The sequence below is a fragment of the Taudactylus pleione genome, unplaced genomic scaffold (assembly GCF_031769625.1).
Source record: "Taudactylus pleione unplaced genomic scaffold, aTauple2 ptg000156l, whole genome shotgun sequence".
Lineage (NCBI taxonomy): Eukaryota > Metazoa > Chordata > Amphibia > Anura > Myobatrachidae > Taudactylus > Taudactylus pleione.
In genome coordinates, this window is record NW_028284558.1 from 3,072,876 (window position 1) to 3,217,054 (window position 144,179).

The following is a 144,179-nucleotide window of genomic DNA, read 5'->3' on the forward strand; positions in this document are numbered from 1 at the left end:
TGTTCCCGGCTATCGTTCATTGCATTGTCCCATCTGACGTGCAGGACAGCAGATGGGAAGATGCAAAGAACAATGGCCAGGAGCGTTGGTTCAGGCAATCGCACTATACGATGTATACTATATATAATATATTATTACGAACCACGTCTGAATGATATATTGTACGATACATTGCATAGTGTGTAACCAGTTTGGGTGTGATATGTATTACCGCCCGCCGCATGGCCGGCAGTTCAAATCCCGACAGCGGCTGCCTGACAAAGGAGGAAATCCCGATCGTCCTAAAGGTAAGTATAAACTAATCTAATTCTACTCCCTAACCCTAACCCTCCTTTAGGGTGCCAAACCATAACCTCCCCCCCTGTGCCTAACCCTAACCCACCCTCTAAATGCCTAAACCTAACCCCCCCCTTCACCGCTGCCTAAACCTAAGTCCCCCGGGGGGGGTGCCTAACCCTAACCTCCCCGGGGATCCTAACCCTAACCCTCCCTCCCCCTAGCCTAACCCTAACCTCCCGGGGGGGTGCCTAAACCTAAACCTCCCTCCCCCTAGCCTAACCCTAACCTCCCGGGGGGGTGTCTAATCCTAAATCCCCCCCAAGAGCCCCAAACCTAACCCCCCCCGTCGGCTGTCTGCTGCGGCGCCCGGCATCCACTCGATCGGAATGCCGGGCGCCGGTCTCCTGACGTCAGTCAAATGACAGGCGTTTAGATTTACATGCCTGTCATTCATCCCTAGTCGGGATTACAGTGTCTGGCGGTCGGCATTTAGACCGTCGGCTACCGAACTACATCCCACCAGTTTAACAGTTTTTATGAGACTCTGCTTTGACCAAATGGAATCCCAGGGGAGAGACGGTAAGTCATAGCACTGCTGCAGCTGTGAATATGACACAGCACTCCGTGGAAGAGTGAAACAGCAGGGTGTGAACATATACCTCTTATCTCCCCAGTAGAACAGACTTTTGAACTGATCCTAGTGATTGGTCATCCCTCCCCCTGAGAAGAGGGGAAATATTCATCTAATTTAACTCTTTACTGAACTTTCCTATTTTAAAACTAATAAGGATTATACCAGATCAGCAACCAGAGACACTATTATTGCTATTATTATTATGCCACAGCATCTCTTTAAACTACATATCACTCTCGGTCCAGATCTCTGGTGTTAAATGGGTACCCTATACAGTATGTGGGGTTATATAATACTGTGCATTAGAGGCACATATGTGTATAATAACTACATGGGGTGAATATGCTGTATGTACTGTGCATTGTGTAGCTTTAGCGAAGGGAAAATTTGTGTCAAAACTTTGCCCTTCAAAATTGAAATGTGCCCTCCTTGGTTATCACTCATCCACCTTAAATGCTGTGAGGTATGCTTAGGACCTGCCCTTTAATTCATGCACAGTTTAAACAGTGGCCATGAATGATCAGCGATCCGTCGGTGGATCGGGCAAATGTAAAATGTTAAAAATACCCGACTTGCTGATTACAACAATTTTCAGGTTGAGATGGGGGAATTCGAGATTTTTCAACATGTTCATTTTCCCCAAATCCACAACATCAGCTTTGGCAGAATGGGGAATTGCAGCAATCAGTGGCAGATGTATGGGCCCCATAACGCCATCATGGAAAATATCTAAATTCCTCTGACAAGAACATTTTATTCCTGTAATAATTACCGGTATATTAGATGCATGCAAAGGTAAAATAAAATATATAATGTTATTGTATTTCCATTCATCATCAAGCCACCAGACCGTCTTATTGAGAAAAATGATATCCTATAAATAGCTGATATTTTTATAGTTACAGGTTGAGTCTCCCATATCCAAATATTACGAAATACAGAATTATTTTACGCATAACTGAGATAGTGAAACCTTTGACGTCTGATGGTTCAATGTACACAAACTTTGTTTAAGGCAAAAAATGATTAAAAATATTGTATAAAATTACCTGAAAGCTGTGTGTATAAGGTGTATATGTAAATTAAATGCATCTGTGTTTAGATTTGGATCCCATTACCAAGATATTTCATTCTGGTATGCAAATAATCCAAAATATGGAAAAATACGATCTCCAAAATACCCCTAGTCCCAAGCATTCTGGATATGGGAGACTCAACCTAATCTAATCTAATAAACAGCTATTACTTAGGCAGGGCCATTGAGAGATCAACGGGCTTCTCTATGTGCTTCTCTACACAGTACTATACATTATAACTTGTGTGATTGGCCTTCCTTTGTCCTCAGTGTGGATTACAGGTTGATGTATTCATATACAGGGATAGAGCCAGTCACATAAAAAATAACTGACATGCTATGTTTTGTCACAATAGGTTTTTAAGCTACATCAGAGCCATTTTATACTAGGGGTGAGCGGGTTCGGATTTCTGAAATCCGAACCCCCCCGATCCGAGTCCGATCCGAGTCAGGCTCGACTTTTCCCGCGTGACTCGGATTCTGAAATCGAGGCAAAACGTCATCATCCCGCCTTCCGAATCTCGTGGGTTTTGGATCCTATATAAATGGCCGCGTCGGCGCCATTTTCTCACTCGGCTGTGGACAGTGAAGAGGGAGGGTGGGAGTTAGGGCTGGCTGGGCTGTGCAGTGTAGTGTAGTGTAGTGCAGAGTAGTGTTGTGCTGTGCTGTGCTGTGCTGCGCTGTGCTGCTGTTGTCTATAGGGGCTGTGTCCACTACTTCAAAGTCCATAGGGGCTGGCTGTGTTGTGCTGTGCTGCTGTTGTTAATAGGGGCTGTGTCCACTACTTCAAAGTCCATAGGGGCTGGCTGGACTGTGTTGTGCAGTCAGTTGTCCATAGGGGCTGTGTCCACTCCAAAGTCCTGTGCAGTGTCCCAGTCCTAAAGGGGTGCTGTAGTGTTGTCCAGGGGGTGCTCTGTCCATCAGGGGTGCTCCCCTCAAGTGCTAAAAAAAAATAAAAATTCTGTGTTTGTGAATTGTGTGCGCAGTAGCCGCACGTGCATCAACAAAGTAGTGCCAAGCGTGCGCCTGTGTCATAAGTAAAGGGCCGGCTGGCTTGACCGTTAAAGGGTGCTGTAACTCCCAAAGTACACTCCAAACCAAATAAAAAAATTGTTTCTGTGTTTGTGAATTGTGTGCGCAGTAGCCGCACGTGCATCAACAAAGTAGTGCCAAGCGTGCGCCTGTGTCATAAGTAAAGGGCCGGCTGGCTTGACCGTTAAAGGGTGCTGTAACCCCCAAAGTACACTCCAAACCAAATAAAAAAATATTTTCTGTGTTTGTGAATTGTGTGCGCAGTATCCGCACGTGCATTAACAAAGTAGTGCCAAGCGTGTGCCTGTGTCATAAGTAAAGGGCCGGCTGGCTTGACCGTTAAAGGGTGCTGTAACCCCCAAAGTACACTCCAAACCAAATAAAATTTTTTTTTCTGTGTTTGTGAATTGTGTGCGCAGTAGCCGCACGTGCATCATCAAAGTAGTGCCAAGCGTGCGCCTGTGTCCCATAAGTAAAGGGCCGGCTGGCTCATTTCTTAAAGGGTGGTGTAACCCACAAAGTGCACTAGTCTCCAACAAAAATAAAAAAATATTTTCTGTGTTTGTGTGCGCCTTAGCCGCACGTATATATCAATATTACATAAATGGAGGACCAAACTTTCTCCGATAAAAATAAAATAGGGAAAGATCAAGAACCACTTCCTCCTAGTGCTGAAGCTGCTGCCACTAGTCATGACATAGACAATAACATGCCATCAACGTCGTCTGCCAAGGCCGATGCCCAATGTCATAGTAGAAGGCACATACAATCCCAAATGACAAAGTTCAGGAAAATGACCCCTACATCATTTGTCCCCCATATTTTGGCAACCAGGACTGGTTCTGAAAAGCCTGGTGCTGGTTGTGCTTAATATGGGGGACCCTTAAGTCGTTTGTCCCCTGTATTTAGCACAACCAGGAAGTTCAGGAAAATGCCAATAAGCCATTTACGACACGGAGTGGCAAGGAACGGCTAAAGTCTTTCCCTATGTTCATGACTAGTGGTTCAGCTTCACATGACGATGGAAGCCCTCCTCCTGCTAAAAAAATCAAACGAGTTAAGCTGGCAAAAGCACAGCGAAGAACTGTGCGTTCTAAGAAGATATCACAAATCCCCAAGGAGAGTCCAAGTGTGGTGGCGGTTGCGATGCCTGACCTTCCACCATTTGCACGCCCCCTGCAAGTGCTGAAAGGAGCACCCACAGTCCACTTGCTGATATGCAAATTGAAGATGTCACTGTTGAAGTACAACAGGATGAGGATACTGGTGTAGCTGGCACTGAGGAGGAAGTTGGCGAGGAGGATTCTGATGGTTATGTGGTTTGTTTAAATCAGGCTCCAGGGGAGACAGTTGTTGTCCGTGGGATGAAAAAGCCCATCACGGTCATGCCTGGGCAGAAGACCAAACATTCCACCTCTTTGGTCTGGCAATATTTCTATCCAAATCCGGACAACAACTGTCTTGCCATATGTACCATATGTAAAGGTGAAATAAGTAGGGGTAGGGACGTTAACCACCTAGGAACATCCTCCCTTATACGGCATCTGCAGCGCGTTCATAAAAAGTTACTGTCAAGTTCAGAAACTTTGGCTCAAACCGTAAGCAGTCCAGGGTCACCTAAATCCCTTTTTCCTGTTTTATCCAAGGAATTGGTGGATGAGGAGGATGAGGACGACATCTTGCCTCCGTAGAACCAGTTTGTGCAGGGACACATTAATTGCCAGCTTGTTTTGTGGGGGCCCAAACGAACCAATCAGTTCAGCCACAGTCATGTGGCAGACCCTGGCGCTGAAATGATTGGTTTGTTAAGTGTGCATGTCCTATTTATACAACATAAGGGTGGGTGGGAGGGCCTAAGGACAATTCCATCTTGCACCTCTTTTTTTTCTTTGCAGTATGTACTGTTTGGGGCCTAGTTTTTCAAACTGCCATCCTGTCTGCCACTGCAGTGTCACTCCTAGATGGGCCACGTGTTTGTGCCGCCCACTCGTGTCGCTTAGCATAGTCATCCAGCTACCTCGGTGCAACCTTTTGGCCATAAAAACAATATTGTGAGGTGTGAGGTGTTCAGAATAGACTGGAAATGAGTGGAAATTAAGGTTATTGAGGTTAATAATAGCATAGGAGCAGAAAAACCCACAAATTCTGTGATTTTAGCTGTTTTTATGCTTTTAAAAAAAAAAAAAATACAGATCCAAAACACAAAACCCAGAACCCAAAACACGGAAGGGTGGTTTTGGCAAAACCAAACCAGATCCAAAACACGAAGAAAGATCCAGATCCAAAACCAAAACACAAAACACGAAAAGTGGCCGGTGCACACCCCTATTTTATACCATATCTTTCAGCATTGTCAAAGAGTAGTTGAGAACTAAAGCACATATCCACTTTCATATAACTCTATACCTCCTAACATTGGGAAAAGGGGCATAGCCTCGTTGCCTGCTAGAACACGTCCCTCGGTATAACATTTTGGATTGTGCCATGTGCCACTCTTTGGTTTTTTCCATCCCCAAACTTTTTACCCCCGCAGGACATTTCAGCCTGCTGAAGGGGCAGTGGGAGGCGGGGTGCGCGGGCCTGCCGGCATCAGGTTGTGATCAGCGTGGTGCCGAGTATCTTCGTAAGGGCAGGGTATATTTTACCAATTTAAAATCAGGCAGGGTGCGACTCCCTCGCTGAAACAGCCTACAGCAAGGGTAACCAACCCACGGCTCTTTTGGTTTTAAGATGCAGCTTCCCCCACTGGAACTGGGAACGCTGGTCTCAGAAGCGATCAACAGCAACTAAAGAAGCCTCTGATCGCTTCAGAGGCCAGCGTCCCAGTGATGCATTGTGCGGGTGATGTCATCCATGATGTGAGGAGCCTGCCCTGCTCGCCTGCTGGATCTAGTTAGATCCAGTCAGAGGCAGCATCAGCGGGTGCCAGAGCCAGCATTGTCAGGTAAGTACTGGGCTGGAGGCACTGCTTAAGGGGCATTACTTTAGGGGGCACAAATACAGTGGGCACTACTTTAGGGGGCACAAATACAGGGGCACTGCTTAAGGGGGCACTACTTTAGGGGGCACAAATACAAGAGGCACTGCAAAAGGGACACAAATACAAGGGGCACAAATACAAGGGGCACTGCATAAGGGGCACAAATACAAGGGGCAAAAATACAGGGGACACTGCATAAGGGGCACAACTACAGGTGGCACTGCATAAGGGCCAAAACTACAGGGGGCACTGCATAATGGGCACAAATACAAGGGGCATGAATACAGGGGACACTGCATAAGGGGCACAAATACAGGGGGCACTGCATAAGGGGCACAAATACAGGGGCACTCCATAAGGGGCACAAATACAGGGGGCACTGCATAAGGGTCACAAATACAGGGGCACTGCATAAGGGGCACAAATACAGGAGGCACTGCATAAGGGGCACAACTACGGTGGCTCTGCATAAGGGCCAAAACTACAAGGGGCACTGCATAAGGGGCACAAGTACAGGGGGCACTGTATAAGGGGCACAAATACAGGGGCACTGCATAAGGGGCACTAATACAGGGGGCACTGCATAAGGGGCACAAATACAGGGGGCACTGTATAAGGGGCACAAATACAGGGGCACTTCATAAGGGGCACAACTACAGGGGGCATTGCATAAGGGGCATTCAAAAATGCTTGAAAACAAGGATTGTCAAAAGTTCCACTAATAAAAAATTACAGCAAAGTAAAAAGGTAAAAAAAATATTTATTGTGGGAAGATTATGTAAATTGTGTATTTTCAATGTGCTAGGCTCGTTCCCAGTGTGACTAAAAACAGGGGTGTGACACAAGGTCATGCTCCTGTAAATGTCATACCAAAGGGGTGTGCACAAAAATGGGGCGTGGCCTTGTGACAGCTAGGCCACGCTCCATTTTTGCTTGCGCACCGCGCCGAGCTTCCTGTCGGCTCTTTGGCTTGGTTACGTGTTTTTTTTGGCTCTTTGCCTCTGACTGGTTGGCCACCCCTGGCCTAGTGGGAACGCTATAGTCTATGGTCAGCTTTAGAGACCCCACCATAGTGTGTCTCAACTTATAATTACAGGGTGGGCTAACTTATAGGAATTTGACATTTTGAACTTTGCATTTTAGAGAACCTGCACTGACAAGTCTGGGAGAGGCCAGACAATGTATTGTTACATTCTGGACTCATTTGAAAATGTACATTTCTGATCTGAAGAATTAAAGCAGTTTGTTATAAAGCAAAAATAAAGTAGAAATAAGCTCTACTTATCAATAAAATTGCAAACCAACCCGTCTCCAACATGTTCTAAATATCATTGATGCAGATAATTTGCACTAAGAAAAGAAATGGCAAAGAGACAGACAGACAGCTGCAAAACTGGAAAAGAAATGGACACATAGCATGAGGAATAGTCATCCTAACATAAGCAAACATAAACAGATGGGAGCAAAAACATAGCAGTGCGAAAGAACGGCACTGAATTACCAGAGAACACATTACGCACTCACAGATATCAGTAAAGAATCAACAGATTTTCTCTTAGTATATCCTACTTTTATTCTCTGACTTTACCAGTAAATCAAAAGCATCAACATTTTGTTAGGATTTTTTTTTCAGCCCTCTGGCTTTGCAGTCATTGCCAGCTTGAAGTGCAGAACCACACAGGCTACTGGAGGGGAAGGGGAGGGAGTTTTATGGTACACGCGTGTATAACTGTTTTGAGGAAAATACCGTAAGCAATAAAGGGTTGGGTTAGGGACGCCGGGCACTCGGGAACTCGGGATCCTGGCAGTCAGAATCCCGAAGCCTGCATCCCGACAGGGTTAGGATACCGACACCTGTCGGTGAGTATCCTAACCCTCCCTCCCCGCTGACTAAACCTAACACTCCTCCCCGCAACTTAAACCTAACCTCCCCCACCCGCAGCCTCCCCCCTAGTGCCGAATTATAAGACTCCCCCTAGTGCCTAACCCTCCATCTAACCCCACTACTTACCGTCGGGATGTCGGTGGTCTGGATGCTGACCAGGGGCGTATCTATAATGGGTGCAGGGTGTGCGGGGAACACGGGCCCCTGGGTCCAGGGGGGCCCCACACTGCACACCCTGCACCCATAATATTACTTACCTCTCCGAAGTCCCACGTCGGCGCGGGGGTCCGGCGCTGTAAAACGACTGGAAAATGGCCGCAGCTGCCATTTTCCTGTCGTTTGCGCATGCGCAGTACAGGGAAAATGGCCACCGCAGCCATTTTCCCGGTGACCTGTGCATACATTAAAGACTCTGGGCACACTCTAGTGCCCAGAGTCTATAACTCCGGTGCTGGCCGCGCACAGGTCAGTGCGCTGCCGCCTGCCGGGCGGAGAGGAGGGGGCCCATGTCGGAGACTGCACACGGGCCCCCTCCTCTCTAGAAACGCCCCTGATGCTGACGCCGGGATTCTGACTGGTGTTGGGATTCCGGCGCGGGCCTCTCAACCGCTGGGATTTAAACTACATCTCACAATAAATGAGGTAGTTCCATTCAGGGCCTGCGCTAGGCTTTGCTGCGCCCAGCGCCTTCCTGGGTTGCCGCCCCTTCCCTCCTCCACTCCCTTCCCCTGAAGTTACATAGTCACGATAGCGCCGGGAGGGAGGGCGGGCATCTCTAGCGCCTGCCGTATACAATGGTGCTCCAGGCGACGGCCCGGCTTGCCCGGGCCTAGAGCCGCTACTGGTTCCATTATTGTGTGATGCATCATTCAAAATTTCTAGCAAGTTTGCAAAACACTTATTGTACATCCTAATTGTCTCCACTACAACATGCTGCTCAGTGTTAAGCCTAATACTGTCTCTGCGGATCTTGGAGCACTACAATCCCCAGCATGCCATGTTTACTAAAACTGAATGATACATACTTTTTTAACATTCTTATACTATTTCTTCCATCCAAAACATTTTATAAATGATTACAAATAAAATGTGAAATTCTCCTGCAAAATATTATTGAACCAATCAACCCAGAGCATAGGTAATACAGGATACGTATTGCTGCTGACAGAAAGAGAGATTTCATGGTGGTCAATATTTAAATAATTTCCAAGAATTAAAATTTCCTGTGAAAAATATTTATAAGACGGCACTGACATTGGAAATGAGTAACTATGTTGTGTATGGAGAGATCTAGGGTCTCATTCAGACCCGGTCACGAGCGCTGAGTGCTCGCAACCGGGTCGATGTTTGCACACCGGGCATGCGCACGTCGGAGCCGGCTGCGACGTGTGCATGCGTGTGACCCGGCTAGCAACGGGCGCTCCGTCGCTACGGGTCTCGCACCAAAGGGGGCAAGCTGTCGATGGTGATTGACAGCTCGCTCCGTTTGGGAGGCGGGCAAGGGGAGTGGCCGGCCAAACAGAGGCATTCCCGATGGAACGCTTTCCGTTTGGGGGCGGCCCCACTGACATCAGCAATGATGTCAGTGGAGAGCTTCCTGCTCGATAAGAGCAGGAAGCTCCCTGGGACTTGCGGTTGCTGAGACCCAACCTTAGGGTCTCGTCGCAAACCCCGATGGTCGCGATGGTCTTGAACATCGTGACCATCAACCTGGTCGGTCGCTAAGCTGTGGGTGGTAACCCACAGCTTAGCTAGCGACCAGGAGGCCGCACTAAAAATGAGAAGCTGCCGCCCTCATTCAGAGAGAGCAATCGCTTCTTGCGACCGCCTCTGAATGAGGGCCTTAGTCAGCAGTCAAATGTTCTCCATGCTAACAATTATATAAGAAGGATAGATCAAGGTACTCAAAAAAATGAAATCACACAGACCAGCAACAAAAATCAAATGACAATTATGTGATCATTTCTCTATAATCCTGCATTGCTATGTAATGTTTGGTACATTTTCTTTCTCCACGTTAAAATGGCCACAGAGGTGTGAGAGGGGGAGCTGAATAGAATCTGCAATGTCAGCTTCAGATTGGTCAACTCACTCACATACCACAACATTAAACAGGCTGACTGTGGGATAAATCATGCAGCCCAGGGATGGCCATCAGCGGGGTGTACATCAATAGTTACCATCTATGGGTCCATCTGTGATTACAATCGATGGCACAAAACCATTGATGGTTTGAACCCATCGATGGCCATCGCTGCTGGGGGCACGGCAGGTTACGGGCCAATCAAAAATAGGAGTGGGGCTTAGCGGCCACCGGGGGCAGGGCTATGCACCGTCCCGTCAAGAAAACAAAATAACTATCGGATCCCACTCGTCCATCGATGGCGGAGAACCATTGGCTCTCTGCCATCAATGGCAAAACAATCAGCCATAGGCAGTTAACCATCGATGATCGCTAACTATCGATGTTCGATGGCCATCTCTAATGCAGACCCAGCACAAACATCTGTGAGGAGCAGCTCCCGGGTCTCTAGGGTATGTCTGTGGGAGCGAACTTGCTTTTGATTTTAAGTCAGCTTTAAATTAACTTTGAATTTTCGTTATATTCAGTTTTACATGACGTATAATTATCATCATCCTTTATTTATATTACACCTGTACTGTATATTCCACAGTATTTATTACAATCAAATGTAATAATCATATTTTGGTTATACAGACCTTCTTCACTAATAAACCTGTGTGTGGGGAATAGTTTTGTCTTCATATTAAGGGGTAAGATTTATTAATAAGTGGGTTAAAAGGGAGACGTATTTTAGGCCACTTTTACTCGCTGTTCCTTAAACCTAGGTGGCTACCCTGCCATGACACCAGGGTTGCCTACCTTTAATATTCTCTTCCTGGGAGAAGCCCGGGTAAGAGAAGCAGCAGGGGGCCGACGGGGGCGGGGCTTGACGATTTGCGTCATTAAGCCCCGCCCCCTCACGGTAAAATTGCCGCGATTGGGCACAATTTACATAGGGGGCGGGGCCAAATGCTGTGATTCATGCAGAATCACAGCTTAAGCCCCGCCCCCTTCACTGAGACCCGCGATTGCCGCGGGTATTCTCACTTCACTAGGAAGTGGGCAGAATGCGGGAGAAATGCCTACCCTTCCGGGGGTGCGGGGGGTTACCCGAAAAATCGGGAGCCTCCCGCGAAAACCGGGACGGTAGGCATGTATGCATGACACACTATAAAGACTTCCATTTGGGAGCTAGATAAGGGGAATTAAAACATCACAGACAAGCAAATAAACAAAGTGGAAGAATTGGAACAACATGAAGAGTTGAGCACAGGAAGAGAAAGTCTTATTTACAAAAGACTAAAAGGTGTCCATACATGCTGAGATTCTGATGGCATGTATGTCTACAAAACTACTGCACGCCTGATATTGATCCTACTGACATAGATTTGACCATTAATGTACATGTTGGAAGCGTATACTATCAGCCAATGTGTGATGTCATCTTCCGACTGAACAACAGACCCAAACAACAAGGGAAATGAGGCCAAATTGAAAATTATTATAATTATTATATTTTATATATATGGCGCCACCAATTGTCCATAGTGCCATACCGAGAAAAAAACACATGCATTGGGCTTGGTTACGAGTTAGGCGCAAGAGGAAATGCAGATGGATCTTGCAAATATCTGAATACTGTGCATGTGCTGTAGAAAGAAATCGCCAATTGCGCATACGCTGAACAAGACACACATACAGAGAGTGCAAGTGGGGACGGATTGCTCCCTGTCAATGGAGCTTACTTTCAGTGTAATGGGCATTTCTGGGCAACAACTGGGTAGTGATCAAGCGGACGCATGAACTGTTCCATGGCAGAGTCATGGGCATGCAACTAAACTTCTGTGCTCAATCGTAGCGTGCAGACGGAGATGGGTTGTCTGTTTCAGACAGATCTTTTGCACCCCCCGCACTATGCTCTAACTGGTTGGTTTCCTCAATAAATTACTATAGGGCCGATTCTGAGTCGAAAGTAGTCGTGATCACTTTTTAATTTGGCCCCAGAAGTCTGTTTACTACATTGTGCGAATGAGAAAATCCGCCTTTGTAGAGTAAAAATCTGTGCAACTGCATGAGGAAGCCGATCTCGAGCATTCACCTAATGTCTGCTGCTGCTGCAGCCATCATCATTAGTCTCTGGACTTACCCATGCTGGGCGCAATAGCTCTGGCTGAAACAGACATCTCATCTACTTCTCCACGTTGTGAATGCTTACGGAAGTTGGCTAACATGCCAACAAAACTCCCATGAGACAATAAAGTCTCATGCAATCTCATGGTGTTTGCCCAGTTACCACCCATTTCATGGATAGTGTGGTCCATCAACCCGTTCGCAATAGTGATTTCCATCTGTGTGCGAATACCATGCGCAGTATGCTGAAATCGGCCAGATCCATGCACATGACTCTCAGTGGTGGATCACTCTGCTCACTTGTCGTTAAAGAATGCAGATAGCTGTGAGAATTACTGTGAATTGTGATACTGAGGACACTGCACGATCTGGTGAACGACCGCACGATATGTCGTTCACCCACCGCATCCACAAGCATGGGGTCGTTCATCAAATTGGCAGAATGAGCAGCATGTAGGTTCGATATGTCGATTCAATGTACGACCCCGCAGGAGCACTTGCCGATATGGACGATATGTTGGCCCGATCAGCTGACATATCATCTAGTGTATACCTACCTTAAATGGGTAGTATGGAATATGTTGGTCTTACATCCATCTGGCCCAAAGCAAAGTGTACAGGCAAATAATGGCACAGTATTGTATCTCAGTATTAACATACAACACAGCTTTTACTATAGTACAAAATTTCAACATATGGCACGACAACATGTTGATATTACCATGTTAGGCTTACCTGGAAAATGCATTGTCGGCACCATGGCCATGTTAACATTTCATTAGTGTCGACGTGATGAATGTCAACACAATTAACATGTCGACGTCAACATTTGCATCAGGTCAGCATGGTCATTGTTGAACTAATATACCGAACTCAAGGAATACACTGACCCCCCCCCCCCCCCATTTCACAAAGTGATAAAAAAAAGCTTGTTTCTTATTTTCCTTCTTATGTTACTAATGCAACATCCTGGTCTACAGATAATGCAAATAGTTCCCAAAAAGTGGAATACATTTTGGGTAACCAGAAGCAAGACAGAAGACTATTATCAAACTGACTAGCCTTCTTCAAGGCTACACATAGCCTTGAAGAAGAACCATTAACAGTTCGAAACAGGTTGGCCCATATGTGTGCAAGACAGTAACTTCCAGGACAGGGATTGATGCATGTGAGTGTCTGGGATTTCATCTGGAGAATCTCCACCATTGCTTTTTACCCTAAGAGACACTCACACTCTCTAACTGGTACGAACTTGCCTTTTAATGGACTTATATTTGTATTATTGCTCATCCTGAGCTAATTATCTTCATGATTGCTCATTTTTGAGCCCACTATTGTGTTTTTCAATGTGTCATATTGTTGCTCCTTAGGGAGCTAATTTTCTATATATAATTTGCTGCTATCTATAAATATGTCATATTAACATTCAAGACCTATCCTGATATATATGTCATATTGGTTATATTCACACTTAACTGCTTATGCTCTGCTGCTTATGTGAGTGTTATGGTCGCTAATGTAGCAATGTATATTATCCATGTCCTGTATTGTATTGTATTGTACTGTAAGTCACTGGTCATCTTTTTGTTTATGTACTTTGTAAGGCGCTGCGGAACACTTGTGGCACCATATAAATAAATAATAATAATAATACTGGCCACTACTTGTTATTTACGGGGCTTAGATCTCCCCACTGCTATAGACTAACGAATTAACACCTAATAATCTAAGTACGGAATTATATATCTACAACATTGTCTTGGATGATACTTCATTAACAATTGGTTCATGGGCATTTGAACATTGGAATAAGGGATATCCCTGTTTTAGTAGATTGCTGCATTTTTTGGAACTCCAGTGTGAGTCCTTAAATAGATAATCCACCATAGAGGAAACACTCTATGGTGGTTTATCTATTTCAATACTCACACTGGTCATTTCCTTCCATTTTTCTTCTCAAAGTCCAATGGAATAGACTATTTCTGATCTAAATGTGCATTACCTTTGTGACTATTCATTATTAGATACTTTTTAGATACAGTGTTTATCCTAGAAAGTGTGGTGTTGAAACAGTGTATATTATTTTTAGAACTGTTATTTATTAAATCTTATATGTGAGACACCCTCGTAATGTGTTAAATTCCACTGCGCAGGTCCTTTATTATTTTTTTCAAACGCTCTGGCACGCCTGCGTTTTGCCGACCAACCCCCTTGTCACCACCCACAAATGGCACTTCCTGTCAATCACTCTGCAATGGGGCTGCGTAGTCACTGTGATCGCAGTCCCGATCGCAGTGGCCGGATTGCGCACGCGCACTGTAATGCATGTGCAGTAAGCAACAATTGGCTGATTGCGTGCGTAATCGATCGGTAATGAATCATGAACAGAGTGAGCTTATTATACTACCCACTGTTTCTCTATTATCAAACTGAAGTCAGTCAGGAATGATTCTCTAAAGTTTTATATACTGATATGATTTGTACTTACAAATAGAGTAATTTTAAGCTTCTAATAAAGAATATACCCAATAGCTATATAGCATAACGTGCACAGTAGATAAAAAGCGACTGTGACATGGCGACCACATCCACATCTCGCTGCAGAATCATCATGACTAGTTACGTACGGCTCCGGGAAAATGGCTCCTGCAATGCAGACAAGAAGGTGTCTTAATGAGTTTGCTCTTTTGCTGAGACGTCAATACTGCGAGCTATAGAGCCTAACAGTAATATGCACGAGACGCTTCTCTCCATTGGCTGAATGTACCGGAAGTAGTGTGATGTAATGCAGTACCCGGAAGTGTATTCTGAGATTCGTTTTGAATGAAATCCGGCTGATTCACGGTGCTGAGCAGCGAGGGGAAGATCTGGGAATTATTATCCTTCACCGGTGACCGAGCTTCCAGGTAACTCGCACGCAGGGACGCACTGTATGCGGAGGCCTGTATGGCCGCGGCTGGTTGCTAGGGGTTGGAGGAAGCCGATTACAGACTAGGCCGCTGCCTCATCCTCGGGCTCAGGTAGTCGCTCAGGCCGAATGCCCTGTAGTAAGTGTTCATCGAGAGCGAAGAGCACCCCGGTAGGTGAGACGTTCTTCTGGAATCACGGGACTGCGGGATAGGGGTCCTCAGAGGCTGGTTATGTTGTCGGCGAGATATGCCTACTCACCAGTCACTGACATGCCTCTCCGCGGGCAAGTGGCCTCATGGTACACCCCCTTTCCTGCCCATGGTACACCCCCTTTCCTGCCCATGGTACACCCTTAGTACTAACAAGTACTGGGGAGACACCATGACCAGGTCTGTCACCTACACTGTTATTCCAATATCACTATCTGGGTTTATGCTCCAGATGATTTGGCGCACTGGGAGACCGTTACCCCCCCCCCCCCCCAAAAAAAAATGCTCTCCCAACCGCTGCGGAGACAGTACTCCCCTCCCCCCCCCCCCCCCCGTTCCCCCTTATGCCATTCAGGCTGCTACTGAGACTAACCCCCCCCCCCCCCTTCCACCAGATGCTCTCACGGTTGCTGTGGAGACTGTACCCCCCCCCCCCCAAGAAGTTTATGCTGCTGCTGCTGTGAGGACTGTACCATACCCCCTCCCAGAAGCTCTCCCAGGTGAAGAATGTGCCCCCCTTCCCATGAAGCTCTCCTGGCTACTGTAGAGACCCCCCCCCCAAAAAAAAAAAAAAAATTGTTCTCCTTTCTGCTGTCTAGACAATACTCCCCCAGATGCTTTCCCACTCCAAATGCTCACCTGTCTGCTGTGGTTACTCACAAATACAGTCCTGGTTCCTGTTTTCAGACTACCCCAACCCCCATATACTCCTGGGTTGCTTTGTAGACCAGAAATACAGTGTATATGGTTGTAGAGACTGCCCACTACAATACACTCTTGTGAAAACATAGCCCTAAAATACTCTCCTAGCTGTTGTGGAGACTACAAGTCCCCCTAAAATACACTCATGGCTGCTGTAGAGACTGTAACCCTCCAATTTGCTCCTTGGTGGTTTTCAGAATGCCCCCACCCTCCTCCAAAGTAAACTTCATTCTCGAATGCCGTGGAAACTTCCCTAATACGCTATCGGCTGCTATGGAAACAACCCACTCAATACACTCCCAGATGCTGTGGAGGCCATACACCCCCACCTCACATGCATATACACACACTCCTGGCTGCTTTGGAAATAGATCTCCTCCCCAGCATGCTCTTGTAAGGACACTGTTTTTTTTTTTTTCCCTCAAACTTGAAATATAGGTGGCATTTTCATAACCATATTGGAAAAAAATTATATTTAATATTACAAAAAGAATGAAAACATTATTCCACATTTGGTATGATACCTACACTCCCGGCATACATGGCTTTAGAACTTTATGTAGTGCACACATATAATGCAGCAACTTATAGAGAATATTTCACTCATTCTCAAGTTTAGCAAGGGATGGCCATTGACTGTTGATGGTTAACCACTGATCTGATGGTTTACCACCATCGATGTCAGAGCATTCGGCGATGTCTTTTTCTTTTGTCTAGTATAGGGGCTCTGCTGCTAAGCCCCGTCCCCTTATTTGATAATCAGCCCTGCTGGTTAGGCCCGTCCTATTCAGTTCACCTCCCCCTCTTCTTGATTGGCTGGCAACTCACCATAGGAATGTATATCAACAGTTTCAAGCCATCGATGCAAAGCACCCATAGTACCATCGTTGGTGACCTTTTTTTATGGCCATCCTGACATGAGTCCCTCATTCAGTGGAGCTTATAGTCTATGGCCCTCATTCAGAGCCACTCGCTAGCGGCAGTACGCTCGTTCCGAGCGATGTTCGCACATCTGCGCATGCGTACGGTTTTTAGTACGCATGCGCGAACCAGTCAGTGCGGCCGAAAATCGTTGGTACGCAATATAGCGAGGGCCTGCTATTTTGAGTGACAGAATGAGGCATATGTGGGTGGTAACAGGGGAAGGTGCTTGAAAACGGGGAGTGGAGATCCGAACGCAGGCGTGCTTAAAGGTCAAAACGGGCGTTTTAAGGGAGTGCATAATTAATACAGCAGCGTCATTGACCACATCACTTGGTTTTTTTTAACTCAGAACTGCTCGCAAAATAGCGGTTGAAAACACCAACCACAAGAATAGCGAGCAGTTCATACGCTGTACGATGTACTCGATTAATCTAATAAATAGCGGACATGACGTAAGGTACGTGCGGCCAGGGGGCGTTTTTATCAAAAAAACGAGCGTATGTTTTGCTCGCTCGTTCAGACTTAGAGGTGGGAACAGACTGCAATTTGCGAACGGATCATTTGAATAGCCACCCCTTGTCTTTGAACGAACGACCACAAATAGCGTACGGCTCTGAATCAGGCCCTATATTCTCATTTCCTTATTCCAACCACAGAGCGTGGTAGCCAAGAAGGGGATGGTGCTACATTTTACATTATGGTAACATTGTTGTAGGTTTTTACAAAACATTTAACCCTGAGGTGTCATACACATATAGGGGTCTATTCAGTTAGACGTGAGGGGACGAGTTGCCATTGTAACGGCGTGATAACATCGCCAAGAGCCCCCACAGCTCGTCCCCCTTGCGGCACAATCTCTCCCTGGGCTTGTGGATTTTTCTATACAATAGTGGGACTGCAAACAAAAATCTGTGAGTCCGGCGATACCATATGTGCGGCATACAATTGTTTGTAATTGACTCTATCCCATAGCGATAATTTATATATTGATTTTAATGAGTTCTTAAAGTTTTAGAGCTGTATTGATGGACTGGTACACATTCTCTGCCAATGTACGCTTTGCATCATTTTCATCGCCTGTAGCGTTCAGAAACACAAATCTGAAAAATATGTTGGAAATCTGCAGGAATGCTATTTAAATAGTACACCCAAATGTTCTGCTATTATGAAGGCAAAACACTGGGGGCGATTAAATTCAACGCAAATTGAATAGCGCCAGGAGCAAGCTCCCAGAGGTATTCAATTCAGTGCGCTGTGTGGTCGGAGAATGCCGGTTATCGCGGTCATTGCTACTTAACAAGGATGTTAAGGCGCGGTAACCGGCAGCCTCTGACCAAAGTGCTGGGCGCGCAGCTGTTAGCTCAGCGGAATGCAGAAAAACAGCCTCGCACCCGGCACTTTGGTCGATTTCTCTTCGCATCCCCGGGGGGGGGGGGGGGGGTGTGCGAGAAGAAATCCTTGGCGCTCAAACAGCGCGGTGTATTGAATAGCTTCAATAGCACATTGAATTGAATTCCCCCCCAATTTAAATGTCTGTGCATTCTATTCTTTAGTGCTGCATAGAAGCTTATAATTTGTATATCTTTGTCAACTATGTATGCGCAGAAAAATTTATGTAGTTGAAACCATTATTTTAAATGGAGGATATTTAATTTTAGACAATATTATATTCTGCTATAGCTTCCTGTATTTTAGAGACATCCCTTTTATTAGCTGTCAAGATAAGGTAAATAAAAAGCGTTCTGCTTCTGCCCTGTACATCAATATGTTGAAATAATACCTTCTGCAATTTTTTATTAATCGAGCCTGAGACGGCTTAGAACAAATTCATATTAAGGTGTTCTTAATACATTGGTCAAAGATTATTAAAATTCTAATTCCGCTGTGGAATAAAATCATTTTGACAAATAAATGTTCCACACCTTGTAATGGGATCACAACCTTTTTCCAAAGTGTCATTTGTTTTCTCCTTCCATGACCCAAGACCACATCTTGGGAAATAATTGTTATGGGGTGAGCTACAATTTCAGTGAAGCTGGATTGTATTATTAATACACAAAATATTATTGTTTAAATAAAATAAAAAAAAATTTATTAGCTTTAAAACAGAAGTAATGTGTTAGTATAACACATTGCCAAAGGAACCTAAATGTGCTATTATTGTTATGCCTTTTGGTTTGATATGCATAGTTGTGTATTTTTTGTGAATAATTATAATTCCCAAGGCATTTAGGTTAATTTGGATCACAAAATTCCATAGAATGTAATTATTTTAAAATAAATAAAAATCCTTATAACATGACTTCATTTACGGCCAAGCTTTAAACCAGGTCCATTTTGAGCAATATAATTTAAATTAGGTGTGCATGGCAATGAAGTTTGATGGTCCCGATTGTTGCCTGTGGACCTTGGGTAATACAACTGATTCAAAGCCACCTGTCTCTGTGTGATACGGTCAATATCCCGAGAAAGGGGATGCCAGCGCTTAGAATACTGGCACCAGAATCCCGACACCTGTCAGAATCCTGGCGCCAGCAGTTTGACCACCCGCATCCCAAAGGTAAGTAGTGAGGTTTAGTGTTGGGGGTTGGGCACTAGAGGGGAGGTTAGGTTTAGGCACTAGAGGGGAGGGTTAGGGGTAGGCACCGGTGTGGGAGGATTAGGATGCCTACCGACAGGTGTTGGTATCCTAACACTGTCGGGTTGACTGCATCCTGAGCGCCGGCATCCCATACCCAACCTGTCTGTCAGGTGGACCAACTACTGAACAAAAAAATTAGAGTAGTAACTGGGCTAGTCACTCAGTATTTGGGCTAAATGATGGTCTCTGCCTGTGTGTGGGCAGCTTAAAGGACATGTCCACCGATATTTAATATACAGGGTGGCCCAACAGTAGGTATACCACAGTACTGAATAGCTTGACAACACTTTCACCCGACTTCACACCAATGGACTTATTTTTTTGGGTCGCAGTAAAGGACAAGGTATTTTAGCAGAAGCCACTCACAGTGTACAAAGTGAAGGAGTTCATCTCTCAAGTCTTTTTTGAAATTGGTGCTAACCAAGATTTGTGCGTTAACTGTGTGTCAGTGTAAAGAACAGGTTGCAGGAATGTTGCAATGTTGATGTAGTTCATTTCGAGCACCTACGAGACTAAAAAGACAACAATATTGAATGTGTTGTCCTTCAGCCCAATAAACAATTCTGTATACCTGTACCTACTTTTGGGACACCCTGTATAACTGTAAAAAAAATTAATTTAATATATTTTACAGGTCCATTAACAGACAAAAACAAAATTCTATCTACTGGTATAAAGATCCATGGCACGCCAACGTTTGTACAAAAACATCAATGTGCTTATTATAGGCTTAAAGCATAGCCACAAAGTGGGGTATGATGCGAATCAGGAAATCTGAGCTTTCTTTGAGGTAACTTGTAGATTGTATGGTAAGAAGTGGCACTCAGAGCCAAGGCTAATAATGACTTTTCCATCTGTTATCCAGTCTTCCACCGAGAACACCTGCTGTTTAGTGTCATTGCTGATTACATCAAATACACTTTAGTGCATGGAGTTGGTACAGTCCATTTAATTCCACAAAAGTGGCAACGTCCCCACAGGATAGTACTTGGCATTCCTAACTGGTGTCTTTATCTAACAAAGTGCTTTTTAAAAAAATATAATTGGCCTCCTCTAATACAACAAAAAGAGCTCTTGCAGGGCGGTTTCTGAAGTTACCATAAATTTAGATTGTATTCATTAAGGCTCATTTGCATTGGTTTCCTCGTCCCCCCTATTGTGTTCTCAAAGTTTAATACTTTATTTAAAATTTTAAATAGCATTCCCTAAAATATATAAATATATATATGATATATAATTATGAAGTAGGTTATCAAAGCAATAGATTGTATTAGTAAGCAGAGCATTTAAAAGTGCGTGACTTAAAAGCACCTATAGTAGTGTACAGATTCCAAATTTTACCCATTTTCTCAGCACATAAATGTGAACAAGCCATTAGGGTACATTTGAGAGAAAGGTCTCCCGTTTAAATTTAAACGGGAGCTAAGTCAATTGTCTGCATGACCAGCCCTATGCTGGTAGCAACTGCTGCATTCTCGCATTTTAATGCATGGGAATAGCCGCATTAAGCAGTTTTTCCATGCTAAGTGCCAGATGTGCTGCAGTTAGTCTGGTACTCACGACCAACCCCCAAACCACTTCTTTACGCCCCATTTCTGCTTGCATCTCAGGAGGGTGCGAAGTCTGTGATGAGTACAGCCACAGGGAATCTGTACGTAATACCAACATCGACATCTCGATGGTTGGTATCCCGACGGGTAAAAATACTTGCCCTCTCCCCCTAACCCCCCCCCTTTTTGTAGCCTAACCCTCCCCCTTAATGCCTAAACCTAAGTCTCCCCCCTTCATTCCTAAACCTAACCCTCCCCCCTTAGTGCCTCACTCTGCCCTCCGCAGCTAATGCTATGGGCACCTTGGATTTACCTCGTTCGGGTTGCCGTCCTTATGGATAATTTCGGCGTCTGGATTAAGAAAAGCGTCTGTATTTCGATGCCTATCTTAAGTCCCTTGTCGGGATTGAGACCGGTGGCATCGTGGCCGCTGGTCTCTTAACTACATCCTCAGCCATGGGCTAGCACGCAGAACAACTGAATTGGCTCCCGGCCACTAAATGGGAGCTAATTGTCTCAAACAATTGAATATGCTACTTTAATGTAAGTATTCTGTGTTCTCCTTGTTTGTACAGTCATAGGGGCCTATGTATCAAGCCCATCTTTCATAAAATTATGGAGAGACTACAGTTTTTGCACCATTTTATATATTGAAGCTGTGTGCTAACAGCCAAAAAGTTAATTAGTGCTGCAGATCTCTATATCAATTGCAACCATGGTCTGACCCTTATGTATCAAACTCCAAAAATCTAAGCTTTTTCAGAGTTTGGCATTGCTGGTTTACGCCATCTTAAGGGATGGCATTAAACAGCTTTATGCCGACGGAAGCATATTTGAAGGAGAGAGATCTTCCAATCCCTCTCCCACAGCCTCTGTCTGTCTCCGGAAACTGACAGTGCGCATGTGCCGTGTCAGATTCACCCGGAAGAGTCTTTCCCAAATGGGAAAGACTCCTCTAAAATGCCGGGGACGTAACTTGCAAGGGCAGTGGTTACAAATGTCCCTGCGTGTTCTACTTCTTGCATAGCAGGGATATTTTCATTAAAAATAATTGTCGCGATACAGGCTGTTAATGATCGTGGCAGTACTGAGATTACTAATACATAGGCCCTAGAATTTAATTTCCAAATTCATTATGGGGAAATAACTGGAAAAAAATTGATGTTCAGCCTCATCACTGAATCGTTGTAACCTAAATGCATCCCCAAGAAGTCTCAGCTCTGATAGAAACTGTCATTCTTCCCTTTATGTCAGACTATACTTCATTCTTCCAGTGTAGTGGTAGACTTAGATGTTGGATGGCTTCCATGCAAATACAAGGTTGTTGGATTTTTTATTTTTTTTATTCAGAAGCATATGTGTTCTTCAGAGAGAAGCAGAGTCATAAAACATACAGTAGTTGTTCCACAGTCTTATCCCAGATATTGTTTTCCCTGTGATTGTAAGTCAGCCTATTCTATCTCATTTATTTCTAAGAAAAACAGCTGTCTTTGTTTTTCTGTAAGAATGAGATATATTTCTGCAGAGTTGCCTTAGTACTGATTAACGTACACCTAGGAATCACTAGATAGATTTAATTAGACTAGACACAACTAAACTATACTTTTATCTATCTCCCCATATAGCAAAATAGATAAACAAATAGTGAAGAAAAATTTAGAGAGCCAGGTGAACATTTGCAACCATCGATTTCTGCCCCCCCCCCCCCTTTTTTTTTTATTTAGTCTTAAATTGTCGTGGTTTGTTTTTGTTGTTGGTTTTTTTTTTTTTTTTTCTTTTTTACATTTTCTCTGTATTTGGTCCTGTTTTAAAAATTGCATTTTCCTGCTTGCTGTGTGTATATTTGCTCTCTTCCAAAAATGCATTTGGAGTCCATTTTAAGAAGTGGTTAACATGCCAAAAACTGCATTTAACAAGTCCATATTGTGTAAAAAAAAACAATGGGAGCTATTACATGTTTACGCAGGAATTTAGCCTGGGAGTTATCCAACGATTTCCTGCGACGTCCACTTTCTCCCACGATAATGTCCGGGGTTAGTCGTGTTAAGCTGCAGCTGCCGGGCTAAGTGCTGGGCACGATGCAGCGGTCAGGTAGCGACTAGAATCTAAGCACTACATAACGCAGATTTCTGCTAGCACCTAAGGAGGTTTCAAGCAGAACCGCAATAAGTGCAACCTCAGGACTAGTCACGGAAAGTAATTGAATAGATCCTGGGCACTTAAGCTGCGTATCCACCAGTAGACATGGAAACGACAGCACGATTACGACATTGTAATCGTGCTGTCGTTTCTATGTCTAGTGATCTGCCTAGACTGAACGTTCACTTCGTTTAGTCTAGGCACATCCATCATCCCCGCACATGCTGAACCTGACGGGATCGTCAGGTTGACCAGCATGTACGGGCGATGATAGATGTCGGAAACGACCAGCGGGCACACGCACCGCTGGTTGTTTCTGACCAAAACATGCCCAATACATGCATGATGCATGCGCGATTTGCAAGCGATTGCACGATAACGACATTGTTATCGTGCAATCACTTGGTAAAATCGCTAAGTGGATACCCCCCTTTAGCCCGAGAACTAAATTCCTGTGTAAAGGTGCGTACACACATAACGATGTTAGTAACCAACGATTTTAGTGAACGATTTTCGTTCAGATTTTCCCTTGAAGTGAACGAAAATCGTTCACTAAAAATCGTTGGTTACTAAAATATTGAACGATTTTCAAAAACGATGAACAATTTTTTTTAATCATGCATACAGTGAATGGAAATCGTTTATCGTTCATTCTGCACAACATGAACGATTTTCTGAACGAAAATAGTTTGTTGGACAGTCAGAATGGACAGTGAACTACAAACGTGAACGTGCATGAACGATTATCGTTCAGCTTAAAAAGATGAACGATTTTACAAACTATTTAACGATAACGTCGTTATCGCTAAATCATTAAAAAAATCGTTGTGTGTACGCACCTTTAGTATTAATTTGCCCACAATGACATGCCCATGACCAGCTTGGATGATGTGTTTAACATATTCAGGTCAGTGCAGCCAGAAATGTGAAATTCATTTCAGTGGGGGTGCATTGCAAAAACAAGTATTTGCCAGAAAGGAAAGAAAGAAAATATATATAATATATATATTGTAATTCAGCGGCACTCAATGGTAAAACTGTTGTGTGTTTATTGTGCCGCCAAATTCAAAGTTTATACCAGGCTGGGCGCATATAGATGCTGGGCGCATGCACTCGGCGTCCATTCTCCAGCGGTGACCGGTTCAACGCACATTTCCCCACCCGCTAAAACAGTCTAATTAATACATCATTACATGACTTTGTCTCAAGTTTTAGCTAGTTATGTTTGTTTTTATTTTATTGTTAACAAACTATTTCTTGGTTAGTATTGCATGCATGTGTGCAGTATTTTACTACATACAGAGTCTAAAATTAAGGTTTTTTTGAGGTTACTCAGTTTACTCTTTAATTGATATTCACTTTGTTTTGCAGTTTAATTAATGGAGGACATACTAACGAGGGCGTTTGTTAGGTTTGATGTAAAAGTGTAGAGTTGTATAGTCTTACAATGTGTACAATAATGAGATGCCGTCACTAAGCGGTTTTAGCACTTCCTGATGCTCAATGAAGGAAAAATTCCTTTTTTATATGATTATAGCATTAAAAAAATATATATTCTTTACTGTCTGTTAATTAGTGTAGGAGACAACTTCCTGAATTAATATGTGGCGTTAATTAACAGGAAGACTAATGTTGTGTTGCAATTACCATATTATTTGTGACATACTGAGTGCTTGAAGGTGAATGCAATAGATAAAGATTGACTAATAAGGTACATGTTGTCTTTCTTTGTAGGAACATGGATCGACTCCTAAGGCTTGGTGGTGGCATGCCTGGACTTGGGCAGGTCAGTAGCCCTCTTTCAATGGCCTTGATAATAATCGTCATCATTTTATTTGAAATACTTATTCTAATCCTTAGTTATTCTCACTCAATAAGTGATTTTAGTCTTAACTATGAGGTCACTTGCCTTTTCTCTTTCACAAGTCTGACCTGATGACTGTTGAGTATGCTTCTGTCCTTGCCTTGCCCCAAGGTTTGCTGTAACACTTCTGTATTTTTGCGTTCTAGACCCATCTGCTTTAGTGGAAAGAACACGATTAGCAGATTGAAATGGATTGTTTTGCTAAATTGTCTCTGCAGTTTACTCCAAAATAGGCAAATGCTTTGTATTTACTAGGCAGCCTCCTCCCTTTTTTTCCCCCTGTCTGTCACTTTTTGCAGATGGGAAAAGATGGCACTGGATACTGGTTGTTTTGCCACAAAGCCTCAAAACAGAATGAACATTAGAATGGTTACATTTCGAGGATGTTTATGTATTTACTGGACTGTCTTGATACTATCATAACCAGCAGTGGATGTATACCTGGCTGGAGAAGTCATCCCGAAATTAGTTGTAAGTGTCACATGAACTACTCGCGTTCCACTGTGTGATGCACTTCTCAGCCAAATCCTCTGGCCAGCCCAAATATATATGATGCAGCTAGTGGTTTCCTCCCACTTTAAGCTACAGCTAATGTCAAGTTTCTGCTACATGGAAGAAGACGTTAGCCATCTTTATTTAGGTTTTTGTGCTTTAATACATTTTAATATTTATCTCTCCTTGTAAATACGTCCATTCAATATATTTAAATCTGAAACCAGAGGAAAGACTTGTCTTAACCTAGGGATAAACATTTCCAGAGAAAAAAGGTTTCACCGTTTAGAATGCAAATGTTATGAAAATGTTTTGTTACGGATCACGCAATGGCATTCCGCGTAGAACACATGTGGGAGGAAACGGTACAGAATATTGAACAGTTCTAGGGATTTTCGATTCCTATAGCAATACGCACACACATTGGATTTTTTTCTAAGACAGCTGTGGAAACTGTGGTGTGGAGCAAAATGGAAAATATTGCAATATGTTAAAATTTCATCTGTTTTGGCCCATTCCCTGTATCACCATTGCCCTCTGCCCCACCATTTGGACAGTTCGACACACAACTTATTCATATCTCTGCTGCTAGAATATGAATTTAGGCTCGACATGTAATATCTAGTGAATGGTGCTTCTTTCTTTTCATCATGAAATTAGAATCGGACCTGTGCTTGTAATGGATGATGGAAGAGAGACGCTCATTTATATCTGTCTAGATCATTCCAAAAATGTAACAAAGTACTTTGTGGATTTTCCCGTATGCCTACAGAAAAATATTTCCATATTGCTTCCGTTTATTCTGAGGCCATTGCAGTTAATATCGGTGTGAAGGAGCCTTCAAACCCTAGATGTGCTTTTGGGTGTACTTGAATACATTTTCAGCCTTCGCTATATAGCCAAACAAATATAGCAGCAATACAGTTAAATTTTATTAACTTTGTTGGAATTGTGATTTAATGACCTATTGAGCTGAATAGTACATAAACAATATAATGTTTACCTAATCTACCACAAGTGGCATGAAAGGAAATTGTAATCACATCTGGTGATCTAACCGGTGCTGTGTGGATGATGTACACACATTGACCAGATGATGTGTCTACCTCTGACCTTTTGTCTGCTGTGTCGACCTTTGTGTAAAGAAGATTTCAGACGAGTCAAGCGGGTTTCTCACCTTGTATGTGAAATCTGAATGTCATTAGGGTTCTCAATGTGCATTTTAATGATGTCATAATTAACTTAATTCCAGCTTCTGTCATCTGTCGTCTTGAAATGTGAGAAAATGTGTCTGAAAGGTCGACATATGGGCTTCATACAATTGATTCTGCTGAGAAACTAGCAAAACGTTTTTTTTTTATACTATTAAAGAAACATGTAGTGTAAATCATATGCATGATGTATACAGTGCAACAAAGAACACTTCCTGTTCTGCTCTTAGCTTACAATTGGGTTTTTATATTGTAAAACCAATTAACTAACTTAAAAACATTTTTCAGACTCCAAAGTATATTTTTATTTAGGCATAATTTATGTAATTAATTTATTAATACAATGTGTGTGTGTCTCTCTCTCGTGGTCTCTGTCTGTCTCGGTCTCTCTCTCTCTGTCTCTCCGGGTTATATTTACTACAGTGTGGGTTTTTAGGAGAAATGTTACCCATAGCAACCAATCAGATTCTAGCTGTTCTCTTCTAGAAGGTGCTAGACATATAAGTAGAATCTGATTGATTACACCTCCACTTCTAAAAAACTGCACTTTGTTAAATATATATTCTCTGTCCACGGGGAACATAGTGCTGTAGGATCATACCGTGCGCATCAAAAAACAGCAGAAGCATTAATTTACATGCTAAAGGAATTGCACAGATTTTTTTGGGCAGAGGTGAATTTGCTTGTTTTCATACACTGGACTGTTTGGGTTCCAGATCATAATGACGAACCCACGTTTCGTCACACGTCACAATCTGTCAGGAAATCGGATATCCTCTCCGACATACGAACAGTGTTCTTGCACAATTCAACTCGTCATATTTGCTCTTCTGTGAGATTTCTGGGTACCCACCTGGCACACATGGAATGCGTTTTCAGTTCCTTTGTCACAATATGCTGAACCCATTCGAATGAGGTGCCAAGTGAAGTCGAAGTTTGCATAAAGTTAACCTTCTGTAATTTCTACATCAGAGTCCACAGGGTTCCACATGATACCTTGGGGTATAGGCGATGGCGGCAGACATCCAGGCACCACAGAGTTAAAAATGTCTCCATCCTCCCAGGATGCACTGGGGTCCCTCTCCTATACCCCACCCCCGAGCCTCAGGCACTCAGTTTTCGTCGGTGCCTGGCCGAAGTCGGATGCACCGTACAGAGTGGGGGTCTGCAGGCCCCTGAAGTTCTAACGAGCAGACAACATGGACAGTCTGTACTGACGTCCATGCCGTCGCTCCTACACCCCGCTGGTACCAGAACGCCGGTACTGATCCGGGGATGCTGGTGGGTGACTGGGGTCACAGCTAGTGGTGGCCCCGGTTGCCCGGACTGTGGCCGGATTTACGGGGGTTCAGGTAAGCGGCAAGGTCCCGCGGTTTGTCCCAGCCGAATAGCGCAGTCCTTAGTCCCCAGGCAGGGGGCTCCCTGGGGACTGGCTGCAGTGTGGAACCAGGCTACTGATCCCTGCGCTTTCCGCTACCCCCTGGGTAGGGGTTAAATGCATGCCAGGGGAGCACGCTTTCCCTGCTAAGCAGCCTGCACCTCCCCCGCTGCACACGGCCTCTCCACAAGGTGGTTAGGCATCTGCATGCGCTCCGCCCCCGGACCAGCCCTCCCTCTGCTCCTCGGTGGCCATTTTAATACATGTGGCAAACACTGCTGGAAGCTGTTGATGCGGGCATCGTGGTCTGGGTCCCCCTGCATACCTCTCCTCCGGTGCAAGGTCAGTGTATGCAGCACTGTTTCCTACCAGGCTGAGGTCTGGTTAGTTGATGAAGCGCAGATACTGCAGGGTTTTCAATATTCTGCATTGTATGTGACTTTGGGCTAGCGCTGCTGTCTGTTACTTTCACATACTGTCAGCTATTTTCCCTATCCCTGTTTTTCTTCTCTGCTATCAAGCCCTTGCGGTGCGGTGTTGCAAGGGGGATTTATACCTCACTATACAACTTGTTGTGAAGTGCAGTGGTCACATACAGCTCCGGGTCACACACTCAGTATGTGTGACAGTGAGCATGATTTCCCCATTCCGCCTCAGTGTACTGTATGCAAGGTACCATTGGCAGAGGGTGATGGTAACTCTGATGGATTATGTAAGGCGTGCCTGCGGTGGCTCGGCCGATTTCTATCACTACACCTGTGCAGGAGCTACCATGGGCTTGTTTTGCTGCGGCACTTACTATCCAGGTGGGCCAGTTAATGACAACCCCTGCGTGTCCCCAAATGGGGGTCTCACAGCAGTCTATGGTGTCGTCCCCTATGCAGGGGTTTCCTAAACAGTTAATCGTACCTCAGAGTTCCCCGTTGTCGCCCCCTCAGGTCATCCATGAACCTGTGTGGGCTAATTCACTGTCTACCTCAGTACAACAGCTGTCAGAGGTGTTACAGGGTAGTTGTCTGTGCGGGCGCAGAAGCGTCTGCTGCAACCTCATCAAGATCAGGATGCTGTGACAACAGATGATGGCTCATACGTGCGGTGCGCATGGCCTTGGTTATTCTGTAGCTAAATCAAAATATACCTTTTTCAAGGATATTAAAAGTGATACTACAGTGTTTCCCCTATCTGATCAGCTAGTGGATCATTTAGAGGAGGCATGGAAAACGCCCGGTTAGCGTTACCAGCCCCCTAGACTGTTTGCGGTGGCATACCCTTTTGCAGATAATTATTTTGCATAATGTAATAACCCACCACAAGTGTATTTACACGTCTAGTAAAGAGTGCTACGTTGCCTATGCCCTCCTTAAAGGATCCAACGGATCGCAGGGTAGAAATATTCCCTTACAGGAGGCGTGTCCAGGCCGGCTTTGGCCGTGTGCTGGGTGGCAAGAGCTATGGAGCTTTGGGCTGATACCTTGGAGGCATCCCTGGACCCAGACTCGTCACCTGAACAGGTGGAGTTGGTGGGTAATTTAAGGGACTCAGCTACCTACATTAATGAGGCAGCTTTAGATATGGGCCTCATGGCGTCCAAGATCTCCTCGGCAGCAGTGGCGGCTCGTCGTATCCTGTGGCTGCGTTCTTGGAAGGCCGCCAAGAAACCTGCAAAGCCCAGGACACAGGCCTGGAGTACCAGACGTCCCACTCCCAAGTCCGATGACAAACCTTCGGCCTGACTGGACGGGCCTCTCTTTGGGGGACCTCAAAGTGGGAGGCAGACTTCTGAAATTCGCCCAAAAAGCTGGTGTCTGACCACTTCCGACACATGGGTCGGAGAAGTGGTCTCTCAGGGGTACGCCCTCTCCTTCCGCAGGAGGCCTCCCCGCCGGTTTTTCACCACGGGCCTTCCGTCCAATCAGGACAAGGCCCAGGAACTCAAGAAGGTAATGCACTCAATGCTCCAGAATGGAGTTATAGTGCCAGTTCCTTTGTCTCAGATGGGATTGGGGTATTACTCCAATCTTTTTCTGGTGCAGAAACCCAATGGGTCCTACCGGCCAATACTCAACCTCAAATCCCTCAACAAATTTCTGAGGGTTCCTCGGTTCAGGATGTGGAACCTGGGGATTTCATGGTGTCGCTGGATATTCAGGATGCTTACCTGCATATCTATTGTCCCAGCACACCAGTGCTTCCTCAGATTTGCAGTGGTCAAGGACCACTTCCAGTTACAGGCTCTACCCTTCGGTTTGGCTACAGCACCTCGGGTGTTCACCAAAGTTATGGCCGTTATGGCAGCTCTCCTGCGGTTGCAGGGAGTCCGCCTGTTACCTTATCTGGACGATCTCCTGTTACTGGCGGAGTCCTCAGAGAAACTTCAGCGCCATCTGCAACTAACAGTCTCTGTATTGCAGTCTCGCAGCTGGCTGATAAATTGGAAGAAGTCCTCCCTGGTACCATCTCAGAGGATGCCCCATCTAGGAGCTCTGTTGGATTCCCAACATCAGAGGATCTTGGTGACGGGAGAAAAGATCTCTGCGTTACAGGCAAAGGTCTGTCTTTGCCTGCAGAGTCGCCGGGTGTCTATTCACTCAGCAATGAGGTTACTGGGACCCATGGTATCCATATTCGACATGGTGGAGGGTGCCCAGTTTTACTCGAGACCTCTGCAGAAGCTGATCCTCTCCAGATGGAATGGGTCACCCCAAAGGATAAAGACACAGACTATGGTGCTTTCCCCGGAGGTGCGATTATCTCTGGCCTGGTGGCTACAGACGATTCACCTGAACAAGGGGCGCCCCTTTTGGATCGCAGACTGGGCCCTTCTGACAACGAATGCCAGTCTCCGGGGCTGGGGAGTGGTGATGGGTCCACACTTCTTTCAGGGAAGGTGGACATCGGTAGAAGCTGCTCTTCCAATAAACGTATTGGAACTGCGGGCAGTATTCAAGGCTCTCCAGCAAGCAAGACAGGTCTTGCAGGGAAAACCTTTGCAGGTACAGTCGGACAACGCCACCACGGGTGGCATACATAAACCGCCAAGGAGGGACTTGCAGTCAGGCGGCTCTGACAGAGGTGTCCCGCATTCTAGTATGGACGGAAAAGCATCTCGCCACAATATCAGCAGTGTTCATACCAGGAGTTCTCCACTGGGAAGTAGACTTTCTCAGCAGTCAAGGCGTGCATCCAGGAGATTGGTCTCTTCACCAGGAAGTGTCAGCTACTGGTGAACAAGTGAGGCCTTCCAGAGATAGATCTCCATGGCCTCACGACACGACAACAAGAACGAGACGCAAAGGCTTGTCTAGTGGCTGCTCTGGCGGTCAAGTGGACCTTCCAGTATGCGTACCTCTTCCCTCCGTTCTCACTTTTTCCTCGAGTGATACGCAAATTCATGCAAGAAGGCGGCATGCTACTGCTGATTGATCCAGCGTGGCCCAGGCGGCACTGGTACACGGATCTTCAGGGTCTCTCAGTGGACACTCCGCTGTTGTTGCCTCAACGTCAGGACCTGCTGTCTCAGGGTCCTTGCCTTTATCCGGACCGGAGTCGGCTGTCTTTGACGGCGGGGCTATTGAGACTGCCCTCTTGAGGTCCAGAAGTTTCTCCAGCTCTGTGGTCAACACCATGCTGAGAGCTTGGAAGCCTTCATCTGCCAACATCTACCATAGAGTGTGGCGGGCTTTCTTCCAGTGGTGTCGCACTAGAAGTTATGCTCCTCAGGTGTTCAGATTGTCCAGGGTTCTGGCCTTCCTACAGGCGGGTTTAGACCAGGGTCTTCGCCTAGCTTCCCTGAAGGTACAGGTGTCTGCACTTTTAGTGTGGTTTCATCGTAGGATTGTTATGCTTCCTGATGTCCGCACCTTTATGCAAGGGGTGTTTCTTATTCAGCCTCCCTTTGTTCCACCTGTGGCACCATGGGATCTGGCTGTGGTCTTGAAGACTCTTCAAGGACCGCCATTTGAACCACTGGGCTCAGTGGATTTGAAATGGCTACACATTCAGACTGTATTCCTTCTGCCTATTGCTTCGGCCAGAAGGGTTTCAGAATTGGGAGCTCTCTCATGCAGACCGCAATTTCTAATTTTTCATAGACACAGGGCTGTGCTGCACACTTGTCCTGGGTTTCTTCCAAAGTGGTATCTAGTTTCCATATCAACGAGGAAATTATTGTACCATAGTTTACTTCACTGGACCTTTCGGTTGGTGAGGCCACCTTGGCTGTGGTGCGGGCTTTGAAAATCTATGTGGACCGCAATTCTGTCTATAGGAAGACAGACTCTTTGTTTGTCCTCTATGGCTTCCATAAAAGAGGTTGACCTGCGACTAAACAAACATTGGCAGGATGGATTCAACTGGCTATCTCTGAAGATTTTGCTCACGAGGGCCTTCCTGTTCCATCTTCTGTTAAGGCTCATTCCACTAGGTCTGTGGGTCCTTCGTGGGCAGCTCGATGTGGCGCCTCAGCTGTTCTGCTTTGCAAGGCGGCCACGTGGTCATCTGTCCATACTTTCGTACGGTATTATGCTTTTGATACCTAGCCTCTCAGGATGCTCCTCTCAGCACAGGAGCGTCCCCACCCTTGAAGGATACTGCTTTGGGAAATCCCCAAGGTATCCAGTGGATACCCTGTGGACCCTGATGTAGAAAATGAGATATGGTAAGAACTTACCTTTGTTATCTTTATTTCTACGAAGTCCATAGGGTTCCACAGGACTCCCGCCCTGTCGCACCTGTACTGCAGATGGGCTGTGGTTCTGGTCACCGGTTTTTCCGTCTCCCTCTAGTGAGAATGTGATTCTTGTGTGTTCCAGACTTTCTTCTGTCTCTTTTTCCTCCTCCGGCCTATGGCTTGTGACGAAACTGAGTGCCTGAGGCTCGGGGGCGGGGTATAGGAGAGGGACCCCAGTGCATCTTGGGAGGATGGAGAAGTTTTTAACTCTGTGGTGCTTGGATGTCTGCCGCCATCGCCTATACCCCAAGGTATCCTGTGGAACCCTATGGACTTCGTAGAAATAGAGATAACAAAGGTAAGTTCTTACCATATCTCTTATTTTTGCAACATCTCCTCAGCTTTGGCAATTTTGACATCTGTAATCGCGGTGGATGGTTTCCCAGAATGCGCTTTGTCAGTCACTTGCGTATTACCTTCTTTGAGGTGCTTCAACCACCAACATTCTGCATCCGGGTGATTGTTTCTCCCCCATATGCTTGCCGTAAAATTTAATGAGTTTCATTTCCACTTTTTCCGAGTTTAATACACAATTCAATCACACATCTCTGAAATAATCTAACAAACAGGTATTCCTCATTCGCCATGACGAAATATATGAAGATATTACACAACCGCAGGTTCAGACACATTGATGTATGAGCTTCACAATAACCAGCATAGCATTACCACGTCTACCTAAGGGACAGAAAAACAGAGGCAGTTTCATTACTTTTCAATCAGCCCTCGTATATTCATATTTACAGTACGTGCAAAAGTTGTAGGCAGGTGTGGAAAAAATGCTGCAAAATAAGAATGCTTTCAAAAATAGGAGTGTTAATAGTTTATTTTTTATGAATTAACAAAATGCAAAGTGAATGAACAGAAGAGAAATGTAATTCAAATACATTTTTGGTGTGACCATCCTTTTGCCTTTAAAATAGCATAATTTCTTCTAGGGACACTTAAACAAAGTCAGGGATTTTGTAGGATTATATTCAGGCGTATGATTAACCAATCATACCAACAGGTGATAGTGATCATCATTATCATATGTAGGTTGAAAGTCATTAACTGAAACAGAAACCGTTGTGTAGGAGGCTTAAAACTGGGTGAGGAACAGCCAAACTCTGCTACAAAGGTGAGGTTGCGGATGACCGTTTCATATCACTGGTCCTACACCATGACAAGACTGAGCACAGCAACAAGACACAACGTAGTTATACAGCATCAGCAACATCTCTCCCATGCAAAGATTTCAAAGCAGACTGTGGTTTCAAGAAGTGCTGTTCATGCTCTTTTGAAGAAGCACAAAGAAACAGGCAACATTGAGGACCGTAGACGCAGTAGTTGGCCAAGGAAACTTAGTGCATCAGATGACTCACATCCTTACTTCCCTTTGAAATTAGAAGAGGTCTAGAAGTGCCATCAGCTCAGAAGTGGCAGAAACTAGTGGGATCCAGGTACACCCATCTATTGTTCGTAGAAGTCTGACCAGAAGTGGTCTTCATGGAAGAATTGCGGCCAAAAAGCCATACCTTCGCAATGGAAACAAGGCCAATAGCAGGTGCTCTGGACTGATGAGTAAAAATGTTAAATATTTGGCTGTAACCGAAGGCAATTTGTTCACCGAAGGGCTGGAGAGCGGTACAATGAAGTGTCTGCAGGCAACAGTGAAGCATGGCGGAGGTTCCTTGCAAGTTTGGGACTGCATTTCTGCAAATGGCATTGGGGATTTGGTCAGGATTAATGATGTCCTCAATGCTGAGAAATATCCATTATGCAGTATCATCAGGGAGGCGTCTGATTGGCTCCAAATTTATTTTGCCACAGGACAATGACCCCAAACATACAGCCTAATATCATTAAGATCCATCTTCAGCGTAAAGAACAAGGAGTCCTGGAAGTGATGATGTGGCCCCCACAGAGCCCTGATCTCAACAGCATAAAGGCCCTGTCCGCTCGCAAGTGGGTCGATGTTCTGCACTGAGCATGCGCACGACGGAGGGAGCTCCGTCGTGCGCATGCGCCAGACGCGACGAGCGAAGGACTTTCCTTCGCTCGTTGTGTCTGATCAAAGGGGGCGTGCTGTCGATGTTGATTGACAGCACGCCCCCTTTGGTGGGCGTGCCGGGGGCGTGCCTCCCTGACCGGGGCGTTCCTAAGGGAACGCCTCCCGTCAGAAGCCGGCCCACTGACATCACTAGTGATGTCAGTGGGAGTGATTTTGGCTCTGATAGAGCCAAAATCACTTTGGGCCTTGCGGTTGAAAACCTCAACCGCAGGCTCCGGCTCGCAGTTTCGATGGTCGCGATGGTCAAGACCATCGCGGCCATCAAACTGCACGCTCGTATAGGCTGTGGGTGGTGACCCACAGCTATACGAGCGTCCAGGAGGACGCTCCATAGTTATGGAGGCCAGCCCTCATTCAGAGCGTGCGCTGTGCTCAGAGCGTACGGCTCTGAATGAGGGCCAAAGTCTGTTTGGGATTATATGAAGTGACAGAAGGATTTGAGCAAGCCTACATCCACAGGAGATCTGTGGTTAGTTCTTCAAGATGTTTGGAACAACCTCCCTTCAAAAACTGCCGAGTGCCTTCAAAAACTGTGCAAGTGTACCTAGAAGAATTGATGCTCTTTTGAAGGCAAAGTGTGGTTACACCAAATATTGATTTGATTTAGATTGGTCTTCTGATAAAAAATAAACTATCAACACTTCTATTTTTGAAAACATTCTTACTTTGCAGCAGCTATCCATCCACTCCAAACGTCATGGAATAGCAGTATGTAAAAGTGAAGGTAGGTGGTGTCGCCATACCATAAATGTTGTCTGAAAATGATGATTTAATAAAAGTTTGTGCATTTCTAATATGAGAGTGAAAACACCCTTATAAAAATGAAATGAGTATGTAAATATTAATCCAGTGTCCACACACATGATATGGAGGAAAGCTTTTTAGGGTATGTCACCAGTATGGCGTCCATCTTCAAATTGACCATTTTGGATTCAACTGTAATTTTTTTTAATTGGGAAGGTAGTCATGTCATATATCAAACGCAGAATATCATAAGGAAAACAATTGTGTTCTTCGTTTTATTTGTATCTTTTATTCTTTCTCGTATATTAACAGAGTTTTATAGGATATGTTCGAAGTGCTGTCAACCATTTTTCCCATTCCTGATGAGCCATTTCCCATTTCTGGCTGAATCTGAGCACAAGCATCAACAATTGTTACAGATGATATAGATGTTGTTGTATCTTCACAACATAAACATGTTCCTTCAGGTAACCCCACATAAAGAAATCCAACAGTTAAGGTGGGTACACATCTAGCCGATATATCTGCAGATCGAGAGCCACAAACCACAGATCTGGATCATCCTCAGTGAGGTGTTGCAACATCTGAATCTTGTAGGGGTGCCATTTATGTGTGGACAGAATTCACAAAATGGCCGTACGACTAATTCCACATTCACAAGATAGATGACAAATGTTATGTTTTGGGTTCTTTGAAATTTATGCCAGCACAGCAGTTGCTTCATCTGTAGCAGTTTTTGGTAGTCCACTTTTTGGTTTATCTGCAACTTATTCGTTTTCTGTAAATGTGGCAAGGAGTCTGGCAATTGCACTGTGAGTAATAGGTGGCCTATTTGAGTGACGTTGGTTGAAATAATTTGCAATAGCATGTGTGCTTCGTTCTCCAGATATCAAGACAATCAAGTTCTGTTTGTGTTCGTGCCATTGTCATTAATGTCACTACCTGCAAAAGAAAACGCAATTAAATCTTGAATTAATAAAGTTACGTTAAAACGAAGAACACTTTGTTTTTCTTATGATATTCTGCATCTGTGTGATGTCACATGACTACCTTTCCAATTAATAATAAAAAAAAAAAAATTGCATTCAAGATGGCCACCATACTTGTGACATAGCCTAAAAAGTTTTCCCCTGCTCCCATATCGTGTGTAGACACTGGATTCATATTTCCTTACTCTTTCCTTTTTAGATAGATCTTTGAGCCATAGAGATAGATAGAGATAGAGAGATATTATATATATATATATATATATATATATATATATATATAATATATTTTTCTATATCTCTCTTTATTGGTTTCTCTAATGTGACCTGTGAGGGAATAAATGTCTAATAGTATGTTTGTCACATATTTACATGATACATGTAAGTTAAGATATCCCTTTGCATTTTGAAAGATTGACATTGTATTGGCCTCTTTCCTCTCTCCTCCACATTTACATCACCACCTTTCCTACAAATCGTTCTTGTGTGTTAAATCACGGACAACATAATGGCTTTGGGTGTATGACCTAATGATGAGGGGGATTATGATGACATACGTGGGAAGGCCAAGCAAATAGCTAGTTTATAAACTCAATTGGCGCTATATAACATACACATGAGAAGATTTTTAGAGCGCAAGTATAGATTTTCAGTGGAGAGCACATAGACATGGGAGGATTACATTAGTGTGTGTGTATATGTATATGTATATATATATATATATATATATATATATATATAGTGTGTGTATATATATATATAAATATTATAAAAAGAAAATTATATTACCTGTTACTTAAAAGTTAAATTTAATTTGACTACAGTTAAAAAAGAAAAGTGATGTATCCAGCACTTCTCTCTACAAAGCCATTATAGACCACTTCTTGAACTTTTTCTTTTTTGTTTGTTTTTATCTTTTAATGTAAAATCACTGAACCTAATTTTGTTAGCAGTGTCACGCTCTTTGATTTGGAGGTAGTTAGCTTGCATGGCAATAGCCACTAGATTTCCTAAACGTAGTGCCAATTATCTATCATGTTCTCCCATCTGTGAGTATATTTTATCAGATGGGATTGTTGGGATACTTCCAGGATAGGGTATCATGGATGGCACTCAAACCTTATCACTTGGAAAGTGAATTCCCAAGCATGGGGCTTGTCATTAAATAACAAAAAAAAAAACTGTTTTCTACAGCTTTTGAGAACACAGTCATAATATATATGCAGACCTGTAAGACCTGCCAGTAGCACGAGACCAATTTCTCATCCGCTCCTGACTGAGTAAATATTACTTGTCACACTTGTTATGTAAGTGAGCTGTTTAATCAGAGAGCACATTGTTCTGTGAACATTGCTTTATTCATGAGGTTTGTAAACTAGCATTGATATTAAATGAAAAAAATTTCCAGGAAAATTTTGTTGCAAAGGCGTTCAGGGAGATAAAAATACAGATTGCAATAACATCATTCCAGGCTTCATGAACTGGGAGATGCCACGATTGATGCTTTCAGGGCTGAGCAATGACAAGTCTGATATAACAGAAACCTTTTCTCAAGGTGTAGGGCTATAGCGCCATGCTACAATTGAGTCAGAGTAGTTCAGTGGGTGAGCTAATCTTGTGTGGGGCAGTGACTGTGCTAAAGAGGATAGGAAGGCTGCATGTGACAGGAGCAGTGTCAATATCTTAATTGAGGTATGAAAGAAATTGGATTGACTGAAAGATAGTGAAAGGAGCAGGGTCCCTAATACTGATTTCTGTTCATGTGAAACACTCAGGAAGACTTTAGAATGAAATTCACTCCTATAGGGGGGAAAAAAAACCTCATGCATCCAATCTGTTTTTAAAAGTTCCGCTATTGAAGTATTCTCTGGATCGGTGATTTGGAACATGGTTGGGTTTAGGAGGAGAAGGGGGGAGGGTAAGTATACTTATCCGACCCCTGTCGGGATACCAACCATCGGGATGCCACTGTTGAAATTTTGAAAGGAGGCATCCCGACAGCCAGCATTACATACCGATTCAGTTTAATTTCTTTTTTTCTTTTTTTTATACCCTTGTTGGTGAGGGGAGTGGAGTTGGTGTAAGGAAGACTATCTTCAATTTAAGCTTAGGTTCCTGTTCTAAACTCCTATCACTTTTACAATGTAAAACAGAAATCTAATGTTTGGACTTTCTGTGCAGAAAAGTAAGCTCCCAGGAAAAAAGAAAAAATGGATAGAGGTGGTACATAACCTCCTATCTTCAATCTGTCATAAGGTAACAGCCTCTTTTCTCCTCTGTGCCCATTAGAGTTATGCTGGGTACACACTAGACGATTTTTGAAACAATTTGGCCCATTCCGACCCATCGGAACGACAAATCGTTCAAATTATCCAGTGTGTACCCACTATGTTGCTGATGATGCGCTCTGCCGCGGGTCGTCAGCGACATCCCCCATCGGACCTACATGCAGGTCCGACGGAGGATGTCATTAGCGAGGGCCATGCTACCGAATGCATATGGTCCCCAACGTCGCTGTCCGCATCGGCAAGTGTGTATGTATGCACTTGCTGATGCCTGGTCCAGTTGCCGGCGATGTTGGGCTGGGCACACATCACTTCGTGTGTACCCAGCTTACGTTTTCTTTTCTAACGTAGTATAATGAATTGCGCATCTGAATGTCGTCAAACAAAATGATTGTTCTCCCATCAGACAATGTAAAGTGCTTGGTTAGTAAAACTGTCTCCCAAGAGAGGCTTAAAAATCTCAGGAAAGCATGCTGCTGGCTTTGTGAACCACGAATTGCCTTTTAATGCCCAAGTTAGTAAGAATTTTTCCAAATTACTTCTTAAAGGGTTTCCTGTAGTGCCAGTTCAGCACTCATTTCGAGTGACATGCCAAGTAACATTTATAGGGCAGAAGCTCCAACATATTTAGAAACTGCTAAAAGTTGATATCACAGATTAGAGTTTGTTACTTCAAATGTATCTAATAAACCTAGATCTCTGTTTTGAAGTATGTCTGGATACTTCTGCAAACTCTTTCAGAGTACTTACCACAGTGTTCTCCCCAGGCATCGCCTGGCAAAACAGCCTACCATCCGGCAGCTCCCCTTGCCCCAATGCGCCGCGTCCCCGGTCACCCTCAACGTATCCTTGTTGACGCACACTTTGAGAGGGAACCAATGTGCTGCTTCTGGGGGAACCTGCTGGCAGTTACACCGTTCCCACGTGCAGCAGGGTCCGGCTTTGCTTCTTGCGGGAACTTCCTGTGGTTACCCCAGTGCTGCTGCCCATGTGGAGCTGGCGCAAACAAATGTCAGGTAACAAGTTGCTGCTGCGCTGTTACACAGTCACCTGTAGCCCCGGGTGCCTGTGTGAGTGCCGTAATGCGGGCACACAGGGCTGTACTATGCCGGAAGCAGTAGCAGAGTCTGATGTTCCTTCCACTTCAGTATTACTGCTGACGCGCATGGGGTATTCAGTATGTGCACTAACTAGCTAATGTGTACACTTTATTGTTAATGAGGAAAACTTGTACTTCATAAGGAATAATGACTTGGGGGTGACAGGGGCATATTTCTACCGGCCCCTGTGACAGTTTTTCACAGTGTCCAGAACCCCCCGCCCCCCCCCCCCCTAAAAAAATAAATAAATGAATTGTGTGGACTGTGTTTGGGAGCCTGCAAGTGGGGCCAGTATCTGTGGAGCTGTTAAAGAAAATATATTCTGTGTAGCCTGCAAGTGGGGACAGTATCTGAGGGTTGTATCAATAATAAATTTATTTGGTGCCAGCAACTATGGCCTCTAAGAAGAAGAGGAGAATTAATATATAAATTGTTATTTCAAGTTTAAATCATAAGGCCATGATTTAAAAATTTTTTATTATTGCGAAGGCCCCCACCCGGCTACTTCTTGATGCCACCCAACAGGAAAAAATTTCTGGGGAGAACACTGGTATCCACTGATTTCCGGGCAGCACAGATGGTGTAATGGTTAGCATTACTGCCTCACAGCACTGAGGTGATGGGTTTGATTCCCACCACGGCCCTACCGGTGTGGAGTTTGTATATTCTCCCTGTGCTTGTGTGGGTTTCCTCCGGGTGCTCAGGTTTTCTCCCACACTCCAAAAATATACTGGTAGGTTAATTGGCTCCCAACACAAAATTAACCTGTGTGTGTGTGTGCGTGCGCGCATGTGATAGGGAATATAGTTTGTAAGCTCCACTGGGGCAGGGACTGATGTGAATTCTCTGTAAAGTGCTGCGGAATATGTGTGCGCTATATAAATAACTGATAATAAATAATAGATAAATGTTAATTTTGACAGCTTTATTTATGTCCAAACTCACCATTAAGTGCAGAATCCATTTACGTCAGGGTGCCTGTTAACAAGCTGCTTCTGAAAGGAAGTGAGGGGCATAACAAACCCAGCTCATTGAGTAGAAGTGTACATAAGTACTTTATTTGGGAGGCTTACCACCTGAAACCATAAGCCGTTTGTGTGGCCTCTGTTATTGTTCAGGAGATATTCTGTTCCTCCTTAACTTCCCCAAGTTATATATAGTCTTAAGCTGAGTACACACTAGACCAGTGGTTCTCAAACTCTGTCCTTAGGACCCCACACAGGTGACATTTTGCAGGTCACCCAGCAGGTGCACAGGTGTATTCATTACACTCTGACACATTTTAAAAGGTCCACAGGTGGAGCTAATTATTTCACTTGATTCAGTGTGGAGACATGGAAAACATGCACCGTTTGGGGTCCTGAGGACCGAGGTTGAGAACCTGTGCACTAGACCATGTGTAACCAGCCCGACATCTGCAGCGATGGGATCCTGCAGTAGAATCTGCATCGGCAAGTTATTTAAAAAGTGAGATCATGTAAACAGTATGGACCAAAAATGTAGCCCAAACCTTTTATTTTTTTTTGTTTGTTTTTTGGCTTATAGGGGTGATAACTGACCAAAACTTATTTAAAAAAAATAAATAAAAAAATGGTCAAGCAACCTGTGTTTGATCACTTCATCTGGATAGACCCCTACCAGTTTTGTTTTTTTATACTGCAGGGTATCATTCTGTTATTTCCTTGCTAAGAGTGTCCTCTGAACTTTAGCGCAGTTATTTTGGTAATCTATATTTTTCGATGTGTATCTTCCATAAGGGTGCCTACCCCTCCTGTTTATTATCCAAGGCTGCAGTGTAGTTTTTTTTTTTTTTTCCTCCACTTTAGGTGCGATCTGGCCTCTGTGTGTTGGGAAATAAATGCCTGTTTTTGACCCTCTACTTTTGTGTTTCATTTATCCTTAGTGCAACTTGGGTCAGGCTATCAGTAATAGCTTGTGTGGTCCCAGCAGAACTCTGAGCTCATGTGACCATCTTGGGTAATAGCAGACTCGTTATTGCCACTTGTTTGGCCATTATTTTCCTTTGATCTGTTTCAGAGGAGCCTTTAACTGCACATGGTGGAATGGGATAAAAAAAACTGTATAGCCAGCTATTTATTGTGAGCTGAGCAAGCATTCCGCCTGTGATAAAAAGGGGGGAACAACCACACCAGTGTGTGACCTACTCATCAATATCTGGTTGTAGTTATCATTAATTTCCCAATAAAGAGGTGCTACCCACTAAAACAATTAAATTGTAAGCGCAAACTAAAGGAATAGTGTTGTGCACTGGTCACATTACAACATTAAAACTGAACTTTTATTATCTTAATAAAAATGAAATTAACACCAAATAGATAACAGTAAATTATTTCCATATAGCCCTAAACAAATTGTACTGTATTCAAAAAAGTAGGGTGAGAAAATATTCATGCAATATGTGGCTGAGAGTAATTAAATGCACAAGAGGCAATCTGATTATGAAGTGGGAATGAATAATTCTATTCGCTCTAAAGTACACACCTTACAGATATAGCTGCAGATGATGGTGGTTCATGCACACTGACCAACCACTATCTGTCTTCTGGCCAGGTAGCATGTCGTGCACCCCTACTCACAGCCTCCGCTGCAAGTGTAGGGGTGGTCTGCTCTCTGCCTGTACACAAGGCACAATGCCCCAATATATCTGCAGATATATTGCGCATTGGCTGTGTGTGAACTACCTTGTTCAGACATATCACTTGTACACAATTGCCGAAGCATACACAAGATATATTGGTCAATCAATCGATCGGCCAATATATGTGCCAGTGTCTACCCAGCATTACTGTCCACAGATGCTATGCATCATAGATTCCCAATAACCTAGCAATTGTTACCTAATGAACTGCAGAATACCGATAACAATGTTGCAAATATTTTAGTACAAATCTTCACTAGTATGAACTAGTATTGTGTATAATGGAGATTAACTTTTATGATGGGGGTTTGACAATGTTAGGATAAACTATATATATATTTGACACAGATTCCTGTGTGTTTTGAACTTGGCTATAATATATTGCACTTTATTTAAGTGCAGTATATGAGATTGTCTGGGTATTGAAGGGGGATATCTGGTGGTTTGATAGCATGCCCATGGGGTATTGAAGGGGCTTGTGTGGTGGTCTGTAAAAGTTTTCATATATTTTGGATCGGGGAGATGTTCTGGTTTAAGATGGTTAAGATTTAAGAAAAAATGTTGAGCCCTGCAGTATTGTGCACTAGGGAGCCAATCCTGAGACTGGGATCGATGGGAAAAAAACCACTTGTTTTTGAATCCCGGTATTGGTGCCTTCGATTTCTGGGATTTTCGGGATTAAGCTGCGGCAGGCAGCTCATCTTTCTTCTACCCGGACAGTGCTGAGCACTAGTTCCTTCTGCTTAGACGCTGCCCCCGGGCCTCCTGCGGCTGTGCTGTGCGGGTAACGTCATAGGGGTCACGCTAAGCAGCCCGCCCCTTATACAGCTGCACCCGACCGCACTGTGGAGTCTGAATTGGGAGGCCGGCTATTCAGCGGAGGCAGAGTGCTGACACTCACTCACTGGCTGCCGTGAGAGGACCATGTTGGGAGTCTATGCCTCCTGCTGCCTGCCTTAGACTGGCCCTGCACTCTGCAAAAATTTGCTGGAGCCTGCTATTCTTCCGTCAGGACTGTAGATGGGTGTGACAAAGTGTCACACAGCCTGAATTTTTCAAATATATCCCAGAATGGAGGCAAGATTGACTTCCCTACTATGCACCATACTCTTAATTTTATTTTCACTTCAAACAAGGAATATTATGACATATTTTCTTATTATGTTTCAAGGGATTCTCTACCCAAAATATTAATTATTGACTTTAACTACACAGTTAAATTTTTTGATTGAGAAAGAAGTTTTAACATTGCTCAAGTGATATATAGCCTCTCTTGGTAACTTGGCTCTCTCCTCCCACCCTGCACGGAAATGGTTTAGCGTGTTGATGATCCATATTTTCAGTAAGCTCTCATGGCCTTAATGTTACATGTATGTTGCTTTATGTAATATCACAATGAAGTATAACCAAGCGCTACAATTACCCTTTTAATTGTTTCATAAGAACTGTCTAATGTCCCTTTTTTAATGGTTATCTGATGGATTGTTTTACATATATACACATATATATATATATATATATATATATATATATATATATATATATATATAATGTGTGTGTGTATATATATATATATATATATATATATATATATAATATAATTATTTATTATGTTCATTTATAATTAGTAGATGTTGTTGAATTTGTATTTTTTTTTTTTTTCCGGTATAGATATATTCATTTTTAGTACCAGGTCACCTGGTCATTCATCCCTGTGTTAAGTCATACGGTTTTTCTTGGAAGAGTATAGGCAGTAAAACAATTATGGCCAAGTGTTGCCTTTAAAAAAGAAAATAAATTTCTTCTAACCTCCTACCCCCAGCAATGCTGGGTTCATATTCAGGTTTTGTTAAAAGAATCTGTAATTGCTGTTAGAAGCGTGCATAATCTTTCTGACTGGTAGAAGGTGGGATGCATTTGTCCTCGTTATTCCATGACCAGAGAATACAATCTCACAAGAGATCTACTTATGACATCATTAAGGTCGTTAAGTATTTTCTTTTAAATGTCGCACCTTTTTTCTCCCTTGTGTGATTTCATTATTGTTTGTCTTTTAAAGTGAAGCTAAAAAAAAAAATGCTCCAAATTAAAACGATCATTAAATACATGTTTTCAGCATATGGATTCGCTATGCCTTGCGGTCAATGCGGTAACTTGTAAACCTTATTGAAATGTCTAGGGCATGTCCTGATGCTTGCACATTGTAGGAGGGTTAAATATGAATTCAGTTTGCATTGAGTATAGAGTGGTAATTGCTTTGAAATGATTATGGCCCAAGGCAATCTTTTTATCCAGTGTGTGTTTTTTTTTTTTTTGTAATTGTTTTTATTTGCAGAATAAAAGAGTTTATAGATTGTGTAGATAAAAAAATATATATATAGAAGCACTGGAGAAGTGTGGAATGGCTGCTATATATGTCCCAGATTCCTGTCTTTTAAAACCCCCAGAGAGAAGTCTGTTGGATGAGCAGACTAGAAATGTCAGCTTCTGTGAAAAGCTGGAATGGGTCCTGGGGGTGTGGATGTGAGGAGAGGGAGGGCTCCATCCACAGGCCACTCTAGGTTTTGGGCCTTTTAGCCTGGTAGCAGGCTCATTAGGGCTTGCACCTAAAAGTGGCTCAGATAAGCTGGGTTTTTTCATAGCTGGGAGAGCAGGCCTGCAGGTTAGCTTGCTCTGAGACATTGCTAGCTACAAACCAGAAGGTACTGTGGACGGAGTTTTATTTAGGGTTCCGTTAGTGAGGGAACTTGATGTCTACTTAGTACCCAACCGGGCTAGGGTTTATTTTGTGTTTTTGTTTCTTTGAGCTTTGATATTGCACAATAAAAACTGGCACCGACCAGCTTGTACAAAAACTCACGACTGGAGTGCTATTTCCTGGCTGCTGTGTGTAAGGCGGTGTCCGTCTACCCCAGGAGAGCGACCCCCTACCCCCGACCTTATCACAATATCTATAATATATATAATTTTTTTTTATGTATGTATATATAGAGATATATGTGTATGTGTGTAAAATAGATGGCATTCCGGGACAGATCACCATTGCAATAATACAGACACAGCCTTTAAGTAGGTCGACGTTTCAGTGCCGCTAGCTCCTTTATCGGAATAAATATATTGTGAAAATTTGTTATTTTTTTTTTGTAACCACAGTGTTTAAAATAAAAGGTTTTTGACTCTACAAGTCACTAATACCCTTTTACACCAGAGCAAATACCCAGCTTATTGCCGGGTCGGCCTTATTGGAAACTGTTCCAAAAAAAATAACCCTGGTCAGGTGACCCAGCAATCCTCCCCATGAATCAAGCAGGGTTAGTGAAAATGAGGTAGTGGAAACTGTTGTGACCCTGGCTATTTGACCCAGATAATGCCAAAAGACTTATGATTGGAGCTTCTGGGGCACTGGCAGATGATGTCATCTGTCAGTACCCTGCAGAGACAGCACATGCAGCCATCACAGCAGCAGACTGAACACAGAGAGCCCTCATCAGCCATCTCTGCAGGCTCTTGTAGTACAAGTGTCCTGCAGAGAGTACAGACAGCCCTCACCAGCCTGCAGCAGCCACTTGTTACCCACCCGCCTATCCCACAGCTTGAGCTGCAGACTCGCAGGCTGACTCTCCTGAACCTCAGCTTAATAACTAGGCCCCTGTCTTATAAAAATAAGTTTTTCTTCGGGGTCCACAGAAATTACCTTGGGGTATGTGGTTGGAGTGATCCAGGCACCTAACGGTTAATAAGTTCTCAGCTCCCAGGATGCACTGGGTCCTCCTCTATATATACCCCACCCCTGGCTACAGGTGGTTCGTTTTTTTTGTTTGGTGCGCAGGAGTGTACCTTGCTGACAGTGGGGCTGCTGCAGCAGTCCCAAACAAGTGTTGTTGTTTTTTTTTTTTCTTTTTTCCATTATGAGTAAGCAGCACTAGGCGTCCGGATGGACGTTCGTGCTGCTGCTCAGTCTTTCCTTGCCAGCGCCGCAACACCAGTGAGGGAATTGGTGATTCTAGCTGGTGTCCGACTGAACCCAGGACTGCAGCTGGGAACAGGGGGGACGCAGATAAGGTGTTTCGCCCCGGCCGCTGACTATGGGGAACCACATGGCAGTCCGACCCTCTGGCGGTGGAGACCTGTCAGAGGACACTGTAGTGAGGAGCCAGGTAAACTGCCTCCCACACTAGACCACCGGGACATGAGGGAACCTGATAGCCGGGCGTAAAGTAAATGGCGGTGACCTTGTCGGTGTGCCTGATGGATCCATACAGCAGAGGGGAGGTATGCTCTCCCCTCCCCCAACCCAGACGCTGGTCCAGAGGCTAGGTTTCCCGCGTCTTGGTTGCTCTGCCCAGCCTTCCTCTTAACTCTCAGGGGCTCTCGGTGGCTGTGTTCTCAGGAGGTTGGATCAGTCTCCCTGTATACCTCTCCTTACGTGATCAGGGTTATACAGCGCTCGATATCCTACTTGGCCTGAGGCTGTTCATAGTTGTCTAAAGCTGCGCACACACTGACAGATACATTGGCCGATCAATTAATCGGCCAATATATCTGCTGCACGTCGGCCAGTGTGTACCCGCGATATGTCGGTGAACGTCGTCGTTCACCGACATATCGAATTGGCTGTGCTGCACAGCTGACTGACAGATATGTCTGCAGACATATCTGTCCATCGGGAGGTGTACACAGCTGCAGCCACGTGGAGGGGGGTGAGGGCACAAGCAGATGATGGCGGTTCAGTGTGTATGAATGACCATCATCTGCAGAGCACTCGATCTGCTGATATATCTGTCAGGGGTGTACCCATCTTAAGAGCTTATTGCATATGTGTGTGTGTGTGTGTATGTGTATATATATATATATATATATATATTATATTATATTCACACATGAGGGTTGATCAAAAAGTAATGCCTAAACGCTCACAACTAAAATTGTATTATAGATACAGATTTGAAAATTTGCAGTAAAATACTTTGAAGGCTTAGTAACAGAATGACTCTACTCAAAATATTCACCATCTGCCCTCAAACATTTTCTCCACCTCTCAACCCAAGCTGTGAAAAAATACCAGTGGTTGGTGTTTGACCTAGGAACGTATGACGATTTTAACAACCTCTGTCTTCAAAATGTTGACCCCGGAGACAGTATTTGAGAGGGCCAAACAGATGAAAGTCTGAAGGGGCCAAATCAGGACTCTATGGTGGATGTGGCATTATTGCCCACCCCATTTTGGCAATGGCCGCAGATGTTGCCATCGAAGTGTGAGGTCTGGCATTGTCATGGTGTAAGATGACATTTGACTGTGGAATTGTTGACCTTTTTTTTTTTTGCGGATGGCTTCTTAAGTGTAATAATGATTGGTTTGGTTCCAAGTAATCGATGATAATAACACCTCGGCAATCCCAGAAGAATGTGGCCATAACTTTGTTTACGGATCGCTGTGATATATATATATATATATAATGTGTGTATGTATGTATATCTCTATCTATATAAATTTATTTTGCATTGCATGTGACTTGTGAAATCTGTGTTATACTGCCTTTTTGCCTGATTGACTGTCAGTTATCGTTATCACTGCTGTTTCTCCTCATAAGCCCTCTACTACAGGTGTGTGGGTTATATTTGGTTGTGAAACATTGTCGCATTGCATAAAAACTTTGCATAACACTAGTAATTTTATGTCCAAAGAAACTGAGAAGCAGGTGGCTGAAGCCCCTGTGCTGGTGTCATGTATGGCCTGTAAAGCGGGGTTATCCCCACAGGATTTCATACAAGATGGATTATGTGGTCATTGTTTTAAAGAATCCCCACATCAGTCAAGCCTACCAGCTGCTGGGTAGGAACCCCCTTGGGCCTCCTTTTCCAAGATCATGGCGCAGGTTGCAGACCGGTTGGCGGCTCCTAGGATGGCCCTCAGGTCAGAGTATGGCTTCGTCCTCGGCAGCTTTTCAGCAACCACTGCAAGCAGCTAGACCGGTACAGCCTAAAACCAGAAGGCGGTCGGCCTCACCCTATCTCTCTGTCCAGCCTTCGGATGAGTGTGGGGGTATACAGGGCTCCTCTCAGGAATCTCTTTCAGGAGAGGAGGACCATTTTACAACAGCAGAAGTCCCTTCCTTGATTAGGGCGGTCAAGGCTGTGCTAAACCATAGATAATGAGGAGCCAGTACAAAGAAGTCTCCAGCATTTAAATGCCAGAAAGTTGTGATAGCTGAATTTCCCAAATCTGAGCACCTCTCGGAGCTTATGTGGGAAGCATGGAGTTCTCCGGATAGGACATTCCATATTACAAAGAAGGTTGCTGCCTTATACACCTTTCTGTCAGACAAGTGCACCAAATGGGAAGTTCTGCCATCAGACGCGCATGTGTCACATCTGGTCAGTGCCACTTTGCCCATACCCGCTGCATCAGTTCTTAAAGGTTCCACAGATAAGAGACTTGAAGCCTTTCTCAAGGCAGTCTTTTCTCTATCAGGAGCTGATACTCGCCCGGCCATGGTTACGGCCTGGGTTTCCAAAGCCATTGAGGAATGGATGAAGGCACTGGAAGATACTCTGGCACTGAACTGAACAAGATTGTTGCTACGGTGGCAGCTTCTAAAACGGCTGGTCTACCTTCAGCATATACACCTAGACCTAGGTAGTCGTCCTTTCCACCGCAAGAAAAAGCAAAGGGTCAGTCTTCCTCTAGAAGCAGTTCTCGCAGGAAACCGCAATCCAAGAAACCCTGGCCGGCTTCCAGGTCCGAGGATAAACCCGCGGCCTGATGGGGCGGGTCTTCCCCCTGGGGGATCTCAGTGTAGGACGACCTCTTCAGTTTTCGAACACCTGGCAACTCTCAACAACAGACGCCTGGGTTCGGGAGGTGGTCTCTCAGGGGTATGCTCTTACTTTCTGGAGAAAGAGTCTGCGAAGGCCTTGGCCTACCAGCAGGCCATTCACACTCTGCTGCGATAATAATCCGAGTTCCAGTGAATCAACTAGGAAGGGTTATTATTCCAACCTATTTTTGATCCAAAAACCCAATGGGTCTCATCGGCCTATTCTGAATCTAAAGGGCCTCAACACAATTATCCGGGTGCCCAGATTTCGTATGGAAACCCTTTGGCCAATTGTGTTGGCAATGGAACCGGGGGATTTTATGGTGTCTTTGGACATTCAGGATGCATATCTACATGTGCCAATTACACCGTCCCACCAACTGTTTGCGGTGCTGGAGGAATGTTTCCAATTTCAGGCGCTGCATTTTGGTTTGTCAACAGTCCCTCAGGTGTTTACCAAAATCATGGTAGTAATGACTGCCTGCCTCAGGCACCAGGGAGTCAGGATACTAACATGGGTTCCCAACTATAGATAGACAGTAATTAGACAATGACTAGTTGGACAAGAATAAAAGTTTGACACGGACAAAAGTCAGACACACTAAAATTAGACATGTAAAAAGTTTGACTGGTACAAAAGGTCGCCCGGGTCAAAAGTTCGACATGAAAATTATCGACACAAAAATGGTCGACACATATTTTTTTTTAATTCATTATTTTAGTATTCAGGTTAGGCACTTACTGGAGGGTTAGGGTTAGGCACCAGGAGGGAAGATTAAGGTTAGGCACTTACTCCCACGGTTAGGGTTAGGCACTTACCCAGACGTTTAGGCACCAGGAGGGAGGGTTAGGGACAGGCACCAAGGGGAGGGTTAGGGAGAAGATTAGGGCTAACAAAAAAAAAATGGTCGACCATTTTTGTGTCGTTCATTTTCATGTTGAACTTTTGACACTGTCGACCTTATGCACCTGTCGAACTTTTTACATGTCGAACTTTTATCCTGTCTAACATCTGGTGTCTATCTAGACATTGTCTATCTCTTATACCACACCCTACTGCCATACCTGGACGATCTTCTGATACACCACAAGTGTTGCAGCATCAGACTGACTTTTGCCTGTCTACACAGACACGGCTGGATCATAAATTGGAAGAAGTCGTCACTTTTCCCAGTACAAAAGATGGTGCATTTAGGGGCATGCTTGGATTCTCTGGCTCAGAGGATATAGCTGCTGGAAGACAAGATTGCGGCGCTTCAGTTGCGGATACGCAGGTTTCTTCACAATCAGTCCGTATCTGTTCACTCAGCAATGCAGGTTCTGGGATCCATGGTGTCCACCTTCGACTTGGTGGTATATGCTCAATTCCACTCCAGACCATTGCAGAGGTTAATCCTCTCGCACCGGAATGGGGAGTACCACTCGATAAACTCAGAGACGAACCGTCTCTCGCCAGAGGTGCAACTGTCCCTGTCATGGTGGTTACAGACATTTTGTCTCAACAGGGGCGCCCGTTCTGAATTCCAGATTGGGAACTCTTCACTACCAATGCCAGCCTCCGTGGATTGGGCGCAGTGACTGGTCGACACACATTTCAGGAAAATGGACGACCAGGGAAGGTCCTCCTGTCCATAAATGTCCTGGAACTACGGGCAGTATTCGTAGCGCTCATTCAGGCATAGGGGATACTAAAGGGCAGGCCTGTCCAGGTACAGTCCAACGCCACCGCAGTGGCCTACCTCAACCATCAGGGAGGCACGCGGAGTCAGGCTGCCATGGCAGAAGTATCAAACATTCTGGTCTGTGCAGAATGTCATCTTCCAGCAATCTTGGCAGTGTTCATACCAGGAGTCCTCAATTGGGAAGCGGACTTCCTAAGTCGGCAGGATATACACGCCGGAGAGTGGGCTCTTCATCCCCAAGTATTTCAGAGCCAAGTGGACAGATAAGGCCTTCCAGAGGTAGAGCTCATGGCCTCAGGTCACAACCACAGGGTCCCCAGGTACAGGTCCAGAACCAGGGATCCTGCAGCCGAGTTTGTGGACGCTGTAGCAGTGAAGTGGAACTTCAGACTGGCATACAGTCAAGTGCATAAATGTTGGGACATTGACAGAATTTTCATATTTTGGCCTCTATTCACCACCACAATGGCTTTGAAACGAAACAAATAAGATGTGCTTTAACTGCAGACTTTCAGATTTAATTTGAGGTTAATTACATCCAAATCGGGTGAACGGTATAGGAATTACAACAGTTTTTATATGTGCCTCCCACTTTTTAAGGGGCCAAAAGTAATGGGACAAACTAAACAATCCTAAATCTAACTTTCACTTTTTAATACTTTGTTGCAAATCCTTTGCAGGCAATTACAGCCTGAAGTCTGGAACGCATAGACATCACCAGACGCTGGGTTTCATCCCTGGTGATGCTCTGCCAGGCCTCTACTGCAAATGTCTTCAGTTCCTGCTTGTTCTTGGGGCATTTTCCCTTCAGTTTTGTCTTCACCAAGTGAAATGCATGCTCAATCGGACCCAGGTCAGGGGACTGACTTGGCCATTGCATAACATTCCACTTTTTAGCCTTAAAAAACTCTTTGGTTGCTTTTGCAGTATGCTTCAGGTAATTGTCCATCTGCACTGTGAAGCGCCGCCTTTGGAGTTCTGAAGCATTTGACTGAATATGAGCATATAATATTGCCCGAAACACTTCAGAATTCATTCTGCTTTTGTCAGCAGTCACATCATCAATAAATACAAGGGAACCAGTTCCATTGGCAGCCATACATGCCCACGCCATGACACTACCACCACCATGCTTCACTGATGAGGTGGTATGTTTTGGTTCATGAGCAGTTCCTTTCCTTCTCCATACTCTTCTCTTACCATCACTCTAGTACAAGTTGATCTTTGCCTCATCTGTCCATAGGATGTTGTTCCAGACTGTAATGGCTTTTTTAGATGATGTTTGGCAAACTCTAATATGGTCTTCCTGTTTTTGAGGCTCACCAATGGTTTGCATCTTGTGGTGAACCCTCTATATTCACTCTTGTGAAGTCTTCTCTTGATTGTTGACTTTGACACATATACACCTACCTCCTGGAGAGTGTTCTTGATTTGGCCAACTGTTGTGAAGGGGTTTTTCTTCACCAGGGAAATAATTCTTCTGTCATCCACCACAGTTGTTTTCCATGGTCTTCCGGATCTTTTGGTGTTGCTGAACTCTCCGGTGCGTTCTTTCTTTTTAAGAATGTTCCAAACAGTTGATTTGGCCACACATAATGTTTTTGCTATCTCTCTGATGGGTTTGTTTTGATTTTTCAGCCTAATGATGGCTTGCTTCACTGATAGTGACAGCTCTTTGATTCTCATTTTGAGAGTCGACAGCAACTGATTCCAAATGCAAATGTCACACCTAGAATCAACTCCAGATCTTTTACCTGCTTAATTAATAATGAAATAACGAGGGAGTAGCCCACACCTGTCCATGAAATAGCTTTTGAGTTGATAGTCGCATTACTTTTGGCCCCTTAAAAAGTGGGAGGCACATATAGAAACCGTTGTAATTCCTACACCGTTCACCTGATTTGGATGTAATTACCCTCAAATTAAATCTGCAGTTAAAGCACATCTTGTTTGTTTCATTTCAAAGCCATTGTGGTGGTGAATAGAGGCCAAAATATGAAAAATTCTGTCAGTGTCCCAATATTTATGCACCTGACTGTATCTGTTTCCTCTGTGTTCCCTTCTTCCAAGGGTCATCAGGAAATTCAAGCAGGAGGGTAGGACAGGAATACTGATAACCCCTGCTTGGCCCAGACGCCATTGGTACACTGACCTCCAGAGTTTCTCCATAGATACTCCCTGGCCTCTTCATCTAAGGCCAGACCTGTTAATACAGGGTCCCTGTCGTCTGTATCCGGACCTTCCTCATCTGTCTTGGAAGGTGTGGCTCTTGAGACTTCAGCCCTGAGAGCCAAATGTTTTTCCACTTCTGTAATTCAGACAATGCTTAAGGCACGGAAACCTTCCTCTGTCCACATTTATTACAGAATTTGGCACTCGTATTTTCAGTGGTGTGAACATAGAAATTATGACCCTCAAATGCTTAGGGTCTCTCAAGTGCTTTCTTTTCTTCAGGCTGGATTAGATCAAGGGCTCCGTCTGGCCACCCTGAGGGTTCAGGCATCTGCACTTTCAGTTTGGTTTCAGCGAAGGTTGGACCGTTGCCTGATGATAGGATATTTTTTCAGGGTGTTCTGAGGGTTCAGCCTCCTTTTGTCCCTCTGGTAGCTCTGTTGGATTTGACATTGGTTCTCAGGGTTTCTACACGCTCCCCCATTCGAACCCCTGAAATCAGTAGAGCTTAAGTGGTTGACAGCAAAGACCGTTTTTCTTCTTGCTATCGCCTCTGCCCGTAGGGTCTCTGATTTTGTCTCTGTCTTTTCACTCTCCTTTCTTGATTTTTCATCAGGATAGAACTGTTCTTCGTACAAGGATGGGTTACCTGCCTAAGGTTGTATCCCATTTTCATGTGAATGAAGAAATTGTGGTTCCAGCTTTTCAGGCTTCAGACCTCTCCATAGGTGAAGCTTCTCTGGATTTTGTACGCGCTCTACATATCGACGTGGATCGCACCAACTCCATTAGGAAAATGTGTTGTATGGCTGTCATAAGTGAGGCTGGCCAGATGGCTTCGTGTGACAATTTCTCAAGCTTACACAGAGGCTGATGTCTCTGTTCCAAACAGTACATTCTACTCGATCTGTGGTACCATCGTGGGCATTTCGTCGTGATGCCTCTGCGGAACAATTGTGCAAGGCAGCCACGTGGTCTTCTGTCCACACCTTTGTCAAATTTTATGCATTTGACACATTTTGCCTCAGGATGCTTCCTTTGGGTGTCGATTCTCCTTTCTACTGAGAGACAGAAGCGTCCCCACCCTTAAGGGAACTGCTTTGGGACATCCCAAAGGTAATTTCTGTGGGCCATATGGATCTCGAAGAAGAATTAAGAGTTATGGTATAACTTACCTTTGTTAACTCTTTCTTCGAGGTCCATAGGGTCCACAGCACACCCACCCTAACGCACCTGGTGTTATTGGGTCATCTTTTCTTTTTGTATTTCTGTGATTCCCTCTAATTAGAGAGAGTGGTTCTAAAGTACAATTGTCCTTCCTTATCTTTTTCCTTCTCCTGCTTTGGGTTTGGTAACAAACTGCCTGTAGCCAGGGGTGGGGTATATATGGGGGAGGACCCAGTGCATCCTGGGAGCTGTGACCTTGTTAACTGTTTGGTGCCTGGATCACTAAAACCACATACCCCAAGGTAATTTCTGTGGACACTATGGACCTCGAAGAAAAGAGTTAACAAAGGTATGTTATACCATAACGCTTACATTTTCCTGTAGTATTTATCACCTTAGCATATACCTGCTTTTTCTCCAATAGGTTTTAACAGGGCTGACCCGGGTTCAGTGTAAACAGCGCCGACCCAGTAATAACCCGGGTTGAAGCGCAGTGTAAATGGTATCTGAAGCTGTGTCTGAACCGGGATGGAACCGTGTTCAAAATCACGGGTTGGACCCGGGATATAGGTGTAAATAAGGCATAAAAATTACAAGAGTTGTAGAATTTGCAGCATTCCTACAAATTGTTCCTAGTTTGAATTTCTTTCAAAGGGCCGAATTCAAATCCGAATAGCCACGGGAAGGAGCTCCCTCTCAGCTATTCAATACACCACGCTGTTTGGGCGGCTAAAGGATTTCTTCTCACACCCCACTGGGGATGCGAGGAGAAATCTGACAAAATTGGCGGGCGCGCGGCTGTTTGCCGGCTTAGCGCGCCACTAACAGCCATGCGCTTTAGTCCAAGAATGCCTGTTCTCGCGCCTAAACAGCCAGGTTAAGTTGCGAGAACCGGCATTCTCTGACTTAACCAATTCCCGACCAGGCACTCAGATGTATTGCATAACAGCGGGAGCTCCTCCCACTGCTATTCATCTTCGCATTGAATTGAATTTCGGCCCAATGAGTTACTTTTATAAAGTGACAAATTCACTCTAGTCATAACTTCAGGTGTGCACAATGTTTTAAATCATGACCATAAAACTTGTTTAAAAAGTAAAATATTCTGAATGCACTGCATGAAAAGAAGGAACTCTTTGCAGTCATAGCATTCTGGACAACATTGCTAAATAGCCCCTGTGGGACTAAAATTGTCCTTATTTCCTTACCCACATTTGTCCCTCACCATACCTATATATCCCCACACACCCCATAGCAACACAGTTCTTTGCTCAACCCTTCGTAACAGTCCCTCAGTCCTTCTATAATAACACATTTCCCACTCACTTCTGTAGCATTAACACTTCTTTCCTGACACTACCTATAACCCCACCTGCCCCCCCCCCCCCTTCCAAATCGCCTTTGTATCGACACATTTGTATCGGTATATAACTTAAATTAGATATAACAAAGTCTATACACCCCTCTTATAATTGCAGTATTTTGTGGTGCAAAGCCTGGAACATCAGGCCTCCAAATATGAATGATGACCCTCCCCCCAAATATAAGGCTATATTTATCACAATCATTAATATTGTTTTATAGTCCATATTGGGGAGAGCATGTCTACATAGGATTTTTTTGGCCAGGTTACTTTCTTGTAATTAGTGCACAGGCTGTAGATCTGTTAAAAATGTCAGCCCCGTATGCATACTAGATAAATTATCCAGATGTTACGACCCAAAGATAAATGTCAGTTAAATTGACAAGTAAACAAATCTAATATAGCAGTGTACGGATATATATATATATATATATATATATATATATATATATATTCTGTATTCCAGTGGTAATACCTCCTGTGTGCAGCATTCTGCAACGCTGTGCTGATACAGCCACAGTAGCTGCACTTCCACAGAGGACATTCACTGATCACATTACCGGGGCTTCCGTTAGATGTAGAATTATAGCTTTGGCCCGTTTAATAGCAGTGCTACAGAATGCCCAGTTTCAAATTTACAAACTATAATTTTTAATAAAAACATATTTCCGTTTTATTAAGCTACACTAGTGCCTAGTAAGAGTTGATTTCCCATAGCCAATCTTAACCCACAATCGAGAGATTGCCGCGTGTGATCAATTATCCTGCCATTTAAATGGTAGTAGTGCAGCGCTCTGGGTCTTAATTTAAATGTCCCTAGCAGTTCCACATATAGAGGATCCCAACCTCGTATTAGTAAACATATAAAAAAACTGATTTTTGTGGTGCGCTCTGGGGCATTCATATAAATGTATATATCCTTAATTGGCTACTAAATTGACTTTTGTTTTAAATAAATGTTCTAAAAATACATAGTCCAGACTTTTTAATCTGTAGGGAGGGTGTTCTTAGATAAAAGACTTTTATAAATTCCCCAACAGTAGTGTGTTAAGACTGTCTCTCCATGTAATCCATAATTTGTAGTTTATAGATGTAAGTCGCAATGAAGGCTGTAGGATGGGTGTTCTTATAAAAATAAATGATGTCTGTAGCAAAACCTCTTCTTTCTCCTCCTCAAATACATTATATGGCACAGTATAAGGAACTTGAGAAATACTATTGTGAAGGATAGGGTAAGAAAGTGTGTACTCACCCAATCTTGCTATATACTTCCTGCTGGTCCCCCTCAGTCCCGGTGCTTGCAGAGGTGGTTTTCCTGCCATACCTATTACTAGGTGGTAGTGTGACTTTAAATATACGTCAAAAATGATATGCAAAACCAAAGCTAATTACTGGGTAGCTGTTTTTAATTTTCCCTTCTCTTGTAATCCATTTATCATTTCCTCAACCTCCTATAATACTCTTTTTGCTTTAAACCAAGTTTTGAAAATGTAACTCCTCAACTTGACCATACATCGTACACAGTCTGTGCTTGAAATATCTCGCATACATGTAAGAAATTAGTTTTTGTTACTTTGTTTCAAGCTTCTAGGTTATATGATGCTTACAAAGCTACCGCTAAACCCAGAATGGGTTAAATCAGCAGGAAAGAATTCATTTCCACATTAATGACCTACTCTTGCTGGGTTTGGACAATGGGGAACATGCTTCTGACTTGTACTCCTATTGCCAATTAACACCTCCTATAACAGGTTGCCTCGGCTAGGCAGTGCAGCAGATGCAGGGACTGTAGTTTACATGCAGCTTGTTTTTCACACTAGTTGTTTAATGCGCACAAAATTAAAGTATTAAAAGGTTGCTATTCAAGTTCGAAATAAATAGTTTTGGTGGCTGGATTTATATAGGCTTATATTTTTATTACTACTATTTTCCTCCTATTTATACTTTGACGTTTGAGAAATGTAAAAAATAAACCGAATTGCTTTTAAAGTTTACCATTTGCAGAACTATAGACTTACATGCCCAGCCAAATGCATTTTTCTGCTAAATTAATGTCGCCATACATTGTCCGTGTATCATTATCTTGTTTCCCCCCCCCACCTCCATTCGAAATAGACCTCTTTCAGCCTTCTGAAAATAGTGTAACCTGAATGGCAGCCTAAACAAACACCGGCCACTAAGCATGTTTATTAAAACAAAAAAGGGTTGTCATCCTTCAACACTTCATGGACCAAAAAAAAAAGAAAAATACAAGAGTTGTGTAATATTTTAGGCCTTGTTAATATTCATTCCGTTGTAAGCTTATTTACAGCAAACACAGTTCGGTACATGATTACAGTTTTCTTATCAGTCGTTTTGACTCTTGCTTAATCAGCAGGTATTTAATAAACCTGGCTAAGTAAGTGATAGAAGTTCACACTAACAGGAAGGTGAAGTAGAACGGCTAATAGTGTTAATAATTTTGCTAAAAGGCCTGAGCAGATAACACATTAGGTTTGTGCTGTAACCATCTCAAATGCTTTTGTAGCACTTTGTCAACAAGTACTGTCCATGTGAAAAGACAGTCAGTGTGTTGACTTCCAGCATAAGTAAGTACCAGCACATTTATTTTTAATGACATACTTAAAACAGACAAGATATATAAACTCATATTTTTTTTTACTGTAGTGTGAATAGCTCTCAGGCTTATGTTGATTTAATTAGAAAAACATATATAATAGGGTTGATTATGTTTAAGAGTACTATGTGATCAGTTTAAAAAAAAAAAACTTTTTCACTAAACCTATTTTACTGTAATAATTATCTGGTTGGGTTTTACGAAAAGAATTCTGCAATTTGTAGTACACCTCACGGAAAGGCAAGTCTGAACTCTGGAGGGTTCATGAGAGGCGACATAATTTAAATTTGGTATCCTCCCAGAGTAAATCTAACGTATTAATTGTATTTGTTCTGCTATTTCTTCCTTTTCCAGGTGCTCACACTTTTTATGTAGTATGCTACTATTTCAGTGTGCTTACTAATGTTACTATTTTATTTGTAATGGCTATTTATTTTCTAATTTATGTGCAATTGTGTTTTAATTTTTTGGTAAATGAAGAAATAATACACTTGTCATCTGTTAGGAGTCCTGAATTTGGCTCTTGACCTCTATTTTTCAAAGAAAAGAGAGTTGTGGTTTTTTTTTTTTTTAATGGGTCCTAGGCATAGGGGAGCTGAAATGACTTTCTCCACTGTTCCCAATTACATTATCATGATATCATCATTATCCTACTCTGTGCGTTAGTGGAAGCTCAGGATACAACGCTCCAGGTTTCAGATTGTTTCTACCTCCTGAGTGAAGGCTGTGATTATTGCCCTGCAGGCAGGTCAGTTCGCTGGCTAACAGTTTTAGACCGTTAAAGGCAGCTATACTTTTTTAGAGATAAATCGGTCAGATCGATTTTTAAGTGTCTTGTAACTGACCTTTCATCAGGAAGCGGAAGAATTTACTTCTAATTTCCTCATCCTTCCTCCTCATTCATTTATTCATTCATTTATTTATTTTTACAGGGGATAGAATATTAAAATGACTCCTTAAAAAATATTGCCAAACGTTTGATTTTTTTTTCTTTTTAATGCAATGGTTTATTTTTGAAAAATGCCTGTATTAAATAATTGAGATTTGTTTCACCTTTTTTTTTTTTTTTTTTTTGTGTTCCTGTTTTCATAAAAAATTTTTTTTTCCTTTTTTGTACAAATTTTGAAACAAATATTTTTTTTTTTTTTTTTTTTGAGGATGGTGTTTTAGCATGTGACCTGTTTCCTAATTTTCTGTTTTAAGTCTCTGCCTTCTGTTTGCTCCCAAGCTGTAAGCTGTTATATATTGTCTATATTAAAGCTATCTATAGGCATTTACTTTTTTTTTTTTTTTTTTTTTTTAGTCTGTTAAACAGTTGTTTTAGACACTCATCACTTGGGCATGGGCTGGGAGATGCCCTAGTGGCATCAGGAGTTCTTACTAAATTAGGCCATTCTCATGTAATTGGATCAGCTCACAAAATGTCAAAGCAACAGTCTCTCTCTCTGATGGAATAAGTGATCTAGTCATAGAAACTTTCTCTACGCTTTTGTTATAGGCAAAACTTAGTGCAAAGAATAGTCAATGTTCTGTCTGCTTGTGCAGAGTGACTTCGTCCACCCAAAATTATATTATTAAGTATTGGATTCCCATTAAAACATCTAGGTAAAGCTTAATTGGAGAGAATGTTGACTATTTTTTAAATTTCTTTTTTTCTATAAACTTTAATAATTTGGAGTATAATAGTTAACTTTGAGGCTGATTATTTGAAAATTCCATAGTATTTGCTTGAGAATACTTATTTTGTATATGTAAAGTAAAATGCAAAAAAAAAATCATAATTTGGTTTGTCTTTCATTAGGAATTATATCTGGTTAAATGGCTTAACCAATGCCCACCAAAATGCATAGAGATAAGAACAGCACTAGTGCCCAATATTTTTATTCCCACAGATGTTTACGGAATGCAGGTGTCCTCCTAAACAAGCTCGTGTGTGTGTGTATGTATATATGTGTATGTATATATATCTATATCTATATATATATATATATATATATATATATATATCTCACAATTATACACCCACGCACACAAAAAAGTATTTGGACAGCCACCGATTGTGCAAGTTGTTGGGGTCTGTAATTTCCATCATAGGTACACTTCAACTGTGAGAGACCAAATCAGAACAAAAAATTCCGGTAATCACATTGTATGATTTTTAAACAATTTATTTGTATATTCTTTTGGGAAAAAAATATTTGGACAATCAAAAAGTTTAACAATACTTTGTAAAGTAACCTTGGTTGGCAATTACAGAGGTCAAAGGTTTCCTGTAGTTCTTGACCAGGTTTGCACACACTGCAGCAGGTATTTGGCCCACTCTTCAATGCAGATCTTCTCTAGATGTCATGTTTTGGGACTGTCGCCGGGCAACATGGACTTTCAACTACCTCCACAGATTTTCTATTGGGTTGAGGTCTGGAGACTGGCTAGGCCAATCCAGGACCTTGAAATGCTTCTTATGGAGCCACTCCTTAGTTGCCCGGGCGGTGTGTTTGGGGTTATTGTCAAGCTGGAAGACACAGCCATGTTGCATCTTCAATGCTCTTACTGAGGGAAGGAGGTTTTTCCCCAAATGTCACGATACATGTCCCCATTCATCCTCATGTCCCCATTCATCCTCTCCGTACGGATCAGTCGTCCTGTCCCCTTTGCAGAAAAGCATCCCCAAAGCATGATATTTTCACCCTCATGCTTCACAGTGGGTATGGTGTTTTTGGGATGCCACTCATCATTCTTCTCCCTCCAAACACGGCGTGTGGAGTTTATACCAAAAAGTTCTATTTTGGTCTCATCTGACCACATGACATGCTCCCAATCCTCCTCTGGATCATCCAGATAGTGACGGGCAAACTTTAGACGGGCCTGGACATGTGCTGGCTTAAGCAGGGGGACCTTTCGGGCGCTGCAGGATTTGAATCCATGACGATGTAGTGTGTTACTAATTGTAACCTTTTGTGACTGTGGTCCCAGCTCTCTTGGGGTCATTGACCAGGTCTCCCCGTGTAGTTCTGGGCTGATCCCTCACCGTTCTCAAGATCATTGATACCCCACCGAGGTGAGATCTAGCATGGAGCCCCTGGTCGAGGGAGATTGTCAGTGATCTTGTATTTCTTCCATTTTTTTAATAATTGCGCCAACATTTGATCTCTTCTCACCAAGTTGCTTGCCTATTGTCGAGTAGCTCACCCCAGCCTTGTGCAGGTCTACAATTTTGTCCCTGGTGTCCTTAGACAGCTCTCTGGTCTTGGCCATGGTGGAGAGGTTGCAGTGTGACTGTTTGAGGGTGTGGATAGGTGTCTTTTATACAGTTAACCAGTTCAAACAGGTGCCATTAATACAGGTAACGAGTGGAGGATAGATGAGCTTCCTAAAGAAGAAGTATCAGGTCTGTGAAAGCCAGAATTCTTGCTGGTTGGTAGGTGTCCAAATATTTATTTTCCGCAAGAATATACAAATTGTTTTTTACAGACCTCTCATTTAAAGTGCAACAACTTGCACAATCGGTGGCTGTCCAAATACTTTTTTGCCCCACTGTGTGTGTTTTATTTATATATGTATTTATATATATATATATATATATATATATATATATTTAAAAAAATATATATATATTCACATGCCCACCGCCTGCCCGCACTCAAAAGGTTGTCATATAGTCCTCCGGTGCCCAGTGAACAAATAAGAGGCGCATCCAAAGGAAACTGGCACTCAGAGGTTTTGAAACAAAAAAAAGCTAAATACACTTTTTTATTTTTTCTGCTTCAAAACCTCTGAGTGCCAGTACCTTTTTGGGAAAAAAAAAATATATATATATATATATATATATATAATTGTGTATGTATGTATGTGTATATATATATATATATATATATATATATATATAATATAGCCAAAAGTTTTGAGAATGGCACAAGTATTGGTTTTCACAAAGTTTACTGCTTCAGTGTTTTTAGACCTTAAGGCAAGGTGCTCCATCATGCTGGAAAAGGCATTGCTCATCATCAAACTGTTCTTGGATAGTTGGGAAAAGTTTCTCTTGGAGGATGTTTTGGTACCATTCTTCATTCATGGCTGTGTTCTTAGGCAAAATTGTGAGTGATCCTACTCACTTGGCTGAGAAGCAACTCCACACATGAAAGGTCTCAGGATGCTTTCCTGTTGGCATGACACAGGATGAAGACTTATGGAGGATGGCCTTGTGTCAAGAAGGGCAGCAAAGAAGCCACTTCTCTCCAGGATAAACATCAGGGACAGATTGATATTCTGCAAAAGGTACAGGGATTGGACTGCTGAGGACTGGGGTAAAGTAATTTTCTTTGATGAATCCCCTTTCAGATTGTTTGGGGCATTTGGAAAAACACTTGTCCGGAGAAGGAAAAGTGAGCGCTACTGTCAGTCCTGTCATGCCAACAGTAAAGCATCTTCAGACCATTCATGTGTGGGGTTGCTTCTCAGCCAAGTGAGTGGGTCACTCACAATTTTGCCTAAGAACACAGCCATGAATAAAGAATGGTACCAAAGCATCCTCCAAGAGCAACTTCTCCCAACCATCCAAGAATAGTTTGGTGACGAACAATGCCTTTTCCAGCATGATGGAGCAACTTGCCATAAGGCCAAAGTGATGACTAAGTGGCTCCGGGAACAAAACATTGAAATTGCAGAGGTCCATGGCCAGGAAACTCCCCAGACCTTAATCCCATTGAGAATTTGTGGTCAATCCTCAAGAGGTGGGTGGACAAACAAAAACCCACAAATTGTGACAAACTCCAAGCATTGATTAGGCAAGAATGAGCGGCCATCAGTCAGTATGTGGGCCAGAATTTGATTGACCACATGCCAGGGTGAATTGCAGAGGTCTTGAAAGAGAAGGGTCAACACTGCAAATATGGACGCTTTGCATAAACAATGCAATTGTCAATAAAAGCCTTTGACACTTATGAAATGCTTGTAATTTTACTTCAGTATACCTTAGTAACATCTGGTCTAAAAACACTGAAGCCGCAAACTTTGTGAAAACCAGTACTTGTGTCATTCTCAAAACTTTTGGCCATGGCTATAGATAGAGAGATATAGATATATATTAATTATGATATGATATTAATTATGATATGATACAGAGCGAAAATATATTTAGGTCTGGCTGCTACATTTTGCAAATTTTGGCATATTTCTTAAAACCGCTATACAGGAGAAGGATACTGTGATTTGGGTTATAGCACCATTTCCTGGTGCACCAGTCTTTAGAAGTGTACCTATTTTTGTACTTTTGCTTAAACTTTTTCATTTACAGCAGTTTCTGTGCATCTGTCTGCATTCCTTTTATCTCCATCGGGGTGATAACTTATTTGGAAATCACATCACAGAATAACAATCGCATTCACCCTGTCACAAAAAGTACAGAATAAGAATGTACCGGTGATACAGGCCTCCTTAATGTCCCAGTCTCTTTCTACAATGATAAAGCAATAACGTAGAAGGTTCATTCGTCTAAATCCATTTTGTGTAAATTGAGAACACAAGGGAGGGCACAAATTAGATACTAATAAACTGTGTTGGTTTTTAGGGGCCCCCCACCGATGCTCCTGCAGTGGACACCGCTGAGCAGGTGTATATTTCTTCATTAGCTTTGCTGAAGGTATGTATCCTGGCTGTTGTCTGTGAGTATTTATATTTTCTTGGTAAAGGAGTTGTCAATGTCGAAGTTTAATGTGAGCGTAGTCTGGGACGTTCCCATTATGGTCCTAACACTGCCCGTAATTGGTCGTTTCCAAACCACCTTCAAGTACCCCCCGATAGGGGAGGTGTCAGGCATATCCTGTGTGGGAAGAGTTATGATATTATGATGGTAGATTGAGTCACCTCTGCATGATTACAGGATGGTCCGTTTTCTGACAATTGGCTGCAGAGACACCAGTGCATCCACCATCACAAACGCACACTCGCATACCGTCTATATTTGTACTACAGTGATTTATGCAGATACTTAATTGCAGTTTTAATTATATAGAACATGTTTCTTGATTATCTTTCAAATTGAAGGATATATAGATATTCTCCATATGTGTGTGTGTGCAAATGCACCACTTTCATGTGTATGCTTGTTTGAAATGATGATACATGTAAAAGAAATGATCAATGAGCCAAAGCCCAGAGACCTGCATGCTTATATTGGAGAGAGACCCTTACTTTGTGTTGATGGTTCTTCTTTTGTCTCAGATGCTAAAGCATGGCCGGGCTGGAGTCCCTATGGAAGTCATGGGTCTGATGCTGGGAGAGTTTGTGGATGACTACACAGTCAGAGTTATTGATGTATTCGCCATGCCGCAGTCTGGAACCGTAAGTTGTTTTTTTTTTACTGTTAAAAAAATAAATTAAATTTCATGGCTAATTATAAGCTGCAAGTATTGTGGGGAAAAAAATCTTAACTTGTAACTAGACAAACGGACACCTGTAAGTAATATATACGAGGGTACAATGGTGGATATAGGTAAGCAAGGCTGTTATTTATGAGTAGGTGTGCTCACTAAGCTATGCAAAGAAAAACTCTGTGCTTAATATCACCATACGTTGGCAAGAGTAAAATAAACATACTGAAATTGTTCATTTATGCATTGTGCTCCCCACACCTCAGATTTTAAGATTATTTCGGTAGGCTTCTCTGTACATCATCTCTGTGTGTGTGTGTGTGTGTATATGTGTATGTATGTATGTGTGTGTGTGTGTGTGTGTGTGTGTGTGTGTGTGTATATATATATATATATTTATATATATATATTTTTATATATATATATATATATATATATATATATATTTATTATAATATAATTCTATATCTCATACAGTACTGTGCAAAAATAGAAGTGCTAATGGTTTATTTTTTGCCTTCGAAACAGCGTCAACTCTTCTAGGTACACTTGCACACAGTTTTTAAAGGAACCCAACAGGGAGATTTTCAAATATCTTGGAGAACTGACCACAGATCTTCTGTGGATGTGGGCTTGATCAAATCCTTCTGTCTCTTTATGTAATCCCAGACAGACTCGATGAGGTAGATTGATAGATATACACACACACACGGCCACCCATCAATCATAACCTTAAAACTAGGGATGAGCGGCTTCGGTTCCCTGAGAACCGAACCCACCCGAACTTCGGGGATCCGGGGCGATCCGAGCCCAAGCTCAGATCTCCTTGTCTGCCCCGGATCCCTCTCCCGAGGCAAAACCTCGAGATCTGCTGTCGGATCTCGAGGTTTTGCCTCGAGCGGCCATTTTAAAAAAAAAATGCCTTTGCCTTTAATGGGCAAAGTGCTGATTGGCTGACAGAGCCGTCTGTCACGGCTCTCAGCCAATCAGCATTATGGTGGTCATTTGCATGTAGCACGGACTCGTGAGATCCGTGCTACATGCATCTGTGTGACTGACAGTGACACAGAGCACAGATGGGTCAGTGAGACCCGTCTGTGCTGCTGTGTATTTCAATGACACAGATGCACGCACGGACCAGGAGATCCGTGCTACTTGCATCTGTGTCATTGACACAGAGCACTGACGGGTCCGTGAGACCCGTCTGTGCTGCTGTGGTGTAAAAAAAAAAAAAAAAACCTGTGTAAAAAAAGAAAAAAATGGCGTGGCCCCCCCCCCCCCCCCCCCCCCCCCCCAAAAAGAGCAACCAGCCCCGGGCATTAGTGACCCAGTGCTGGGTGTGCTCAAATACAGGGGACAAACGACGTAGGGGTCCCCCGTATTCTGCGCAACCAGCTCTGGGCTCTGATCCGGTCCTGGTTCTGGAAATACAGGGGAAAAAAATTAGTAGGGTTCCCCTGTTTGTTCCAGAACCAGCACTGGACTTTTTCTAGCGGGGGGCTGATGCCACAGCCAGGGGAGCCCTTTCACCGGGCCCCCCAGCCGCAGCATCAGCCCTGACCGCTAGTCAGCCCAGGCCGGGGATCCCTGGAGAGCTGGGGACCCCCCCAATAAAGGGGTCACCCTCTCCAGGGCACCCCAGGCTGATAACCTGGGGCTATCCCCGCCACCCCTGGTGGCGGTGGGTGGCGGGTTGATTGTGTGGTGTGGTGTAAATAAAGAATATCAAACATTGTCTTTACAAGTAGAACTGCAAGTCCCAGCAAGCCTGCCCCGCATGCTGGTACTTGGAGAACCACAAGTACCAGCATGCAGGGCATTAAGGGCCCACTAGTACCTGTAGTTCACCTGTAAAAAAATGTTTAAAAAAAACACAGGAGACACACACCGTGACAGTAAGTTTATTAAACATACATACACACACACACACACACATTTACACATACTCGCCTATGTAACCTGTAGCATCGGTCCACTTGTCTGGTAAAGTATCCATAGGGGACCTGTGAAAAAAAACATACTCACCATCTCCTATGCGAGGTTCTGTCCTCTTCGTTCCAAAGTATGCATCCCCGGGCTTGGCAAAAAAAAAAAAACGAAAACGCGATCCACGAACTTAGTACCGTTCTATAGAAGGGTACTTCCCGAATGAGAGCTTAGCGGCGGGATATCACCATGGAAACCCCGCTGCTAAGCGTTCATTGGCTGAGAGAGGTCATCTCCCGTCTCTCAGCCAATGAACGGCTCCCTCCATTGTAGTCAATGGTGGGAGCCACAAGGTTATTAAAGTTTACCCTGCGGCTCCCACCATTGACTACAATGGAGGGAGCCGTTCATTGGCTGAGAGACGGGAGATGACCTCTCTCAGCCAATGAACGCTTAGCAGCGGGGTTTCCATGGTGATACCCCGCCGCTAAGCTCTCATTCGGGAAGTACCGTTCTATAGAACGGTACTAAGTTCGTGGATCGCGTTTTCGTTTTTTTTTTTGCCAAGTCCGGGGATGCCTACTTTGGAACGAAGAGGACAGAACCTCGCATAGGAGATGGTGAGTGTGTTTTTTTTCACAGGTCCCCTATGGATACTTTACCGGACAAGTGGACCGATGCTACAGGTTACATAGGTGAGTATGTGTGTGTGTGTATGTTTAATAAACTTAAACTGTCACGGTGTGTGTGTCCTGTGTTTTTTTTAAACCTTTTTTTTTACAGGTGAACTACAGGTACTAGTGGGCCCTTAATGCCCTGCATGCTGGTATTTGTGGTTCTCCAAGTACCAGCATGCGGGGCAGGCTAGCTGGGACTTGCAGTTCTACTTGTAAAGACAATGTTTGATATTCTTTATTTACACCACACCACACAATCAACCCGCCACCAGGGGTGGCGGGGATAGCCCCGGGCTATCAGCCTGGGCCTGGGGTGCCCTGGAGAGGGTGACCCCTTTATTGGGGGGGTCCCCAGCTCTTCAGGGATCCGCAGTCAGGGCTGATGCTGCGGCTGGGGGGCCCGGTGAAAGGGCTCCCCTGGCTGTGGCATCAGCCCCCCGCTAGAAAAAGTCCAGTGCTGGTTCTGGAACATACAGGGGAACCCTACTAATTTTTTTCCCCTGTATTTCCAGAACCAGGACCGGATCAGAGCCCAGAGCTGGTTGCGCAGAATACGGGGGACCACTACGTCGTTTGTCCCACGTATTTTGGCAACCAGCGCTGGTTCTGACTAGCCCGGTGCTGGTTGTGCTTAAGTACAGGGGACGCCTACGTCGTTTGTCCCCTGTATTTAAGCACACCCAGCACTGGGTTACTAATGCCCGGGGCTGGTTGCTCTTTTTTGGGGGGGTGCACGCCATTTTTTTCTTTTTTTGCACAGGTTTTTTTTTTGTTACCACAGCAGCACAGACGGGGCTCACGGACCTGTCATTGCTTTGTGCCAATCACACAGATGCATGTAGCACGGATCTCCCGGGTTCGTGCTACATGCAAATGGGCACCATAACGCTGATTGGCTTCCTGTCTGCCACTGCAGTGCCACTCCTAGATGGGCCACGTGTTTGTGCCGCCCACTTGTGTCGCTTAGCATAGTCATCCAGCTACCTCGGTGCAACCTTTTGGCCTAAAAACAATATTGTGAAGTGTTCAGAATAGAGTGAAAATGAGTGGAAATTAATGTTATTGGGGTTATTAATAGCGTAGGAACAAAAAAAGGCCCATTTTATGTGATTTTAGCATTTTTTTTTTTTTTTTTTTAAGAAAAGATCCAGATCCAAAACACAAAACCCAGAACCCAAAACACGGAAGGGTGGTTTTGGCAAAACCAATCCAGATCCAAAACACGAAGAAAGATCCAGATCCAAAACCAAAACACGAAAAGTGGCCGGTGCACACCCCTAGTTAAAACCATCTGCCTAATATTGTGTAGGTCACCCTCGTGCTGCCAAAACAGCTGACTCGTTGAGGCATGGCCTCCACACGACCTCTGAAGGTGTCGTGTGGCACAAAGTTAACAGAGGATCCTTTAAATCAGTTGAATTGAGGCCAAGTCAACACCTTGGGCTTTGTCTTGTTCCTCAAACCATTCCTGAATGTTTTTTGCAGTGTGGCAGGGCACATTATCCTGCTGTAAGAGGTCACTGCCTTCGGAGAATACAGTTGCCATAAATGGGTGCACTTGGTCTGCAACTGTTTGTTTTTTTTTTTTTTTTTTTTCTTTTAATTGAGTATTTTTATTGAAATTGTTTGTTTTTCAATTAACCAATGCAATGTAACAATAAAACAAAAATTACAATAATTATCACATATGAATCATAGAACACCTAATATAAATTGCATGTTTGCAAATTGCAGAGCATAGCAGAGAAAAATAAATACAAATTTACTCAGTGTAGAATAGTATCAAAATCATCTAGTACAGAATATACAATATATTTTACGCTAGAGCATTCACACTTAAATGTTAGAGCACAGAATGTAGAAAGCTCCATTGCCAATATGCATTACATAATCATATTTAAAAAGCATTGAGCAAGATCCAACCATAGTCTGACTCCCAATCAATAAACATAACATAAAGTCTAGGTAAAGTATGCTGATCCAGCGGCAACTTAGCATTTGTAGTTTGTAACCATCTCTGCCAAATTCGGTCAAACTTGGATTCAGCTTTACGAGTAGTATATAAATACCACTCATGAGATATTGTGGTATTAACTAGAGCAACCCAAGTTTGAAACTCAGGATCCGTAGTGGCCGTCCACGCTCTCGCTATATATACTTTGACCAAGGTACATAAGACTGTGTATTTTCTAGTGTACCTATCAAAAACCTCCTCGGCCAAAGTACCAAGAGTACAAACTGCAGAAGTCAGTGGTCTGCAACTATGTTTTGGTAGGTGGTACTTGTTAAACTAACATCAACATGAATGCCAGGACCCAGGTTTTTCCTGCAGAACTTTGCCCAAATCTTCATTGCCTCCGCCGGGTTGCGTTCTTCCCATAGTGCATCCTGTGCCATCTTTTCCCTAGGTAAATGACGCACATGCACCCGGCCATTATTATTATTATCATTTATTTATATGGCGCAACAAGTGTTCGTCAGCGCCTTACAATACAGGTCAAGGATAATATACATTGCTACATTAGCAACCATAACACCCAGATAAGCAACTGAGCATAAGCAACCAAGTGTTAGGTGCCCTAGTGGGGAGTAAGAAGTAGAAAGTAAAGTAAGGAGAAGCATAAGAGGGTAGAGGGCCCTGCTCGCAAGAGCTTACATCACTTGATGTAAATGAAAATGTGATCCGTCAGACCAGGCCACCTTCTTCCATTGCTCCATGATCCAGTTCTGATGCTCACCTGCCCATTTTAGGTGCTTTTGTGGTGGACAGGGGTCAGCATGGGCACTCTAACCGGTGCGGCTACGCAGCAAGCTGAAAAGCACTCTGTGTTCTGACACCTTTCTGTCATGGCTATCAACTTTTTTAGCAATTTGTGCTCCAGTAGCTCTTCTGTTGCCTAGGACCAAATGAGCTAGCCTTTGCTCTCCATACACATCAATGAGCCTTGGGCGCCCATGACCCTGTCACCGGTTCACATATTGTCCTTCCTTAGATAACTTTTGATAGATACAAACCACTGCATACGAGGAACACCCCACTAAACCTGCCATTTCGGAGATGCTCTGACCCAGTCCTCTAGCCATCACCATTTGACCTTTGTCAAAGTCGCTCAGATCCTTACGCTTGCCCATTTTTTCCTGCTTTCAACACATCAACCTCAAGAACTAACTGTTCATTGCTGCCTAATCTTTCCCACTCCTTGGCAGATTACATTGTAACGAGACAGTCCATGTGTATATATGTACGTATGTATAGATATAGACAGAAATAGCTAGATCTATATAGATCTAGATCCAGTTAGGTTTGTCTTTGTTTGGACGCTGACACAATTATTGTTTTAGCGGTTTACCAAAACAACATTCAAGATAGTCTGCACTTTAAAACCATATTCCTAATATAACTATCCGCTTTAATTTGAGGGCATTCACATCCATATTGGAATAATGGATTAGGAATTGCAGAGTTTTAATATGTAACCCCCTCTTTTTCAAGGGACCAAAAGCAATTGGACAGTTGCCTCAATAGCTGTTTAATGGACAGGTGTTGGTTAATTCTTAATGAGTTCTTTATCAATTAAGCAGGCAAAGGGTCTGGATTTGATTCCAAGTGTGACATTTGCATTTGGGCATGTGGTCAGAGGAGCTCTGAATGCAAGTGACACAGGCTGTCCTTAGGCTACAAGAACAGCCACAATTAAAATTTTGTCAGTGTCCAAATATATATGGACCAAGTGTGTGTCTATGTATGTATGTGGAGAGGAGAATAATAATACTCGGATACTCCCTGTCATGATGATAAATTGCTTCTCTTCCTCCTTCTCCGTTGACCTCCTGAAGGTGTATATTGTCTGTCTACATCTTTCTGTTGCCCGTGTGTGCTCCCCATGCATTACAACATGGTTCATCCAGGTGTAAACTGTTATCTTTAGCTGATTTTGCTCCAAACTCTATTTGAGGCCCTTAATCTTTTTCATCTATACATAATGGGGCTGATGCAAAGTGCGTACTACGCCTGTGTACATAGCATATCTTGTATCAACTCATTCTGCACATGCCGAGAAATATGCCAGGGCTCGATAAATCCCGGGGGCCAGCTCGCCATGGCTACCAGGTTTTGCTGACTGGCAACTAGATTTTACAGTGAAGGAGGAAGCAGATCCTTATCAGCTCTGGTGGAGATTCATGCCTATAGTATTGCGGTGTTCATATCATGCACAAGAGTGCATGTGCTGAGTGTCGCCTGCTGTGCCTCTGTCCGTCCCGGCCTACACTGACGATTCCTCTATATCCTGGCCTGCTCTGATCCCTGCTGTCTGTACCAGTCTACGCTGATCCTCCTGTACATCCCAGCTGTCTACTGTCTCCTATCTCTAGCTGCATAGAGCTCTCCGGTAGTAGGGTCTATGCGTGGCCAGGGATTGCGAAGCAGCTTCAGAGGGATAGTGATGTGAACACGAGGGGAGGGGGGGGTTTTGTTGTACTTTTTGGCACCATTATTTTATGTGAAATGTGGTCCGTTATTACTGGAGGGTGGGGGTGGGTGGTGGAGCAGGGGAGCTGTGTAGAGCAGTGAGGGGGCCTTAATTTTACTGTATCCATTCAACTGTGACCATTCTGTGGACTAGTATAGTGTGTATAACAGTTGCATAAAACACAGAGCTGTGCATCTCACTCACTGCTGTAATTTTTTTGGGGGGATGGTGATCTGGCTCCTAGATTTTACAACAATTTGTCAAGCCCTGTCATATGCAGACCTGAGTGTTCCTGGTATTTGCTCCTGGTGAGGTGAATTCTACACTAGGCTGTGCAGTAAGGGCATTTGACACATGAAGCCCACGACACAGACACATATACCTCTGAGAGAGCCATATTATTTGCAGATATTTAGAGGCAGGTGTGAGTAATGCAGGGCAGAAACTTGCTATGGGCAAGTGGTGCTATCGCGCAGAGGCTCTGTGGGTGGTACAATCGTGCCACATAGAGCCTAAAGAACGGCACCCTGCAGCACCTGCGGTGTATCCGCATGGGCACCCTGCATAGTATATGCAGCTGATCAGGATGCCTGGTCAAAGCTGCACTTAACTGAGCTGGCAGTTACGTCCTTTTCTGCGCAACGTTATGGCATTGTGTACTAAGTGGACAGGGGCCGGCACAAGCTCTGTTACAGCTCTGAAATACAGGTTGAGTCTCCCATATTCAAAATGCTTAGGACCAGGGGTATTTTGGATAATGGAATATTCTGTATTTTGGAATATTTGCATACCATAATAACATCTTGGGAATAGGACCCAAATATACACACAGAATGCATTTATGTGTAATATACACCTTATACACACAGCCTGCAGGCAATTTTATACAATATTTTCAATAAATTTGTGGCTCTAACAAAGTTTGTGTACAGAAATGAAATTCATTTATGTTTCATATACACCTTATACACACAGCCTGATGGTAATTTTATACAATATACAACTATTTGCAAACTATCTTTAATAGATCAAGTGAAATTAACCTGCATGTTCAGTCGACTGACGAGACGATCAAACGACCAACGGGAGCGCACATCGTTGATCGTTAATGACCAAACACTGCACGATTTATAAACGATTTTTGAACGATAACGACGTCGTTATCGTTCAATCGCCTGCTAAAATCGTGTAGTGGATGCCCCCCTTTAGACAAAGTTTGTGTACATTCAACCATCAAAAAATCAAAGGTTTCATTATCTCAGTCATGCCAAAATAATTCCGTATTTCGGAATATTTGGATATGGGAGACAACCTGTAATGGGTAAGGATGATAGCTGGCAGCACTTATTGGCTGACTGGGAATGCTCTGTTGATGCTGATGGTGCTTTCTTTGTTGCTTAGACATATAATATAATTTTTGTGTGCACACTAGTGTGTGTTTAGCAATTCTTTTTTTTTTTTTTTCTTCTTATGCCTAAATACGACTGCATAATTTGCCAACAAAATAAATGGTTAAAAACATGGATGTTAATGTTTGTAATGCATGCCTGTTGTATGTGGGGATACATTATGCTGCCAGTGCGAGGACAGGCATATCTGCAGTTGTGTATGGCTCAGCATTTATGCAGACATAGTCCTTACGCATGCATTGTTTACTTTTTTTTTTTTTTTTTTTTTATTAAACATGAGTTACATCCATTTTACGATCAACTCTGCTTCCGCATCAATGCATTATGAAACTTTCCTACATTTTTAATTGGCTCGCACAGCTCTCTGTAACAAGAAAACCAATACCAGGGTGCTAGCCCTTAAGGCTTAGTACTGCTGCTTTCCTTTTGGATTTGTGACTCCTAATCCAGTACACCGATTAATTCAATATTCGTTTTTTTTTTTTCTTTTTTAAATCGCTGCAGTGAGCTTTGTGATACAATGTGGGTGCATACTATGCGACAGTGTAGTGTGTATTCACCAGTGTATGGTGGCGCAATGTTGTTCCATTGTCGCATGGAGTTGTTCATTGCATCGTCTCTGTGCAGCACAGCAGGCACGCACGATCGGGCGCACAAATGTTGGAACGATATATAGCTTGCATTGGGTCATAGTGTGTACCCAGCAATAAACTACGGGAGTAATGTTAGAACATGCAGTTTGGGTTAAGATAAATGCTCTAGGTCAACGTACAAAGCAAGGTTTTCTTTTTTTGTTTTTGTTTTAAATGTCAATTAAATAATATAGAAATTTTTTGTGCAGCCTATAGTACACTGCTTTTTCCAAAAGCCGTCACTAGTGTTTGGATCGGCCTTGCTCATAATTGTGTAGGCTTTCTACCAAACTCTGTCTTGTCACAAACTGTTGCACTTTATTTTTAGTAGATGAATCCTGCTTCCTTTAACAGATTTGTGTCTTGAGGGTAACGACAATAACCTTTTGCCGTTTGCTATCTGAACAGCTTGGGTTGCATTGATCATTCCTTGTTGCAAACATAGAAGCACATTGTGATTCTTATTATATGCACTGTTTTTTTTGAGAATTGCATATCGTTTTGTAGGATTCTGGTAAGCGCAAATAATAAAGGTGGAAATAATTTGTATTTTGCAGGGTGTTAGTGTGGAGGCTGTGGACCCAGTGTTCCAAGCTAAAATGTTGGACATGTTGAAGCAAACTGGAAGGTAAGCCTCTTGTTTTAATACCCTATTATGTATACTGTAATAGCGTCACGTTTGCTGTGCTGAAAAATAAAAATGACCTTGGCAAAGATACAGGACACTTTCCAGGCATGGGAGACCTTTGTTACTGTACCTGCAATGGTGACTATTTTAGGATAAATTTTAATACCGTAACCTTCACCATCAATTTTTACTAAGTTCGAGCAGACAGCTTTTCCTACAACTCTCCTTGCTTTTCTGTGTCCTTACAGTGCCTTTTCCTGTGTATGTTTTGTTTAAAGTATCATAACGATCAAGAGACTCTCAGAGCAGTAGGTTGCCAGCACAACCTACCACTAGTAATGCATTAAAAATGCACTGAAAAGACTTTAAATCCATGTTGTTCTCTTTCAAGAGCTCCAACAGACTTTTGATTTGAAAACATAAATGCCCTGTCTTTTCTAGGAGGAAAAGGGAGGATGAAACGGATAATGTATTATTACCAAATAAGATCTCCTATCTTTTTATCTTTTTTATACAGGTTTCCAAAAACCTATAGGCATACATTGCAGTACTGCTTTGTAAAATTTATTTAAATTGCCCAATTTTGCTTATTGCAAGCAAAGTTTACATGTCAAAAAGCAGCAGTGTGGTGCGCTTACTCATCCAGAGGTTATTAGTGGATTAATAGCAGCTGACATTGTCACTTGGACAATTCCATAGGGATCCATGCTGGAAAACTGTGTAGTAGTGTATGTTTGTTTAACCATGGCACCATTTCATTAGGAATACTCCTCACTTTTTGAGAATTGAAAGTGCACCATTGCTTCCTAGGGAATTCAGCCTTCAATAGGATTTAAGTAACAGTGACCATAAAATAACCTCACATTGTTTGCTGCCTTCTGGTGGAAAATAAGTATGTACTACTTGTAATCTGAAGGTTTCTGCTGACTTGTCAATAAATTGTTTATAGTGTTTATAGTCTGAGATCTTAAAATCCCCATCTATCCATATGATGGTGCTTCAATTGTTTTATTGTGCCCGATCTCCCGTCTGAAGTGACGAGAGATCAGAGTGCGATATTTAATAGTTTTGGGCACCCAAGCCTTATCGTGCATGTCCGCACCCAAGTAGACTGGGTTTAGTTGCGTAAAACAGCTAAACCTGTCCCAAAGTCTTTGTTAGCGCGCCCAAACCACGGGCTTGTCGTACATTTTTGCTCGCCACCTGAAGAGGGTGCGAGCAGAAATGTGTGCTCCCGCCGCTATTTGCCCCAGAACTGAGCAACAATTTATTGGCTCAGTCGGGCACCCATTAGTGTCAGCCGCGGGTGAAAACAATCGAATTGCCGCCAAAGTGCAAGAGCGCTTCGGCAGACACTACTGTTACGGTTTGTCGTCCGACCAAATTGACCTATTAGTGCTGCAGCTGGTCCACTGGCCATCGTTGATGGCAGAGAGTGATTTTACATTTTTCGGATTACAATTGTTCCTGGTCGGATAAAGGGCTGGTGCCCACTATTTGTGATTGTATTCTAGTTGGTTAATGGAACCCATGGATCTGGTTGTTTGGTTTGGCTGTTGGAAATACCAGATCTGATTGGTGGATAAAACAATTAAATGTGGTAGCATTCAGATGGATAGAAATACATCTATTAGTTCTTCTCTCTTTTGAAACAATGTGGCTGACCTAGAATTGTTTAATTTAATTAATTAGACCGTAAGAGTCAATTTCTCTAATGAACCGTATTGTTAAAATTGAGGCCTTTATTTACTTTGAAATGGTGTATACAGTTCTCCCCCATCTCTTATTTTAGTGGTACGAATGAATTTTAAAATCACCAGTGCAAATATCTTTTCAACTATAGAAAAGCTAATGCGTTTTAATCAGCATTTCTCAAATCCGATCCTCATGCACCCATAGCAGCTCTTATGTTCAGGATTACTTTAGCTGTGCACAGGTGACTTGGTCTACTTGGCTGGGCCGCTAATTATCCTACTTACTTCCTCAGACAGAGCTGGTAGAGATGTGTAAGGACCTGATCTCAGAAACACTCGTTTAAATGTTTTCTGCCCCCCCATAGAACATCAGAAAATCAATGTACGTCCTCTTAAATCATTTTATCATTAGTTGATTATTATGAATGAAATGAAAGTACAAAATAGGCTATTAAATATCAAAAATGTAAATTTACGTGCATTATTAATGAAAAAAAATGGGTAACCTGGAGCTTGAAAGGCATGCTTGGACTAGTAGTTCTGATATAAATGTGTCTTGGCACTTTAGTATGATCCCTCCTGCATTTTACATACCACAGCTCCTGTGTTGAAGTGCCAGCAGTTGTCGTCATTATATTTCTTTAACCAGCTATGCGGCTTTTGTATTTTGCATGAAAGGGTAGTTAAAGATTTGCCGCCAGGGCTGGTCCTAATTGCTTTATTAGTAAACAGTTCTGTCTGGTGAAGCACACGAGCGTTAATGCCGCAAATAATTTTCATTGCAGTAATATTTTTTACCTTTCAACAGTTGTCATGTGTATGCTCAAAAGTCTTTTACTGCGAGGGGAAAAAAATCTTCAAAATTAATGTTAACAAAAGGCTCAGCAGCTGAGCCGAACAGTGTAAATTGCTTTTTGACTGGGTTCCTAGTTGTACTGCTGGTTTAATTGATATTTAAAGAGAAGATATTTACTCAAGTGCTGAAAGGGTAAAAACTGGCTTCGGGAAGGTGTGGTAACAGGGTGAAATACTGAAAACACGATCTACAATCGCTAATGTGTATCCCTTAATGATAGCACTCCTTTGTCACACATATTCATGTTCATGCTTTCACAATGATACTATGGTGAACGTTCCTAATGGTGCCTTTTTCACACCAATGAGTTTCCTGTTCCTAGTCCTAATTTATACTCTGTTAGTTTTAATGTCTCTTTTCATATCTTATATGTTTGGGAGTCTGAACGGTCTTTTCGTTGCAGGCCTGAGATGGTGGTGGGTTGGTACCACAGCCATCCCGGCTTTGGTTGCTGGCTCTCTGGCGTTGACATAAACACTCAGCAAAGCTTTGAAGCCTTATCGGAGAGAGCTGTAGCAGTGGTTGTGGATCCTATTCAGAGTGTAAAGGGAAAGGTACGGTATAAGCTAGTTACTAACATTGCTTTATTAGATCTACACCAAGCATTTGCATTAACAGAATTCATTTTGTGTTTCAGTGTTATTTGGCACTTGTTGTTTTTTTGGATGTTGGGGGGAGGTTCAACTTTTTTTTTTTTTTCCCTCCTCCGTGTCTCACGCTGTACTCTACAATTAGCTCATTGCTGTATTCCCAAGAGACTTGTTCGCCTCTGCTTGAGAGGGTCCTTGCATCTCTACCAAAAGCAGCTTAAATGAAGCGACTCATTCTCCCTTTGTTGGTTAATCGGTCGATTGCATGTTTCTGAAAACGAGCTACAGATATGGTTAGAGCTGCTAGGGATTATCAGCTCCTTACCCAATCCCATATTGCTGCTGTGCAGAACCCCTAAACAACAGAATGTCAGAGCGATTTCACTATGAATTTTCTGCATTGGTAGACAATTAAAGTTTCCCAACCACCTCGCGTGTTCTCAGACTCCATGACAGATGAAAGATTTTAAGTATGCCAAATGCATCTGAAAAGAAATTAAACTTACAAAGCATATTGGGTTGCAGGTCTCCTTTGTTTAAATCTCTCTTGTTCTTGTTTGGTTTCTATTGCGTTTTTTTTTTTATTTTTTTATATATATATATATATATATTTTTATTTTTTTATTTTTTTTTATTTCGCTTCAGCCCCATATGCCATTTTCCTATTTCCTGCCTCGTGACAGCAGGGTGCAGGTCTATTATCACCTTCACAGATCTGTCTGCAAATGTGAGAGGCAATTCGATTTTGCTCAGCCACAGGGAGAGTGGATTAGAAAAACTCAGAAGCTCCTGAAATTGGCTTGAATGGTTTACTGCTTTAAAATACTGCTGAGGTGTCTTGTTGGAACATGTCACTTCCATTGTAATGTAAAATAATAGATATGATAAAAAATGATCGCAATGCAATATCACCGAAGTTTGCCTTCCTCTTAAAATAGCCCATCATTATGTATCTTGCTAAACATTGTGTGCCGTAGCGTAGGCTTCGTACGCTTTGTTTTGGGGAAACGTAATGATTTGCGGGGTCTTTATAGTTTTTGGGCATTTGGAATGTTTCATTGAAAATAAAATGTTTATGATAAGCAGAACTTGTTTGTTTCCTGTGATTGAGCATGTTTCCAAAGCAATAATGCAGTTTCTGAATGAAAAAATAAATATTGTACGATTTTGATCCTCAATGAACTAGTTGATTCGGCAAAATTTAATTGGCAGGCGGTTGTCTAGGAAAATTGGAGACTACATGCACTAAAATATTTGACTGCAGTTTTAAGAGGATGGAGATGGAATGGAGGAATGAAGAGATAGTCAAGTGAATTCACTTTGATGCTGCACTTCAGGACTCTTGTAACACATTTGGGATGCACATTCTGAATTTGTCGTTTATTTACTTAAAATGAAACGTTTAATACATAACAGCGTAATGACACACTGCCCATGAGCAAGCAGCACAAACTCAATCTCATTCCCTTAGGAACGATCACTGGGTGGTTTTATGATAAAATGGCAAAAAGATATAGAGCTGGAGTCACCGACAATCGTAAGTTAAATGAAAAACAAACAAAAAAAACCTAGATTTCTGCTGGATAACCGATGTCCAAGGCTATACGTTTTATTGACGTTTTCAGCCAATAGTAACTGACCCAAAATTTTTTAAATATATGTAGTCCCCTTTCCATGAATTTATATTTTAGTCATTAATTTAAAAAAAAAAAAAAGACTTTATTATGTACAGCGATCTCTGTGAATATAGATAACTTTTGTCTGTTCCATATCTTTGAGAATTAATTTTATTTTATTTTTATTTTTTTTTGTTCCTATCCCGTTTTTATGTTTTGGAGTATCAGCTAGAAGGGGTTAACTCTGACTGTCACTTATAGGTATTTCCAAGTTGTTTAGTAAATAGAATTTGAGTAGTGAATCCTCAGAGGGAAGAGCAAGAAAATGCACATACTCCTAGGAATCTGTTTTCTGTGGCCAAAATTGACATTGTATAAATAATTTGAATGTGCCTTAACGTTGAGTACACAATCAAAGCAATTTACTGATATTCATTTGGCATGAGTCAGTTTCAGTTGTTTGTGCTTTCCAGTGAAAATGGCATAAAAAGTCTGATTTCCCTGAATTTTTTATGCCGAGGGGCTTACAGGAGCCTGGAAATTATGTTTTTCACTTGTGGCTGCCTGACAGTGCATGGCAGCAGAAGTAACGTACCCTAGCTGCACTCCATAGGGTCACATGTCCCCTTTTAATTTTTAAATATCCTGGTAGCTTAGCAAGCAGCTGATAGCCGATCTGTTGCAGGTGATAAAAGATATTTAGAGGGGACATTGTGTTTTTTTTTTTTCGTTCTCCACACCTGGCATATCAACAATGCTTGTGTGATCACGGAATACATTACAATAGCACGGATGACTTAAAATCAAAACTGTGCTTAAAGGTTGCTTAAAGTGGCAAATGAAAAGTAGCATTGATATACTTATATACTTGCTAAAAGCAACTGGGGCACACTTTTTTTTTTTTTAGTATGTATTATATAACAATATGCACATAAGAAATTCATCATGGCTGAAAGCAAAGACTGCCTTAGTAAGCGCTAGTCCTGTTATCCATTATTGTGAATTCGTAGAGGTATTTTTCTATTGGTTTATTAACAGGAAGTATGGTCTGCACAATAAAAAAAATAAATCCCCATAATCTAAACTTAATCTATCTCCATTATTTTGCAGTATAGTCCCTGAGTTCCTATGCATTTATTCATAATTGGTACATATTAACTGTTTATATAGGGCATATAAATTTAGAATTAGTGACGGATTTCTGTCTATTGTACACGATGGGGACCTCTTACAAGTGGTGATCATTTTTTTCATTGTGTGCCAATAAATCTTACCATGTAGGACTAAGGTTACAAGACTGATCTGGCTCAGTGACTATGTTAATGGTTATAATTTTTACTAATTTCTGAAGATACTTCGATACAGTCAACTGAATGAGACTAGTAAACCTTTCTGTATTTAAAAATGCCTGCAGTGAACTCAATATTATTTGTGCCTTACATGCATGTAAAGGTGCCCACACACATAGCGATATTTTACACGATCTGGCCGATTCAGACACATTGGAACGACAGATTGTGTAAAATATGGCCAAATCGTGAGGAAATCGTGCGTCCCCACTCACGATGCGATGCGCGTCCCCGCTGGTCGCACATCGCGTCTTCAGATCTGCCGTGCAGTATGGCAGATCTGACAATCTAGGAGGCGATGCACTGTAAAAAGTCTGACTGCAGGAGAGAGCGTTTGAAGATTGGACACCAAATCGTGTGCAGAGCTGCCGGGGAGAGTTTCAAGGAAAATAGTACACATTGGCTGATAGTGGGCAGATCGGTATGTGTGTGGGCACCTTAACTAGCCCTAGCTATATTGTGGGTAATATTTGTGGTCTTGCTACATTTTAGATATATAGCGGAAATAAGACATTAGCAATATAAGGAATAGTCCCTCCTCCCTCTATTGCCTGATTGTTGTTTGCGCAGCCTGAATCTAAGATGAGGTGAGGCATGAGGTAGTCATTCCTCTTCTGTAAGTAATGGGACATGTCTAAGCCCAATGAATATTGGAAGTGCACCGATGCAGGTGGATAGCTATTGATACACATGGGTCCATAAGGTTTGCAGGACGAATGCAGCACTTTAGTTTTTGACAACGTGGAGCAAAGCCATGTATACTGTCCATGTACTAAAGATATTTGATCAAATATGGCTGCCCCAAGTGAGCCATACATGTATATTTACACATGACCTGATTCAGAGTTGTACACAGATGCCATGCGGAAATATGCAAATGATGCAGACCATTTCATTATCGCAGTCCTAAGTGAGCCTATGGTCCTGCAGATTTGCTGTGGTAACTGGGATGCCGGAGCCATGTTTCTTGCGCACAGGATCGTAGATGCAGGATGTGATGAACGTCCCTGAAACGGTCGCGGCACGCCTGTGTTTTGAACACACTCCCTTCCTGTCAATCACACTGCATGGGAATAGTCTCTGTGAGTGACTTCAGTGGTCTGCCTTAGCGTAACTCAGACGCATGCGAAAACATCTGCCTAGCGTAAAACTCTGAATCAGGCCCCTAGACCAGAGGTTCTCAAACTCTGTCCCCAAGACTCCACATGGGTCATGTTTTGCAGGTAACCTAGCAGGTGCACAGGTGTAGTCATTACTCACTGACACATTTTAAAAGATCCACAGGTGGAGCTAATTAGTTCACCTGTGATTCTGTGAGGAGACCTGGAAAACATGCACTGTTTGGGGTCCTGAGGACCGAGTTTGAGAACCTGTGCCCTAGACCATTATGATGCACACTACATACATTGGCTCAGAGCTGAGGACATGTGCAATCTAACCTGTCATCTGCCGTTTTCTTCTGTCCCCCAGTGGATTTATACACAGCAGAGTTATACAAACTCCTGTGATGCTCTTGAATATACATTTGTGAATGATGGCTGTATATCTATTGTATAAGAGTTTCATTCTAAGCGTCGCAGTCCTTTTTAACAATTGCAGTGCCAGTGTTTGGGGATATGTGTACCCCCCCAAGCTGCCACCTGAATGCATTGCTATTATATATGGCTAGATGGTTTCATAGCTGCAGCACAAAATTGATAGTGTGTGTTGCAGAACAGCACGTGCACATAAATGAGGTGTTGTCTGGTGGCATGTGGGCAGTGTCCATTTCTGCTATAGAAAAGCACAACATTGGTTGTAGCAGTGGTTATTGTCTCAATAAAATTGCTGCTTAGTGTGGATACTGCGGCCCCATCATCCATAAAACGTTACCAAATGAAAAAAACAAAAACTTTAAATACAGTTGGCTGTCTTTACAGTGATTTTTCTATAATGTAGGCGAGGCCATTTTAGCTCCTCACCTGGACCACTTAAGCCCTCGCTGAGCATGCCTGGAAAGGTACGTTATTACATTAGCCTGTGGTACCAGACTGCAGCGGGAATAGCCTTTTATTCTGCTGCATTCTGCGGGCACCCTGCCTAGACGAGAAACAAATAACAGATATCTATTTTATAAAATGCTAATTTGTTGATAAAAAATTATCTAAAATTACGACATGTGCACATTAAATGATTTGCTACATATATTTATATATAATAAATTAAAGATAGACCATATGACAATATGGCATGTACCTTTTGTCGGTATTGTTGTGCTGTAATGTTAAGTGTATTTTAACCAAATTAGGTTAATCTGTGTGTGTAGGTACCTATTCACTATAATAAATCTTTACATCTGATGTCTTGGGGACAGTTTAACAAAGTGCTTTTAAAACAAGCAAGATGTGTATTGTACAGTTCTCACCATATTTTGTCCCATTTACTTGTGCTAGGAGTTTTTTTTCGCATACCGATAGATTGTGTTTATCGTTGTAGCATTTGTGTCACGTTCTTTTAGTCCTGTGAGAAGTGATAAATTACTTGCCATTATTTGCCGCTGCAGTTCCTGTGTAGCCTTCTGACTTGTCTCTATTACCACTAAGCTGGTGTTATGTCTCTGGGTGCCGCGGGAAGATTTGGAAAAAGACTTTACTGCACAGCGAAGGGTATGCTTTCCTTTGTCTTGTGTAGTCGTTTACCAATTTGCCATTATCAAAGTCAAATCTTCAGATTCTCGTGTTTAGTGCATTAGGCTCAAGATAGAGATTTGTATGTGTATATATAGCGATATAGAGATTGTATGTGCATAGATAGAGAGATACACCAACAAATGTGGACGGCACTTAGGATCTAATATCTTATTTTAAGAAAAAAATCTCCCGCAGACTCGAGTAGGTCGATGTTTACAGGAGAGGCATCGGGCCAGCTGTACTACACCGCAGGAGTGCTGGACAGATATATTTTATAGATATATATAAAAATATATATATTTTTTATATATATCTATTTTTTTTTTTCTCGAACACTAAGAGGGGGCTTGGCCTGGGAACACACTAGAGCGATATGTCATTTCCAGGCGAATTGGAATGACATATTGTGGTGAGTGCACAGTGTCTCCTCCGGATTACCTGCTCCCGCAGGTTGTATAGGCCATCTACTGTGCTGTACTGTCAATCAGAAGATTTCGTGTACGGCCCCATGTTTATGGATGCGGCCACTGAAATATATATTGCTCCAGTGTGTACGCCCCGTCGGCTGGAAACACACTTTCTGATGTGTACCCAGCATTAGGGATATATTTACTAAAGTGCTGGATTTTACAAGTGAAGTTATTGCTCATCGCAACCAATCCACTTCTACAACCAACAACTCCACTTCTTTAAACCCGCACTTTGGTAAATATACCCATTATAGTGCAGTGTTTGCAGATTGAATTTCAGTCAGACCAATGATCTGCATACTTCTAAACATCTCGGTAGATTGCTTATTTGGGGAATTAAACGTCAGGGACTTTATCTTTAAAACAAACTCCGGCACCTATGCACCAAAAAGCAACAACGAAGATGGCCCAAGGACACTCATTGTGTACTACGTTTCATTTAAAAACTATTGGACAAAAAAATCCTTACAGAAAAACAGCATTCAATCAACAGTATAAGGATTCAGTTTTCGAGAGCCCAAGGTACGAATGCCAACACCTCCTGGAAGGTCCACCACAACCAGCCACGCAACATGTTTCTTTATAATCACAATTTAAAAAATGAGTGGCCTTGGGCCTTCTTTTTTGGGTGGATTTACAGTCTACAAGATGACCGTCGGAATTTGATTTGAGGAGGATTTATTCCTAAAGAAACCCCAGATAAGGAATTTATTGAATTGTTGTGATGTACGCAGATTATTGGTCTGATTTAAAAATTTATGAAATGTAATCAGCAAATACTACGCGATCAGCGCCCTTTTAGTATTTGTTTCATGTGTCTCTCTTACAGATCCTACCTGGAAAGGGTCTGAGAGCAGCAGAGTTTTATTAGTCACATTTTATGGGGTCAACTCAGTTAAACATTGCAACGGATTGAGAACACCACCTACGACACCTCAACCCCCCACCCCCCTTGGGGCCCAAAATTCCTGTCGTGGATTTTTGTGCGCAGCCCTATGGGGCTGCAAACAAAAATTCCTGAGTCTTCAGGTATTGTAAGTTCAGCATATAGCCACACTTTTGGCTATATGTTGCGAGTAATTCGCAACTAATTGAATGGACCCTTGTAAATTGGTGAACTATATTTTTAAGAAATATGAATGATTGATCGTAAACAAAGAATTCTCTGACCACAATGGGGAATAGTACCTCAGTGTTTCAAAAACTACTGAGAATACCACACTACTATTTGCAGATAACAAAACATAGTGCTTTCATGGAGGCATTATGGAATATCTTGAAAAAGGTCCAGTTCAAGAACTGAAATTTTGACCATTGAAACTACGAAAACCATGTGAATAAATGTATACCTATTTTTTTATCTTTTATCTGCAAAGTCTAGTGTGTGCCTTCTGAAATAAGTATATATGAAATAGATAGGTGTTCTGACTGACTGACTGACTCATAAACGCCCATCCCAAACCCCTGGACCTAGAAACATGAAAATCAGGGAGTATATGCCTTCCATGACATAGGTATCCACTAGGCAGTGATTTTTCAAAATTTGACTCCTTAGGTGGTGAAAAGGGCTAAAATGTTTCCTCCCCCTGTGCAATGTCCTGCCTGACTGACTCATTGTGGCTGCAGCACTATTCAATATTCAAACACAAACTCTCTCCCCAAGTGCTACCAAACATCTCTGGCAGTTGGTATGGCTCTCCTATTTGAATGAGGGAAGGGAATGTGTTACTACCGAGCTGAGAGGAAAATGTTACAACAGCAGTGAGAGTGGAATGTGTTACTATAGAGCAGGCCTGGCCAATGTGTGGCTCTCCAGCTGTTGTGAAACTACACATCTTAGCATGCCCTGCAGCAATGTTAGCATTCCCTAATAGCAAAACTGGCAGGGCATGCGGGGATGTGTAGTTTCACAACAGGTGGAGAGCCACAGGTTGGCCAGGCCTGCTATAGAGGTTCAGGAAGGGAATTTGTTCCTACACAGGTGAGGGAGGGGAAAGTCAAATTTGTTACTATGAGGGGTGGGAAGTGAATGTGTTACAACACGATCGAGGATGGGGAATGTGTTTCTTTCTACAGGGTTGAGTGTCGGTAATGTGTTACTGCAGATGTGAGGGGGGGAAATTTGTTACTACAGGGTTGAGCGTGGGTAAGTGTTACTCCAGGTATGAGTGAGGAATTGTATTTATACACAGGTGAGGGAGGGTAATGTCGAATGTGGTACAACACGGGTGAGGGAGGGAAATGTCTGACTATAGCAGTGAGGGAGGGGATGCATTACTAAAGAGGTGAAGGAAACAGCCTACATTGACATTACAACGGGGCGGACAAATTTAAATTTAAATGCACGCCCAGTTGTGATGTCAGGCCAGACATATCGAGCTGCAGATTGATAAGTGTGTATAACTTACAATTTGGCCGCTTGAATGGTGGATCAGTCTGCTGACCGATCCGTCGTTAAAATCTGTACCCAGCATAACTGTTACAGGATGTACACTTTGGGAAGACCACATCTAGGCTACTGGATGACACTTGAACATTTATGTTCTGCAACGCTTAACAAGTTCATAGACTAGCCCTAGTTGTTGTATTATGTGAGGCATGACTCATTATTCTGTGACTTTCTTTCTGCCACATTCATGTTATTTGTATGTACATGTCTTACATGTTTTGGTGTGAGCCAGTGGGTTTAAAGAAAAAAACAAAACTAAATTAAGCAGATGACAAAAAAAAAATAGAGCAAGCCAAATTTGGAAGATTTTATTGTTTGGAAATAATCTGGCATGTATGTATTTTTAAATGAAAATATTTATTTTGAACAATCCATGGGTCAGTCACCTGCCATCTTTGTATAGAATAAATACGGAATTCAGTTTTCGTTTTTCAAGCCATAATGATTCCACGAGCGAACACAGATGTACAAAAAAGATGTAGCTTCTATTTTCTATTGACAGCTTCCAAATATTTAGTATTTAATTCCAAGAGTTGCAATTAGTACAGCAGCCATGGTACTCCAACCACACATCCCACAAGCTAATTATATTAGCGAGGTCAGAGAAAATACATATTTTCAGAGAAATAAAGGGCTGTATTAATGTGTGTCTTATACTTGGCTGTTAGATCACAGTTTGTTGATCTGGAGTATAATGTGTACAATTCACAAATTTGTCTGATAACAGAAATTGGTGTGTGATTGTGTTTATTTTACTTACCAGTATATTCACAGCAATCACTTCCAAATATCTCTGCAGTAAAGATGTGTTAATTACAAAACAGACAAGGTCTTCTATTATATTAAATCTACTAACAAGAAGACAGCAGGAATCACACATTTAAATAGCATCATCAACCCTTATTTTAGTGCACTGTTTTGATCTGCGAGTTACACGTAGACCAAAGGTGCTATTAAAGACTGAGTCTATAAAATAGGCAGCGTTATACGAACAAAATGCATTCAACAAGCAAACAGACCTTTAACATAATTTTAACAAGCCGACGAAATTATAAACTATCATATTCTGCCGATTCATGCGGTGCTAATAACAGGAATTTGCCTTAGCTAAGCCGAGCGCTAATGGCTTTGTTATAAATTGTCTCTTGCAACGGTGACCCCACAAGTCTCAAGGCACATGTAAGCTGAACTGAATATAACATTTTATGGAGGTGCTGGAAATCTGGAAAGCTACCGCGATTCTCTAAAGATAAAGGTAGGCTTCCTATTACTAGGGTGTTGAATAAAGCAATTCAGTTCAAGTAGCTCTGCGATATAGCGTGGGTTAACACATAGTTCACTAGCTTAGATGGAAGCCTGGTTGATATTAAAACATTTTCTCTCTTCATATTACCCAGCAATCTAGTGTCTTATAAAAAAAAAAAACTTGCAATTTTCTTTAAAAAATAATTAATATGACGCAAAACAAAACACTATTTAAATTTAATTATTCAAACCTCTCAATTTTTTTTTTTATTTTTTTTTTTACCCACTTGCCATGATCTTGCTTTTGTGAAATGGGGACCTGCCTTTCATTTAAGTTCAGCTCATCCCTGAAAAATGTGTCCACAAGTGGGAATTATTTCATGTGCTGGTGATTGCAGTTTATAAGTAATTTTCTTAAAAGGAAATTAAAAAAAATATATATTAATAATTATACAGTAGTTGTTTTTTGTTCTTGTTGTTTTCACATAAAAATGAAGAGAAAAATAGCTGTGCTTACAAGGCCGTCTGGAACACGTATGCAAATGCCCACCAGGGTATTTCCCTCTGATCTCACTGTAGTATAATTAACACCTATTTTACCCACAACTCATTAAAGCTCTGTACATGAGTGAATCGACTTATTTGTCTATAATGCTCATAAAGATAACTAGATCTCTCACAGTGCCCAAAAAGCAATTATTACTTTACAGAAATTAGAATGCACTATATTGGTCAATCTGTGTGAGTGTGTGTGTGTATATATAGATAGAGATATATATCTCTATCTATCAATCATAATATAGTATAATACAGAAAAAAACGGCACTCCTGAATAGTTTCAAACACCATTCATTAAAAATCCCTGCAATGTACAGCGATATTTCGGGCAGCTGTGGGCCCTTTCTCAAGCTACCAGAACCACTAGCAAAGTGTGAGATATATATATAGCTATTTATATTTATATATGTGTGTGTGTGTGTGTATATATATATATATATATATATATATATATATATATGTATACGTGTGTGTGTGTATATATGTATACGTGTGTGTGTGTATATATGTATACGTGTGTGTATATATGTATACGTGTGTGTATATATGTATACGTGTGTGTGTATGTATATATATATATATATATATATATATATATATGAGACAAACCCAGTTTGTTTCAAATTTTACAATCCAGGTTGTTTAGTTGAGGCTGTTGCTATAGCGATGGCAGATGATTTTCTTATTTTTTGTAAACGTGGAGGATGCCATATTTACTTGAACTTCCAAAAAATGCTGTTTGTGAAAACAATCTGCTTGACTATATATGCAAATATATTTACGGATACATATGGAAATTCCACAGAAAAATATCAATACTTGTGTACGTCCATGTACATTTCTTATGCTTTCTGAATTAAACTGGTGTTATTTATTTATTTTTGTGGAGCATTTTTATAATTTTATGGGCTAAACCTCTTCATGGTATACAGCTATGATCTCTGCAGGCTATACTACTACATATTAAAATATTAAACAATGCAATAAGTGAATGTATGGGTCAGTCAGTCTTTCTATTTAAATAATCTGCAACATTATTATTATTATTATTATTATTATTTATATGGTGTTAAGTGTTCTGTAGCGTCTTACAAGGTACATAAACAAATAAGTTACCAGTGCCGTACAGCACAGCACAGTACAGTACAATGCAGGACAAGGACATGGATAATATACATTGCTACATTAGCGACCATAACACCCAAATAGCAACAGAGCATAAGCAACCAAGTATTTAGGTGCCCTAGTGGGGAGTAAGGCGTAGATGAAAGTAAAGTAAAAGAGAAGCATAAGAGGGTAGAGGGCCCTGCTCGTAAGAGATTACATTCTAAAGGGGGAGGGGCAGACAAACATTCATGACACAGATGGGGTAGGAAGGAGCATGTAGCAGCAGGTTAGACTTCGAGCTGGAAGGCTTTGATAAAGTAGTGGGTCTTGAGAGCCCGTTTGAAGGATTGTAGTGAGGTGGAGAGGGAGAGCATTCCAAAGGTGGGGAGCAGCACGGGCAAAATCTTGGCGGCGGAAATGTGAGGAAGTAATCAGTTGTCAGTAGAGACGGCGTGCTTTCGTTCAACAAAGAGGGCGGACGGGAGAGTAAAGCGAGATGTGTTGAGAGATGTCAATGGTTGAGGGCTTTGTAAGCGACTGTATGAACCTTAAATTGGGTGCGGAAGGGGAGCCAGTGGAGGGCTTGTTGGAGAGGGGAGGTGGATGTTGAACGTTTGGAGAAGATGAGCAGAGCAGCAGCATTGAGGATAGACTGGAGAGGAGAAAGATGGGAGTTGGGGAGGCCAGATAGGAGGAGGTTACACACTCTGGTCTTCTCCAGATTGGACTACTGTATGAGGGTTTTAGTAGCATCCTGTGTGAGAGGGTCTGCTCTTGACAGGACTGTGAGAGGTGCTGGATGTGTGGTTTGATGGAGAGGGAGGAGTCCAGGATAACACCAAGACAGCGCACTTTGGGGCTAGAGGAGATAGTTGTGCCATCAATTGATAAAGAAATAGTGGAAAGTGAGGTTATTTGGAAGGGTATGAAAATGATTGACATATTAAGTTTAAGAAAGTACTGGGACATCCAGGAAGAGATAGCAGACAGTTGGAAATATGAGTGAGATTTTAGATACAGTATAGCACTGTATAATACATATATATTTTATATTTGAACTACAATTAACATAAGATCTTATTCCACTACCTCTGTTTCCTGCCCAATGGGTGGAGGTAGGCAACACCCGAGGGCAATATGTGGGTCAACTCTCAGGATGAGCCACTGCATTTTCTTACAGCATGTTATTTTTCTTTATGTTGACATTTCTATGATATTCTCCTGCAGGGTTTTTCTAACTACAGATGTGTTTTCATACACTATTGCTTCAGTCACGGCAAACAGCCCCTCTCTGTGAGCAAGTTCCAATGCAAGTCTGCTTGCGCTGAGCATCATTTTCGCCTGAAAATGCATCTTCGTCACTATTATTTATTTATTACCAGTTAGTTATATAGTGCACACATTCCGCAGTGCTTTACAGAGAATATTTGGCCATACACATCAGTCCCTGCCCCAATGGAGCTTACATTCTATGTTATCTACCACATGTACACACATACAAACTAGGGTTAATTTGTGTTGGGAGCCAATTAGCCTACCTGTATATTTTTGGACTGTGGAAGGAAACCGGAGTACCCAGTAGAAACCCACGCAAGCACAGTGAGAATATACAAACTCCACACAGTTAGGGCCGTGGTGGGAATCGAACCCATGACCTCAGTGCTGTGAGGCAGTAATGCTAACCATTACACCATCTGTGCTGCGATGAGACTAAGACGCACCAGGAGACTGACGATTAAGTTGATATGTGGCACATGTATATCTGTGTACTACTGAGTCTGGATCTGTATACGAAGTGCTATGATGCATCGGCCACTGCTTTTTTCCACGACAAGGTCCATTGGACTTCATTTACAGACTCGGACGCAAGCAGATAAAGCTAAAATCCTCCAACCGCTGCTTGGTTACATCACACTGCCAACAAATACAATTGCTCTGTATTGTCTATCCATATAGACAAGATTTATCTAAATCAGCTTTGTCATTATTGATGCAATCAATTGACTGTTTAATTTTTATTGCTATTATATTTATTTATTTTAGTTATCCTTATATACATTTATTTATTTCTACTTGACTGTATAGCATTGAATTGTTTATTATGTGTGTAAAATCTCTCTACATTGTTGAAGTTTTACTGCCCACATGATCATACACACACACACACACATATACATATATATATATAATATAATATACAAAATACAAAATAGGCGGCACTCCTAGTGACTTAAAAAAAGTACAATAGACCCCGTGAAATAAGGTCAACGTTTCAGAACACTTTACTTGGGTTCTTTCGTCAGGATACAGAAGTTACAAAACAGACATACCTTTTCTGTAACTTCTGTATCCTGACGAAAGAACCCAAGTCCTTATTTCACGGGGTCTATTGTACTTTTTTTAAGTCGCTAGAGTGCCGCCTATTTTGCTATATATTTTGCGTTTCCATCCCTGCATAGGGCTGGTAATTTAGGAAGGCATCGGTGCACGTTGTTTAAGGAGCATTTGAGTGCCGGATATATATATATATATATATATATATATATATATATATACACACACACACACACACACACACACCACACCCTCCTCCTCCTCATCTGTGTGGCACTCCACGCAAAAGAAATACTCTGCAGTCGTGGCTGAAAAGTCAACGTTTCAATGCCTATGTAATTGGCATTTTCATCAGGACATACAAAATCATAACAGATGTCTTACCTTATATAAGGTTACCCAGTGAAAAGCCAGCCTCACTGCAGCGGGACCACACACCCGCCTGGCGGCGCTAAGCTCTGACATCATCATGTAGTAACGTGTGACACCTCTGAACTGTCACCATAACAACATGTCAATAAACTACATATCCCACAATGCAATTGCCAATGCAGCCAGCTACTAGGCAAATGGCAATAGCGAAAATAAACACATGCCAATGGATGGATGAAATCACACACATGACCACTGCCAATGTTACTTAAATTCCAATATATGTGCAACAATTGTATAATATGTACTTAATTAAATATGTATATTGAAAGCATGTACACAATAGCGGCAGAATCAACCATAGAAGAGGCACTGAACAATATAACTGATGGAGTTCCATCTAAAGATAATGTAAATGCTTGGCATACTACATGTAAGCTCCTAAACCCAGTTGCTCATTAAGCCCCCTAGGTGCCATTGTACCTAAACGATGTATACGTCTAGTTTCACATTAGATGAGTTTGCGTGCCCTATCTCCTCCTCTAATGGATTGGGGGACATGGTCAATCATCCTATATTTCAAGGTTGACAGGGAATGACGAGCATTAGCGAAATGTCTCGCAACTGGTTGTTCACTAACACCAGTGTTGATGGCCAATCTTATAGCACTTATATGAGCTGCCATGCGTTCCTTGAATGTCCTTTTTGTTTTGCTTATATATGATAGGCCGCACGGACAGATAATCTGATAAACGATGAAGGATGAATTGTAAGTGAGTTTGTGACGGATGAAATATTTACGACCTGACGGGGTGATGGAAGACATCACCTGAAATAAGATACCTACATGTAGTGCAGGTGCATCTGAAACAACCCAATTTACCAATGCCAACAGCATCTACCCCGGGATCAGGGCTAGATATGTCGCTTTTCACCAATATATCACGGATGCGTCTTCCTTTTTTATAACATGACATAATGCGGGTGTTATGTAAGTTAAGTTCTGGGTCAGTTTGGATAATGGGCCATAGTTTCTTAGAGATTTTATTGATATGACAACTATGTTGGTTATAATTATTTACCCAAGGGATCATAGCTGTGTTCTTTTTAGGCATGTTGGTATTAAGTACACTGTCCCTATCCAAACTCAATACCTTTTGTTTCACCCTGGCCAGATGATTAGCATCATAGCCTCTATTGATGAATTTAAGAATCCTCTCATTCATCTGTGATTCAGCCACAATAATATCTGTGTTAATCCTCAAAAATTGAGAATAAGGTAGGCCCCGGATTAATGGTTTTGGGTGACAACTATCAGAGCATAAGAGATTATCCCTGTCCGTGTCTTTGGAATAAAGGCTAGTGGAGACTACTCCATTACTAATAGATATCCTGACATCCAAATAATGGATGGCCTCATTACTGATGATGTAAGACAACTTAGCAGGGCTGTTACTCCTGTTGTGTGTATCAATTATATATATATATATATATATATATATATATATATGTGTGTGTGTGTGTATGTATATATAGATCAATTTTTTATGAATTAAATTTTTTTAGTGGTTATTGAGAAGTGCAGCCGATTATTTCTCTTTTTGTTAGCAAGCAGATTCCCACTGGACCTGGAGGCTCACTCACGACACATGGCGTATTGAGGCTAGGTGTATGAGGACACATCTGTATATACCTCCTTAATTACGGATTTCCCTCATGGTGTTTAGCCACGCATTGATAGTATCACTACTTCCATTGCACATGGCTATGGGCTCTTTGTATACATAAATATCAGAGAATTGGTTTGGGCAGGGGGGTGTTCCAGAGCAATGAAAATAGATTTGCCTTATGAGGAATATGAAAAGCACATAAATAAGACGGAATCTATTTACATGTGTCCTTGCTCACATAGCCGTAATACACCACGGGCGCAATATGCCTGGTGTGAGTGAGCCGCCAGGCCCCGTGCAACTCTGCTAGCGTCTGGCGTCCTTTATATGCTGCAGTGCAATGCAACTAGGACACACCAGGAGTCCGTGCTGATTAATTTGATATGCGACACTATATCAGTGTGCAACGGAGTGTGTAAAAGGAACTTGGCATGGAAAAAAAGCTGCTTGTATGCAGATTCAGAGACTCAGTCGCACACAGATATACAATTGTCACATATCAAATTATTTAGCACAGTCTCCTGGTGCGTCCTAGTCGCATCGCATTGCGACTTAGACGCATGTTTGGCAAAAAAGACTCCCGGCGCTAGAAGAGTCTCATGGGACTAGGAGAGCTGGGAGGGCCTGTTTGGCGCGATTGCTCAAAGACGAGTGAGGACACATCTGCCGTTAAACCTGAAGAAGAGCTGATGGTGGAAACAACATTTGGTAGTGATCAGTTTGTCTTGCCACAAACTGAGATGGACCACATACCCATAAATCATATATTACTCATCTTCCATTTAGTTCAGTTTGGAGTAAAGAGAGAAAATTTCTAATTATCAATTTAGAACCAATAGCAACCAATTTGCACAGATGGAGTGATCTTATGCTGGATCAAATTATCATACCAGTATTTAGTACTGGTGGAGTGTTGCCCGATTAAAATGAACACTTGTGTGGATTTAAAAAAAAAAAAAAGTGTTCATATTTAAAGCTGTACAAATTTTGTTTTCCATATAATAGTGGTCAAGTTTTTTTTTTTGCGTTGCCATTCTTAACTGTTGAAATGCTGTTTGCTGCAGTGCAATCTGCCCAGGGATTTATATAAAGCTATGGCTGTGTGCTGCCCCCGTAGCATGATTTCTGAACTGAAGTTAAGCTGTGTCAGAGATTGTGACATATGGGTCTAGTGTTACGATCACGGTCTAAATTTAAATTCTGCACAAAAGCACTGATGTTATGCAGTCTGTTTAGTTTTTCTGTGTGTTTTTTTTTTTTTTTAAGTTCAGTTTCAAAGATTTGCAGAGAACAATACAATGATTTATATGAAATAAGTGACTCACCCATAGTTGGTAATATAAAGTAAAATAAAATTTTTAATGATGGAATTAGTATTATTTCTGCATCTGGTAACTATTGTGGCCATTACTTTCTAACTAGGTAATATTAGATCTATGCAGTTTAGCTATATAATGTAACTTTAACTCTTCTTACAGAGATTTCATAGCACATTGGACTGTTAACATACGGTTGTGTCTAAATCGTAGAGGGGATGTAGTCTGGAAGCCGACAGTCTAAATGGCAACCGCCGGCTTCCAGACTACTTAATCCCGTCTAGGGTTGAATGACCGGCATCTATATCTAGACGCCTGTTATATTACCGGCGCCCGGCATCCCGATCGAAGTGATGCCGGACAGCCGCGCGCGCGGGGGGGGGGTTTGTTAGGTTAGGGCTCCCAGGGGGGACTTAGGGTTAGGCTAGGGGGAGGGAGGGTTCGGGTTAAGCACCCCCGGGGGAGGTTAAGGTTAGGCATCCCCCTGGGGGATTTAGGATTAGGCAGCGGGGAAGGAGGGGTTAGGCACCCTAAAGGAGGGTTAGGGGGTAGAGTTAATTAGTTTATACTTCGCTTTAGGACGATCGGGATTTCCTCCTTTGTCGGGCAGCCGCTGTCGGGATTTGAACCTATCACACCCATCGTAGAGGTGCGCTAGCATAGGGACTGTTGACCTAGAATCGTGTTATATGGTGCACAGTGTCAGTTCAGTTTAGCTATACCTTGGGCACAGCTCTCCTCTGCTGCAATGTGTTACTGAGTCTTGAACATATAATGGTGCAATGGTATAAATATCATCGTACAAGAGCGATACTGATCAAACATCTTTTATTAAGTTGTTTTATGTAGACACACGCATTATACAACACTTTACAGATATGTAGTCATTCACAACTGTCCCTGCTCCAGTGGAGCTTTATAATCTTTATTTCCTACCACATACACACACATATGCTCTAGGGTTTATTTTTAGCACAAGCCAATTATCCTACCAGTGTGATTTTGTGGTCTTGGAGAAACCCATGTAAACACGAGGATAACCAGCAAACTCCACACAGGTATGGCCTTGACCAGAATTGACCTCAGAGCTGTTGGGCACTGACACTGACCACTATGCCTCTGTGCTGTTAATGTTTAACCAAGTGGTTCCCAAACTTAAATCCTAGCATCCTATAGTATCAGCAATTTTGTTACTTCACCCCTAGGCCAAAAGTTTCTTATTGAGATATTCAGCAAAATGTATTGAATTTAGTCAGTTGTGCTTACCTGGTTTCCTTGGGTGCAGTTATGTGGTGATGGGCAGGTTTGCGCTTCTGTTTGTTCACGGATTCTGTCATTGGCAGTTGCCATAAATAATTTTATTTGGTCCTGGACCACCAACCTGTGGCACCTCTGCAAGTGCTCTGTGGCACCCAGTTTGGGAACCACTATATACATGTTTTGTACAATAGCAGAATACACATTTTTGGTCATTACTATACAGCTGTGCCTTCTCAATCAACCTTCTACCCTATAAAGGTGTTTTGGCTTTTGCCCTCCGATACATGCTTTGTTTTGTGTGTGTGTAGCAGTGAGGGGGCTATGAAATGCACATAAACTCCAAGATGATTCTGCGTATTTCATAGCCCCCTCCCCACTGCTTTACATGTTTTATCTCTGCTATAGCTGTTATTTGTGAGTGCGCTAAGCCAAGCAGAATTATAAAACGAGATGCCAGCCAGCAAGATATGTATGTACAGTATGTGTGTATATAAAGATGTGTTCTCATACGTCTAGCCTCCATACGCCACACAGTGCAATTTGCCTGGCATGAGGGAGCTACCAGGTCCATGCTACTCTGCTAGTGTTGGGAGTCTTTTTCTTTTTTTTATTTATTTTCTTGCTCTTGCTGTAAACGCATCTAGAACACTGTGATGTGACTAGGACGCACCAGCAGACTGTGCTGATTAATTTGATATGAGACACCCGGCGCTACTTGAGCGTCACTGCAGCAAAGATGTTTAAATGTTTAAAGACACATCTGTGTGTGTGTGTGTATGTATGTGTATATGTGTGTGTGTGTGTGTGTATATATATATATATATATATATATATGTGTGTGTATGTATGTGTGTGTGTGTGTATATATATATATATATATATATCTGTCTGTGTGTGTGTATGAATATTACACACAAGACTCGCGCTAGTAATCACTTAAGATGAGAACGTTTACCCTGCCTTGATGGTGTTTTTCCAAGCCAATAGAAATGGGAATAAATCCAAAAGTTCTACATAAGGTTTTCAGATCTGTGGGAGACCAATCTAGCATGCAAAAGTGACAAGGAATTGGAATATAGAAGCACAGAATGGCTTTGGCACGTGCAGGATGGTTTGTATCTTTATACACTCTGGATTTCATGGTGATCTGATATTTGCCACTATCCTAATGTTACACACAAGAATTTTATATATGTCTAACTACATATACAAATATATATGATGCTGAAATACAACAAATTGCGAGTTGTTTACTCTCTTGTTTTTCATTCTTGCTTACTTGATACTATTAAAATATTTTCTGGGTCCTAATGTTTGTTCCAGCCTTTAGTATCTGAACTATAGCTACTTATTTCATCCAAGTTACTAGAGACATGAGTGACGGACAATAGTCAGTTGTTTGCGCACCCAAATGCAACTGGTTTAGTTGCATAAAGTTCCTAAATCCATGCAAAGTACTGGACACTCTGCGCCCAAAAGCCCTCCTTTTTGTGGATTTCTGCTCACCATCTCAGGAGGGTGTGAGCAGAAATAATGGGCTCCAACTGCGCTCTCTCCCATCGGCACAAACAGTCACTTTAGACTAGAGCTGCAGGCAGCGCAAAACAATTGAAGCCCCTTCCCAAGGTGTTAAAGCAAATTGCCACATTTTTATAGCCATTGGCCATATTCGTAAACTTCCGATGCTACTGCTTGCTATTTTTTTTTATCTTCTAAAAACAGGACTAATAGATATTCAGTGCTCTGGTTTTTGCTCAAATAATAGCTTATGAGAATGAAGGCGCGCTCTAGTAACAGACTTGGGGGGAGATTAATCAAATCGTGGAGAGGTAAAGTACCAACCAATCAGCTTTTAACTGTCATTTTTATAGCACAGTCTGTAACATGACAGAAGCTGATTGGTTGGCACTTTCTCTCCAAGATATTCTAAATCTACCCCAATTTCTTATGTTTCTGTGCATTTGAGGCACTCTGCTCCTTCATCTAAATAAGGCTGTCTGTGGCTTCAGGCTTGCCTCAATTGGCCCCCTCACAGCATGTGATCTCCCCTGTCACACTACGGCCGGTTACACATCTACATGATGGGCAATCTTGCCAATGGTCAGGACGAATTCCCTTCGCCCTGGACCATCCAAGATTCCCCATGAACACTGCGATTTAATGAACGATGGAGCGGTACTGCGTTAAACTTCACAGGCTTGCATACAATAAGCGATATTCAAGATTTGTCATTCCAATACACAGCGACAGGCTTCACGTAAATTTATGATTATCAGGAGTCTGCACATGCACCTGACCAATACTGCGATCCCGCACGCAGTCCGGCACCTCTCTGGGAGGGGGTGCTGATGGCGGCCTCTGTTTTTCAAAATGGATGCTTGTCGCCGCCGTTGCAGAGGAGTGGGGTTGCCAGGATCTCTGACGAAGATTTCCTGGCCTCTTTTACTCATCTGCGGCAGACGGCTTGCATGACCCCATGGTCACTCAGCCTGCTGAAGGGATCGCAGATGATCCAATGCTGCGTCCAAGAACCCAGCTCGGATCAGTAATGCATGCAGGAGGCATACCATGTAAGCAGCTGCAACAGCAAATACTTTCGCAGCTGAATCACTCCCTTAGTTCTGTCCACACTTAATTACTGGAGTGGACAGCTCACTGCCCTCTAAATATCAGAACATCAGTCTCCTGAAATACACTGCGCTGTTGTAAATACTGTGATCATTTTATTGGCTACAATGTGTTCTATCCCTGCCCACTTTAAAACTAATTACATTTGTACTTGCAGTGGATGAAGGCTGGATACAACTGGTGCTGTAACTTTAGTTAAAACACCTAAAAGTGCTACTTCCAGATTGTGTGTTTCACGGTTTGAGTTGTTGTTATCCTTTTGTTTTTATGGTGCCACAAGGATCCGGCAGCAGAGCAAAATGATAAAACAGTGACTTAAGCTGCGTATCCACTTGCCAATTAAAATGAGCGATTGAATGGTAACGTTCAATCGCTCATGTATCGGGCATGAAAATGTCAAACGACCGGCGATTCTCGCTGGTCGTTTACGACATCAGTTATCGCCTGAACATGCCGGTCGATCTGCAGAGAACGACAGATTGACCATGTTCAAGGATGAGGGAGGGTGCCTACACTGAACAACATATCGTTCACTGGCACTGCAGGGGAAGAGGAACGACTGTATGATTACAATGTTGTAATCGTACTGTCGTTCCATTATCTACTAGTGGATACTCACCTTTACAGTACAAAACAATGCAGGACAAGGACATGGTTTATAAACATTGCTGCATCCGTGATCATAACACTCAAATAAGCATCAGGGCGGCAGCAAGCAAGGATTACTTGCTGTTGTAGGGAATATATGATATTATATGTAAGGGAAAGGAGAAGCACATGAGGGAAGAGGGCCCTGCTCGTGAGCGTTTACATTCTAAAGGGAGAGGCAGACACATGGATTGTGGGAACATTTGGAATAATCGAAGTCTTCACTCAATGACCTCTTTTGACCAAACCAACACTCGCTTTGCTGAGTAAACCAGTTGGATGCTGGTGTTATACATTGATAATAGATTTATTATATTTTCCTTCCTGTTCAGGTATCGCCCATTTAGAGCAAAATATCTCGGTCGGTGTTCAGGGAAAACTGTAGAAAACAGATTGTCAGCAGTTAGACATCATTGACCATAACTTATGAAAGCCATCTGATTGTTCCTAGCTGGCTATAATTTTGTTGTCATTTCACATAACTTTCTAGTGTAATTGATGTGACAGGGCTGGGCCTTATATCCAGTCCCTTACCTGGTGCTCACTTTCATGTTTAGCCTCTCCCTGACATTGAAGATGATAAGATGGTACATAGGTGTCAAATCTACAGAAAGCATTAACGTTAATACATAAAGCAGTTTAAAAATAACTATCTATATTTTGTTTCTCTGTAATGCCAGGGAAAAAAAAAACAGTAATTGGTGTTACTTTTCTTTCCAGAAAGAGAGAGATGTCCTGATGGCTCAGACGGCAGGGGGTTCTTTTATTAATATTATAATTAAATGAGGTTTGGGAACACCGCCAAGGCTGATACGAATGAATCGTGCAGTGTCCACTGTTGTTCAGCTCTCGTGTCCAACAAGGAATTGACGTGACAGTTTTTCTTTTTGCAGGTTGTTATCGACGCCTTCAGACTAATCAATGCCAACATGATGGTTTTGGGACATGAACCAAGGCAAACCACATCAAATCTTGGTCATTTAAACAAGCCGTCTATTCAGGTAAGTCACCAAGAACAAAGGACCAGTTAATATCCTGTTTCACAAGCAAGCATTTGTCCATATCAGTTTTTTGTATACTATTCATATGTCTAAGGGGCCCATTTATCAATGAGCTTTATCATACACGAGTTTTAAAACTCATTGGCTTGAGCACCATTTATCATACACAACGAGTTTTAAAACTCATTGGCTCGAGCACCATTTATCATACGCAATTCCAATTGCCATTTTTCAAACAGATGACAGTTAGGAGCTGATTGGCTGGAGCATCATTATTATACGCAACAAGCTTTAAAACTTGTGTATTATAAAACTCAATGATAAAATGTGCACCTAAATAAAAAATCGTTTCCGTACACACAAAGGGGGTTCCAATGGTTTGTACACATTATCTTGACACTTTAAGTGTATTTCTTTTTTGCTGTTTTTGTCCAAGCATATTTAGTTTACTTGTGTGGAGTTTATGCTGTTGATGAACACAATTACTTTTTGGGTACAATTGTGTGCAGTGCAAAGCTTTGTTATCCAAACTACTGTAACTGGGTGTATGAATGCCTTTATGATGAAAATAGGACACCAGGCGTATTGATTTGTCTAAATGTCAGGTTCACATTCAAAGCTTTTTTTATTTTATTATTTTTTTGTAAGGTGCCACACTGCTCCACAGTACAGACAGTAGGGTGAACAGGACATAGATAAAACAAGGGCTAATAAGGTAGACAAACCAAATGCTGACTTAAAAACAAAGGTCATGCTCATGAGAGCTTACATTCTAATAGTAGGGTACAGCTGAGATTTTATATTTATAGGGCTCTGGTGGTCCCATTTGACAAGTTTAAAGAGAAATTGAAAACTGTATTTGAAAACGAAGAGAGACTGTTTATGTGCTGATCAATAAAAATAATATAACTGGTGTGTTTCTACTTCACTGAATATTTCCACCAGGCTCACTATCGCTCCCCTGCAGCATGTTCTCATGCTAGATGGAAAGTACTTCTGAAAGCGATCCGTTATATTGACAGCTCTGCAGCATTGTGTGGGAAACCACTGTGTGAATTGACAGATTCATACAAGGGGTGAGGCCAGTGATGTCACAGTAACTGACATGACTGTCTTCTCCACTTTTTGTCCTGAATGAGATTCAATAAAGGCACAGGGCTCCTATTTACCAAGGAAGTGCTTTACTTTTTAACAGAGCTGCAGTGAATGTCCGTTTAGCGCTGAAAAATGTATTTTCATGGTCCATATCAGACAATAACAATTTAATCGACCGGTCGTGGTTCGCTAAGTTTTCTCAAATGACAAAGGTTGCCAAACGTGGTCCTCAAGGCTCCCCAACAGTTCTGGTTTTAGGGGCATATGTATCAAAGCTTGATGTGAGATAAAATTGTAAGATATATATCACCAACCAATCAGCTTCTAGCTTACATTTTGTAGGCTGTGTTTAAGAAATGATAGTTTGGAGCTGATTGGTTGGTGATTATATATTTCACAATTTTATCTCACATCGGGGCAGATGTACTAAGCTCTGCAAAGTGAAAAACTAGAGAGTGATGAGCTACCAGCCGATCAGCCTGTGACATGATAGTTGGGAGCTGATTGCCTGACAGTTCATCGCTCTGCAATTTATCACTTTCTAGAGCTTAGTATATCTCCCCCAACAAGCTTTGATACATATTAGGGATGTGCAGGCTCGGATTACTTCGGTTTTGCATGCCAGAATCGGATTTTTTCCTTCAAAAAAACTGGACTCAGCAAGAGGCAAAACGTCATAATTCCTGGACTTCCTGGTCTTTTGTCCAGGAATGATGATGATTGTCCATGAAAGATGACGTTTTGCCTCTTTCTGAGTCCCGTTTTTTGGAGGGGAAAAAACGAACCTGGCGTGTAAAACCGAACTAATCCGAGCCTGCACATCCCTAATACATATGCCCCTTAGAGAGATACATGGTTGAGCACAGGTGACTTAATTAGTATCTGTCAATTTGATTTAACCACCTGTGCTCAACCATGGATCTCTCTAAAACCTGAACTGTTGGGGAGCCTTGAAGAACGTGTTTGGGAACCTCCGTCATATGACAATGTCCAGTTGTTGGCTGATGAAAAACAGCAACATGTTACAACTTGTAGGAGGTGCTCACATCTGCATCCTTTTATCCATTCCTGCGTTATCCACTACACATACCCACTTCAGCAGTGATTTAAGGTAAAAGTTCATAAAACTAGTCCAAAGACACATGATCAGAAGATATGTTGTTGACGAATGTAATACTTTATTTGCAGTTTACTGCTAGAAATAAACTAAATACCCTGTATAAACCAGCATATTGAATGGCAGTGTGTTTAAAAAAAAAAAAAAATCAAACCTTCTGTTTTGGAGTTTCCCTTTTTTTTTTTTTTTTTTTTAGAGTATATAATAAAGAACTTTATGGTTGAATGTAGTGGGAGCGTCTCTATTGACAACGTTCAGCCTTATGCTGGGTACACACTTGCCGACATATCGGCCGTTTAATTGAACGGCTAATATATCGTGGGCACGCTGGCCAGTGTGTACCAGCCAATATGTTTGTGAATGATGTAGTTCACAGACATATCGCGTCAGCTGTGTGTGTACAGCCGATGGCCAATATATATCTGCAGAGGCCACCGGTGACTGACATCACAACTGGGCAGGCACATGTAACACCGTGTGTAGACACTTGCCAATCGTGGATTGTCCAGACTGTACCTAGCTTTAGGAAAGATGATCTGTCTCCTTTTTCCTGCAATGTTTGTGTACGAAGCTGGTCCCCCATCCAAATGTTGAGCAGCAGAACCTCTTATCATATTTGAACATATACATGACATCTGGAACAGACAGAGCTGGATTAAAACACTATCAACATACACTAAGAAATAATTCTCCCCCCCCCCCCCCTCCAATTTTCAATCCTCCAATCTGCGCCTGCAGATCATTGTCATCAATTCATTTTACTATTAACGGTCGGCAAATCAGCATTTCATCTTCATACACTGCCAATCTATAGCCTCGATAGCTAAATCAGGTTGTGCAACATATTACAATTCAGCGATCACTTTTTGATCACAATTGGTGAACCCTGTATATAGGCGATTTTTTTTTTTTTTTTTTTTTTTTTTTTTTTTTGGGACAATTATCTGCAAAGCACTAAATTGTCCCAATTAATTGCAGATATAGATGTGGCCATTGTCTGACTGCATCTAATATCTCTTATGTTTGATTGGCGGTCCCATACACCCATCTATTTGCTTACAGTTAAGTCTAAACCAACCTAACTGGCTGTTGAAATCACTGTGTATGGGCACTCTAGATATTATGTTTGAGTATATTTTGTTTTTTAATCTTTTAGCAGCTGTACAAGTAACTCAGTAATGTAAGTAGCTATTAGAGCACTTGGCAATATGTTCGTTACGCACAGAATCATCTCCAGCGTTAAGTATTGTACACACTACAGATAATAAAACCCAAAATTGCATTGCAGCTGACAGATGCATCAGTATTTGCTCAAATCTGTTACTTAATTTATACTGGTGTAGATGTATGTGTGTGTATATCTATGTATATAGTGTTTGTGTACCTATATTATGTATATTTAATAGATAAAATACATAAAATCTCAGATTTGTTATTTCATTGCCAGTTTTTCTTGTGTTCACCTAATTAATTGCAAGAGGGATCATTGTTGGGTTTGCTTCAAAATGTAATTTTCTGTCCAGAGAATTGGCTTTACCATGAAGCTGAAATTCTAGACTTGCTTTGTTGTAGTTGGAGACCACTGTCTTGGGATTTGTGGCTTCCACAGTCTTGTTTGAGGTCTGTTCTATTGTATAGTTAAGCTTTTAATAATTACCTTCTTTTTTAAATAGTGTTCATTTAGATCTTTAATCTAGCACCTAGAGTAAAAACTATGGTATGAGAGAGCCATACATTTTTTTTTTTTCTTGTGATTATTCACTAATATCACATGAAAGATCATTCATCTTAATGAGATACAGATTGCTCCCTCTGTTTGTGGCTGGGCCTAGACAAGTCCATACTTGTAAGTTTCTAGAGAATAGAGAACACTGGACTCTTTCGCCAACATATAATGACCTTCAGTGTAAACATCTTGCTCCTTCATTATATTTTTAGAAGAGTTAATGATATACTACACTTGAATTTCAGAATGTTTGCATTCAGTTTCATCTCTGGCTTTTACTAACTGCAGATAACAGCAGCCTACATGTGCCCCGTTTATATAATCAGGGTTATCATCTTTATTTTATTTGTTAATTATCGTTGTATGTATTAATGGATGCTAGGTAACACAAAATGCCTCAAATAGATGAAATGCAGAGTTATAAATGTAACCAGTATTTTAGTTTAGTAGATGGATTACGGTCTTACAGCAAAAGGTGCACTGTTCTACCTCTTTCAGATTGCAATTGGCGGGTCACACCGGGATTTGTAACACTACTCTATCCCTGGTGCGACTGCCCTGAGACCCCTTTCAGACTGGCGGCCCGACTCTGCTATATTTCCGGGTAGATGACGTCTCCACTGTCCCCGCTGAGTTGGCGCTTGGAGATGATATCACCTCCAAGCCACCGGCTCTCCCTATGCAGTGAAAGGGACCCGGGTCGCCTCGACCCGGGTTAACCGTTCACACCCCACTGTGAGCCAGGATGTACTCGTGTTCAACCTTGCTCGTTACCAAGGTTGAAATGCCGGGTCGCTCGACCTGGGTTATTTCAACTGGGCCCTTTCACACTGCGCAGTAACCCGTTCATGTGCAATAACCCAGGTTATTTGCTGGCATTGTGAAAGGGGTATGAATCTGGTAGAATTGGGGAAAAACATTATGTTGACATAGAAGATTAGGATCCCATGGTACATAATACACAATAATAAAATCTGTGTGCCAGATTAGATCAAGTACAAGAAATATTTATTGAAGTGAATAAAATCCACTTACGCACATAAAGGCTTAGAACAGTTCACAGCTGCCCCACCGATTAAACAGTTGGTCGCCAGACTCTTGGTGTATTTGTTTCACATTTCAGGGGAAAAGGCTTATTTTTACATTACCCCCAAAATGCAATGCGTGGGAATAGAGTAAAGTATGGTTTGTGCATCATTTCCTGATCACCCATTTACCATACATCTGTGTCCCGCTAGATGAGTTTACACCGTTTTGGTGGACGTGGTACTATATATACAGTGGTGGCCAAAATTGCGGACACTTTTTGAAATTTGAATGTTTTTCAACTTCGAATGCTTATAAAAACTGATACACTTCATGCAGTTCAATGATTCATATATCAAATGAAAGGAAATTTAATGCTGAATTCAACACAATAAACAGAGGTAAAATATTTGCATACCAAGGAAAGTTATGCAGTGAAAACAACACTTAGAGTGAAAATCCCTGTGTACTTATGATGTTTCTGTCCTATCAGTATTTCGTTGGGTATCCTTTTATTTTTCAAGACAGCAGCACAGCGACGTGGCATTGAGTCAACCAATGTTTTGGAGCTCTTTCTTCTTTATTATGTGGTGCCATGAGACAATTATAGCCTCAATTAATTGTCTTTTATTGGATGAACGCCTCAGATGTACCAGTTTTTTCAAACTGAACCACAAATGTTCTATGGGGTTCAGGTCTGGGCTGTTTCCTGGTCATCCCAGCACCTGTATGTCATTCTCCGTGAACCACTGTTTGCATATCCGTACAGTGTGGCAGGGAGCTGAATCCTGCTGGAAAAAAAATGGAGCATTAACTGGAAAAAGATCCCTGATAGAAGGTAGAAGTTTTGGTTGTAGGATGGTGTCAATGTACTTTCTGCTGTTCAGTGTGCCATCTATGACATAAAGGCGGCCTACAGCATCTGCTGTCATTCATGCCCAGATCATAACACTTGTAGGATTCTTTATTGTCGCTTGAATGCAATCTGGATGTACCTCTTCCCCGATGCGACGTCTCGCATATTTTCTCCCATCACTACCAAATATTGATATCTTAGTTTCGTCACTCCATATCACTTGTTTCCACTGACCTTCTGTCCATGCAATGTGTTCTTTTGCCCACTGTATTTGTTTCAGACGCTGCTTTTTATTTAGCAAAGGCTTTTTTCGAAAATCCTACCTTTTAGGCCAACCTCCGTTAGTCTTCTCCGTACCGTTCTTCCACTGACAAAAACACCAGTTGCACTCAGTTCACTGCCAATGGCCGCAGATGACATCCATCTGTCCCTGACGCAAATTTGTTTTATTCTCCTATCATCAATAACTGTTGTGCACTTTTTCCGGCCTTTTCCTTCTTTGTTTTGTATAGATTGTGTTTTCTGATAGCGTAAACAAAACTTTCGTACTCCTGATGTTGTCACATTCCCACCAACTTCTCTTGCAATTGCTGCATACGAAAGACCATTTTCACATAACACCACGATCCTAGATCTCTTCCTGGGTGACCAGTCACCACTTTGCCTGGATGACATTGTTGTATTTATTTATTACACCCTCAATAGCACTAAGCAATACACACAAACATCCAACCGTAATTGCACTTCAGTAACCAACTTTATTCTGCAAAATGAAACAGCCAAACTGACCTTTCCCACCTTTGAACATGACCTTGCACCTACTCATAAACGACAGCTGATTGGTCCTTAATACGACGATTCCGATTGGCTGGTAGTAGCTGTTACTACAATCCGCTTCTCTTGAATCTCACGCATCTGTGCTTCTTTGTCTGACTGAAAGTAGCATAACTTCCCTTGTAATGCAAATATTTGACCTCTGTTTATTGTGTTGTTTTCAGCATTACATTTACTTTCATTTGATATATGAATCATTGCACTGCGTGAAGGGAAAGTTTTTATAAGCATTCAAAGTTGAAAAACATTCTAATTTCAAAATGTGTCTGCAATTTTGGCCACCAGTGTATATATATTATTTTTCTATGTTTACATTCACAATGTAAGATCATTTCTAAAAGGCCTATAGTGCTATTTGTCTCGCTAGGTCCAGAATAACCCCTCAGTTAGGAAGTACCGCATATGTCTTAATAGTAAAAAAAAAAAAAGGCTCTCCTATTCAGATTTGTATTTTATTGCCCTGGTACCAAACCAGACGTTCCCATGCACAGCAGAGGAACCAGAGGCAGGCAGTGACTGGCTGCTTCCTGCACCTGATCCTGACACGCTGCTTGGTCAATATTTTGGCAACTCATTTATCAAAGTCCTACAGAAACATTGCAGCATGTAATTTTACTTAGAAGAATCCCACTCGAAATTTAGTTTCTCTGCTATTTGTCACATGGTTTAGCTGCAATTTTAAAGTTTGGTTTGCCAATCAAAATAAGATGCGGTAATTAATGAAATACTGCGGAGAACGCCAGCACAGGGATGTCCTAGCACATAAATTTCAGTGATGACGGTCCAGGCAGCTTAGATAAACGCAGACTTTGTATTGAATGGTTGTTTGGGATGTGTAGGAAACAGTCTTCCCAACATTTTCAGTAGCATATCCACAAATCACAACATCAAAATCAGACTGAAAGCTCTAAAATGTATAACCTTAGGCCACACTGTATATAATACTAAACTATATTTATATTGTGTTTGAGTTTCTCCTATCCAATCATTTGTTTTGGATTGTTTCTTGCTTGGATAAGGAAAAACTAGTTGTGTTTGGAAACCTATCACAGAGCGTATGGGGGTTCTCATTCGACCCTGATGTTCAGCAGCAACTATTAGCACAAGAACTGGCTGATCAGCTTGATGCCTGAACAACCAGATCCCAGCAATTAGGTTGTCCTTGTGGTTGTGGCACCAATCTGGTTTATGAACCTGTACAAACCAATGAGTTAAAGCTTCATTATCTGGTTGTGTCTGGAGGAAAAAAACAACAACTTGTAATTCCCTTCATGCTGGACAATAAAGTATTGCTGCCTTGTTAGTCCTTTATGTATTAAGCCTCAGGTTGTGTATCCTTTTGTGTCATCTAGTTTAAAACTTTGCACTATCCTAGAAGTAAATGAATTTGCATGTTAAGAAAAGAAAACTGGTACCTTTAAATGTTTAAACCATGTCCCATCATTATATGTAAAATATTGAACGTGGTATATTTAACTTTTCTCTAATATCTTGTCTTTTACTTCTCAGGCACTAATTCACGGACTTAACCGGCATTACTACTCTATTACCATTAACTACAGAAAAAATGAACTGGAACAAAAGGTTTGTGTTCACTTACACGGCATTGTCCATTATGTGTCCATTGTTAGCGTATGAATAAATCATCCTTGCTTGTCCCAATACAAAGCAAATATGAAAAAAATGGCAGCATAGTACATTGCTTGTCATGGTTCCTTCTAAAGAGAAGTGTATGTCCTCTTAACCTTCTATTCTATATGTTCTACACTGTAGTCTTAAGCATCATTCAGAAGGGCTTCTACTTAAAATGTCTCCTTTGGCCGGTATACTATTATTCAACTTCACATGTATCAAAATAAATGGATATATCTATACTAATATAATAAGAATGTTGTATCTGTCTGTACAAAGTTGGTGCAAAAACTACTGAACTAATTTTCATGAAAACAGCATTTTGTAGTGGAACTTTCTAAAAATAACCTGCACTTTGTTTCATCTCGATCCGTCAAGTTAAAGCTGAGCATAACTAAAACAAAATGTATTGACATCAATGCAAGATATACGTGTGACATCATGCACGTGGCCCGCGTTCACTTGAATGGACGAGGCACACAGTGACATTGGTGTGAGTGGTGGGTGAATAGGAGAGGTTACATAGTATGTGCACAGGGCACACAGTGACATTGGTGTGAGTGGTGGGTGAATAGGAGAGGTTACATAGTATGTGCACAGGGCACACAGTGACATTGGTGTGAGTGGTGGGTGAATAGGAGAGGTTACAGAGCAGTCTGTGCACAGGGCACACAGTGACATTGGTGTGAGTGGTGGGTGAATAGGAGAGGTTACAGAGCAGTCTGTGCACAGGGCACACAGTGACATTGGTGTGAGTGGTGGGTGAATAGGAGAGGCTACATAGCAGTCTGTGCACTGGGTACACAGTGACATTGGTGTGAGTGGTGGGTGAATAGGAGAGGTTACATAGTATGTGCACAGGGCACACAGTGACATTGGTGTGAGTGGTGGGTGAATAGGATAGTTTACATAGCAGTCTGTGCACAGGACACAGTGACATTGGTGTGAGTGGTGGGTGAATAGGAGAGGTTACAGAGCAGTCTGTGCACAGGGCACACAGTGACATTGGTGTGAGTGGTGGGTGAATAGGAGAGGTTACAGAGCAGTCTGTGCACAGGGCACACAGTGACATTGGTGTGAGTGGTGGGTGAATAGGAGAGGTTACAGAGCAGTCTGTGCACAGGGCACACAGTGACATTGGTGTGAGTGGTGGGTGAATAGGATAGGCTACATAGCAGTCTGTGCACTGGGTACACAGTGACATTGGTGTGAGTGGTGGGTGAATAGGAAAGGCTACATAGCAGTCTGTGCACAGGACACACAGTGACATTGGTGTGAGTGGTGGGTGAATAGGATAGGCTACATAGCAGTCTGTGCACAGGGCACACAGTGACATTGGTGTGAGTGGTGGGTGAAGGCGCAGCTGCCACCAGTCTGTATAGCGCTGCTGGTCACATGGGCCACTCCTACATCAGGACCCCTATGCAAACCAATACAACTAGACCAGTGGTTCCCAAACTTTTTTGAATCACGTTTCCCTAGAGTATAAGCATTGTTTTCACGGCACCACTAAGCCAAAGGTTTGTTGTTGAGAAATTCAGAAAAAAAGTAGGAAAGTAGTAAGGTGAAGTACATTGTGCTGACCTGTCATCCTTAGGTCTAGTTATGTGGTGGTGGACAGGTTTGAGCTTCTGTTTGTCCATATGTTTACATTACATTGACCATAAATAATTTGATTTGGTGCTGGACCACCAACCTAAGGCACTCCTGCAAGTGTCCTGAGGCACCCCAGGGTGCCACGGCGCACAGTTTGGGAATCACTGAACTAGACGCCTCAAATGAAAAAATGTTGGCAACAGCAAGTACTATATATAAACAGTGTGAACTTCCCATATACTGGCAGGAGCAAATTCTACTCTTCACAAAATGTCCATTACATCATTAAATGATCACATGAGCTCAGTCACACAGGAACTTCTGCCACACCAATCATTCATTTCAATAAAATCTAAAAGAAAAAAAAAAAACATTAAAAGGGAAGGGCATAGATTTTTTTAAGAGCTGAATTATGTTTTAGCATCAATCCTGCATTTGTTTTTCTTTCTTTAAATAGCAAGTTTAAATACCAAGCATGTATCTGATAGGCATTGTACTTGGCTATACCCCTCAGATCATCAACTCCTTTTCTAAATCATTCTGGAGGGCAAACCTAAATATGGCTGCCACAGCTCTCATGGATGATGACAGGCGTGTCCTATAAGCTGCTTTCAGTTTGTACAATGCTCCAGAATTCTGCAGTTTGTCACCTTCTGATAATAATGTTGCATTTATAAAATAACCAAATAATAAAATGAGGATGTCGGGTGTTTTTAGTAAAATAACTTGTATGATGTTTATTTCTGATAGCTCTATCCTTTATCAGTAATGTAACTGGTACTATTCCTGTTGCAGATGCTGTTGAATTTACATAAAAAGAGTTGGATGGAAGGTTTAACACTTCAAGACTACAGTGAGCACTGTAAACTCAATGAGACAGTTGTGAAAGAGATGTTGGAGCTTGCAAAAAATTACAACAAGGTATCTAGAGTGCAATCTAGTAAATGGTCCGTTTTCTTTCTTCATATACCCAGTTGTGAAGTGGTTTCAATGTAGCCCGTCATTGTGGTGTTTAAGGAAAAATAAAAACATATATTTTTGTTCTCTTTTGCTATTCTCTTCGTGGGGATGTAGCCCCCGGGTTAAATCCCCAGAGCTATTAATTTGACTGCACGCATCCGGCACTTAAGTCAGGAGATCCCCCTTACCTGGGCTAGTGCTTAAGCCTGTACATGCAGTTTACTGCGACTAAGCTTTAAATGCCAGTCGCAATGCTGTTACCACAGGAGGGTTCAGGCAGATGTCCGCTAGTCGCGGGTAATTGAATAGCTCCTGGAGCTTATCCCGGGAGCTACATCCCCATGAAGAGACTTTAATTCCCCTCTATATATCTGTCTAAATATTTATCCATATATCTTATTTTTATTTTTTGCAAAAATACTGAAGCGTAGAGAAAACACAGTATGATGTCCAGAACACATTAATCTATCTCAAACTTGACAGCACTTAATATTTAGCATTAATGCTTCCAATTGCCAATTGCTGCATGCAACATTGAAATTGAAACAAAGTGGTGTCAGTCACACTTGCCAGAAAGTGTGTGCGTATAGTCTCGGTAGCTTACATTTAATACGCTTAATAGGCTTGAGAACCTATATTAAATGCTTTGATAGGAATGCCAACAGCGGCATCCCAACATTCAGAATCCTGACCAAACTAGGTAAGTACCCTAGCCCTAACCCCCCCCCCTGCATACCATTTTGTAAACCATTATACAACAATTATCTAAAATTATAACACCTAGTACTTGCATATAATGCACTGCACATGCTCATGATGCTCTTTTAGAATTTCTTTCAATTGAACATATTGTACTACAGTCCTGCCACAGTATGCAGTAGTCATGTCTGTATTTACAATGTCCACGCCAGAATATCAAAATGGACATAATGTCCACACTTGATTGTAGGGTTAGCGCTGCAATCTCCCAAAATGCCATGTCAACTTACCGAATGTCGACGTTCTGGCATTGTTGACATGTCCGTGTCGCTATTGACTATTTTGATGTGTCGACATTCAGACCATGTATGAACTTTGAAGCACACCCTTTTACCACAGCTCTATAATTATACCGCATTATTTGCTGAAATATAAGCAATTTCTGCTAATTGTTTCTTTTTCCTTTGGCCCCTGTAGGCTGTAGAAGAAGAAGATAAGATGACACCTGAGCAACTTGCTATAAAAAATGTTGGAAAACAGGTAAAAGTTTAAATCAAGCCGTTACTTGCACAGTTTGGCATATAAGAGGATTGGACTGCTCCTCAAAAGTTAGTGAAATAGTGAATTTCACAACTTTATTAGAAATAATATTCCTACCTGATAACGTAGTGTGATTTTTTTTTTTTTTTATGAGTAACTCTTTTGTGACCTGTTTCAGGTTATTCTTAAGCTGTGTACACACTAGGTGGACAGATTGGCCATCTGGCCGATCCGCTGTCCTATCTGACGATTGGTAAGTGCATACACACTTGCCAATCGTCGGCCCGATGTGTCGTGCCTGATGTCACAACTGGATGTGGGCAATTTACATGTGCCCGCCCAGTGGTGATGTCTGTCACTGGCTGCCTCTGCAGCAACTGTACAGGCGGTTGGCTGACCACCCATACACAAAGCATGATGTGCCAATATATCTGCACAGCCGACGCTATCGACGTCGTTCAGACATATTACTGGTACACACCTGCTGACGTGCCCAAGATATATCGCCCAGTCACTTGAGCGGCTGATATATCGGCCAGCGTATACCCAGCATTAATCAGTGGTGCAGCAATAGTCCCAGTGGTTATGGTGTATACACTTCTTCCAGAGCTTCAATTCCCACTTTCCCCAGACTAACTATGAAACAAGTTTTAAAGTAAACTCTGCTCATTAGAAGGTTGTCGGGCTACTAGTGATTGCACATTCATCTCTATTGACTGTTGTTAAATGCATACAGTTTAATTACAAATGTCTCTGACACTCGCCTGTGAGAAGTGCTATTGTAGAGCTGCAATGTAAAATGTTTCAGTAACTCATGTACCATTAAAGGGAGCGGAGCAGCAGCATTATATATTATTTGTGTGTGTGTATGTATGTGTATATATATATATATATATAACAGTTATTTGTATAGCACACACGCATTCTGCTGCACTTTACTTATAATAATTGTCCATTTCCATCTAACTGCACCAATGGAGCTTACAATCTATGGGCCTGATTCATAAGTGATTGCGGCTGCAATTACACATGCAGTCCTTCATGCTAGTGAATACAATTGCACTGCCGGCATAGAGACGCCCATTACCTCCCACTACGGCTATCTCACATCCATAATGAGTGATGTATTTTTACAAATAACTTGGATGTATTTGAAAAAAACCCGAGGTTATGCAAGACCTGACCCAGGTTCAGTGTAAATGGAGCTGACCTGGTAATATCCTGGGTCGAAGTGGCAGTGTAAACTGGGTCGGACCTGGGTTGGAACCATGTCCCAAAACCCAGGTCTGATCCGGGACTTTGGTGTAAAAGCAGGATTAGTCACCTCTACTTATGTATGGGTGCCTTAAAACCTGGACTGTTACGGTGCCTTGAGTTTGGGAAACACGGTGTTAGTGGACACCATTTTTTTATTTTTTTTTTGGTATTTATAAACGTCTGAACTTTATATATGCATAATTTTTACATTTGATAATGCTAGCATAATTGGCTAAATACTAATAACTGTATATCAGTTACTAATGACATTGTGTAATTAGAACATTTTCCCCCTCTTTCTCCCATGTAGGATCCCAAACGCCATTTGGAAGAGCATGTGGACGTTCTGATGACCTCAAATATTGTTCAGTGTTTAGCAGCCATGTTAGACACCGTTGTATTTAAATGATGGATAAATTAGTGTGTGTGTCTTTCGGTTTTGTAACTGGGTTACATATGGAAACAGCAGTCGCCCTTCCTGGCTGGTTTGTTCTCTCACAATACTCTGTATAAACTGCAATAAGGTTCACTTCATCTTTTTTTTTTAATATAAAACATGTATTTGAGTAATGAAAGATATGAAAGAACCTGTTCTGGTGAAACCCTTTATATAATTTGGGGTTATGTGAACTATTATGCTAAAATGCGAATGAAGCCTTGTGATATTATCTGTGTGGTTAGTTACCTGCGCTGCTTGCGGGTGCCTGGTCTCTTCTATCAGTGACAGAGGTAATGCTCATTCTTCAGCACAAACTGGGTTACAGGTGACTCAAAGACATCCAATAACATGAACTGCTGCTTTAAATGGGGGACATCTGGCATGTTTGCCGACCTGGGAACAGCATGGTAACACCTCTCAGTCTCTGCTGTGCAATTACTTCTGTTCCTGGATCTAAGAGACTTTACAGACGGCAAAGTTGTTTGAGGACTCATCAGAGCAAATTTTATTAAGTATCCATTTGATATTTCATAAGGAAAATCCATACTGCAAGTTTATTTTGTGTTGTTACACAATAAAAATTAATTTACACCTTTCCAGTCATTTACTTCTTATTCTGAGGGTGGTTAGAATATAGAGAAGTGTCTTAATTCTCTGTATTTTCTTCTCTAACAACGAGATATGTGATGTGTTAAACAAGATGTTACTTATAAAGTAAGAATTTGAGCTCACAGGGTAATACATTTGCAGAGGAGTGTGTGTATGGTTCCGCTTTAAATGTATTGTACTGTAGTGTAATGCTAGTTGCACAATTTTTATTATGACCAGTCACAGGAAACACACACACACACACACACACACCTCTATCCTTTTAAGGTGGTTAAACTAAAATAATCCAGGCTCTGTTCTTTTACACTGATAATCTACTTTCTATGAGATCTAAGAAATGCTGGATGCATATTCCTACATTTTGCTTGTCCTGATCACCAATGGAAGACTCCTGAGGTGTATGGAAGACTCCTGAGGTGTGAGAAGAATTGTGTGCGAAGTCTGATGTTTTGAGCACCCTAAATCCAGTGCTTTCAGGCAAATACTAATGGGCGCCCTAACGGAGAAACAATTGAATTGCCACCATAATATTTTATGTTAAAAAAAGGAGCTTGAACTTGATTATAGGAGAGTGGTAGCCACTATAACAATTGGCTGGATATACTATTTCTGGGTACAAAGATAAAGCATCAAACCTTACCTTTCCATGAGACCATTAAAGATTAGGTTTTTGAAAATACCGAAATAGATGACAATCAATACAACCAGATTGAGTCGTTATGTATCCATTCACACTGAGGAAATTAGGTTTGGTATATGGTTCCTAAAATTGGTGCATCTATCACCAGATTTTCTATAAAAAAAAATAAAAAAAAAATTAAACACAAAAACTCCACTAGAGGATGTAAACTCTCTAATGCAGGGTACACACTGGCAGATATATTGGCCGATCAATTGATCGGCCAATATATCTGGTGCCCATCGGCTAGTGTGTACCAGCGATATGTCTCTGAACGACGTTGTTCAGACATATCGTGTCTGCTCTGCTGCACAGTCAATATATCATGCTGTGTGTACAGGTGGTCTGCCGGCCGCCTGTATGCTTGCTGCAGAAGCTGCGGGGAGGGGGGGGCCAGCGGGTCCCACGGCCAGAAGACAGATGATGGTGGTTCAGTGTGTATGAACAACCATCTGCAGATTTTTCTGCAGATCATTTGATCTGCCAATCTATCTGTAAGGTGTGTACCCACTTTTAGACAACGTGGATAGAAAGTTGAAAGATTGTTTCAAAGAGAAGCTACACGTCAGCATAGAAGCATCATTATAACCAGCAGGAGCTATAGCTACATTCAAGACCTGCAAACCTAGGTCTACGATATGCAAAGAAACTCCAGGGTCAGTGGTGTCTCGCTACTTTTTTTTTTTTGGTTCGAGTAAAAATACAGTTTAAAGGATATTTCTATTAAAATAGGAGTGCAGTATTGTATATTTATTTATTATTAAATCTAAAATATATGTAATGTCCTTACCAATAAATTAGCATGTACACCAATTAGCAATCACAGTGGAGACATACTTCAGAGGAATCAAATCACAGTTTCTGCTATATTTACTTTCTCTTCAGACAACAAATTATTTTTCTAAGTTTTTGTCTATGTTTCAGGTTAGTGGTACCCAAACTTTCTTACATCATGCCATGCCATAAGAAATTCAGCGAAAATTATTAAATTATGTAAATTGTGCTTTGCGGTCATCCTTGGTTTCAATTATGTGGTGGACAGGGTTGTGCTTCTGCTTGTCCACATATTCTATGATAGGCAAAACCAAAGCTGGTGGCTACCAATCACATGGGCAATAAATAAGTTTATTTGGTCCTGAACCACCAAACTGCACCCTCTGCAACTGTTCTGAGACACCCAGTTTGGGAACCACTGTTCTAGGTAACACATTGCATTATACAGTATGTAGTATAAACTGATTGTACAGCGCTCAAATAGGTATAGATCAGAATATCATTAGCAGCCACTAACAATAAACCAAATTATATATTTTTTTAATTATGCCGTGACTACAGACACAATGCCGTGACTGCTATTATTCCACATTCTTGTTGCTTGTTGTCTGTAGCTGAATAAGCTGAACAAATGCAGTAAATCACACACATTACAAAGATATAGGGAGTATGAACCAGATAAGAGAGGTGCTAAATCTGCCTTGCATCAATCTAAAGGTGCGTATCCATTAGAGGAGAATAATGATCGATTGAACGATTACGACATCGTAATTGTGCAGTAAAATACTGGCAACAACCAGCGATGCGCGCTCCCGCTGGTCGTTGTCGGCATCTCATTGCCTGAACATGCAGGCCAACCTGGTGATAGACAGGTTGTGCATTTTCGGGGTTGAGGAAGGGTGCCTGCACTGAATGACATATTCAGTGTGGGCACATTATCCCATTATCCACTGCACAGGATGAAGAACGATTACAATGTTGTAATGGTACAGTCGTTCCACACTCGTGTAGTGGATACGCACCTTAATGGTGCATACACATGGTCAGATTTCTTATCAGATATGAATGATAACTATTGTAAAAATCGTTCATCTCTTTGACATGTAGGGCATGCATCGACGAACTATGCGAATACCGGCATGTCAGATAACTATCTCTGGCATCTACTGTGTTTGCAGTCATATTTTGACGATTTCATTAATTTTAATACTGTCAGAAATCGTTAATCATTCAAATAGTTGTAAAAATCGTTCATCAAATCTGACAGTGTGTATGCACCATAAGACTTCTCCACCATCAATCCCATAAGGCAGGAAAAAAAAAAAACACAGCTAACATTCTCAATCTTAAAGAGTAAACACCAACACATAAAACAGGCAATACACAGAGAAACACCTCATTGGTTTAATCTCCCATGTTTACTTTTGTATTTCAATTCAAAACCTTCAGTCCTATTGAGATGAGTACTAGAAAGAAAGACTTAGGGGTAAATTTACTAAAGTGAGAGGTTTTAGAAGAGAAGTGTGCCCATAGCAACCAATCAGATTCTAGCTATTAACTTCTAGAAGGTTCTAGTTAAATGTCAAGTAGAATCTGATTGGTTGCTATGGGCAACATCTCCTAAAAACTCTCACTTTAGTAACTTTACCCCTTAGTCTCTGTGGTGTCACAAGTATCATCTTATGAATGGTGGACAAGCATTCATAAGCACAATTGAAAAAAAAGTTAACCCCAATGTATTTCCCATTATATTAACGTCTGACTGCTCAAGCATCTTCAGCTAGTATAGAAAGAATTTTTTCTTTCGGTTTAGTTCATTCGAAGCTTCAAAATAGACTGGGAACTGAAAAGGCCTCTAAACTAGTGTTTTTATTCAAAATGTTTAATGCCAGTGACATTTCCAGTTCTGATGCTTAACTCCTTTTTTTATTGTTTGTGTGTTTCTCTGAAAAGTACTTTTGCATGTTTTAATTTTGTTTAGTCTAAAATGTGTTTTATTGAAAGATGTCAAATAAATCATATCGAACCCTTATAACTTTGGTTTGTTAATGTTAGAAAGCATTAACATGTGTTTGATCAAGGTTTCTAATACATAGCAAGATTCATTTTTTTTCTTTAATTTAAACATTAATGCACTAAAACAGGTTTAAGCAAACACAAAAAAAATATATATATTTTTTCCCAACCCTGGTTTAATACAAACTACAGTATGTAATGCTATAGAATGTTTTCTTTAATCAAAAACCAGATCAAGGCCCGAGACCAGCACAGGTAAATTGAAGTTTTAGTATTAGGGGAAGCCAAGTAAAGGATTGATTGCAGAATATAACTATAAGGGCTCCAACCTTATGGAACTCACTTCCCCGCACAGCTCGAGAGGCCTCCACTCTAGAATCCTTCAAAAATAGACTCAAGACTTACCTCTTCACCCAAGCGTTTCACTAATATCCCTTGTTTAAGCTTATTTTGTGTTTTGTACTGTAAAGGCAAATGAAAAGCACTTTGAGTCCTTTAGGAGAAAAGCGCTATATAAATAAAATTATTATTATAAAGAAAAAAAATATATAAATGGAGCAAGCTATTAAAAAACAAGAATTCAAAATCCCAATAAGATTGATTAGTGTTAAAGATACTGCTTTAGAACCTCTATACACTCCTTCCTATACCTCCTGATATCCTGCCTATAAACCTCTATGGGTGACTCTATTTTGCGTACGCAGTCATACAGTAAATAAAGACTCCAGACCTAGAACTTGTGGTTCCAAAGCACAAAGTATTCCAGTAAAAGTACAGTCAGTTACACGCTATGAACTAAGTACAATTTAGAGCAAAGGACTTATACAGACCCAAGTACAATTATACATACGCAGCGCTCTAGACCAAATGTAGGCATCAGCAAGAAACCCCCGTCAATCAGCATTCAGCACTAAGACTAGAAACCCAGGATCAGAACACACATATTTATACCCCCCAGAAATAGACAACACAATAGAGAAGTTTGTCGCTAATACCATTGGTCCTAAAGGAGAGGGCATATGTTACAAGGCATCTAACAGGTTGGTTCAAATAGACACAGTCCAGCCTCTAACAACTGGTGGTCTCTGGTTTCCCGCCTCATGCAAATCCTAACAGTTGGTCATATAATGTACATTTTGTTGCTTGAAGTCTCTGCGGTCCATAAGTTGAGAATGCCTGTTGCGATCTCTACATCGATGTTACCGGAATACTGTTGAAAGAGCACGCATCAGTACAATACCAAACATGGCTTACTTATGTATAAAAGCTTAGTTACCAAATAATCTTTATTTCACAGCAATTATAATAAATGAGCATACTTGAATCTTATACCCTAAAGCTTATGGAACCTTGTATGTGAATATGTAATGTGTGAATATGCGAGGTTTGATGTAATGATGCTATTTAACTTAGGGCAGATGCGTGTGCATGAAGCTAATCAGCGGTTTCATACAGGATCTTATGCATTCGCTAATATGTGACTAATACGCACAATAGCGCTGTTAACTAATGTGTGTATGGGAAATGGTGAAAGCTGCAATTGCATGATGCGAATAGTAATATCGCCACATGTACTTAAGTGTGAGTTTATCTAAAATAGCGCTTGGGCGGCCATTCGCAAAATGGCATCTCGCGATTTCATTTCCAAGATGGCGTCTTGCGGCCAGTCGCAAGATGGCGTCGCTGCGATTCAATTTTAAACTGATCTTGTCTCAGCTAATAATCTAGCTTCGACAGTCCACCCTTTGATAGCGAACAACATGCTATCACAATCTGATTTTAAAATATAATCTTTAGGCTTACATTTATATACTATTTTAGTGTTATTATGGGATGGCACAAGGTGGTTCTTAATCCATCAATAATGTGTCTGAGTGGGGACATAAAACTATTATATGCACACCGCGGATCTTGGAAGATCATGTGAAAGGTGTGGGGATACACCAGTCCTATAAAGGCAGTCTTGAAGGGGAAATTTGAGACTTTACATTATCTGAGGTGTTTTAAAAATAACATTTCAATAATACATTCTATGCAGGTCTAAATATAATACATTAAATGTTGGTATTTCCTAGTTCAGGGTTGTAATGCAGTTCTGTATTTACACTGCCCACCATCATAATTTCGTTCTTTTGTTTTACTCTATTTTTACATTCTCCACACTTCAACACAATAGGAACACACCGGACACATATGCCAATTATTATGATGACAATCAGTATAAGGATTAAGAATTTGCCTATGCTGGCGATCACTTCCTGGACCCATTCCCCTAGACCTGAGAACCATTTCACTGGGTTCAGCCATGAAACCCATCCTTCTATCTTCTCCCCTACTTCAGCCACTGAAGCATTATGGTTCTTACGAAATTCATCCATCTTTCGGTCTATCACCTCTTTGGGGTTGCTGGTATCATTGGTGACATAGGTGCAACATTTTACTCCAAATTGGGTGGCCAACGTTACGTAATACCCTCCAGTAACAGCAGTTAAATAATTTAACACTAGCCTGTGTTGCACCAGTTCTTTCTTGTACGCTTGCAATTCTCTCCCTGTATACCTGAATGTGTCATCGTACATCTCGGTGATATTATCTATTAATTTATGTATACCAAGCATTTCAACATGTGTGAGGGTCATAACTTCTGGGACTACTCTTCCCAGGTAACACAAACCTTCGGAACTCGGGGAGAGCCACTTATACGCTTTTCTTCCACATATAAAATATACATTATCAGGGAGAACATAAGGAATGGTATGCATCATTATCATTAAGCACATTTCCCTTGCAAACAATCCTATTTCTGGGTCTTCCATCTGGTACATGCAAGTCTCTGGCTGTATTATTTTAGCACAATAACCATCTGGCACCTTACCAATAATTTCTTTGGTGGAACTCAATCTATACCGGTACCTAAAATGTCTCCCACTAGATTTAATTGAGCGTAACATATCATGGTTTATGGACTCATCAGCTCTTTCTGAGAATGTCATCGTCTGATTATTCCCTGTCACTTCCCAACTCCCGGGTTTATCGGGGTTGGTTATGTTTAAACACAAAAGTGATCTATCTACTTGGAATTGCTAGAGTTTGAAATGAGGTGGTTTGGATGAGAGGAATTTTCCATCCAATGTTTTCCCTTTTTTGTAATTCTAAAATGTCCGTGATATTAAGCGGAAATGACACCAACCCTACATTATGCTATCCCTGTGGCACATGTGAACACACCCAGCAATCAGTTTGATTTAACACTTTGCCTACCATGCTATGATAATCCTCTAAAGGATACCCACCCCAGTACGGGTTATATTTAGGCTGGCACCGTTGGATACAATTCTCATCAACTAGGGACCCACAAAGCTCACAAATACAGGAATCTTCAGACGATAAATCTCCACACTGTCCCCAGGTATCTGGAATAACAGCTCTCTTAACAATAACAGTATTAAGGTTGGTATCCCTGATTGGCATTGCACTCCTTCTGACTCCACTCCATCAGCACTGCCATCAACTCCCCTCTCCACAATCGGTCCCCCTTCACAGAAACCGGACATTCCCGAACCGACCAGAATGGTGAACACTCTAAAAGAGAACATGAAAATTAACACTACAGGCCCGTTCATTGCCACAACAAGACCTGCAGATTTCTTTTAGTTCAGGTATCTCACTACAACCTTTTCAATCCTCCCGGAACAAGTTCGCGAGCGACAGGTCCACGCTATCAGCCTTGTTTCCGACTTGTTTCTCCACCGGTTGATTGACCTTTTTGCAGTGAGTGGAATGGACCCAGGTATCTCTCTCAGCCACCTTCAAAGATGTAGTACTTGTCAGCAGCACCTGGTATGGACCTTCCCACCGATCAGTCAAACAACCTGAACGCAAGAAATTTCTGATCATAACATATTCTCCTGGTTCAACATCATGACCGTTAGTTTCAGGCATATCATTGGACAACAATTTCAGTTTCTGCTGCTGTTGTTTTAACTGCTTACTCATTGATATAAGATACTTTACAGTTACCTCGTTGTTACCCTTCAAGTCTTCCTGTGGACTTATAATCAAATGAGGTTGTCTACCGAACAGTATTTCAAATGGGGACAGATTTAGAGGGGGTCTAGGAGTGGTCTTTATACTATGTAGGACCAAAGGTAACGCTTCTGGCCATCCTAGTCCAGTCTCTGCCATGATTTTACTCAACTTATTTTTAATAGTCCCGTTCATCCTCTCCACCTTGGCACTGGCTTGCGGTCGGTAGGGGGTGTGAAGTTGGCTATTAATACCCATCAGCTTACACATATTTTGGAAAACATCACCTGTGAAATGGGTACCCCTATCACTCTCGATGATTCTAGGGATACCATACCTGTATACAAATTCCTGAACTATTTTCTTGGCAGTAAACGCAGCAGTATTAGTGGCCGCTGGGTAGGCCTCAATCCAATTAGAAAAGACATCAGTGCACACTAATACATACTTAAGGTTCCTGCAGGGTGGTAATTGGATGAAATCAATTTGTAACACCAGGAAAGGTCCATCAGTCGGTGGAATGTGGGACGGTTCGGTAGGGATTGCTTTCCCTATGTTCTTCCTCAAGCAGGTCAGACAGGACATTGCTATCTTTTCTGCTTGTGAAGAAAAACCTGTTGCGCACCAGTATGCTCTCACCAACTTGCACATACCTTGCTTTCCCAGATGAGTCAGACCATGTGCTGCCTCAGCGAGGCTGGGGTAATATGCCTTGGGGGCTACTGGCTTACCTTGTCCGTCTCTCCAGAGCCCGGAGGACTCTTGCCCACATCCCTTGGACTTCCAAATGGATTTTTCCTGAATTGAACACAAATTTTGCATCTCAATTTCAGCATATCAATTGTTTGGAAAGACATAATTTTTTCAGTGGGAGAAAACATTTTTAACCCTGCTGCTCATTTTGCAGGTTCATCGGCTCTGTTGTTGCCCAGTGACACCGGATCATCCTCACATGTATGGGCTTTAAACTTAATTACTGCCACCGCTTTGGGCAGTTGGATTGCTTTTAAAAGATGTTTTTTGTGTCGGGAATGTGCAACTGGTGTGCCTGCTGCTGTCATAAAATTTCTCAGATGCCATAGAGCCCCGAAATCGTGCACCACCCCGCACGCGTTCCTCGAGTCAGTGTAAATGTTAGCAGATTTGCCTGCTGCCAGTTCACATGCTCTAGTTAGTGCTACTAACAATGCCACCTGGGCTGAGTGAGGAGGACCAAGAGTTTTAGCTTCTATGATGTCTGTGTTATTTACAACAGCATAACCTGTACATAATTCACCTGTGTCTGTTTGTCTATGACAACTCCAATCCGTATAAAAAGTCACATCTACATTCTCTAAAGGTGTGTCGTGTATGTCAGGTCTAGCAGTAAAGGTCTGATTCAGATATTCCATACAAAAGTGTGTATCATTATGTCCGCTGAACTCACCCCCCGCTAGCTACTCATCTCCTTCCACCCTTTGTACATCATGATGTACATATGGTAAATACGTTGCTGGATTTAGCGTGCTGCAACGTTTAACAGTGATGTTTGCAGGTGCGGTTAGAGCTAGTTCCCATTTGGTAAACCTAGCCGAAGCTAGAGACGTGTCTGGTTTGAGCAGAATTCAGCAGAGCAGATAGTGTGGGGAGTGTATACAATCATATCATGACCCAATACTACGTCCTCACTTTTACTCACCAATAGAGCGGTAGCTGCTACACTTCTCAAACAGGTGGGGAGTGATCTCGCCACAGTGTCCAATTGGGCACTGTAGTATGTTACGGGCCTACTGGCATCACCATCATTGGCTTCCGTACAATACAAATCAAAAGGTTTTTCATAATCAGGTATTCCCAATGCAGGTGCTTTTGTCAGACTATCCTTAAGATTAAGGAAAGCCTGCTCTGATTCCTCTGTGTGTATGACACGATCGGGCTTTGAGGAAGAGATTAAGTCCTGTAAAGGCAAGGCCAAAATAGAAAAACCTGGGATCCACATTCTACAGTATCCACACATTCCCAAGAAGGTACGAATTTGCTGTTGATTCTGCGGCAGTGTCATGTTCTGTATGGCCTGAATTCTATCATTTGTGAGATGTCTTAACCCCTGGGTTAGGCAGTGTCCCAAATATTTTACTCTGGATTGGCACGGCTGTAGTTTGTCCTTAGCCACCTTGTGTCCTGTATGCGAGAGATAAAGCAACAACAGTTTAGTATCATTCAAACATGACATAAACGAATCAGAACATAGCAATAAATCGTCCACATATTGAATTAGAACAGATCCATTGGCAGGTTGAAAAGATTGTAAACAGTCGTGCAATGCCTGGGAAAAGATACTGGGGCTGTCTATGAAACCTTGGGGCAACCGTGTCCATGTATATTGCACACCTCTGTATGTAAATGCGAATAGATACTGACAGTCAGGGTGGAGAGGCACAGAGAAGAAAGCAGACTAGAGGTCAATGACAGTGAAATGGGTTGCATTTGGTGGGATCTGCATCAGGATGACAGCTGGATTTGGCACTACAGGGAATTGGCTCTCTACAACCTTATTAATACCTCTAAGGTCTTGTACCAGCCTATAACCCCTCCCACCACTCTTTTTCATCGGAAAGATGGGACTGTTGGCTACACTAGCTGTATGAACTAAAATTCCCTGTTGCAATAATCTCTCAATTATTGGAAAAACCCCTAATTCTACCTCCTGTTTTAGTGGGTACTGGGGAATTTTTGGAGCTTGCCTACCGCTTTTTAAATTTACCATTACGGGGCTTACGTTTGCCATTAATCCAGTGTCCTGTCCATCCTTAGTCCAAAGGGAATCTGGAATTTGGGACAACATTTGATCTATCTGGGATGGATTTTCATTTAAACTGATATTGATACATTATCCTTTGGGGAGTGTCCAACATATCCCGCACCTCGTGCGCATCTCTCTCAGGGATATCTAAAAATACACCATCAGGGGTGCAATATATAACACATCCCATCTTACATAACAAGTCTCTACCCAGCAGGTTAGTAGGAGCCGCAGCAGCCAAAAGAAAAGAATGCCTGGTATGCAACGGCCCAATAGTAACCTCTGTGGACTTTGTTAAAGGATAATGTTCCACTTTACCTGTTACACCCATTGTTGGTACTGTCTCGTTGGTCGCCCCTGTGTCTACAAGAAAAGGATATTCAGTACCAGCTACATCAACCATCATGACTGGTTCTTCCCTAGTACTTCCCATTAACCTGATTATCTGTAGACTACAGGTATGACCTGACCCCTAGCGTTGGCTACCATTCTCCAATAAAGTATTAACGGCCACAATTGGAGCTGGTGCCTGCTGGATATTTGCTGTTCTCTGTGCATATCGCTTATGGGGATATCCAGGTACTCTCTGGTTTGGGGGTTCTACCCTTTTTACTCTGCAGTTTCTAATTAAATGTCCTGGCTGGTTACAATTAAAACATATTCATGGATCAAATGAAGACACGGGTTGTTGTGAGGTTTGAGCAGGGGGAAAAGGTGGTGGATATAGGTAGGGATATGGAGGATAAGGGCATTGTGGGGGATATGAAGTTTGTGGTAATGTGGGACCTGTGGTTGTGTAGGGTTAGTAGAATAGAGCTGTGTTTGCTGTTGTGTGGGATTAGTGAGGGCATATGTAGATGCAAGTGTGTCTGTTGGCTGTGATGTTACCGTCATTCCTTCCAGAGCTTGAATACTGACAGCCATTAGTTTTTCTCTCTGGGTCTCTCGCTTCTTTGAGATGTTCTTATCATGTTCTATGGCAGATTCTATGATTGTATCTATTGTGACTCCCCTCCTGCCAGGTTGTGAGGTCCGAACCTGAGTCTTTAAGTTTTCTTTAAGACCATCCATGAGTACCGTGACTTTCATTCCCCTGTGGTGAGTGCTATCTTTAATATCTTCTATCCCAGTGTACTGGGTGATAGCCTGCAGAGCCCGGTCGCAATACTAAATTTTGTTCCAGTTAACTACTATCGGAAAATATATACCCAATTGAGTTACAATGCGGGAAATGTTACCTTGGTTTACTTGGTCTGTTAAGGGAACGTCACCATCCAATACACAATCCGTGATAAATTTTGCCACGTCGGTATTGCGTGGTAGACAGGCCCTTAACACCACACGCCAATCTTTATTAGTTGGCTCATGAGAACTACTCAAATTCCTCAAAAATCTTTGACATTTGGCTAGTTCCTTTTTGGGATTGGGAAATCATTTATGATGGAATTTAGTTCTGCTCTTGTCCAAGGACAATGCATTACCACTTCCCTCGTGGGCACTACACCGTTCGCATCTTCATTTCCATTCGGAACAGTTATTGTCCGAATGGGATGCAGACCGGTAGCGCTGCTACCTTTTGACCTTGTTACCTGGCTGGGGGTTTAATCTGTTGCTGCTACGTATGGTATTAACAACTTCCTCTACGGGTGCAGAGGGTGTTAGCACTTCCCTTGCTGTTACCGATGGAGATGGCGGCACCACTCGTGATTGTCGTGGCATAGCATCTATCATTTGTACAGCATGGGAAATGGCAGACATTACAATAGGTTCATTATCCACATCATGAACATTTTCTTTATAGTTGCTTAAGAGAGGGTACAAAGTGCTTGTTACATCTTTATGGGTATTTTTGATAACTGTACTTGCACCTCCATCCACATAAGGTGGGGGTGGTGCGCGTGAACTGCTGGCAATACATTCCGCAACGCTACCTTGCTGCACGTGCGCGCCATTTTGCGGCTCGCCTGCATTGCAATTCAGCGTCATGGATGTATTCTCTGGCAATGCGCTCGCAACGCTAGTTTGCGCCGCTTGTGCATTTTTAAGCCACGCATCCCCTTCATGCTGCCACAACTTTAAACATTCATAATATTTGACCTTTTTCTCTCGGGAGCCCATCAGACTGATGTGATCCCGGACATTATCTAATACATTTTTATCAAAACTACCAATTCTGGGAAACGGTCTAACACTCTTCATCGTCATTTTAAACCATACATCACAATACTTTATTGCATAAGTACCGTACTTAGTATGCATAATACGATGGGCCGATCCAAGCGGCGCTTCCAATAGCAGCACATCCTTGTCTAACATCTCTATTGTTTGCGTGGCTCCCATTCCGAGACAACAACTACGTTTTTCAATAAAGATTTAAACTGGTGAAAGACAGTCAAGATACTTTCACTTACCTGTGGACGATTTAAACGGCCGCGCCCACACACCTGGGGAGATTTGAAGAAGGCAGCTCCACACATCCGGATAAGATTTAAGAAGGCTACATCCACACCTATGGAAGTTTAAGTCGGCTACTTCCACGCACCTTTCTACAACAAAGACAACATGTACACCTGCTACTGTGTATAGAACGGTAAGCTGCTTACCGAGCGCCTAGCACTTAGCCCTTAAAGGTCATACGCAACCTCTAACTTTAGGGAACAAGTTACCCCTACCAACAAATACTCACTGTTGCACACTCTTTTCCTGCGCAGAAAAATACACGTTAACCCAGTTATTGATAGCAATTGAAAAAGAATGTAAATCTCAACGGCTTTGTTTAAACACGTGGCAGCACAACCGGAAATACGTATACGCTATTGTGCAACCAGTCGCATACACAATAATGTGACTACCACACAACCCTATGACAACCTTTAGCTGCGTACACAAAAGTGCGTCTTTACTGTGTGCAAAACTGCGACTCAGCCGCGTTTTCAATACTGCGGCACCCCTTTAAATGTTAGGTTCTATCAACAAAGGAAAACAAACTTTTTCCTCTCTTGTCCCTGGATTCTAGTCAGCATCCCTGGCTCACACGAAAACTGGTAGCGAATTCTCAGCACCGAGCGGTTGCAGGTAAACCCTGCATGTGGCCACTCCACGGTTTGGTGAGATATCGATAACCGTATGTGCCGTGTGAGTAGGTAAGTGACTTCACTACGAGCCCCCAACTAATGATACTGCTTTAGAACCTCTATACACTCCTTCCTATACCTTCTGATATCCTGCCTATAAACCTCTAAGGGTGACGCTATTTTGCGTACGCAGTCATACAGTAAATAAAGACTCCAGACCTAGAACTTGTGGTTCCAAAGCACAAAGTATTCCAGTAAAAGTACAGTCAGTTACACGCTATGATCTAAGTACAATTTAGAGCAAAGGACTTATACAGACCCAAGTACAATTATACATACGCAGCGCTCTGGACCAGATGTAGGCATCAGCAAGAAACCCCCATCAATCAGCACGAAGACTAGAAACCCAGGGTCAGAGCACACATATTTATACCCCCCAGAAATAGACCACACAATAGAGAAGTTTGTTGCTAATACCATTGGTCCTAAAGGAGAGGGCATATATTACAAGGCATCTAACAGGTTGGTTCAAATAGACACAGTCCAGCATCTAACAACTGGTGGTCTCTGGTTTCCCGCCTCATGCAAATCCTAACAGTTGGTCATATAATGTACATTTTGTTGCTTGAAGTCTCTGCGGTCCATAAGTTGAGAATGCCTGTTGCGATCTCTACATCGATGTTACCGGAATACTGTTGAAAGAGCACGCATCAGTACAATACCAAACATGGCTTACTTATCACGTATAAAATCTTAGTTACCAAATAATCTTTATTTCACAGCAATTGTAATAAATGAGCATACTTGAATCTTATACCTTAAAGCTTATGGAACCTTGTATGTGAATATGTAATGTGTGAATATGCGAGATTTGTTGTAATGACGCTAGTTAACTTAGGGCAGATGCGTGTGCATGAAGCTAATATTCAGCGTTTTCATACAGGATCTTACGCATTCGCTAATATGCGACTAGTTAACAGCGTTATTGTGCGTATTAATGTGTGTATGAGAAATGGTGAAAGATGCAATCGCATGATGCTAATAGTAATATCGCCACATGTACTTAAGTGTGAGTTTATCTAATATGGTGCTTGGGCGGCCATTCGCAAAATGGCGTCTTGCGATTTCATTTCCAAGATGGTGTCTTGCGGCCAGTCACAAGATGGCATCACTGTGATTCAATTTTAAACTGATCTTGTCTCAGCCAATAATCCAGCTTCGATAGTGTTCATAATTCAACTATATGGAAAAAAAAAATCAGAAATTGAAACACACTTAAAAAGCAAGCATCTAAAAGCCCAATGAGATTTTTATAGTGGAAACAGCCTAGTCAATCATATAATTAATAATGAATTATTTAATTTATGTGGTTTGATGATACTACTCTATATCTGCTGAGAAGCTGCAGGAAATGGGGTCCATATGCCTGGAAGAGAAGTAGGTGATGGATGGCATTGCAAGATACAAAAGCAAACAAACACCCCATTAAAGTACATTAATATAGACTGCCTGTCAAACACACACAATCTTGGTGAAGCCCATAATGAAAAGTGGTGCATGACGGAATTGTCCTTGGGACCCCCCCCCCCCCTCCACCCTTATGTTGTATATTAAAAAGGATATACACTGTTTAACAAACCAAGTACTTCAGCGACAGGGACTCACTTTTGAGGCTAAAGTGCTTGGTTTGTTTGGGCCTAAACAAAACAAGCTACCATTTGTTTAAGGCGGCTAACAGTGTTCTTAATCATGTCTACAGTTGGAAGATGTCAATATCTTCATCCTCACCCTCATCAGTGTTGTTAATATCATCATCATCACACAATATTATGTCATACCCACAGGAATCCACATTACAGAAGCCTCTGTACTTTGATGGTCTTCCTCAAATAAGTTGTAGTTAATTTTTCTGAACATCAGTTTTTCCACATTTTTGGAGAGTAGCCTACACCAGAGGTTCCCAATCACGGTCCTCAAGGTTCCCCTGCGGTGCTAAACATTCTGAGTACACACTGGAGGTTGGACATCAAACAGCAAAGCAAAGCTAGTTTGTACAAGAGGCACTAAATTTCCTTTTTCTTCTTCAGGGTCCACAGGGAGACATTGGGGTGTAGGTGGGACCTGGAGGACCGGACAGTAAAGCTTTTCAATTCCAGGATGCTTCGGTACTTCCCCCTTTACCCGCCCACAGCGGACGGGTAAAGGGGGAAGTACCGAAGCATCCTGGGTAAAGAGGGAACTTCAGTTTCGTTGGTGTCTGGCAGGAGCTGGTCCACTAATATAATGGGGCTGCATTAAGCAGCCCAAGCTTTTACTTTATTATTTAATTTATTTTCTATTTTCACTATAACGGGTGAGCAGTACCAGACTGTCCTCCAGACATCTGTGCTGCCGCCTCATCACCCCTCCGCCGTGACACCAAGCCTGTGCTAGGTACTACCGGCGGGGCTCCAAGGTGGACTAGCTAGCAGGCTCCTTGGACCCCAGACTGCAGCCTGGAATTCCGGGGACAGGTAAGGTGGAACCCCCGTTCGCGGGGACCCGCATTTTTGCGCAGTCTTACCTCCGTTCTCAGACAAACCACAGTCGCTGATGTGGACTGGTGCGCCCACAACTCCACTAGACCACCGGGGCATTTAATATACTGGCACAGGGCATATGTAGAGGCTAGGGGACCCGGTGGTTAACGTCAACAAGGGGAGAAGGTGCTCTCCCTGCAGCCCCCCCACCGAGTCCAGGGCACCATTCCACTGTGATCCTGGTGTTCTCTGAGCTGCTCCTCCCTCACCCTCCGCCCCCTCAGTGACCCGCAGCAGCCATTTTATGCAAGCAAGTCTCTGGGAATGCTGGGTCCAGTCTCCCTGTATACCTCTCACAGGCCAGGTCATACAGCGCTATATCCTACCAGCCACTGTGGTCTGTGTAGTTGATTTTAGTGCCCATTGCAGACATGTAATGTTTTTTCTGTGTTTGTGACTTGTACTAGCGCTAATGTCTACTTTATATACTGTCGGCTTATACCTTTCCCTATATTCTATTATACCCTGACATACTAAGGTATAGGGGGTTCATTGTACCTCACATCTCCTATATAATTGTGAGGGCTATCACATACTATATAGCGTGGTTGCACACTACACTGTGCTATATTTTAAATACTGCAAGGGGTTCACTGCACTGTATCATACTGTGTATTCTATTATTCTTGTGGCTACGCTGGCAGAGGAAAGAATAACAAGCAGCCTGATGCTGCTGCTCCTACTCTGGTGTCCTGTAAGTCCTGCTCAGCGGGCTTAGCCACAGAGGACCTCATTCAGGATGGTCTTTGTACTAATTGAAACACAGCCCCAGGCCCCTCAGCCCCGGTGTCTCTCCCTCAGGACCCAGCCTGGGCTGCTTTTTCACAGATGCTGGCAAATCTTGTGGACCACATAGCAGTCCTCATGGTAGCTCCCCCTGTGGGATGGCCACAGCAGGTACTCCCTGCAAATCCTTTGCCTCCCCCACGGGTAGACGTACCACCTACCTCAGTACATAGTTTGTCTAATACCTCTACGGTTTTTCAGCAAATGCTGCAATAATAAAAGCCTTTACCTACTAAGCCTACTAAACATGCTGTGTTATCTTCCCAGTCAACACAGTTATCTGATTCTGATATATCTGGGGATGTAGAAGACACAGACCTCTCTCACCCTGACTCCGTATCAGGAGAAGAGGAGCCACCCTCTAAACTAAATATACCGCTCTTGTGAGAGCAGTTAAAACTTTTACAAAATAGAAGAGGATGAACCCACTCCTAAGAGACACACACACTTTTTAAATAACAAAAGGTAGTTTTACCAGAGTGAGGAAACCAGCTATCTGATCACATGAGTGAAATTTGGAATATGCCCGGTAAAATGTTTCAAATTCCAAAACGGTTCAGTTCCTTTTATCCTCTTCCAGCTACTGATTGTACTAAATGGGATGTCCCCCCTGCAGTGGATTCTCATTTAACACATCTGGTTAAAAATGCCACCTTACCCATCCATATACTCTCTTACAGGAGCTATTACTCGTCCTGCTAGGGCTACGGCCTGGGTGGCAAAAGCCATTGAGAGTTGGGCAAAGGCCCTAGAAGAGACATTTCCCCCTGATGCTTTAAGTATCTCTAATTAGAGATGCAGCCTCATACTTAGGTGAAGCAGCTATGGATACGGCGCTCCTGGCCTCCAGGATATCTGCCACTTCGGTAGTGGGGCGCCGTATTGTTTGCCTACATTCCTGGAAAGCAGATTCGGACTCAAAACAGGCTCTGTTGTCTCTGCCTATTTGGCGCAGAATTAGATACATTTGTGACTACTTTGGCAGCTTCCAAGACGGCGTTCCTGCCCTCTGCATATAATATGAAGCCTCGGACGTCATCCTTTCTGTCTTTTCGCCCTCAAGGAAAAGCCAAGGGTCACTCTTTTCCCAGGGTGGGAGGCTGACTTCTTTCATTCGCCCAGGTTTGGCATCAAACCATGTCAGATGCCTGGGTGAGGTAAGTGGTCTCCCACAAATACGCACTCTCATTCCCGAGGCAACGGCTCAGCAGTTCTTTTGCACAGGACCTCCATCGGACACAACCAAGGCCCTGCTGCTCCAAAAAGCCATTCAGCCTTTACTGAATTCAGGAGTAATAATTTGGGTCCCCTCCTCACAACAGGGCAAGGGCTATTCTACCCTTTTCTTAGTTCAGAATCCCAATGGGTCTCATTGGCCTGTCATCAATTCCATTATCCTAGCTATGGAGCCTGGGGATTTTTATGGTATCTCTAGACATTCAAGACGCTTACCTACATTTACCTATAGTGCCTTCTCATCAACAATATCTCCGGTTTGCTATACTACAGCAACATTACCAATTTCAGGCTCTGACGTTCAGCGTTTCAACAGCCCCCGGGTCTGTACCAAGATCATGGCAGTTAAAAATCTTCCCTAACATCATCTCAAAGGATGGTACATTTGGGAGCCCTCCTGGATTCTCGAGTTTAGAGACTCTTCCTAATGGCGGGCAAGATTTCAGCAAGCCAGCACAGACTACGCAGACTGCTCCACAATCGTCGAGAGTCAATTCACTCTGCAATGCAGGCCTTGGGATCGATGGTGTCCATCTTTGACATGGTGGAATTCGCCCTGTTTCACTCCAGGTCCCTACAACACCTGATCCTCTCCAGGTGGAATAGGCTACCCCATCTGCTCAAATCCCAGATGATGAGCCTCCCTCCAGAGGTTCACCTGTCCCTAGCCTGTGGCTACAGACTTCCCATTTGAACAAGAGTTGTCCCTTTTTGGATCCCAGACTGGGCTCTCCTCACCATGGATGAAAGCCTCTGAGGATGGGGTGCAGTAACCGGTCAGTCTTCCAGGGCCAGTCTTCCAGGGCCAATGGTCCCCAGTCGAGGCAGTTACCAATCAACATTCTGGGACTTTGCGCTATCAACAGAGCTCTCACTCTGGCTCAGAATATTCTGAAAAACAGGCCAGTACAAGTTCAGTCTAACAACGCCACAGCTGTGGCCTACCTCAATCACCAAGGGGGCACTCGAAGTCAGTCAGCAATGTCAGAAGTGTCCCGCATTCTCACATGGGCCGAACGCAATCTCCTAGCCATATCTGCAGTGTTCACCCAGGGGATTCTCAATTGGGAAGCAAATTTCCTAAGCCGTGCATGCGGGAGAATGGTCTATACATCCAGAAGTCTTTGAGCTTCTAGTGGACAAATTGGGTCTTCTGGAAGTGGATCTCATGGCCTCAAGACATAACTTCCAATTTATGGAGCCAGAACACAGGACCCCGACGCGGCCTTCATAGACACATTGTCAGTGAAATGGAAATTCCATTTGGCATATCTCTTCCCTATGATGTCCCTACTTCCTCGAGTGCTTCGAAAGTTCAGACAGGAAGGGGCACAGTCCTATTCATAGCTCCGGCTTGGCTCAGATGTCATTGGTACTCCGATCTTCAAAGGCTCTCCATAGACATTCCTCTTCAACTTCCTCTACAAGTAGATCTGTTCTCTCAGGGTCCATGTCTACATCCGGACCTAACCTGTCTTTAATGGCTTGGCTCTTGAGACATCCCTCCTAATAGCTAAGGGTTTCTTCAGACCATACTCAGAGCATGTAAACCGGCTTCAGCCCGGATTTATCCCAGAATATGGCATACGTACGTGCTCAAAAAAACTATGACCCGCAAGTTTTTAAGGTTTCTCGAATTCTTGCCTTTCTTCAGGCTGGACTGGTTCTCTGAAAGTGCAGGTCTCTGCTTTGTCTCTCTGGTTTTAGCGCAGAATTGCTACTATAAAGGATGTTCACACATTCATGCAGGGTGTTCTACGTATACAACCTCCCTTTGTCCCTCCTGTGGCTCCATGGGATTTGTCAGTGGTGCTCCAAGCACTTCAGGAACCTCCATTAGAATCCCTGGAATCAGTGGATGTCAAGTGGCTCACTGTGAAGACTATATTTCTTCTGGCTATAGCATCTGCCAGTAGGGTATCGGATTTAGGGGTGCTTTTATGTCGCTCCCCCTTTTTAATATTTCATCAGGACAGGGCTGTTCTTCGTACATGCCGAGGTTTCCTTCCCAAGGTGGTTTCTCACTTCCACCTGAATGAGGAAATTGTGGTTCCGACATTTAATTCACCAGATCTCTCAGCAGATAAGGCATCATTGGATGTGGTCCGTGCTCTGAAAATCTACGTGGACCGCACTACTTCCATCAGGAAATTGGACTCCCTCTTTGTCCTATATGAATTCCACAAGAAGGGATGGCCAGCAAACAAACAGACTCTGGCTAGTTGGATTTGCATGACTATCTCGCAGGCTTACACGCAGACTGGCCTTCCTGTCCTGGCTTCAGTAACTGCTCATTCTACTCACTCTGTGGGTCCCTTGTGGGCAGCCCGGCATGGCCCCTCAGTCCACACCTTTCTAAGGTTTTATGCCTTTGATATATTTGCTTCTCAGGATGCTTCCTTTGGGTGTAGGGTTCTCCTATCAGCTCAGGAGAGTTTCTGCTCTTGAACAACTGCTTTGGGACATCCCCAATGTCTTCATGTGGAGCCCTATTGACCATGAAGAAGAAAAGGACAGTTAAAACTTACCTTGGTTAACTCTCTTTCTTCGAAGTTCATAGGCTCCACAGGGCATGGGTTTCTTCTCCTGGTCACTTGTTACCTATCTCTGTGTGAGAGTGTGATTACTCAGTGAACCAGTCTTCCTTCTTTCCGTCCTGCTCCTGCCGTGGGCTTGTTAACAAAACTGAAGTGCCCTCAGGCTGTGGGTGGGTGGGGTATAGGGGGAAGGACCGGAGCATCCACCTACACCCCAATGCAGGGCCGGATTAAGGGGGGGGCAACAGGGGCGGTCATCCCTGGGCCCCCACACACAGAGGGCCCCCACACCAGTGGCGGATCCAAGGGGGGGGGGCGATTGGAGCGATCACCCCCCCTAGCGTAGTCCGGATCATGCACTGAGCCTGTGCTGTGATCGGAGCCTGTGTAATGAGCGGGCAGCGCATTACACAGGCTCCGATCATAGCCCAGGCTGAACCACAGCCTGCTCATCTCAGTGCATGATCCGGGGTGTGTGTCAGTGTCACGCTGGGGAGGGAGAGTGCACAGCCAGCCAGCTCCCTGCACCCTGCTGCTGCTGCTGCAGGTCAGCTAGAAACCACCCCCCTGACGACCAGTCCCCCCTTCTACTTTTCCCGAAATGGGGGCGGAGCCAACATGGCAAGCCCCGCACCCATATGGCCTGCGATTCGCGGCAGTACAGAGTGAGGGGGCGGGGCCTAATGAAGTGAGCAGCAGCCTGCATAGAATGTAAGTTTACTATAGTCTATATGTGTATATGTATGTGCTTAAGTGTATATATGTGTTATTGTATACTGTATACAGTACTGTATATGTTAGTGTGTGTATATGTGTATGTGTTATTGTATATACAGTATGTGTTAGTGTGTGTGTATACTGTGTATGTGTTAGTGTGTATGTATGTGTTAATGTGTATATACAGTATGTGCTAGTGTGTGTACACTGTGTAGGTATATGTGTTAGTATATACTGTACATGTGTGTGTTAGTATGTATGTTATAGAAAACATGTTTGCTACATATGTATTATATGTGTGTGTCCGTGTTTAACGTGTGGCGTGGGAAGGGGTAGGCTCCATGTGGCTTGGTGGGGGCCCCCACAACTTAGTTGCCCCAGGGCCCCCAGAAGCCTTAATCCTGCCATGCCCCAATGTCTGGCATTGTGTGTTAGATACTACTGCTGATGCTGCTGAAGGCGATACACCCACCCAGTGGGCTGTCACAGTCATTTAATCTTTCATTTGACCAGTACTGCTTGTCCACATATCTGTAGTAAAGCGGATTCTCTACACAATGGCATTTTCTGGCCAAGAATAAGGGGTTTTTTTACTCCACGGTACAGATGCGAAATTGCTGTTCTGGTACAATGCAATCAAGATGAAATTTGGTAGCTGGGACAGAACACCTCAATTAATTGTCTAAAGCCAGATGCATTGATGGCAGATATTGGATCAGACCTAATGATAGCACAGCCATCATGGCTGCAGGGATATTTTTGCTACTTGATGGCTGTATTTATACTTGCTTCCTCTTGCAATTGATTGTTTCACAGTCAATTGTTGTTTGAAACTACTAGTCTTCTTGGTCCCCTTCTGTGATGAAGATTTACCCCCAGCAGCAGCCCTAGTGAGCAATGATTCTTCTTGGGAATTCTGGATAGGGGAGTTAGCCTTCATAAATTGAATGCAGGAGGACTACCTCTGAGTATTAATTAGGAGATTGATGATGAAGGCGTTGGCGGTGGAGATGGCATGTGCTAGGATCTATCCATGCTGTTGATAGCTGATGTTGGACTCCTTGTTATTATTTTACAGGATTTTTTATATTTTCCCAAATTATTTAATTATTTTCATGAATTTGCTGCAAAATGATGTAAAAGGGAGGAAGTTCCTAGGTGGTTAACATTCCTACCTTTACTTACTTTGGACTCACAAATGGTTTAGATAGCTTGACAAATGTTGTTAGGATTTGGGTAAAAATAATTCCACATGAAAGAGGTGGCATTTTTGGTCTTATGCCCAGGCATTACAATGTCCTTCTTATCACTGGAAAGAACTGCTGTCACTGATGGCTGACTTACTTTGTCACAAACAACATCCTCCTGAATTTTTATTAAAACATTCATCATCAACATCCTTATTAGCATCAAATACACAAATATATCCCTCATTTTGTTGTGCTTCCACAGTATTATCCACAATTTCTATATCACCATCATTACTTTTACTGCTACTCATCCTAACATTTGCAGAGGGTGCAGAAATTGTGAAAGGAGGCTTCTCTACAATTACAGTTTCAGAAATGTCAGAATCATACATAGCATTTGTGGACACTCTTAGACTCTCCTCAGGGATCTGTGAAGTTTGTGAACACACAGGGCCTGATTCAGACCCGGTCGCAAGCGCTGAGCGCTCGCAACTGGGTCGATGGTGGCCCAAAGTGCATGCGCACAATGGAGCCAGCTCCGTTGTGCGCATGCGCGAGACCCGGATAGCAAAGGGCAATCCGTCGCTCCGGGTCTCGCACCAAAGGGGGTGTGCTGTCGATGTTAAGTGACAGCATGTCCCCTTTGGTGGGCGGGCTGGGGGGGTGGCTGCCATGAGAACTCCTACCATCTGGGGGCGGCCCCACTGACATCACAAGTGATGTCAGTGGGAGAGCTTTCGGCTCTGTTTGAGCCGAAAGCTCTCTGGGGCTTGCGGCCATGAGACCCTACCACAAGGGTCTCATCGCAAGCCCGATGGTCGCGATGGTCTTGACCATCGCGACCATCATCCTGGCCGCTCGCATGAGCTGTGGGTGGGAACCCACAGCAATGCGAGCGGCCAGGAGGCCGCTCCATAAAAAAAAAAAAAGACGCCCTGATTCAGAGCGAGCACTCTTTCAGAGCGTCCGGCTCTGAATCAGGGCCACAGTTTGTTCTTCAGCCTTTGTGTTCTTTTTGTACACTGAATTGCCTATTTGAAAGGTGACACTTCTAGACTCATTCAAGAAGGTGTTGCATGCAAGGTTATTATAGAAGATTCCTGACTGTATTTGGCCCTGGCTTCCGCAATAGGCATTCTAGGTCATGAAACAGCAGTTACAGGACCAGCACTCATAAAGGAAGGCCATGGCCAGAGCTGAGTGAAGTGTGTGGTGTGTTGGCAATTTTAGTATTTTTCACAAGTAAATTTTCTCTTTATTGCTAGAGGTGTGTTTTCTTTAATATTGTGAAATAGTGTTTAAATGTTGAAGTACAATCACTGGCAGCAGCCACAGCACTAGTACTAGGTTGCTTCTACTCTTCAATCTGGTGATCCATAATTGGTCTTATTTTCGACACCAGCCAAGAGATTATTATTTTACATGAGAATTGTTTTGGGGTGTAAGATTATGGGGGGATATCATGCACACACCTTCAATTACTATGGAAGAAAATCTCGCACTTTTTACACTGATTTGTTTTTTTACTCAAACAATACTGCCAATTGTTTTCATGCACTAGGAGGAACAGGTCTCCGTTGTGAGATATGTTTTGGGGTGCAAATGATGGCGGTCATACCAGCTGTAATGGGAAGCTGCCCACTTCCCATTACAGACACAGAACAGTAATATATACTGCGTCACTCATCTGAGCACACACTTCTTGAAATAGACAAAAACACACTGAATATGAGGATGCCTGCAGTCACCCTTTCCACCTGGCAGCTATTTAAAAAAACATTTGCACTTCTACCTACTCCTCCTAGTTCTAATGGACCCTAATGGTGCCCTGATGGCATGCTAAAGGCATCTCTTTAGAACAGAGGACCTCTTTCAGAGTCGGTCATAAGTGGCAGCTCGGTCGTAAGCCTAACAATCGAGAATCAGAAAAAAAAAGCAATCGCACGGCTGGGCGATCGCAACCAAAGTGACGCCCATACATGAACAAAGCACGTCCTCTAGCTAACGAGTGATAGCAGTTAGCGATCGAGTCGATCATTGTCAGTTGTTGTCTGTCGCGTATGTTAATTTTCTTCTGATGGTTGCAGACGAATTACACCAAATATTTACAAAAAAACGCATAGAATAAGCCATCCCCATGAAATGTATTTATTCTTATTATTCGCTAATGCAAACGCAACTGAATCAATTACAAGCCAATTAGCAGTGTTATTAGCAACAACAAACGATTATTAGAAGCTTGCATTGTGTGGCACAAAATAGAAACATCAAACATAACATCAGTCACATAAGATAGCATCGATTGTACTCTGAAGGCTTGAGAGAGCACATACCCAACCTCAAGCTGTACGATCGGCCAGGCCTCTAACCTGCTCGCAGAGTGACGTTTTACTACTTCCGGCCTTCTATGTCGGTCGTGGCAGGAAGTTTATGTACGCCCCTGAAACGCCCTGAAAACGGTGAGGAATGCCTGCGTTTTTAGACCACCACCCTAGTCAACACCTACAAACGGCCTTTCATGTCAATCAACTCTCGGAAGCCACTTCCTGCTCGTAAGCCGTACGATCAACAGCATTTTGTATCACAAGTTTTCGTACACACATGCGCACAACTAACCGTACGCATGCGTGATTTGGAAACATCGGATGCGTTCGACTGAGCAGCTTATGACCGGTTCTGAATGAGGTCCAGAATGCTCCAGTCCACAGCCCCACACCCTCGACTCATAAATCACAGGGGAGGGACTTTTATATGCACTCCAAATACACATGAGAGCCAAGGCCCAAGCTAAGACTTAGAATCACTCGGATCCCTTAAGTTCGTGTGGTTTCTGTTTCCAATAATATTGTTCTTTACATTTAGACTACAGGTGCCAGCAAGCTTGCCCTGGCATGCTGGCACTTGTGGAACAAGTGCCATCATGCCCAGGAATTAAGGGTCCGCTGGAACCTGTAAAATGCCTTTAAAGAAAATATTATAATAAACACAGTACACACGCACTGTATGTTGTAGTATTTAATTAAAATAAACACAACTCAAATCCATCAATTTCAAACTTACCAAATCCATGGATGCCTCCAAGAAGGCATCCAATGGTCTTCTGAAAATATCAACTGAAAGCACGAGCCCCATGCATACGAACTGTACAGTGTACAGTGCAAACACGAACTGACTGGTAACTAGCGGACACTAGGCCTGATTCAGCAAGGATCGCTACTGCAATTCCACATGCAATCAGCTGATTGTTGAGTACTGCGCATGTGTATACATCGCAGTGCGCAAACACTTCACTGCAATCTTGACTGTGATCATGTGATTTAGAGGTGCTGATTGGCTAAGAGCCAATAGTTCTTAGGACAAATATTACTTTTCTTAGCAAAGTAGTATCAGAATTTCAAGTAAAATAGTAAACTGTTCTTCCTTTGTGTCCGACTGTTTAAAGGGAAGCAAAATTTCACTGTTTAGACTTTTAGGGGGTATTTATCAAAGCTGGGAGAGAGATAAAATTGTGAGAGATAAAGTACTAACCAGTCAGCTTCCAATTTACATGTTGCAGGCTGTGTTTCTAAAATGATAGTTAGGAGTTGATTGGTTGGTAATTTATTTTTTACAATTTTATCTCACTCCCAGCTTTGATAAATACCCCCCTTACTGAGGGCAATATGCATTTAGCTTCCTTGGACTAAAGGGCCTGATTCAGCACAGATCACAAATCTGCGGACGCACGCACCCGGACGCTGCAAAACTATGCAAATGAATGCGATCGCAGCACTATACCAAGACGCCTACCACTGTATAAAGCTGCCCACTTCCCATTACATACATCTGCAAGTCAGCAAAAATATCGGTAACATCGGACTAACACGCACAGTTGTGGTTGAGATGACCCTGACTCACAAACTGCGAAACTTCCTGTCGCCATCTAGACCTCTGGCTGTGTATGCCAAAGCAGGGACTTAGTTATGCACGCCCCTGTAACGGCGTTCAAACACACAGGCGCGCCTGCGTTCCTTTGACCACCCCCCCTTCCACCCCAAAATGTTACTTCCTGTCAATCATTTTTCGATGGCTCTGTGTTCGCTTTCAAATTGCAGCAGCCGGTTCACGCACACGCACAATGCAAACATCGACCGGGTGCGTGTGCGTCCGCAGCCTTGCAAACCAAGCTGAAAGAGGCCTGAAGAGCATAGAAAGACAATGCATCCTTTTTCACTCTGGACACAAAGAAAGGACAGGCTGCCACTAAGGCCACTATTGCCTGATGGGATAAATATAGTGTCCAGTAAAAGAAAACCCAGATTTTAATAAAGACCTTTAGCAATGGCAGCAGCATTGGCAGATCAAGCATTTAACTTTTTCTGAAGTATGCTACAAAGCAGTAGAATTGGTCATCTGTGCCAACTTTCTCCAAAAGCTATTTCAGCCCTCACCAGATAAGAGTTTTGAATGAAGAGTGTTTAGTGTGTAGCAGTGATAGTGAGTCCAAATGGTTAAATCAAATTGAAGAGGTACTACTTAAGTAACCTGTGCTCAAGCATGGATAGCATTAAAACATTGACTGTAATGGCAGATTTGGGAACCTCAGCCCTACTTCATAACCCTAATTTGTTCTATCACAGTCGTTCCCAACTTCAGTCCTCAAGGACCCCCAACAGGTCATGTTTGAGGACTTCTGTCTGTGGATAAATACTGACCCAGCAACATAAACTGACTCACCTGTGCATTATTAAAGAAATCCACAGACTATTCTCTATCTTTTCCCTACCTGTTATTCAGTACAATTTAAAAAACTCATAATTACCCAGGAAGTATGGTGGGCTTTAACCTCTTAGATTTCCCTCTTTATCAATCTGCATGTACTATGACACAATTTAAAAACTACTCTTGCTTCCAAGTACGATTCGCCCACTACCTAAACATTGTCTTCTATTACAGAAGCTGTTAAAGTATGGGACACCAGTGCTTTTGTACAAGCTGACTAAGGATGTCAATCTACAAATCTATCTCTCCGGGCATTAGGTCACCTAATACTACACCTGCGCCTTGATAGTTGGATATCAAAAGGTTTGGCTGCCCTCCAGGATCTTCTTCAAGGAGACATCCGATTAACTTTTTCTTATCTCCAGTTGAAATATGGACTCCCTGCCACCACTCCGTATCAGTATTTTCAAATTGCCCATTGGTTGAGGTCCATGTCTAAATTGCCCAAAGATCTTTCCTCTCCAACACCTTGGTGCTTAAGTAAATTGAACACCTGTGCATCTCAGGGTGATATTTCCTTTCGGTACCAGCATATTCAGATTCTACCGACTGATAAATCTGTAACTCAACAGCAATGGGAATCAGATTTACATTGTACTATTACAACTGCAAAGTGGGAGAGCATATATGTTAACTCGTCTCATATATCCATATATGCTAACTATATTGAGATGCATTTTAAATTGCTTCATTGGCTCTACCTTACACCAGTGAAACTTTATAAAATGTGGTCAACATGCTCAACATACTGTTGGTGCCAGTGTGCAGAGGAAGGTACACTCCTACATGTTTTTTGGGAATGCCCTTTCCTGCGCCAATTTTGGCTTGAAGTTTTTTACCTATTGTCAAAAGTAATTAATGTACTTTAGTTGTTAGTCCTGATCCAGCTTTCACTCTCCTGTATTGGTGTCCCCTTTCTATCCCTAATTCTGAACGCTATTTATCAGGTCAAATATTGCTAGTGGCTAAAGTCACATTGACTCAACTAAGGAAATCTCCAACTATCCCTATTTTAGCTAAAGTTGTTACCTAAATTCAACATAACTTTGAAATGGAAACCTTTGAAGCTCCATATTTTAACAAAGCCTACATCTTTGGTAACAAAATGTCTCTCTTGACATTTATATATTACTAGAGTAAACTAACTCCTCCATAGCTTTTATTTTGACCTACCGGTGTAGCAGTAGCGGGTTGCCTGCTTCCGGTATTTCAGCCCTTTAACCTCCCTATATTTTTGCAGATATGTGTTTACTTAGTATTTTGTACTTTATGTATTTTTTATTGAATTACACATGTACCCGGCTGACTATTACCTAATTTTGTCCTTTATATTGTGTTTCCCTTTTTCCTTTTTTTTTTATTTTCAAACCCTTATTTCGGGGGTTTTCTCCCTTATTTTCCTATGCATGATAATATGATCTAATAAAAATTAATATAGTTAATAAAAAAAAGAAATCCACAAAACATGATCTTTTGCTGGTGCATAAGAACGTGAGTTGGGAACTACTTTTCTATCATATTTGTTTTTGTGTTATGTTCAGATATATATATTTTTTTACAGCTTGGGGTAAGGACAGAAGCGTTATGTACTTTGTGAATGTGCTTTATATCCTGTCCTGACTTAAGCGGAGGATTAACCCCTTGGTATCTGCTGCCATGGATGAGATGTGTATATATAACCTTTTCTATAGAAGGAGCTATACGAATGGTCCGAAATTTTAATACAGGCATTAATGATCATGTGTCAGTGGGTAGCCAGCCAAACACAAATTGTGATGCCTTCAGAGCCAGCTCTACCATTAGGCAGTAGCCTAGGGTGCCGGGATCTAGGGGGCACCACTGAGTCTACCGATCACAAAATTAACTTGGACTTCATGCCAGTGGCGGCTGTGGAACTCTACTTCCAAATGTTCACCTGAGGGGCTGGGAAGTGGGAATTGTTGGTTATTGGGTGCAGTAGGATGAAGTTTGTCTAGGGTGGCGAGGAACATTGCTCCGGCCCTGGATATCTGTCTGCCATAAGTGACTAGTTGCTTCAAATTCAATAGGGAATCACTCGCCTTTAGCAAATGTTTCTCAAGTGACAATGTAACCAGCATGAATGGACAAATAGCAAATAACTCTTTCATTCAAGAAAATATTAAAGTGCTAGGCCAATGATTCCCAACTCCAGTACTCTAACAAACCAGGTTTTAATTGTAACCGACCTTAAGCACA

At 42.4% G+C, this 144,179-nt stretch overlaps 1 protein-coding gene across 1 annotated transcript; it reads left to right on the top strand.

The window, feature by feature from the left end:
* Positions 1–14,852: 14,852 nt before the first annotated feature.
* On the top strand, positions 14,853–114,792 carry PSMD14 (proteasome 26S subunit, non-ATPase 14). Its single transcript, XM_088474881.1, has 11 exons — positions 14,853–14,986; positions 24,890–24,941; positions 64,042–64,113; positions 64,695–64,814; positions 74,517–74,587; positions 77,541–77,691; positions 100,312–100,419; positions 108,583–108,657; positions 111,097–111,222; positions 112,438–112,500; positions 114,068–114,792. Exons 2-11 carry the CDS (start codon positions 24,894–24,896, stop codon positions 114,164–114,166), a joined length of 933 nt encoding a protein of 310 aa, XP_088331007.1. The 5' UTR covers positions 14,853–14,986; positions 24,890–24,893; the 3' UTR covers positions 114,167–114,792.
* The last annotated feature ends 29,387 nt before the right edge of the window (positions 114,793–144,179 follow it).

Bases quoted from the DNA above. Each gene is read 5' to 3' on its own strand.
- PSMD14 (XM_088474881.1), top strand. From the start codon at position 24,894: ATGGATCGACTCCTAAGGCTTGGTGGTGGCATGCCTGGACTTGGGCAG. The intron at 77,692-100,311 runs GTACGGTATAAG...TTCTTTTTGCAG, and splicing joins TTCAGAGTGTAAAGGGAAAG to GTTGTTATCGACGCCTTCAG. The intron at 100,420-108,582 runs GTAAGTCACCAA...TTTACTTCTCAG, and splicing joins TAAACAAGCCGTCTATTCAG to GCACTAATTCACGGACTTAA.